Source organism: Mytilus trossulus, chromosome 11 (genome assembly GCF_036588685.1).
Source record: "Mytilus trossulus isolate FHL-02 chromosome 11, PNRI_Mtr1.1.1.hap1, whole genome shotgun sequence".
Taxonomy (NCBI): domain Eukaryota; kingdom Metazoa; phylum Mollusca; class Bivalvia; order Mytilida; family Mytilidae; genus Mytilus; species Mytilus trossulus.
The window spans coordinates 63,038,049-63,182,227 of record NC_086383.1 but is presented as its reverse complement, the minus strand read 5'-3'; the positions used below and the strand labels follow the sequence as shown (position 1 = coordinate 63,182,227).

The following is a 144,179-nucleotide window of genomic DNA, read 5'->3' as shown; positions in this document are numbered from 1 at the left end:
TCAAAGTCAATGTAGGACTTCCCTTGAGATATTATGGTGTCTGGGAGACACAAATTATCACATACATGTATTTTTGGTAAGAAAATGGAAATAAAAGATCACATGACAATTGGACTTAAAAAGTAAATCTTACCTCATTCCAATTTTCCATTATAACCTAAAAATAGAAAATAAAAACTATGTGTAGTTGTCATTGAGTTATAATTGTTAATGTCAGTTGAAAATACATGATCCTTATGGACTTGTGAATTACTGACTTAATATTTTCAGATATGAATCTAATCCAAATACATGGAATCTAAAAGACTATGTCAACTTTTCTGGAATATTTTGTGTCGCTCACCTGCTGAAATAATCGCTTATTTGCTAACTACGATTTTTATATGCGCATACTGGTTACTCTTTGTGTTGCTGATAATTTTTGCAATTTACATATTTAACCTAATTCCTATAGGTTCTTAGTTAACAGCCAAAACTGCAAATATGAGTGCATCCCCTGAAATTTCTCGCCTACTTTACTGACCATTTATGTTGATATTCTTAAATATGAAGTTTTACTACAAGTATCACATAAACCTAATATGATCAAATCAAAATTAGGTCAAGGTTAGATAAACAAAGCCAGAAATACATGAACACCTTACAATCATTTCATACACCAAATATAGTTGATCTTTTGCTAGTAGTATACAAGAAACAGACCAAATCATTTAAATTCTATATTGACCAAAGAACCATGAAAATTAGGTAAAGGTCAGATGATCCCTGTCAGACAGACATGTACACCTTACAATGCTTCCATACACAAAATAAAGTTGATCTTTTGGTAGTAGTTTACAAGAAACAGACCACATCATTAAAACTTTATATTGACCAATGAACCATGAAAATTAGGTAAAGGTCAGATGATCCTGAAAAAATCAATATTTCAGATGGCACAAAACTGGAAAATCTGAGTTGAAAGATCTTGCCATGCTGATAGTATTATAGTTTGCACTTTTAACCTATAGCTAGCTCCTTTTTTTTTTTTTAAATAACAGGCAAAAACGGAAAAAAGTATCTTTCAGGGGCAATAACTCAAAAACAGGTTGACATATTTTTTCAACATAATAAAATCTTGTCAACTGATCATTTTTGTAATTTACACTTTTAACCTAGCTCCTACATATTCAGCAAAACACTTCAAACAATGATTTTTCAGGGGCAATAACTCTATAAAACAAGATGACAGATTTTTCTCCAATTTTTAAGTTACTGTTAGATACATTTTGTTGTGATGTACCTTTTTGAAATTTATACTTTTAACCTAGCTCCTATAGTTTTTTATGATAGCAGCCACCAACTGCGCAAAATTCGGAAAAAAAGATATTTCAGAGGCAAAAACAAAGTGGTTAGTTTTTACAAATTTTCAGGAGGAATACTTGTCATGCTGATAATTTTTAGTTTACAGTTTTAATCTAGCTCCTATAATTTGGAAATAACGGCAAGGAAATGCCAAAAAAGGGCAATAACTATAAAAGAGAGGCGAACGATACCAAAGGGACAGCCAAACTCATAAAGGTGGATTGACAATTATGATCAGGTTGTCTTATTTGTAGATCTAATGTTGGTAAACATCTTTAACATGTAAAGTTTGTTGGTATCTATATCATGATCATAGTGTCTGCAAAAACCAAAAAAAAAATTGCTAAATAATCTTTCAAGAAAAATACCTCCTATATATATTTTCGGTCAAGTTAACATTGATGGAGATCTTACTTTGTGGAACATTCTTGCCACTAAAGGTTTCTATCTACATGTATCTATCATAGTTTCTTCATCTTTCAACATGTCTAAGGGCAATTACTCCTATAAGGGATCAGTTTACAATTTTGTTCAGTTGACTTATTTAAACTTGCTGACCATTTTTGTAGTTGAAATTTCCTTTTATCTTTACAAATTTTCAAGATAAACAAAAACAAAAAACAGAAAATTTAATAACAATCATTATTTCACATGTTTCAGGGGCAATAACTCAAAATAGGATTGTCCATTTGGTTTGAAATTTTCGTTGCAGATAAATCTTTTACATACTTTTCATTTTTATTTAGGTCACTTTTTGGTCCGGAAAGATCTCTGAAAAAGTTTACACTGGAAGAAGGACAGACGACCAAAGCAAAGGGATGGCCAAAGCTCACATGGCCTTATAGGCCAGCTGAGCTAAAAACTAAACTCAAAAACTTGTATATCGGATTACTTACCTAAATGTTGTATTCTACGAACAGGGTGTGATTTTTTCCATCAAACGCAAGAACATCAATTGCACTTCCGCAGACCTAAAAATCTGAAAAGTTTTATTTACCAGCATTAAGACAATATTAAATCTATTAATTTCAAGCCTCTCTAAACTGTCAACAAATAAGCAAGGACATGATGACAATCACATTAAACAATTGATCTGTTTACAATCTGAGTATGTGCCTGTCGAGGAACCTGTAGTGTAGTGGTTGTTGTTGGTACATGTAGGTGTATCCCCCCCCCCTTTTTCATTGTTGTAATAGGCTGTTGATTTTCTCTTTTGAATTGTTTCACATTTTATCATATCAGTACTTTTTATAGACTTTTATATTATAATATGGTATGGGTTTTGAGCAATTTTGAAGGCTGCTGGGAGACCTTATTATAATTAGGTCTTTCCACTTTTCTGTGGAAAGACCTATTGTTTTTCTTCTGATTATTTTTTTTTTTTTTTTTCTTCCGCCTAATTTTGTTCTTGCGATAAACATTTGTTTCGCAATATGTCGCTTAGATATTTGGTATATGATATCGAACAGTTTATGCGCTTTTGAAATTTACCCTGCGTAAACGAATACTTTTCTTTGTAGGAGTTATCTCCCCAAACACTGTTTTCCTTGTTAGCGCAACTCCTTTGCAACCGTAAAATATTATGACAAATTTATTTTACAAAATTGCTCGTTATATCCTTCGCATGATTTGTCCTATTTCACCGAAGCGATATGAACGCTCCATATGAGAGTTAATTCCCCTTATGCATTTGTAATAAGTGATATGCATTTCTATCTTGTAAACCATAAGTGCTAGAGACCTAGGATCTTTTGATTAGAGGTCCTTGGTCCAAAAAATTGAAAATTAGGTAAAGGTCAAATTCTAAATTTTTATTCTGGCTTATTTTCACTCTTTTTCATTAAGATTTCGACAAATTATTTTTACTAAATTGTTAGTTGCGAAATGTCGTAACTTAAAAATTTTGATTGGAAGGGTGCGTAGACAATAAATGGGAGTTTTTGCCCCTTTTATATTTAGAATTATGTGTAAACGGATATTACTCATGAACCATACATAATACAGACATAGGGTCTTTTGATATGGAATCCTTGGTTTATGACCTTAAAATCGAGGTCAAGGTCATAGCTTAATTGGACGTTCTAGATTTTGACCTTTGCTTGAAATTCATATTTATACATCATTAAGCCATAGGAACTGACATTTTCAACTGAATTTTAATATTTTCATATCAAAATAGATACTTTTTGGTGGAAAGACCATCAATTGTTCTTTGAACAATTAGTTTTTAATTGTTTATATATTTGTTCTTAAGACTGGGGATAACTGTTTCATCATCATTCATACGATAACTCTTTTACTAAAGGACATTTGTGAGCACGCTCACATACCCCACGCCCCCACACTGTCACTGGGCAAACAAAATCTCATCCAGTTTCTAATTTTAAAGACTAATAACTCCTACAAAAGTCAACTGAAAAAAAATTCTAGAGGATATGCACATCTACATATCATGTCCTAATTATCTACAAAGTTTCATGAAATTATGTTTTGTGGTGTCAGAGGAGTTGCTGTGACAAAAAACGGACAATTTATTATTTCTGCTACTTAATATATATGTTCATCAAGTGTTGCTGATCATTTTTGCTTGTTTAAGTTTCTATATATCTATTTGAGTTATTTAGATATAAGGCAAAAAGGCAAAAAAAAGTGGTAAAAATCATTATCAAAGGGCAATAACTCCAATAAGAGGTCCTCAGAAGATTTAAAGATTTTTCACTTATTTGTACATCTTGTCCTGATGAACACTTTTACTTACATTAATTTACTTTCTATCTATTATATGGGTTTTTTTCAGATTTAAGGCAAAAATGCAAAAATGATAAAAATCGTCATTAAGGGGCATTAATTCCAATAAGGAGTCGTCTGACGATTTCGACTATGTAGACTTTGCAGATCATTTTTGGTATATAAAGTTTCTCTCTATTAAAGTTTTTCAGATATTAGGCAAACATGAAAATATCTGTAAAATTCATCATTCATCGTCATAAACTCCTATAAGCATGATAAGAAATTGTCTGCCAGTTTTGAAGTAATAAATAATATGTAGATCTCATTATTTTCTCCATTCATATCAGTTTTCAAGATAATAGTCCAAACTTGCATATTACCCCTGTGTTCTATTTTAGCCATGTCAGCCATGTTGGTTGGCAGGAGTGGTTCATCAGACTTTCTTTTTTTTTTAAACTAGATACCCAAATGATGATTGTGGCCAAGTTTGGTCAAATTTGGCCCAGTAGTGTAAGAGAATTTTGTAAAAGTAAATGACCCCAATAGACTTTTAGGTCAGGTGAACTAATAAGAAAATGTATATATCGCAATATATATAACCTAATAATAAATCACTGGATACAAGTCATAAATAAGTATTGTTCTGTCAGCCCCTCCTAAAACACACAATATTGTCAACAAAAAGGGAAAAAAAAAGACTTCTCAAGATTTCATAGTATCATTTTTTGATGTGTTGTATTAATTTACCTCATTTTGGAGAAGCAGCAAAATATGATTTCTAAATTCTTTTGTTTTACTGTCCAGTCTGATATACGTACAATATATTTATCACTTAATAATACTTCATCTGTATATATTTTTTTTTGTTTTTTGTTTATTGTTTATATATCTGTATATTATTATATATCAATAAGATATGTTCTAACTGAAAACATAAATGTTTCTATTTTCAGATTGAAATAATTATTTTGAATTTGTCTTTCCTTCCATGTCATATGAAAATTTATATAACATGTTATATTGTCTGTTGTTGAAGACCATTTTGACACGATTCATTGATTGGTTACTGTCGCATTGACATATGGGACCATTTTGACATGTTTCATTGATTGGGTTACTGTCTCAATAACATAGGAGACTATTTTGACATGTTTCATTGATTGGGTTACTGTCTCAATAACATAGGGGACCATTTTGACATGTTTCATTGATTGGGTTACTGTCTCAATAACATAGGAGACCATTTTGACATGTTTCATTGATTGGGTTACTGTCTCATTGACATATGGGACCATTTTGACATAGTTCATTGATTGGTTACTGTCTCATTGACATATGGAACCATTTTAACATGTTTCATTGATTGGGTTACTGTCTCAATAACATAGGAGACCATTTTGACATGTTTCATTGATTGGTTACTGTCTCATTGACATATGGAACCATTTTAACATGTTTCATTGATTGGGTTACTGTCTCAATAACATAGGAGACTATTTTGACATGTTTCATTGATTGGGTTACTGTCTCAATAACATAGGGGACCATTTTGACATGTTTCATTGATTGGGTTACTGTCTCAATAACATAGGAGACCATTTTGACATGTTTCATTGATTGGGTTACTGTCTCATTGACATATGGGACCATTTTGACATAGTTCATTGATTGGTTACTGTCTCATTGACATATGGAACCATTTTAACATGTTTCATTGATTGGGTTACTGTCTCAATAACATATGAGACCATTTTGACATGTTTCATTGATTGGTTACTGTCTCATTGACATATGGAACCATTTTAACATGTTTCATTGATTGGGTTACTGTCTCAATAACATAGGAGACCATTTTGACATGTTTCATTGATTGGGTTATTGTCTCAATAACATAGGGGACCATTTCGACATGTTTCATTGATTGGGTTACTGTCTCAATAACATAGGAGACCATTTTGACATGTTTCATTGATTGGGTTACTGTCTCATTGACATATGGGACCATTTTGACATAGTTCATTGATTGGTTACTGTCTCAATAACATAGGGGACCATTTTAACATGTTTCATTGATTGGGTTACTGTCTCAATAACATATGAGACTATTTTGACATAGTTCATTGATTGGTTACTGTCTCAATAACATAGGGGACCATTTTAACATGTTTCATTGATTGGGTTACTGTCTCATTGACATATGGGACCATTTTGACATAGTTCATTGATTGGTTACTGTCTCAATAACATAGGGGACCATTTTAACATGTTTCATTGATTGGGTTACTGTCTCAATAACATATGAGACTATTTTGACATAGTTCATTGATTGGTTACTGTCTCAATAACATAGGGGATCATTTTAACATGTTTCATTGATTGGGTTACTGTCTCAATAACATATGCGACTATTTTGACATGTTTCATTGATTGATTACTGTCTGATTGACATATGAGACTATTTTGACATATTTCATTGATTGATTACTGTCTAATTGACATATGGGACCATTTTGACATGTTTCATTGATTGGTTACTGTCGCATTGACATATGGGACCATTTTGACATGTTTCTTTGGTTGGTTACTGTCTCATGACATATGGGACCATGTTGACATGTTTCATTGATTGGTTACTGTCTCATGACATATGGGACCATGTTGACATGTTTCATTGATTGGTTACTATCTAATTGACATATGGGACCATTTTGACATGTTTCATTGATTGGTTACTGTCGCATTGACATATGGGACCATTTTGACATGTTTCTTTGGTTGGTTACTGTCTCATGACATATGGGACCATGTTGACATGTTTCATTGATTGTTTACTGTCTTAATGACATATGGGACCATTTTGACATGTTTCATTGATTGTTTACTGTCTTAATGACATATGGGACCATTTTGACATGTTTCATTGATTGTTTACTGTCTTAATGACACATGGGACCATTTTGACATGTTTCTTTGATTGGTTACTGTCTCATTGACATATAGGACCATTTTGACATGTTTCATTGATTTGTTACTGTCTCTGGCATTGACATATATTTCACATTTTTTTTCAGTTAGCACAAGTTCAATGCTAATGTTAAACCAATCTATATTGGTAGGAATATGATTTTGTAATTATTCTTTCGGCTTTTTTGTGTCTTGTTTAATGTTACAGTATTTTGAATAAAAAAACTATATGTTGATTATCCTTTTAGAGTTGAGACACTCTTACATTTCAAATTAATTTCAGTAGTAAATAGTCCTACATATAGTTCACATATATTAATGTACACTTACCTTAAATAGCAATTAGACTGCATAAGGTTCACATTGACTGGACAATTATCTAATTGACTGGACAAGGATCCAATAAATTTAAACAGTATATGTTCAATCTGGCATGTCTGGAAATATAAATGTTTTGATTTCAATTAGAAATAATAATGACACTGTATAATTGACAATGATATTGTTTGCCTTAATTTACTGGAGAATAAAGGCTTTTTCCCCTGGAGAAGAATCCCAATTTGAAAAAAAATGGCTTAAAATAATTCCCAAAAAGACAACATTTTTCCCAAACAGTGCAGTCTCAGTAGTAGTTGTGCATGAATACAACCTGAAAAACACTCATTTATACATTTTTATGCTTAAAATGACTATATGTGAAGATTTGAGGGTCTATATGCATTATCACTGACAATAAATGGTCTTATTTCAAAGCAGGGTTTTACTCTTAAAATGGGGTCTGAAAATTGAAGTTTTAGTTTAATTCATGGATTATTATAAATTTCCCAATTTTATAAAAGTGACGCATATTTTCCCAATAACAAGAGGCTCTAACAAATGCTAAAGAGCCTGTGTCGCTCACCTTGGTCTATGTAAATATTAAGGAAGCTTATGGATTCATGACAAAATTGTGTTTTGGTGATGGTGATGTGTTTGTACATCTTACTTTACTAAACAGTCTTGCTGCTTACAATTATCCCTATCTATAATGAACTTGGCCCAGTAGTTTCAGTGGAAAATGTTAATAAAAATTTACAAATTTTATGAAAATTGTTTAAAATTGACTATAAAGGACAATAACTCCTTAGGGGGTCAATTGACCATTTTGGTCATGTTGACTTATTTGTAAATCTTACTTTTCTGAGCATTATTGCTGTTTACAGTTTATCTCTATCTATGATAATATTCAAGATAATAACCAAAAACAGCAAAATTTCCTTAAAATTACCAATTCAGGGCCAGCAACCCAACAACGAGTTGTCCTATTCATCTGAAAATTTTCAGGGCAGATAGAGCTTGACCTGATAAACAATTTTACCCATTGTCAGATTTGCTCTAAATGCTTTGGTTTTTTAGTTATAAGCTTATAAGTTAACTGCATTTTACCCCTATGTTCTATTTTTAGCCGTGACGTCCATCTTGATTTGGTGGCCAGGTCACCAGACACATTTTTTAAACTAGATATCCCAAAGATGATTGTGGCCAAGTTTGGATTAATTTTAGTTTGGCTCAGTAATTTCAGAGAAGAAGATTTTTGTAAACGATAACTAGGATTTACGAAAAATGGTTAAAAATTGACTATTAAGGGCAATAACTTCTAAAGGGGTCAACTGACCCATTTCGTTCGCGTTGACTTATTTGTAAATCTTACTTTGCTGAACATTATTGCTGTTTACAGTTTATCTCTATCTATAACATGTATAATAATATTTTAAGATAATAACCAAAAACAGCAAAATTTCCTTAAAATTACCAATTCAGGGGCAGCAACCCAACAACTGGTTGTCTGATTCATATTGACCTGATCAACAATTTGACCCTTCGTCAGATTTTCTCTAAATGCTTTGGTTTTTGAGTTGAGCCAAAAACTGCATTTTACCCCTATGTTCTATTTTGAGCCATGGCGGCCATCTTGGTTGGTAAGCCAGTTCACTGGACATATTTTTTGAACTAGATACCCCTTTGATGATTGTGGCCAAGCTTGGTTGAATAAGACCCAGTAGTTTCAGAGGAGAAGATTTTTGTAAAAGTTAACGACGATGGACGAAAAGTGATGGGAAAAGCTCACTTGGCCCTTCGGGCCAGGTGAGCTAAACTAGAGGCTCTCAAGAGCCTGTCGCTCACCTGTTACTGTATTTATGGATGTCGGTCATCTTGGTTAGTAGGTGGGGTCATTAGACACTTTTTTTTAAATGGATACCATAGTGATGATTGTGGCCACGTTTAGTTTAATATGGCCCATAGTTTTAGAAAAGAAGATTTTTGTACAAGTTACAAAAATGACAAAAATTTGTTCAAAATTGACTATAAATGGCAATAACTCCTTAAGGGGTACTCTTACAATTTTTATCATGTTGACTTATTTGTAGCTCCTACTTTGCTGAACAAAATTGCTGTTTACAGTTTATCTCTATCTATAATAGTATTCAAGATAATAACCAAAAACTGCAAAATTTCCTTAAAATTACCAATTTTAGGGCAGCAACCCAATAACGAGTTGTCAGATTCATCTGAAAATTTGCGAGGGGATAGATCTTATTCTGATGGACATTTAAATCTTGAAAGATTTGCCCTAAATGTCTTAGTTTTAAAGATATAAATCAAAAACTGCATTTTACCACTATGTTCTAATTTTAGCCATGTCGGCCATTTTGTTTGGTAGGCGGTGTCATCAGACACATTTTTCAAACAATATACCACAATGATAATTATCGCCAAGTTTGGTTTAAATTGGCCATGTAGTTTTAGAGCAGAAGATTTTTGTACAAGTTGCAAAAACTGACGAAAATTTGTTAAAAATTGACTATAAAGGGCAATAACTCCTTAAGGGGTTGACTGACAATTTTGGTAATGTTGACTTATTTGTAGGTCTTACTTTGCTGAACATTATTGCTGTTTACAGTTTATCTCTATCTATAATAGTATTCAAGATAATAACCAAAAACTGCAAAATTTCCCTAAAATAACAAATTCAGGGGCAGCAACCTAACAACGGGTTGTCCGATTCATCTGAAAATTCTAAGTTTACGGACGACAAACGACGGACGACCGACGCAGGACGACGGACGACGGACACCAAGTGATGAGAAAAGCTCACTTGACCTTTCAGGTCAGGTGAGCTAAAAACGGTACAAGTATAAGTTTTGAAAAAAGCCAGTTGATTGATTGATTTATTAATGTTAAATGCCACTTTCATCACAATTATGCTATTTGGTGGCAGTCGGTACCTTGAGAGAACCACCAACCTTCAGTAGAAAAACTGACATTACTTGTCAATTAAGATTGGAGTCGAATAATTCAGTTGTTTTTCATTCAATTGCATGGAAGGACGAATAACCCTTAATATTTTCACCAGCGGTGAATAACCCTATTATTCACCGGCGAATAACCTTATGAGATTGTTGATTTGTAATTGGGTTATCTCCCATGAAAATGACGTCACAGACGTAAATAAACAAAATGGCAGCGTTCACGTTACACTGTCCAGGTTTATAGGGTTTATATATGTTTTAATGACGGAGACCACATTCAACTAACATTTACAAATAATTCTTCAACATCAAATAAATAAATGGCAATGTCATACTGCACTCGCCAATTAGACAACTACCTTAAGCTTAAGCATACCAAACAATTAAACCAAAACAAAGAAAGTGTCAAGCTGCATTGACGTAAAAAACGGATATGTGTATTCACTCATCAACTAAAATGAAAAAAATTATATGAACTAAAATTATACTTGAATGTTTTTGTTTAATTTAATCAACCTAAATCTCGGTTAAGTTGTCCCTAATGATTGACCCTTCCTAAACACTAGCTGAGTCTTGTTTTCATCATAACTTTCCCTCAGCTACCAAAAAAGCTGAAAACATGCTTCTATCATGTCTATTCAATATTTTTACAAGACATTTACCATGTTTACTTTCGTTTTAATTCATTGCATGTTATAATAAATCCTGAGCGATTTGAAAAAAATATGACACGACAAACGCTAATTGGATAAACACCGAGAAGATCGAAATGTTTTCATAAACACTTGTGTACCTTTTGAGCAACAAAAATTCCAACAGGGACCCATTTCCGCTACCTGATGCAGGGCTTTATTTTTAGGATGAAAGGACACTTCAATTATAAATACTATGAAAATAGATTTACATGACGATTGTGATCAGATTAGGGTAAATAACGCAAACGATGGCGAATCCAAGCGTTAAGAACTCATGTTTTGGCATATAATTGGGTTTTCCTTTGAATTAATTGGGTTTTAGAACACTGCAATGGACAATTGCATTGGGATTTTAATTATTTGTATTGAGTGATCACGCAAATACGAAGCTTATCTTGAGCTCTACCGGATTTGACCAAAGTAAGATATGTAAATCTTTGAAAAAATGGAACATCATAACATTTTGAAAAATATTTTTCACCATACTCGTTTTTCAGAAAAATCGAGTAATATAATATTCTTTACTCAATCCCTTCCGTAGGCCTCACAAATTGCGCCAAAAATTTAAAAGACGTTTCAAACGAAAGGTGATATTTCCCCGCTAATTTTTCAAAGGCAGTGTGAAGGTGTGGCAGACAAATGTATTTTTACTCTGTGACTTTGTTGGATAGTTGTCTAGATACCACTTATATCGCATCTTCTTATTTTTAGTGATCCAGAATCTGTGTGAGATAGTTAGCTTTTCTTTTGTCTTTGTCAAAATTGTGAAACCCGGGTGTGAAAAAAAACAAACCATTGAATTATAAACTATTAAAATAGTCCCCGGCTCTGGTATATTTCATCCCTCTTTTAAAACTAACGTATTACACGTTAGAAATCGGTTTCTGTGTGTCCGTCTATAGTACAAAGCAGGGTTAATTTTCATATTTTATTTACATTTGATGTTTTTGTTCTGATTATTCATTTAATATGCCACTTGACGTCCGTCATCCATGATCATTATTTTCTTACCATTACTTTACAAAGAAGGGTTTTTCTTAAACTGATTTATATTACACTGTCTCAGGGATGATTCTAATATATAGTTTAGGGCCGCTAAGCGGCCCTCAATTCGTCCAGCGGCCCCAAAAAATGTGTGAAAACAAATTCCCAATTATTTAAAAATCGTTTTTTCCGGAAATGTTTTCGTCACCGATTTTTAGGCAGTTACAATTTTCCCCATTTGTCCATGTTGTCTTCAAAGTGTTTTAAGATCCGAAATAAAAATGATGGTAAATGGAAGATTGCTAAGATAAGGTATGTTATCATAATATCATAATTGTTATTAGGCAGCAACAATTTGATTTTCTGGGGGGGGGGGGGGGGGGGGGGGGGGGCAATGGTTTTTTTTTGGAAAAAAAAGTTTGTTTCCAGTTTTTGGTGAAAAAAATATATTGTTTTGGACCCTGAGAAAAAAAAAATGTTTGTTTCACCCTCAGCTGCCACTATATGTAATGCTAAAATTGAAAGGAAAAATTTGTTTTCGGTTTGTCGCTAAAAAAATAGATTGTTAATGCCGATAGCAAAAAAAAAGATTGTACAGAAAAAAAATCATAGCCCCCCCCCCCCCCGAAAATCAAATGGTTGCTGCCTTTATATGTGGTTATCTGAGACGTTTCAAATTCTCAATAACTTTGTTCTCGTAAAAGCAGACCTTCAAATGAAATATGCTTTTACTAGATCAAATACTCCCATAGCATTTCCTTCAATTAAATTGAAGAAAATGCTATGGGAGTATTTGATCTCGTAAAAGCATATCGATAATAGACTGATAGATGCTTTTTGTCAAAATGGGTCGTTTAAAAGCAGACCTCGGCAGGGAGTAAAACTTGTAAATTTTGATAAATTTAATGTAAATTTTGATAAATTTAATGGGCGTTGATCTCGTAAAAGCACATCGCCCAACAGAACCGGTTCTATAATATGTTTATAAAAAATAATTCAAAATTGTTGCCTGGCTCTCAAATCAAAGTCCAACTGTCTGAGCATTTTAGAAAATACATGTTGATAGAGTCATTCATGATGAAATAGGATATCCACACATTATGGAACAGGTGAAACTTGATACAATTTCTGTTTTTCCAGGAAAATAATATCATTTTATCATAGATTGTATGCGGAAAAAATTCCCAATTGGATGAAAATTCCCAATTTTGATGGTCAAGGGACCCATTTGAAAACAACTGGAATCATCCCTGCTGCAGAGCTCCAGATAAGAATTCATTAATTGGGGTTTTTACCCACCATTTTCTTATATAATTGGGCGATAGTTTTTTAATTGCATTATCAATTCCGATTCACCCCTCAGGTTAATATCAAATTGGGTTTTTCACCACCAAGCTCCTTAATGTATTGGGTTTTTTCATCGACACAATATTGAATATTTAGGCAATATCAACCCCAAATTTTTCCATCTTAAATTAATATGTTTCTGTCTTTGTTTAGCTCTTTTATTTGGTTTAGGGTTATGGTTAGGGTTATTTGCTAGCTGTTTTATTTGGTTTTATTCACTGAGGAGCAATTGTAGGTTAAATTTGTGTCCCGTTTCAAACCTTTTGCCAGTTTTGTATTTTCTCACAAAAAAGGATATATGTGGAATCACAGGCACTCGTCTTATACCTTTATATAATAAATTCTGAGACCAGTGCCTGATCAGTGACTGTGTGCATGGTGTGTGTATTCATTAATTAACCGTAAAATGAATAAAAAATAGTTACTGTATATAAACTCTAATTATACTTGAATGATTTTCTTTTATTCAATTTACATAAATCTGGGTTTAGTTGTCTTTTATTAGAACTTTTGATTTCTGATGCTTTATCATTTCTTAATTGATTGGGCCTTTCACTTTTTCCAACTGAATTCGTTTTTGATGAAACCCCGTGTTTATTAGCAATGTTTTCGTTATGGTACGCACACACGCCCGTGCGTTCGATGGACGCTTCCTAAAGACACTGGCTGAGTCTTGTCATCATTATAACTTTCCCTCAGTTTTCCAAAATAAGCCGAAAACATGCTTCTATTCAATATTTTAACTGACATTCACTTTCGTTTTAATTCGATGTATGTTATGAAAAATCCCGAGCAATGCAAAAAAAATGACTCCATGACACACGCTAATAGGATAAACACTGAGAAGATCGAAATATTTACAAAAACACGTGTACCTATTGAGCAACGGAAAACTCAAACAGGGACCCATTTCAGCTACTTGATGCAGGGATCTATTTTTAGAAAGACAGGAAATTTCCAATTATAAATATTACTAGAACACACCCGCGAAATCGTGGGCATAAATACAGCTTGTGGACTGTTTTTTGAATTTCATATATAAAAGGTATCAAAAGCCCTCTCCTTTTTTCCAAAATCTGCTATTTGTTTCCGTTCTTTCTTTTAAATTAAATTATTTTCGTGTGTCTGGCCTCAGACCGCTACAATGCTTCTTTTGGTAAAAGTCAAATCAAATTAACAATTTGCACGGTTTCCAACATGAAATAAATGTAACTGCTTATATATAGACCATTATTAGTCTAATAAAATATGCTTCTAGGGCAATCCATCAGGTTTTTTTTTCTCTTTTGAGTGCCTTATTAACATGCCAATGGTGAGATATGAATCATGAATAAATTAGTGGGGCTAATTTGAGGCCGGGGTGGTCTGAGGGGTCCTTATTCCGAAATCCCGGGCTTAAAACCATGAAATCCCAATATGCAGAATTTAAAGAAATTCATATCCCGAAATCGAAAAATATATTCACGGATCCCGTTAGGATTAATCCCCAAATCCCGATCTTAAAAACACCCGATCTCGACGCATTCTTCTAATCTCTACCTTACTTTTATTTTTGCCAAATCACTATCTCCCCTTTCAACAATAAATTTGTATGCCCTATTTATGGGCATTATGTTTTCTAGTCTGTACATCAATTCGTTCGTTCGTTCGTCCGTCCATGTCTCAGTCCCGCTTCAGGTTAAAGTTTTTGGTCGAGGTAGTTTCAGATGAAGTTGAGCATGTTTTATTTATTTCAATATATATGCAAGTGATATGACTCTTTAAATAGTAAATCGAAAAATATATTCACGGATCCCGTTAGGATTAATCCCCAAATCCCGAGCTTAAAAACACCCGATCTCGACGCATTCTTCTAATCTCTACCTTACTTTTATTTTTGTCAAATCACTATCTCCCCTTTCAAAAATAAATTTGTATGCCCCATTTATGGGCATTATGTTTTCTAGTCTGTACATCCGTTCTTTCGTTCGTCTGTCCTTTCGTGTCTGTCCCGCTTCAGGTTAAAGTTTTTGGTCGAGGTAGTTTGAGCATGTTTTATTTATTTCAATATATATGAAAGTGGTATGACCCTTTAAATAGTCACATCTTCAAAGAAAACAGTACTGTAGACAGAATGAGGGCCGACTTTCTATACTAACATACGTACATAGAAAGTCCCGGACAGAATACAGAGAGTCTCTATATATTAAAGTAGTATAATCATAGTTTAGATGTAGTAAACGCGAAAAAATAATTGTCCCCTCTAAGGAGGTATGATACCAATAGTTGTGATTCTTGCGATCTAACACCATGATATGAAGAACGCTCTGAATGGCTTTTTTTCCCCCATTTTTGTTATCCATCATACAATTGGTTGAACTTGTGTCAAATGTTTTACTTATTTTGATATATGTACAACTGGTATGACCCCTGAAATAGTAAACATTTCAAAGAAAACAGTAGACAGAATACAGAGAGTCTCTAATTATTAAAGTAGTATAATCGTAGATTACATGTAGATAAACGCGAAAAATAATTGACCTCTATAAGGAGGTATAATAGTTGTGGCTCTTGCGATCTAAACACCATGATATGGAGAACGCTATGATTGGTCTATTTATTTTTCATTTTTGTTATCTATCATACGATTGGTTGTATCTGTGAATCTTTCAAACCGGAAATCTTACCTATGACTAAAAGTCAGTCCGATGACGGAATCATATCCGGACTCCTTTTTGTCGGTTTTCTCCCAAAATAACTCAATCTGATCATGAATAATCCTAAGAATGGATGACAAATGCGACTATGCATGTTACCTAAAGAACACGGATGCATGATGATTGATTTATTGTGGAAGGAAGAGAAGCGACACCCAAAATTAGGTCTTCTCGTTTAATAGTATAGATAAAAATAGTTTACGCGACGACTGTAAACAGATAAGGGTAAATAACACAAACGGTAGCCAATAAAAGGGTTGAGAACTCATGGTTTTGGCATATAATTGGGTTTTCCGTTGAATTAATTGGGTTGTTGAACCCTTCAATGGACAATTGCATTGGGTTTTCTATTATTTGTATTGCGTGATCACGCAAATACGCAGCTTATCTGGAGCTCTGCTGCTGTCTATAATTTCACATATATATCAATCAATAAAGAGCACGTGATGGGTCTTTACAATTTTCCCATGTTAGGGGAAACCAACAATTAATTTTCCATGGCCTAATGGTCTTCAGGTGGCATTAGCATACATGTATATGACTCCGTGAAAATATGTACACTAGGCAGACTTGGGGTCAATTACATTGGAATGTAATTAATTAAATTACACATTACATTGCAAAAATAATCAATTACATTGGAATGTAATTAATTAAATTACACATTACATTGCAAAAATAATCAATTACATCAATTACACATTACACTGTTTTTGAAATGTAATTAATTAATTTACAATTACTTTACTAAAGTAACTAGATATCATTGAGATGGAAGCCATCTCTGTGGGCCCCGCTGTCAATACGTTGGGTAAATAAATATAGTGTGAATCAAAATTGTAAGCGATGGACAGACCAACAGATAGACAGACCTTTGACCTAGGAAGTTGTACATACATCATGACACACCCTCTGGTGTTGGTTAAAATGGATGTCAAGTATAATATTTGAAATCAAAACGGTTCCCAAGATATAGAGCGGACACAATCTTCAACTCAGGACACAGGGTTGTCAACTAAAACCAAAGTTTTTTTTACCTTGACCTTTGACCTAGGAAGTTGTACATACATCATGACACGCCATCTGATGGTGGTTAAAATGGATGTCAAGTATAAACTTTGAAATCATAAAGGTTATCCAGATATGGAGCGGACACGATCTTTACCACAGGACACAGGGTTGTCAACTGAAACCAAAGTTTTTGACCTTAACCTTTGACCTAGGCAGTTGTACATACATCATGACACACCCTCTGGTGTTGGTTAATAAACATGTTAAGTATTAAGTATAAAATCAGAACGGTTATCTAGATATGTAGCGGACATGATCTTCATCACAGGACACAGGGTTGTCAACTGAAACCAAAGTTTTTGACCTTGACCTTTGACCTAGGAAGTTATACATACATCATGACACACCCTCTGGTGTTGGTTAAAATGGATGTCAAGTATAAACTTTGAAATCATAAGGGTTCTCAAGATATAGAGCGGACACGATCATCACCACAGGACACAGGGTTGTCAACTGAAACCAAAGTTTTTTTACCTTGACCTTTGACCTAGAAAGTTGTACATACATCATGACACTGGTGGTGGTCAATAAACATGTAAAGTATAAAGTATGAAATCATAACGGTTTTCTAGATATGGAGCGGACACAAAGTTAAAGTGTTACGGACGGACGGACGGACAGACAGACGGACAGACAGACGGACAGACTGATCACTATAGGGCGACCCGACTTTTAGTCGGGGCCCTAATTAATTAAATTACACATTACATTTCATCTTAATATTTTTTAATAATACTATACATGTATATACAAATACATATAACGCATGTGTAAACTGTTCATGTACATGTAAGCATTTGATGATCATTTGTAGTTTTAATGTTTGTTTTTCATTTCGTCTACAACCCCCTGGTCTGAACACTTTGACAGCAGTTCTAAATAGTCTTTCGACTAATGTGGCAGATGTTGCTTTATCAGAACATGGAAGTACTAGTAATATATTTCCATAATAAAAAAAATTGTTGATAGGAGAGGGAATTGGTTCCTATTAACTTGCCAATGATATTTTGACATCTCAGAAATGAAGTTATTTAAATTAAACATAATATAAATTAACAAATTATAAAATTAAAAAAATCTAATTTTTCTTGTTTGTACCATGAAAATATTAAAAAGTATGCTTGTTGTAATATTGAAAATATTTTTAGAACAAACAATGTCGTGTGAATGTAAATAATATCTAAATATTAGCAATATTTTGATAATTAGATAAAAAAATGTAATAGTGGCATTGTTCCTGGGCATTTTAATCTCATTAATTGCTGTTTGTTTTTACAGCGGTTTATTTTTATTTCTATAATCCTTTTTGTGTCTATTAATTTGACAAAATGATTGCAATGGATTGTGTACTGTGATTTTAAATGAACTGTTTAAGAAAGATTTTAAACACATTTTGTTTTGTTTTTGTTTATATAAACAAGGTAATTAGTTACTTATCAATCTATTTAGGTAAAGATCTTTCTTCAACACTGACTGTGACTGTAAAACTGCGAATGATAAATTTCTGGAGTAGACTTCTTAATGGAAAAGAAAGTAAAATTTGTGCTGTATTATATAAGCTTGTATTTTTATATTATAATGATTACGGAATAAACACTAAGTGGATATCATGTATTAAAAATATTTTTGATAATTGTGGAATGTCCAATATATGGAATGCACAGTTTGCTGATAAATGGGTGTTAAAATGTATTGAGCAAAAACTTAAAGATCAGTTTCAACAAGAATGCTTTGCATTTGTTGCCGAATCACCTAAAACTTTATGTTATCGTATTTTTAAAAATAATTTTCAATTGGAAAAATATTTTTCTGTTTTACCTTACAAATTCATTTATACATTATGCAAATATAGATGTGGTAGTCACCACTTGCCGATTGAGTCTGGAAGGTGGCAGGGTTTACAGAGAGAAGACAGAATCTGCCGTCTCTGTGACTCAAACGACATTGGTGACGAATACCATTATATTATGAATTGTGGATCTTTTATGTTTGAAAGAAAGAAATTTTTACCTACATACTGCTGGTCTAACCCTAATATCTATAAGTTTGATCAACTGTTTAATTCATGTAATATTGTAATATTAGAAAAACTATGTAAATTTATCAAAGTTATAAATGTGAAAGTCAGTCCTCCAAGTTAATTTCATTGTATTGTTTACACATGCTTGTAAAAATTGTACCTTATAGTTATATTTATGTATGTTCTCTATAACTATGTAATTGTAGTTTTATGAGAAATAAAGTATTCGTATTCGAAAAACACTTTTATAAGATTCTCACACTTTTATTTTAGATAATAAGGCTATATACATGTATTCACAAAAAAAATCTCTAGGTCAAATAAAAACTTCAGAATAAATAACAGACTTCATATATTTAAAAAGTATGTCATATCAAGATTTGAAAAATAAATATAATTTTACAAGTTATATTATTTAAATTAAATCTGTATCAGTAACACCATAAAAGTACATGTAATTAAAATGTAATTCAAAAGTTATTGGTATTACATGCATTTTTCATTGTAATTAATTAAATTACCATTACATGTAATTGAAAAAATGCTCAATTACACATTACATTCAAAATAGACCACTTTCGAGTTCATCCGTCACCGGCAAAAACTCGTCAATTATACACGCCTTTATGACGTCATTTACCAGATAGAGGGGCTCGCCTGTATCCCTGCACTATTTACAATCATCAAGCGTCTTAGTGATCGTCTTTGTGGAGGAAAAACTAGAAATAATGGTTGCTCTGTAGGTACTTACTGACATTTCCCTAATGACAGCAGTGTTGATTGTCAATTTTGAGAATTCAATTTGCCGAATAATTCGTACAATAAAGAATTATAGTTTTCCAACCACTCGCTCAACATTGGAAGGGAAGTGACGACGCCTCTAAACGCACAAATGACGGTGATAAAGGCGTGTATAATTGACGAGTTTTTTCCGGTGACGGATGAACTCGAAAGTGGTCTATTACATGGAAAATTGTAATGCATTACACTTAATTACCAATACATTTTCAATTACCCCATCCCTGACACTAGGGTCCACAATTAGAACTACAAAAGTAGGCCCGACCATGCACAGCCATATTGAAATAATTGGTGTATACACAAAATTCACACAAGTTCAAAACAGTGTGGAATTTTTTTCATGAGACCCGGGTTACTTTTGTTTTATGAATTAATTAGGAATTGAAATCGTCACCATTGCCTTTATTGCACACTTATTGTTTTTATCAGAATTATTTATGATCTGTTAACCTTTGACACGTTGTTTTCTTAGCAGTCAAGTGAAGTGCCGTCATTTTGACTTACTACAATATATATCTGGTTTATTTTCAACACTTATATATTGACAACTTATTAATAATTTTTCATTAACAATATCTATTTTTTGCATTTAAACTAATTAATTTAATAAATATTCTTTATTTCAAATCCACCAATTTTAACAGTATTCTATATATATGCTGACTTGTTTCCCAAAATCTGTTGTTTACATTCATGTACTGAATGCTATTTTACTACCTGACACAATAAGTTGTCAATCAAAACTATCCACATTCGTACGAAATTGGATAGAAACCCCCCTTGACAGAAACAAGTGGCAAAGTGCCTGTGCTACATTATGACAACCTGAGATAAGCTCACAGGCACTTGTTTCTATCCATTGGAAGGTCGACTATCCTTATAAATAGAAGCTTCTATTTATATGGATAGCCGACCTTCCAATGGAAAGAAACAAGTGGCGAGTGCCTGTGGTTTTGCTGTCCGGCTATGTGACCAATATTTTCAAAATGTACGTCTTGTTTTAACAATATAATATCATACTTCCTTGGTTAGTCACAAAACCTTGAATACATCTTGGTGTATGTTTGACCAAAACCGTATGGTATTGTCATTTCTGTCACAAGCCGTCAATCGTAACTGGAAAATTATTTGGACATGAAGCGGGAAACCTATGCACATAATATACAAATCGTATCAGGAATTGTTTCCGGAAATTTTTATCACAAGCAAGGGAGGCGCAGATGGCGTACGCCGCCCTCTGATGAAAACTTTTCTAATGTTTCTCACGATTTATATGATATTTTTAACGTTAAAAAATGTCTCTTCGCACCTAAGTCTTGAATTGAATGCTCTATATTCTAATATGTTAAACAGCTGGTCTTCAAAAATAACAATACAATGCTTCGCAGAATATATTTTTCATTTACAAATTTTTATGTAATAATATGATCATATGACCAGTCTTCTTAGAAGTATGAATTTTGTGCCGGACAACTGACCAGGCAAATGAAAAATGTAGCCTGACCAAAACATTATTTGCAGAAATAAAAATTAAATAGAAAAAAATAAAAAAAATGTCAGTTTGACATTTGTCCGTCAATCGGCAATACTTTATACAAATAAGTTCTGAAACCGTGGTATGGTTCACAGCGAGACACTGACTCTCCATCAGAGACCAAAATGACCAACTTATAATGCTTTAATGACTGTTTTATAGTAATCTCAGATATGACGCAAAAGTTAGAAACTATATATATAGGTCACCGTACGACCTTCAATGATAAGCAAATCCTACACATTTGTATAGAAACCCCATTAAATAGCGAAAACTTTCTTCAATTTGTATAAAATCAATCAAATCGCCAATCACCAATATATAGATTTTATTTCAAAATTTTATATATTGATGATACAAATATTTCCGTTTTAATGATATAAAATAATAACACAGTTCAAAGTTTAAATTTAAGTTTCAATTTCTATTTCCGTCCTCCTACACTTGTCCATGATAAAATGTTTCCGCTTCTCCGGGAATTAGCTCTTTTCTCAAGAATTGATGTCAAACAAATTTTGATAAATAAAAATTTCTCTTGACAATCATGTCAATATACATGTACCAGGTTTTGACAGGGTTTAGACATTGTCTGATCTATAAACTTGACTGAAGCTTTTTTTACGCCTTCCCCGATAGGAGAGACTTCATCAAAATAATTCACTCTGTTCCTGTGTGTATAAATTGCATGATGTGAAATTAATACTTTGAACTTGTACTAATAAGTAATGAATAATTGTCTTTATGAATACATAAATGTGTTTTTACTTGGTCTTAGTTTATTATAGTTTTTCGAATATTAATTTTAAAATCGGTAATTCTAACAATCGCATCAATCAAATCTTCCAAGCGTCCTTTCGATCCTTATGATTGTGTATTTAAAAAATCATCATAATTTTTATTTCATTTATTTAAGGTTTAGAAATCAGTTTTATGCAGATCCTTCTTATGTTTAGTCTTTTTTCAGAAACGTTTGAAAATAGCGCATTTTTATATAAACATCAAATTTGCTCACGGTTTGAAAAGTCCTTTTAATTATCTTTCTTTAAAGTTAAAAACAGTCTTAACATAGTGAATAAAATTGATCATACAATTAATCATATTTACCTTTCTGAGCAGTACGTTAAAACAACGCCTTGTTGCCTTAAAAGGCTTCAGCTCGATTAGTAATGAACACAGGAAGAGAAAATTTGTAGTGGGGGCCCTCATGGGTTTTTGATTATGTGATTACTTGGCCGTTTTTGTTAATGATTATTTGATTATTAAGCCAAATATTTCATGATTATTTGATTACCTAGGACTGTATTTTTAGTTTATGATTATTTGATTACTAAAGATAAGCAAATATTTAATGATAATGTGATTATATTGGCAAAAAAATGGTGATTATGTGATTACTAGGACCCCCCATGAGGGGCCTCTGTAGTGAAAACGAGACAAAAATAAAAGCACTGACGTACTGTTAACTCGGAATACCCTAAGATATCTTGGTTGATTCCTTGGCCTGCGCTTGCCACACTTCAAGCACAAATAATTGTACGCGACTTTATAAACTATATTAAGGAAAGGAGGGTCAATATAGGTTTTCATTGTTTAAATTTATGTTTTTTGTAATTTTAAGAAGTGTTGTATGTAGGGCTAGCAAGATCATAAAATACCATCAAATAAAACATAAACATTTGTTTTAGTTGCAACAAATGCAATTTTATTGTTTATTGTTAGAATTACATATGGAATTATAATTCAAAAATTCTATGACATTAAGAATAATTTATAAGTAGATATAGGAAGATGTGGTGTGCGTGCCAATGAGACAACTCTCCGTCCAAATAACAATTTAAAAAGTAAACCATTATAGGTTAAAGTACGGCCTTCAACACGGAGTCTTGGCTCACACCGAACAACAAGCTATAAAGGGTCCCAAAATTACTAGTGTAAAATCATTCAAACGGGAAAACCAACGGTCTAATCTATATAAACAAAATGAGAAACAAGAAACACGTATATATTACATAAACAAACGACAACTACTGTACATCAGATTCCTGACTTAGGACAGGTGCAAACATTTGCAGCGGGATTAAACGTTTTAATGGATCCAAACCTTCTCCCTTTTTCTGAAACAATAGCATAACATCACAACATAGAAAAACATACGATAAAATATCAATTGGCAGACTTAACTCAATCAAAAACCGTATGATTACACAATGAAGGAATAAATTTGATCTGCGATATCTGAATACAAATGCACAGTTAATTAAATATTAGAGACAAACATTCATGACCAAAAAGCTAAAAAACAAATTCAAACACAGGACATCATTGAGAAATATTTAACCAATGAATGTTCACTTTAGTAAAAAAACGTTTTTTTATAATCTTGAAGTTTATACAAATGTTGTAAGAATAAGTGAAAAATTGAAGATATTACAAATAATCAAAGCTGGTGTACAGACAAGATCCATATAAATAAAAAATAACAAAAAAGCATTATAAACAGTATCAACAGGTCGAATTAACAAGAAAATACGATTTGAGAGTACTCGCAGTTACTGACAGCTAGTTAAAAACTAAAACCAATTAATAGAAAAAAAAATCATGCATCAGAGACTAAAATCGACTAAAACACATCACAGGGATTTAGTATTTTAACGTCATTAATAGTCAAAGAAGACATGACTTGTGCAATGCCAAAAATAAATGTATCGACAGGTAGTAGTATAGTGAAGAGCGACTTCTATAGAAATAAAAGTTAAAGTGTCTGTGTCTCTATACATCTCGCCTCAAAAGATAATGAAATTTAGTTATGTTTTAATTTGCTAATGACAAAATCAATATTAGTGCCAATGTGAACTATATTCAGAGATCTAATTACAATATTGGTACGATAACCCTTACTTATAAGTTTGTTTAAAGGTTCGACGAGTTTACAAGGATCACATAGTGATTTCCTCGCTTTAAGTACAATATTACCATAAAATTTAGGATGTGAAATACCATTTTTAATAAGAGTCGTTTAAACTCATTCTCTATTTAAAGAACCTCTGCACACATAAACTTAATTATGCTTACAAACAAAGTCGTGTTTATTTAAAAAAAGAAAGAAAAGAAGAACTTATTCGAAATAGACCTAACCGTACAATCAAAATATAAAATATGATGAGATCTTATAGACAGACAGTTAACAATAGCTAAATATTGCACTCTTATGTAATTTCAAATAAGATAAAATTACCACTGGAAGACAACGAAACAACATAAATCTGTGAACAAGGGGAGATAAATCAATCACAAACTGACCAGGAAAAAAGAAAGTAAGAATGCGAGTTGACACTTCATCGTCAGTGAAATGGTTTTAAAAATCTTGCCCTCGAAAATACAGGCACTTGTCTCCAAAAAAAATGTCCTGTATATCTTAATATAACACATGGTACTTTACTAAAAAAAAATTAAAATGACACCCAGTCCCGAAATCCCGTTATTTTTTTATTTCTCGGTTGTCAAACCAACTTAAACTTAATATGCCGTAAATCTAAATTGATTTATCTACACAATGGTATATGACACGACTATCATTGTTGTCGGGATCATTAGTAGCAGGCCTCAGAAGTCGGTTAACGGGATGTTTTTTTACATTCGTCTCAGGCTTTGGCAACACCCAGTCCGCATGTAATTTTATACTGGTTTCTCATTGGTCAATCGTCTGTCTAAAAATAAACGTGGGAAATTTTGGTCAATTTATAACTGTACATTAGTGTCGTTGTGTACACGTGTGTTTCATAACAAACTTATTTGGGTTTGTTTCACCTAATCTGTAAAGAATTTACAATAAAGATAATACTTCATAGTCAGAGGGAAGCTGACAGTTTTTATTTTAATATTTTTTATAGTAATTTAATCATTGCGGCCTGGTTGTTGTCAAAGCTTGAGACGAATGTAGAAAAAACATCCCGTTGACCGACTTCTGAGGCCTGCTTCTAATGATCCCGACAACAATGATAGTCGTGTTATATACCATTGTGTAAATAAATCAATTTAGATTTACGGCATATTAAGTTTAAGTAGGTTTGACGACCGAGAAATAAAAAAAAATAACTGGAATTCGGGACTGGGTGTCATTTATCAAAAAAAATAGTTCATACGCATGTTTTACCCCGCCACATTCTTTAAGTGTCTATCCCAAGTCAGGGGCCCGTAGTTCAGTGGTTGTCGTTGGTTCACGTCTACCATATATTTTTCATAAAATGGTTATGTTAAAATTTAGACCGTTAGTTTTCTCAATTGATTCATATTTTTCACTGTAGGGGCCTTTTATAGCCGACTATATGGTATGGGTTTTTCTCCTTGTTGAAGGCCGTACGGTTGCCTTTAATTGCATACATTCACTTTATTTGAACTTTGGCAGATAGTTGTCGTAACGGCAATCATACCACATCTTATTTGTAAATAGTTATTTTTAATTAACTCATTTGTAAAATAAAATCAGTATTTGGATTAGTCGAAGTTCAAATATATATATTTATACATTTAAAAGCAAGTTAGTGTGGATATGGAGAAAAGGTTTCGGCAGAAAGCAAATAGTCCTTGTAAATCTTAATGACAAATGTTTCAAATTTAAGTTCACTTTGTTCATGTAAATAATATTTCAAAAATTACATTCAGTAAATTAATTACAATTTTGAAAATTTAGAATTTGTTCAATAAAATCTTTGTCGTCAATTTTTGATTTCGTCATTTATGAATTATTTATGATGAGTCCATGTGATTTCAGTCAGATTCACTGTCCTTATTTTTTGAAAGTTACGTAAATGTATCATGTGTGTTATGCATAAATATTGTATAATTAATGACAGCGTATACAACAAATGGAAGTGTTTAACGAGTCGACCTTGACTGGCTATACAGCCCTTGCACGGTCGGTAAAACAGCGTATACAATTAATGCATAATTAACAAATAGAGTTGTCTCTCTTTGAATATAGTTTGTATAAGGCAAATGCTACCGGAATGTTGTTTCACTTACACTTTTTTAATGTTCGCCTGGACAACAAATCAGACAAAACTTTTATGTAATATAAAGCCACCAGATTGAGAAGATATCGAATGCATGGTATTTATTAGTTAGAAGAAAAAATTGTCTTGCCAAATACAACTTTGAAGCACAGTCCTTGGTGAATAGACCCCTTTTTCTATATATTATTATTTTTTATTTGATTTAATTTTTTTGGTGAGTACACTTTCATAATTTAAATTATTTTCATTTTTTTTTGTGATCATGTTCTCATGTTTGTTCTTGCTCTTATGATTTACAAATTGTTTTTTCCATTCACGATGAACATGACAACCGGGCGAATAACTAACATTTACTTGATTCTGAAGTCTTCATTATAAATGAACAGTTATTGTATGTTGTTGATTTTTTTATATATAAACTGACATTATGTAAAACTAACAGACATATTACTCTGAGTTAGTGATTCCTTTAAATATTTTTAATTCCCTCCTTGTGAAAACTTACTATGACGTTTGTTTATGTAATATATACGTGTTTCTCGGTTCTCGTTCTGTTTATATAGATTAGACCGTTGGTTTTCCTGTTTGAATGGTTTTACACTAGTAATTTTGGGGCCCTTTATAGCTTGTTGTTCGGTGTGAGCCAAGGCTCCGTATTGAAGGCCGTACTTTAACCTATAATGGTTTACTTTCTAAATTGTTATTTGGATGGAGAGTTGTCTCGTTGGCACTCACACCACATCTTCCTATATCTATATTTCTCTGGAATTAGTGATTCCTTTAAATATTTTAAATTCCCTGCTTGTAAAAACTTACTATGAATTTAAAATAGCGAGAATAAAACTTAAGAACCACAACACATAAATTATTTTCTGTGAACTATGATATATAGATGCATATTTGATTTGTTTGGTGCAGGGTCAATGAACATAGTCGTAGGTGGAACTTGACATGTCAACGGTTATAAATGAGGGTTTGAATGCTTATGAATGGGATTATCAAATATTTATTTTTTAATCATTGTCGCCCATAATTTGATTTTCCTTTATTTTATAATTTAGCACCATTTAAATCCATATTCTTAAAATTTAAATTAATTTCAGGGCCGATTTTTCTGTTTTCTTAAAACCACACCCAGGCCTTCATATACTAGAAATTCAGTGATTCTGACACAAAATTAAAATAATTTACCTAATTCAATGGTATAGTGATTCGATCGGGTGACTCGTGATTTGGATCATCATCTATTCTACTCACTGTTTTCGCTTGCAATGGGGTAGGACTAAATAAATCTGCTGGTCGATTTCCTTTTACTCTGACAAACTTGAATAACAGAAAACTACCGTAAGGTTTTTTTCCAAGAGGAGGAGAGAAAATTAATTCAAATGTTCCCATAAGTCTTGAATAATTCGTAAATGGTATGAATCCATTACCGCGCCAACAAGACATAACAAGTTGCTATATTATCATTGTTTAGTAGCCAGTTTGCTTACAGTGAAGGAAATTTTTGTTTTTTGTATTGTTTTTTACCAAGGCAACTGCCGCCTCGGTTGCCTCAACGTAAGCTACACCCCTGTTAACTTTACTTTCAAAGCAATATTCGTATTGGAGAGAGTAACACTCAGCTATCTATATATACTTTCACACATTGCTTAGAGGTTATATGTCTTCCTAGTGTTATCCTTTCATATTAAATAATAAAAACTGACAAGAGGCCAGGGTTGAAGATGTTGTTCTCGGGGTAACGATTGCTCTATCACTATAAAAGTCATATGTTACATATGAAATGCTGTATGTGTATATTAGGCAAACTTGTTGAGGAATGAACCAAAATTAGAAGAAAGCTGTATAGAACCATGCTACACAGATGGTCGAACGATTTTATATGGTCTCTTTGAAAATTCACAAGGGCAGGGATTTGAATCAATTTTGAGTGGTACATTTTATTATTTAATAATATATGGACGGACTAATGACATAAAATTAAAAAAAATTACAATACAAAATCGTTAATATATTCATCAAGCATGAAGTCGATGTCTTTGAGAGCTTCCACAGCAAGCGGAAGTACGCACACAAGTCCACGGAATAATGATTGCTCCCGAGGAAGTATCTTTCTTGCCCAGACGGGATGAATTACAATTTTGAGCGGAGCTTCCGGTTTCATTAATTCTTGTCCAATGTTAATTTTCTTGCGTATGTCTCTTTTTATTTGTTTTTGTTTTTCGCTTTCACAAATGGAATGAACTTGTAGCAATGGTACATATAATTGTGTAAACGCTTCTGTGAACGTGGTTCGTAACTTCCCTAACATGTCTATGAACTGGTCAATAATTTTAGTGTTTTTGACACGTGATGTTCCCTTGGCCATTTTGTAATTTGTTTCGAACTCTCGTATAGTTTTTAATTCGAGTACACCTTGTGGTAGTATCTGTTTCATGGTAAGAGCAAATTCTCCTAACGATAATTCTATGTCTTCTTCAGTATCCTTCAGGGATTGCACATTATTGGTGAAACTTTTTTGTTGTTCTGTCAATCTAAGCACCATTTTCTTGTCTACTTCTGGAAATTCAATAGTACAGATTTATATGCATGTTTTGATATTGTTTCTTAAAATATTAATTCAACTATGTACGTTAAATCTTGCTGACAAAAGAAATACATGAATTTGGATTGTTCACACGAAAAGTATACACGGCCTAACTAACATACGCATCAAATCGTATATGATAGTATCCCTTCACAACAAAATAGTCATTTATCTTGACCCTTAATTTGCCCAGTGTGACCTTCTGGTTATTTTTTGTATGTTTTTCGCTACTGGAATACAATTACAATACAATTGTACCAACTTTGGTCAAAATAGGAATAATTCTACAATATGGAAACGATCCGTCAAGCAATGTGTTTCAAATTAATAAAAACAAGGACTATTTAGCGTTCCAATGGAGGGACCGTGATAAGGGTCTCATTGGGGTCTAAGCGTGACGCGGGATTACCGATTTTTTGTAAGCGTGACACGTGAAAGTCAAATTATTGTGCCATGAAAACGGGAAATGAAGTCTAGCGGGACACGGGAAATTACAAAAAATGAGAATTGCTTACGTACATAGTGTAAGCGGGATACGGGAATCTGACAATACAGTAAGCAGGATCCGGGAATCTGACAATACAGTAAGCAGGATCCGGGATCAGAACCCCCCAATGAGACCCCCCTTGATGGGCAACATGAAACGGACATTATAATACGATTTAAGTTATTTATACAGTGCAATAATAATCTTTTGCAATAACAATAACTCTTTGTCATGGGGAACGTATGAACTATTTATCATCTGTTTTAATATATTATCTAACGGATCTTTAAAACGTGTGTGGCACCGTTAAAGTCCACTATTCCTCTAAAGTCCACAACACCGCTAAAGTCCACAACAATTTTCCGGTAAAGTCCACAACGCCGCTAAAGTCCACAAACTTTCCGCTAAAGTCCACAAAATTACCTCCGCTAAAGTCCACAAGAAAACGCCGTTAAAGTCCACAATAACAAGTTCCGCTAAAGTCCACAAAAAAACACCGTTAAAGTCCAAACATTTTTTTTTATTATCAAAAGATCAATTCGCTAGTTTTTTACTCCCATTAGTATATATATCTTATAAAAAGCATGAACCCTTGTTTTTTCAAAGTATTTCTTACGAAATCGTATAAGGGACATAGTAAACATAAAGTTTGTAATGAAATATTTTTCAAAGTCGAAATTTTGACATTCCAAATTTTAAAATTTCGACTTAATCTCGAATTTTTGTATTCCGACTAAGTAAAAATTCAAAATTTTGATTTTTTTTTAAACTCGAAATTTCGACTTTTCTCAAACGCAAAATTTCGACTTTTCTCAAACTCACAATTTCGGCTTTACGTCAAACTAAAAAAAAAAATGAATTATAACGTACACGTGAGTGATTTTGATAAAAAAAAAAAAAAAAAAAAAGCAGACATGCAAGATTTTTCATATATCGTTTTATTTAGTTTTAAAAAATAATTTCAATATAAGCAAAAGGTAAATTACCAAAAATACTATGTTCAAAGTTAGCCACGCTCATCACGACCTTGAACACCTCACCACGACCGTGATACGACTTTACTGCGATCTACACAATCGTACTACGATCATCAAAATTTGCATTTTTTTCACAGATCGTAGTGCGATCGTGGTCTAGTGGGACTGGGGTATAATATTAATCATGCTCATACGTGACCTCACCACGTTCTGATTTTGTTTAGGTCGAGGTGAGAGTGGTACAATCGTGCTCAAGTGGGAATGGGGCTTTAAGCTGGGGTCACACCTTCACGTTTTTGTACTGCACGACAACAGTCAGATGTTGTTCAGGAATCTTCGATATTCAACCGTTTCCAAGCGAATTTATCCCTATAATCCCGTTCTCAATCCGCTTATGATATAATTTGTATCTTTAACCTGGTGAAATTCGATAAAGTCTGTCAGGACTGCGTCCTGATTCTTCCGAAGTAATTCCGACAGAGAGCAAACAATGACTAGACAGTGAACCGACGCTGACGGAAGTTATAAGTGATCTGATCATGTACTGTCGGAAAGTAATCGTATCACGGTCCGCTCTATCGCATTGCAAACGGCTTTGTCTGGTCTCAGTCGTATTGTATTTTGTTATTGTCGGGACTCTGACGTGGGTATCATTGACGAATTTCATATTAATAACGGGACTGTTCCCGAACGGTTTAGGCAAAAACATTACGCAATCGACAAGATCTGCATCGAATCTTGACTTAGTCGGCAGAAAAACAGCAATGAAAAATTTCTCCAGGTCATTCCCGTTCCACCGGACACCGTAAAGAATACACAGAACATTGTTAGGATTTTGATCCGATACAGCATAATCTGTCACGACACAAGCACGACTATAATCCGACTAGAAAAAATCGGCCGAACATTACGGGACGCACATAACTTTATGGGTGCTTCGCCGAACTATTCGGACCCTTCCCGACCCGTAGGAATCTGTTACGAACTTATACGACTTTGTTCAGATAATAATAGAACATTCGAGAAAATTGAGGATAGTAATCCGACTTTTTCACTTTTCGTGTCGTAACGCTGTTTGGTCTCAAACGGGAGCAATAATCGGCAATGTGTGAACCCCGCATAAGGTACATAGTAAGGCCGTTAGTTTAAGGCCCCACATAAGGGACATAATAAGGCCGTCTCATTGTCAATAATACCACATCTTCTCAAAATGTGTGGATCCTCGGTTGCTTTTAAATTTGCGTCCATGTCTTCTAGCTCCTTCTAAAATTGTTATACTAGTAGCTGTGTTTGTTTATTAACAGCCTATGTTTAAATAGTGAGGAATCGACGAAATTTTCAGTTTTAAAAGTTTTTTGTTTTTGTTTTAAAAAAGTAGATATGTTGAGTTTAATGCCTATATATAGGTAGTCCACACGTACATTTGATTCGAATCGAATGCCAATCGAAATCGCTAATCGTGTTCACACACTCTTCCTTTTTAATTTGAATTGATTCGAATTTTCTAATTCGCACTAACCAATTCGCCTTAGAAATCCGTTTTTGTTGATACGAATTTTAAAAAGTTAACGACGTTCGGACAGTAAAGGGAATTACGTGTGAACGCATCATAAGAAAAGTCCAAATTTGGAGTTTGAGAAAGTATTTTTTGTTTGTTTGAAGTAAAGTCGAAATTTTGAGTTTGAGAAAAGTTGGTATGAGCATGATTAATATATTATACCCCAGTCCCACTAGGCCACGATCGCAATACGATCTGTGGAAAAAATGCAAATTTTGATGATCGTAGTACGATCGTGTAGATCGCAGTAAAGTCGTATCACGGTCATGGTGGGGTCTTCAAGATCGTGATGAGCGTGGCTAACTTTGAACATAGTATTTTTGGTAATTTACCTTTAGCTTATATTGAAATTATTTTTTAAAACTAAATAAAACGATATATGAAAAATCTTGCATGTGTGCTTTTTTTTTTTTTTTTTTTTTATCAAAATCACTCACGTGTACGTTATAATTCTTTTTTTTTAGTTGGAAGTAAAAAAAAAAGCCGAAATTGTGAGTTTGAGAAAAGTCGAAATTTTGCGTTTCAGAAAAGTCGAAATTTCGAGTTTAAAAAAAAAATCAAAATTTTGAATTTTTACTTAGTCGGAATTCAAAAATTTGAGAAGGTAAAAAATTCGAGATTAAGTCTAAATTTTAAAATTTGGAATGTCAAAATTTCGACTTTGAAAAATATTTCATTACAAATTTTATGTTTATTATGTGCCTAATACGCTTTCGTAAAAAATACTTTTAAAAAACAAGGGTTCATGCTTTTTATTAGATAAATATACTATTGGGAGTAAAAAAAACAGCGAATTGATCTTTTGATAATAAAAAAAATGTTTGGACTTTAACGGTGTTTTTTTGTGGACTTTAGCGGAACTTGTTATTGTGGACTTTAACGGCGTTTTCTTGTGGACTTTAGCGGAGGTAATTGTGTGGACTTTAGCGGAAAGTTTGTGGACTTTAGCGGCGTTGTGGACTTTAGCGGAAAATTGTTGTGGACTTTAGCGGTGTTGTGGACTTTAGAGGAATTGTGGACTTTAACGGTGCCACAAACGTGCAATAACAATAACTCTTTGTCATGGGGAACGTATGAACTATTTATCCTCTGTTTTAATATATTATCAAACAGATCTTTAAACGGTACAATAACCATAACTCATGGGAAATTCAAGAATTATGTATCATCTGTAATAATATATTTTTCAACGGAATCTTTAATCGTGGTATTCCATATCTCTACCACGACAATAGGTCAAAGTTAGATAATTATCTCTAGTTTTTATTTCCCTTCCACGACAATAGGTCAAAGTAAGATAATTACCTCTAGTTTTGTATATCCCTACCACGACAATAGGTCAAAGTAAGATAATTACCTCTAGCTTTTATTTCCAGTCTTTTCATTTTTCTACTCAACAGTTCGTTTGTACAGTTGTTGTATTCGGATTCCAAGATTTTAGATCGGAGTACTATCTTGGTTGTTTTAAGCTTCTTTAATACAGTGCTATTGACGATAACGTCCTGGAAAGTCATACTCAGTTTTCCTCTCTGGTATAGATCCCACAGTGAGTCTAATGCTCCTGTGTCATCAAATCCTACAGCTAAAACTATCCCTGAAATTGTAAAAAAAAATGATAATAAAATGTTTGTTATTTTTCTGATTGTAGTCTAATGAACCTACAGAGTCAAATCCTTCAGCTAAAACTATTCCTGAAATTGTAAGAAATTGATAATAAATTGTTTTTCAACTTGCTGATTGTAGATTTTAGTTTGCGTTTAAAAATACCATTGAAATTTTGATAATGAAATGTCTGTTAACTTGTTTTTAGAGATCTCAAAGTGAGTCTAATTACAGGGACGAATCCAGCCATTTTAAAAGAGGGTTTTCCAATTCAGGATAAAGGGGGGCTCCAACCACATGTCCCCATTCAAATGCATTGATCGTCCAAAAAAGGGGGGGTCCAACCCCCGGACCCCCTGGATTCGCCACTGTGATGAACCTATATCATCAAATCCTACAGCTACAACTATTTCTGAAATTGTAAGAAATTGATAATAAATTGTTTTTCAACTTGCTGGTTGTAGATTTTAGTTTGCGTTTAAAAATACCATTGAAATTTTGTCCCATAAAAAGCCACGTGACTTCATGTTCTACGTGTTACCACTCATTATAACATGTTTTTATTCGTCATTGATCGACAGATTTTGTAGCAAACCATGTCACACATAGCCGAAGCTAGATCACCTGTCTAACATTTACGCAGGAGAATGAAAATTCTGTCAAACTTATAAGGCACTAGCAACTAGCAACGATTGCCAGCCAAAAAAACAATAAACAAGAATGTGTCCCTAGTGCCCATAACCCCCAACATCACCACCACCACCACCACCACCACGACCATCATAGTTTGCGTTTAAAAATACCATTGAAATTTTGTCCCATAAAAAGCCACGTGACTTCACGTTCTACGTGTTACCACTCATTATAACATGTTTTTATTCGTCATTGATCGACAGATTTTGTAGCAAACCATGTCACACATAGCCGAAGCTAGATCGCCTGTCTAACATTTACGCAGGAGAATGAAAATTCTGTCAAACTTATAAGGCACTAGCAACGATTGCCAGCCAAAAAAACAATAAACAAGAATGTGTCCCTAGTGCCCATAACCCCCAACATCACCACCACCACCACCACCACCACGACCATCATAGTCTGCGTGAAAAGTAAAATCACAAAAATACTGAACTCCAAGGAAAAGTCAAAAAGGAAAGTCCCCCATCGAATGGCAAAATCAAAAGTTCAAACACATCAAACAAATGGATAACAACTGTGATATTCCTGACTTGGTACAGGCATTTTCTTATGTAGAAAATGGTGGATTGAACCTGATTTTATAGCTAGCTAAAACTCTCACTTGTATGACAGTCGCATCAAATTCCATTATATTGCCACCGATGAGTAAACAAAACAAACAGACACCAAATGTAAAAATGTGAAAAATAGGGGTACAGCAGTCAACATTGTGTTATCATCTTAATCACTATAAAACAACAAATGTTGAATTGTTTTTAAAAAGTGTTAAAATGGTAACAAGTCCCAAGCTGCATTATATCCTACGTATTTTTCTAATTTTCGTTTAAATGATTGAAGACAAACGATATCCACGTTAGTTGGTACAAGCAATTAAAACAAAAACAGGAAGTATTCTGAAGGTTATTTAACAATTATTTCTTAATAAGAATTATTCTAGTATTCTACAATTTCAACCAAATCTATTCTTTTGTTTTCAATCTCTGATAGATTATATAGATTTGATACTGTTTAATGGCGGTAAAATCGACAATTTAGCTCTGTTTATTTGGGTGTTATGTCACTAATGAAGTGATTTGATTCTAATATTGATAATTATTTAGTTTTAATTTTCATCAGCAATCGAGGGAGGGCCTTTGAAAGGGTTATAAAAAGAAGAAATTAAATTATTTTTCCATTTAATGTCTTCGATTGATGGCTGTTTTGCTAACGAATGTGTCTGTATTTAGTTTCTATGAAGTGACTTTAATTAGCAGAATAAATATTGACCATGCATCATTAATGTGATTGCACAGAATTCTAAAGTAGATATAGGAAGATGTGGTGTGAGTGCCAATGAGACAACTCTCCATCCAAATAACAATTTAAAAAGTAAACCATTATAGGTTAAAGTACAGCTTTCAACACGAAGCCTTGGCTCACACCGAACAACAAGCTATAAAGGGTCCCAAAATTACTAGTGTAACACCATTCAAACGGGAAAACCAACGGTCTAATCTATATAAACAAAACGAGAAACGAGAAACACGTATATATTACATAAACAAACGACAACTACTGTACATCAGATTCCTGACTTAGGACAGGTGCAAACATAAAGGCTTTGTTTCACAGTTTCGACTCAATTCGTATAGACGTCATGGTTCTCAGTCAGAAGCAGGTCCTGTCGTTTTAAAAAGATTTTCTTACCTCCGGAATACCATAAAATGTTTTCATAGTTAAAGAAAAAACGGAAAAAACGGAAAAAGGGGGGGGGGTCCGCTCATGCAAGCGGATGCGAGCAGCTATAGTAATGTAGGTCTGCTTCTGGATTACGATCTTACAGTAAAAATAAGATATTATATATATGGAAGTGTTTAACGACCTTGACTGGCCTTTCAGCCCTCGCACGGTCGGCTCGGTGCCCGAAGGCGTTTGGTGAGCTTTAAATGATTTGATGCCATGGGTCAGGAACAAGTAGTGGAGGTCGCAATATGTAGGCCGCCATCTTGGTTTTGGTGAGTTGATTTTTCTTTGTTTACTATTTTGATGTTTTCTTCACTAACGGCTGCTTTCAGGGCCAGTTTGGTCAGCTTGGCAGCCCGCTAGCCTCGATGAAGGAGTACTGGTAGATGATCTCGGACGTAGTTCAAAAGATGACAGGAAGCGTTATCAGGACCAAAGCCGTGAGGCAGTGAAATGAAGGTCGTATCACCCAACAGCCTAGGATACAGCCCTCGGACGTTAATCGGCATGACACTCCCCATAATAGACAATGGTTTTGGAGGCATGTTAACGCGGGTACGCCAACTACTACGTCTCTCTGTACGGCATGGATTGGTTTCTGTCATCTTAAGTAGTAAGTCGTTGAACATCTAACTGTAAACCCTCATCGAAGATAGCGGGTAAAGGAGAGCTGACCCAGCACGTCCGTTCAGCTGTAAGGACTGAGACGTGACTGAATGAATAAGATATTGAAATGCTGTCTCTCTTTTTATATTAGAAGTAATGGCCACACGTTCATCGCTCAATCATTTTCCCATTGTCATTTTATCACAATATTGGTAAATACTTCTGACATTAAAAAAAAGAAAGATTGGTGCTCTTCAACTTCGATATCGTAGTTTATTTGGCACCTTTTTTTGCATTTATGATTCGAGTGTCATTGATGAGTCTTTATTCTAATAATTTAATTTTGGATGTAACGCGTCTTCTGATTGGCTGACGTCGTTTTGTTTATCAGCTTATAGACATAACTTGAGTTTGTCATATGACCGAGACTTCATCAATGTTTTTTCATGATTTACTCCGGTTTAAAATGGAATTGAGAATTAAATTATAAGAAGTTACTGTAATATGTTTTCTACCTATTCAAAAAAACATTAAAACAAACAAGAATAATTCGGTCACTCCCAACAATCTATCTCTTCTACTTGCGAGACATCACTGAAGAGTAGCAAAATATAACGACTGGATTATTCGGGTTAAAATCCACCATCATAAAAACACATCAATAAAGACCAATCAAACAGTCCCTTTACTACCCTCAGTTTCCCAAGTATCATTCAAACAGTCCCTTTACTACCCTCAGTTTCCCAAGTATCATTCAAACAGTCCCTTTACTACCCTCAGTTTCCCAAGTACCATCCAAACAGTCCCTTTACTACCCTCACATCAATAAAGACAATTCAAACAGTCCCTTTACTACACTCAGTTTCCCAAGTACCATCCAAACAGTCCCTTTACTACCCTCAGTTTCCCAAGTACCATCCAAACAGTCCCTTTACTACCCTCAGTTTCCCAAGTACCATTCAAACAGTCCCTTTACTACCCTCAGTTTCCCAAGTATCATTCAAACAGTCCCTTTACTACCCTCAGTTTCCCAAGTACCATCCAAACAGTCCCTTTACTACCCTCAGTTTCCCAAGTACCATTCAAACAGTCCCTTTACTACCCTCAGTTTCCCAAGTACCATCCAAACAGTCCCTTTACTACCCTCAGTTTCCCAAGTACCATTCAAACAGTCCCTTTACTACCCTCAGTTTCCCAAGTACCATTCAAACAGTCCCTTTACTACCCTCAGTTTCCCAAGTACCATTCAAACAGTCCCTTTACTACCCTCAGTTTCCCAAGTACCATTCAAACAGTCCCTTTACTACCCTCAGTTTCCCAAGTATCCGTTTGTTGCCGTTATAATATGTTTTGATGGATCATTTTAATATCTGATAAAATCAGTTATATGTTGAATTCCATTTTATAATGGCGCTAATCGTGTCGATTTCACATAGATTTTTGACATTCTAGATAACATTGACAAATATGGTTCACACGAAATCTGATTTTATTTCTGATGGTTTTAGAGATATTTGTTTGTTCATGACAAAAGACCTAATTAAAAGCTAAATCGATTATATATTTTTTTCTACAGTTATAGAGTACTGTTCAATTAATTGCAGGTTGCATTTATAATTTGCACTTGCAAAAGCTTTTAACAACTAGAAAACAGTTCAACGAGTACATTTTTTGAATTGTAACAGTAGTATCTATACCATTAAATGAAAGATATTCCTCTGAAACCTTACACTGCAGTTCCTAAATTTTCCTTTTGAAACAATCTTTTTTCCAAAGAAAACGTCAATTTTAGAGAAAATTTTAAATTCGGAGTCCCATATCGATCCGTGTCTTATACGCTTTCGCACATGCTCAGTCGACGTAATGCCCTCGAAATTCAAGAAGCTCTTTTAAAAATAGTTTCCACACTTGTCCAATTGTACTGCGATTTCGCGGGAATCTTCAAGTTACATGTAACAAAAAAATAAAGCACTTATTTATTCATGAGATGAAAATAATATATTTGTGTGTATTTTTTTCTGGCTATAAACGTCGATGTTATTGTATGTATGTAGTTATTTTGTCGCACTGTTATAGAAGGAATCTATTACAGCCGATTGCATTGAATGTGTAGATAAAGATATTATCGTTGGATACCTTGCTTGCTAGCTGAACTGTGAAGTCGTAAACTTTCCTCTTTTAAGAGTAGACTAGACATACAAATAATCAATCTGTCTGTCTGTAGGACTAGGATACTTCGAAAGGAGGGTAGTATACCTTACATAATGAGGACTTCAAGAAAGCTAACCAAAGAGCATACATTTACCTACACTCCCAATGCAATGGGCTTTAAAATAAAGTTTTACTTTCCTTTTGGTTGATGTTTTGAACTATATATTTACTTATTTTTCCTAAAATCATATTAAATAATTGGCCCTCTTGTGTATGCGAACAGTTGAAACTTATGTTTGAATTGACTGTTTAAACCTTTTCTAACTCTCTCGCAACCATTTCTCTCCAGTAAATTCAAAGGCAATGTGGTGTTATGTCTATCTCAACAAATGAACCTATCGTGAATTTATAAATGGTTTGAGTCCGTTGCCATTTGTGGATTTTTCTCCTTCAGGAACGCCGCCATGTGTAGATTGGTATGTCTACGTACGTAATGATTGATTGAACGATGAATAGATATCCATACTGTAATATTAGCTGTCAGAGATGAAGATTGTGGACAGCCACGGCCGTAAAACGAGGGTATACTTGATAGGGACAGAAATTTAGCCTAGCCAAATACGGACTTATCAAAGGACGTTGAACGGGTTCTTAATCATTAATGTGCAAAGAGAGTGGCATTCTCTTAACGCGAGGAATTTGATTTATTGTCCCCATTCTGACCTGATGTGGCTGTGATTTGGACATTCCACACAGCCAAACGTTATGGCGAGGGTTTTACTGCCGGTCACAGGAAGACCAATGGTTACAATATTTCTATTCCCTTACTTTGATTTTGGGGGAGACTTACGTCAAGAGCTACATTACAAAAAGACCATTATCTTTTCGATCTTTATATATATATATGTCAATTATGTACAAGATACCTACATGTAGTACTAGTCTAAATGTGGCTTCTTAAAGTTTACAAAATGAATAATTACCCCTTGAAAAGCGTTCAATATAAGCTCCATGAAGAGCACCTTTCTTTTCCAGGTCTTCTCGGAGTTTGACGATGTCGGCCGACGATAAGTGGTCGAATAACTTGTCTGTCAAATCCATGTAATAAAATCTTTCAGATCCATAAGACTTGGGATTTTCTGCTTTGGCATCGTAAATGGTCATGTATATTCCGACTTCACCTTGAAAATAAAATTGAGAATGAAATGGGAAATGTGTCAAAGACAACAACCCGACCAACGTGCAGATAACGTCCGAAGGCCACCAATGAGTCTTCAACGCAGCGAGAAAATCATGGCTTATTCTGGGTTCTAAAGTAATCATGGCTTCTGTTTTAGTTAATTGGTTTTGAAAATGAAAAGTTTTGCTGTCAGCAGCATGTAAAGATGGTTTTTTTTGCATAGGTATGATGATAAAAAAAATATATAATTATTATATTAAACAGCAATCAGTAACGAAATGTAAAAACCGAAGAAAGTCAATATGTTTTGGTAAATTTTTAAGTCGATTAGAAATAGAATGTGTCACTTTAAAATTTTATCAACCAGGATAAATCTATATTCATTTTGCCACAAAATAAATAGTATATACATCAAATATCGGGTTACAAGATGACACATCTTAAAACATTAAAATAAAGTTGAAATTTAAAATGACTGACAATTTATTTGCTGAAAGATCTCAGTCAAATTTTTAAACTAGGCGATTGTATCGGTTTGAAAACCCCCAAATAAAAATGTTAATTAAGTTTATATTTTGATGTATTACATTGTACTCTGTATATTACAAATTGACTTTTCTATTGCCGCATCTTGTGTCAACTTGTTTTCTATTTAAATATAATTTTTATTTAACGATTTTAAAAGTAAGCAATTAACCTATAGATAACCCTTCGTAATTAGTTAAGATTGAAGAATAAGAAATCGACACACCCCTATATCTCTGAGTTTTAGATATATTTTTCATTGCAATAAATAATGTCAATATAAAAGATTTATAAAGTCATGCCACTTTTGTAATGCTTTCAAAACACAAGGCTATACTTGTATCGGTTGATTAATTTGTTATTACTTATTTAACGTCAAGTGGCAAATATTTCAAGTACATTTAGGAGGGTGTGGATTGGGTTTTACCAAAAAGAAAAGAATGGGAAAAAAATATAAAGAATAGAGAATAATGAAACAACAAAATTATGAATAGAGAATAATGAAACAACAAAATAATGAATAGAGAATAATGAACCAACAAATTAAAGAATAGAGAATAATGAATCAACAAAATAGAGAATAATGAATCAACAAAATAAAGAATAGAGAATAATGAACCAACAAAATAAAGAATAGAGAATAATGAATCATCAAAATAGAGAACAGAGAATAATGAATCAACAAAATAGAGAATAGAGTATAATGAATCAACAAAATAAAGAATAGAGTATAGCGAATCAACAAAATAAAGAATAGAGTATAGTGAATCAACAAAATAAAGAATAACGAATCAACAGAATAATGAAAAGAGAATTATGAATAAAAAAATAATGAATAGAGAATAATGAATCAACAAAATAATGAATAGAGAATTGAACCAACATAGTAAAAGAATATAGTATTATGAATCAACAAAATAATGAATAGAGAATAATGAATCGACAAAATAATGAATAGAGAATAATGAATCAACAAAATAAAATAGAGTATAATGAATCAACAAAATAAAGAATAACGAATAACGAATCAACAGAATAATATAAAGAGAATTATGAATCAAAAAAATAATGAATAGAGAATAATAAATCAACAAAATAATGAATAGAGAATTGAACCAACAGAGTAAATGAATAGAGAATAATGAATCAACAAAATAATGAATAGAGAATTGAACCAACAATTACAAAGTAAATGAATAGAGAATACTGAGGTGTTCAGATATAAAGAATAGAGAAAACTAAGGTGTTCAGATATAAAGAATATGGAAACCTTCTTTTGTCGGAACGTACTAAAATGAATGCATTCCATTCATATCTTGGAAGTTAAATAGCGTAAACAACACCCAATTGACCCATAATTGTTGAATTGGTAAAATTTTTGAAGTTTATAAGCTTCATACTTATATTAAACATGGAAATTTAATCTCCCTTCGACATGCATGCACCTTTATAACAATTGCACTCTGAATATAAATATGTAAGTTGCATGTTCAAGATGTGTATCCAATTTGTAATTACATGTCACAGTAGATATTTACCAAATCTTTTAAATTATATTATAGTAATGAAAAGCCTGTCAAATCCAACCGTTAACGGAATGAATAAACACTTTGATTTTATGTATAGATTCTTTATTGACTTTAAATGGCCTATTACGGCAAAACAAGACTATTAAATTCACCAAAAAAAGTTTTAACAAATTTTAAAAACAAATGAAGCGGAAGGGTTAAAATACTTCAGTCACTAAAAATTTAAGAATGTTTTTATTTAACCTTTTTTACAATGTTTAATAAAAAATATTGGTTTAAAGACTTAAAAACAGTCTTTGATCATGTACGGAGTCCTGTCAAAAACATGATATACTATATATACAATATGCGCCTAGGTGTAGAAAAAATAGGCAGGACAGGAGTTTTGAGTTAAAAAAAAAACAAGAGGCTCTCAAGAGCCTGAATCGCTCACCTGAATTTATTTGGTTAAATCTCTCATCAATGATTATTTTGGCTTTTCAATTTATTTAAATGTTCTTTGAATCGTCCTATTTTCTTCAAAAGCAAAAAAAATTATCATTTTCTCCTATGTTCTATTTTAGCCATAGGAGCTACGTTTCTTGACATACAAGGAAATAAAATATAAAATTTATACTAGATACTCTGAAACTCATTTAGCCTAAGTTTGGCAGAAATTGATATAGCAGTTTCAAAGGAGAAGATTTTTTTTAAAGTAAGTAAACATGATGAACAAATTGTGAAAAAAGTCTTTAAAGGGCAATTACTCCTTAATGGGTCAATTGACAATTTTGGTCAAATTGACTTATTTGAAATTCTTACTTTGCTTAACATTTTTGCTATTAACAGTTTATCTGTATCTATAATAATATTCAAGATAATAACCAAAAACTGCAAAATTTCTTTTAAATCATCAATTCAGGGGCCTTATACCTGAAAAACCAGTTACCCAATTCGGCTGAAAATTTCAGGACAGGTAGAACTTAACCTAATAAATGCTTTTACTTCTTGTCTTAATATTTGCTCTAAATGCTGGAGTTTTTAAGATATAAGCCAAAAACTGCATTTTACCCTGTGTTCTATGTTTAGCCATGACGGCCATGTTTTTTGACGAAATAGAAAATAAAACACAAACTTTATTTAATACACCCTACTGATCACTCAGTTGAAGTTTGGTTGAATTTGGTTGAGTAGTTTTAGAGGAGAAGATTTTTTAAAGTTAGCAAATATGATTAACAAATTGTGAAAAATTGTCATTAAAGGACAATTACCCCTTAAGGGGTCAATTGACAATTTTGGTCATATTTAACTTATTTGTAGATCATACTTTGCTGATCATTTTTGCTGTTTACAGTTTATCTTTATCTATAATAATATTCAAGATAATGACCAAAAACTGCAAAATTTCCTTAAAATTACCAATTAAGTGGCAGCAACCCAACAATGGGTTGTTTGATTCATCTGAAAATTTCAGGGCTGATAGATCTTGACCTAATGAACATCTTTACCCCATGTCAGATTTGCTCTAAATGCTTTCGTTTTTTAGATATAAGCCAAAAACTGCATTTGACCCCTATGTTCTATTTTTAGCAATGGCGACCATGTCTGTTGATAGATCAAAACTTCGGATACAATTCATAAACTAGATATCATAAGGAACATTCAGTTTAAGTTTGGAAGTATTTGGCCAAGTAGTTTCAGAGGAGAATATTCTTGAAATAGTTTACGACGACAGACGACGATAGACGACAGACGACGGACGACGACGGACGCCAAGTGATGGCATAAGCTCACTGGGCCATTCGGGCCAGGTGAGCTAAAAAAAGGCAGGATGAGACACTTGCAAAAAAAAAGTCAGGACGACAATTAAGGTAAAAAAAGTCAGGATAAACTTTAAAAAAAAAGGCAGCACCGAACAGAGTGAAAAATAAAAATGCAGGACAGAGATTACAGCTAAAAAAAAATGCAGGACAAAATTTTTCATCATTTTTCATCCCCCCTCCCCCCCCCCATAAAAATCAAATGGTAGCCCCCTAAGATCCTTGGTTTTTGTCATGATAATAAGGAAATGCAAGACCGATGAAAAAAATAAGCAAATAAAAACATGCCCAACCAAAAAAGGTGCTTGTGATGTCTCATACACTCAACGAAAGGACGCTTTCGCCTTCGCCTCTGTATTTATGAAAAAAAAGTAGATGTTGATAAACGTCAATTACACATGAGCCAATTTGCGCCTTAAAATAAAAAAAAACCACACACACACTTTCCATATCGCGAAGATGCTGTTCCAGGATAATGGGAAAAAGGCACCCGAACCAAAATAAAAGTCAACGCTTGAAGTGGAATATATCAAAAGTCTATGCATATATTAACCATATGTATGTAGCTCCATACGGAAGGGCATGTGCCCCTCCCTTTTCCCATTTAAATCCGCCTCTGCTTTTGCTGTGATAACTTCTACTTAAATGAGATAATCGTTACCTTCCTTTCTGTTAAAGAACGGTAGAGATGCATCGTCTTCCTCTTTTTCCCAACTTTCCATCTTTTTCTCTGGTTTCTGTAACTTCCTAGAAAGACACGTATCCATTTTGTTTAACGGTCACTTAAGTCGATAACATAAAATATTGCCTTTTTTCTACACTGTAAAAATTTTCTAACGGTTACTAAAGTCAATAACATAAAATATTGCCTATTTTTTACACTGTAGAAATTCTCTACCGGTCACTAAAGCCAATAACATAAATTATTGCCTCCTGTCTTCAGTGTAATAACGGCCACTTAAGTCAATAACATAAAATAGTGCCTCTCAGAGTCTACAAATTTATAATTCGTTAACACAACAAACGTTTATTAATCACTGTCTCGTTTCTCAGTCCTTAAATTAGTTCATTTAAATGTTCCTATACATGGAGGGTTGTGCATGGAACTTAATACGAATTGAAATCAAATATGGGGAATTATATATTGTAGGAAAACGCCTCTTTATCGGAATATAAATGGATTCACTTTCCCGTTTCGACATTTAATCAGCTGATAGTGTAAGATTAGTGTAGACTTACAGTTCTATTTGTCGTCTATTGTTTTTTGTAGATTTTTTATAGTCTATTTGCGTTTAAAGGTTTTCTGTACTTGCAAAAAAAAATAATTTGAATATGCAATTCCTACTACTATATAAAAAAAATAAAGATGCGGTATGATTGGCAATGAGACAACTCTCCACAAGAGACCAACTGACACATAATTAACAACTATAGGTCACCATATGGCCTTCAACAATGAGGAAAGCGCATACCGCATAGTCAGATACAAAAAATGAACGAAAAACAAATATGTAACACATAAACAAACGACAACCACTGAATAAAAGGCTAGTGATTAGGGACAGGCACATACACAAATAATGTGGCATGTATATTTGCATGCATATACGATTCTGTTTATTTATTCCTCTGAAGTATCGCTCTTTTTCTTACTTATATACGAGTCCGCTGTGGCAAATCTTTAAAATGAGTAGCTTCAGTTGTACTAACCTATGCCAATGGCTCTATATTCATATATTGTATTCCATTATCATATGAACCGTGTTGAAGGCCGTACTTTGACTTAAAACGATTTTCATTATGACTTGGATGGAGAGTTGTTTTATCTTATTTCTACATAATAGTTATCAAAGGTACCAGGCTTATAGTGTTTATACCCGAGTCGCGCGTTTCGTCTACATAAGCTCAGATCAAAATAGTTAAAAAGCCAAACCAAGTATAAAGTAGAAGAGCACTGAGGAACCAAAATTCCGAAAAGTTACATGTCAAATACAGCTAAGGTAATATATGCCATGGATAAGAAAATCCCTAGTATTTCAAATAATTTTTACTTTCGCAAACAGTTAATTTATAGTTAACTATACAAGAATAGATTGATTTCTTTAAATAATGAGCTGTAGAAAAATTGCTTCATAATAATTTTTCCATTTCCAATATTAACTATATTGAGCTATTACGTCTCAAAACAGATACAAATTGTTTCAAAAGAATCCGGTCGTGAGTAGCAAACATCAATAATTCAGTGATAAAGAAATCAGCTTTGAAAAGTATTAAAAGAAAACAACTTAATATTTATCGAACTATATTTAAATACGTTTGTAAATATAAGACGTAAATAGGCTGAGATATATATCCATAAAGATCGATTAAAGATTAAGATCTATCATAGTTTAGTATCTGTCTATATTAAAGGGATTTTAAAATTCTAAATACAGCGCGTTCAAAATTACCACTGAAAGTCCATTTTACTACTTTTCTCAAACCAGTCAGTAACAAGCACCTGCCAATGGATTTCGTACAAAAACATCTAGATAACTCGTTAAAAGATCATGATCAGTCGATAGTACATGAAGCAGTCTTCATGCTTTTCGAGTTACAGTTGATCAAATGACGAATTTTCAATGGCATTTTTAAGAGAGGTGTATATGACACATATGATAAGTTTTTTTATTTGTATCAAATCTGTTTTAATATTCATTGATCGTTAATTACTCGAAGTAAAATGTCAGCAGAGATAATGAAATTGTTATGTATCTGTTTAAAACCATTACATATGCATATAGATTATCATTTGTGTTGAAGTGAAATTCATTTATTTTACACATTTTTGAACTTAGACCAATGTTTTAGATCAAAGTTGTCGGTTATGCTTTCACGTTTGAGAAAGTTAATGATTCGCAGATTCAAATCATAATAGTGACGTCTTTAAATTGACTTATTTCAAGTATTTTAATTTTCCTTTTAAAGTACTTTCGTCCTTTTACAAATGTATATACATTTCTGGTATCGTAAAATAACGAATTAAAAACACGTTTATCACTTACATAGTTGTACTCTTCGTTTAAATTCATGTTTTTATTCATAACTCCTAACATTATAGGCGCTTACTTTTGTCAGTTCACAAACTAAAAGTTTGTTTGTTCATATATATATCACAAGAAATTAAACATATCAAATACAATAAAACTGGATATGAAATCAAGAAATTGTCCGTCCTTTATTTTGGACAGAACAATCTTTAAGTTACATTTGGGGGCGAACCATGAACATAAAATAAAAAAGCACATCATGTTTCCCAGTTCAAACTTAATAAATAATATAATTCTCCTCTCTTTAGTCGAAAAATGTGCATTGTTTTGGGTATGTCTTTTTCTAAAGCTTACTTTGTGTTTCAACCCCCCCCCCCCCTTTTGTCATTGGTGATTTTCTGTTTATCAAAAAAAAAATAAAAAATGTCGTAGAGTGGTATACACGTTATGATGTTAGTAGTCATCAAATTCGTAAACTCATATCTACTACAATAGTTATCAAAGGTACCAGGATTACATTTTAATACCCCAGACGCGCGTTTCGTCTACATAAGACTCATCAGTGACGCTCAGATCAAAATAGTTATAAAGCCAAACAAGTACAAAGTTGAATAGCATTATGGAGCCAAAATTCCCAAAAAGTTGTGCAAATTATAGCTAGGTAATCTATTCCTGGGATAAGAAAGTTGTTAGTTTTTCGTAAAATTCATAGTTTTGTATATATACAATCTGAAGATTACAAAAATAAGGGGTGTGTGTAGTCAAATCAACTTTTGTTCATCTATTCTCGGCTGCATTACTTATAGTGGTATTTATTTTAAATTAGCTTATCTATGTGTCTCACTTTAAATTAAATTAGTTTATCAATTGCACCCGTAATGTATATAAAAAAAAGTACATACATCACAAAATTTCACGATAACGCTGACTGAAAAATGAACAAACTTAGATTACATAGAAATAAATGAAAATGCAATATTTTGTGAATTTGGTAAGCTGTATATCTATTTCATAATTTAAGCAATAGTACGATATATCCTCAAATTTGTCAATTTAGATTTAAAAATAATGTATATATGTACAAACTTACTATCGATCTATATATATAGTGGTGAATTAAAAATTTCCTCTCAACTACTTTACTAGATTTAAAACAACTTCAATATGATAGGGGATTTGCATCAACTTATTTTAAATATCAAATCTAAACCACGTGACCAACGGAACATCTTTTTAAAGACCAAGAATTTTTCTCAATTAAATAAACAATTATCGTATTTGTTTATATATTTACCTAACAAAGAATTCAGTTCATTAAACAAAGCTAAATTAAACATTACACCATCATAACCTTTAAAAGGAGTGTAAAATATCAGAATTTTGATCTTTTCTAATTGTTTTGGGAAGAAAATTAGTCATTAAATTGAATACATGTACTTGAACAACATTGCGTTATAGAACACAAAAGTCTGGTCTATTGTGAGAAGTACTGTTTCATGGGTGGTACAAATCTATCAATAGATAGGAAGTATATTTTTAAAATTAAAATGTAATGGAGATTCATGATCATGAGCCTTACAGGTGTTGTGGATGAATTAGATTCAACAAGCGGCGTCGGGGCCGAACCCAATCACTCTGGTCAGAACTACTATTAACATGATCAGTGTTAAGAATATACCCGTTATACGATCTTATACACAATTTCTATTTTATGCGATATATTCCGTCCTAACTTGATATCTAAATTATAAAAATTTTTGAAAAATATGAGAAGGGAATCGATATAATCTGTTTAAACTGCAAGATTGCGTTAGTATGAGCAAGGAAAAATTAAATAATAAGGATATAAGACAAAAGACAAATTAAGTTAGATACAGCTGAGGGTTCAACAAAAAGCGCTTCGGAACCGTGAAATTTATAAAGTGTTATTTTCATCTTTTAGGTGCATTTGACTGTTATGTATAGCTAATATACCAACAACTGCCTCGGTTCGGAACCTTGATTTTCAAACATTCGGGTGTGACACAGGCACTTGTCTCAGAAAAAAAATATCCTATATACCTTATTAATAAGGTATATAGGACATTTTTTTCTGAGACAAGTGCCTGTGGGGTGTGAGCGTTGCTGAGTGATGACGTTTCGGACGTTTCGAATGCATAAAATTAATAAAGTGTTATTTTATGTTATTATCGAGGTTTCGATGTACATATTCCATATTTATACAGAGGAATGCGATGTTTCATTAAAATAAATATTTACTTACTTACTAGCTATAACTAACCGCAACAGTCTCCTAGATCCACCAATGTATATTTAATTTAGACCGGAAAATATATAAAATATGTAATTGATTTCTAATCTCTATAAAAAAACACAATAGAATTTAATGAGTTATTGACTTACATAATACGTACTGTCTTCCGACCTGCTATTACACGTTGTCCCGCCTTTTTCAACATTGTTATCAGCTCTGTAAATCGTATAAATGTTCAAATGTTGGAAAAAAAGCTAAAAGCATATATTTTTCTATGAACCTTTTCGTATGCTGTGAACGTAAATACAAATTTGCACTGCATATAAGTAAAGTATATCAAAACTTTTGAGTGCAGTATCGAACTAGTGGAAGACAATAGCAGATTAGCATAATTCTTTTTGTGTCGCATTATTACATTTCATTATAGTGTAATCCAATTTTGAAAGATTTGGAAGGATTACGAGGGATTAACGTGTTCAATAATTGACAGTATATTGAAATCAGAATTATATCATTTTCTGATCCTATAATTAAAAGTCAATAAAATACTTTTGTATAGACCTGAAGACTACTTTTATGTAATCAAGTTGTTGTTAGCTACGATGTAAACTATCTATAGTATGTGGAGTCCCGGGTCTGCAGAGATGAGGAGTCCTTAATTTGTTATCTATTATGTGGAGCCTTGTCCCGGGTCTGGATGTTTTATAATTATTGCTAAATTCTTCTCCTGATTATCTTTAGTTTTCTTTGCTTATAACTTATTGGAACTCCAATTATAGAACAGATGCAAAGGAAACTGGGGACATGTATCCAATTTTTAAAAAAAATGATTGAAAATAAAAAAATGAAATATATACGACGACACTTAGCTAACTAAATTCTAGACTATTATTAGATAAAATTGAGAATGTAAATAGGGAATGTGTTAAAGAGACAACAACCCAACCATATAGCAGACAACAACCGAATGCCACCAATGAGTCTGCAATGCAGCGAGAAACTCCCGCACCATGAGGAGTCCTTCAGATGGCCCCTAAACAAATATGTTACCAGTTCAGTGATAATGGAAGTCATACTAAACTCCGAATTATATACATAAAACTAAAGTTAAAAATCATATATAGCACTTTTGTCGTATAACATGTGGTTGGATCCAGGGGGCCGGAACCCCCCTTTTTTGGACGATCAATGCATTTGAATGGGGCCATGTAGTTGTAACTTCCTTTGTCCTTGGTTATGACCCCTCTTTTAAAAATGGTTGGATCGTCCCTGCCTATCACACACATCCACATAAGTGAAGAAATTTGTGAGTAAACATATATATAGTATGGGCTTTACTCATTGTTGAAGACCTTACGGTGACATATAGTTTTCAATTTCTGTGTCATTTGGTATCTTATGAAGAGATGTCTTATTGGCAATTATACCACATTTTCTTATATTTAAGATGACTAGTATCCAGTCATTATTTGACAGTTTAAACTTATATGTTTATATGTTTATATGTTTATTTGTTTATATGTTCCGAAGGCATGCTTAATGTTCTACGGAGAAGACAGCAACCGACAGCAAGGAAAATAATTCACTATGTTTAGTTTAGATGAAGCACATTCTATTTTTTTAAAAACACAAATTTGATAAGACACAAGTCACCTGTTGTTCAGTGGTTGTCATTTGTTGATGCGGTATATATAACGTCAGGAACCTGTTGTTCAGTGGTTGTCGTTTTTTTATGCGGTTCATGAAGTCATGAACCTGTTGTTCAGTGGTTGTCGTTTGTTGATGGGGTATATAACGTCAGGAACCTGTTGTTCAGTGGTTGTCGTTTTTTGATGCGGTTCATGAAGTCATGAACCTGTTGTTCAGTGGTTGTCGTTTGTTAATGTGGTTCATAAAGTCAGGAACCTGTTGTTCAGTGGTTGTCGTTTGTTAATGCGGTTCATAAAGTCAGGAACCTGTTGTTCAGTGGTTGTCGGTTGTTGATGCGGTACATAAAGTCAGGAACCTGTTGTTCAGTGGTTGTCGTTTGTTAATGCGGTTCATAAAGTCAGGAACCTGTTGTTCAGTGGTTGTCGTTTGTTGATGCGGTTCATGAAGTCAGGAACCTGTTGTTCAGTGGTTGTTGTTTTTTAATGCGGTTCATAAAGTCGGAAACCTGTTGTTCAGTGGTTGTCGTTTATTGATGTGGTTCATAAGTGTTCCTCGTTTCTTGTTTTTTTTATATGGATCAGACTGATGGTTTTTCTGTTTGAATGGTTTTACACTAGCCATTTTTTGTACCCTTCATAGATTTCTGTTCGGTGAGGGCCAAGGTTCTGTGTTGATGGCCATATTTGACCTATAATGCTTTACTGTTTACTAATTGTTATTTGGACGGAGAGTTGTCTCATTGGCACTCATACCACATCTTCTAATATCTACTTTATGGAATATTTTCCTCGCAACATATGGGCTTTTTAAACGGATCTTTTATCCGCTTTCAGTATGATTTATTAAAATAGAGATTACAATGCTGAAAAGATTAAAAAGGAATTATTGAAAATGAGATAGTTTATATGGAAAGTAAAATCAACAAATAAAAAATTGCCATTAACATGATTAAAGTGTCAACTATGTATTGTGTTTTGACTAATATCTTAAAACTTTTGTGGGAAAAATTGAACACTATAAATATGTAACTTAAAAACCCGCTATCTAAATTGTTTGGCGGAAAATGTAAGCAGTTATACTAGTTAAACACTAAGGGAAGTACACCGTTTGGTACGTGTATAAGAAAATTACAATCTTTTGAATAAATATTTACAAACACGCACTTTTACTTATATTGAGTACTGTTGCTACATAAGACACTAAGAGCCATATTAGACAGATGTTAAAAGTAAATAAGATGTCAAATATTATTTTGAATAAGGAAATATTTAAATTGTGTTTATATTGCTCTAATATTTGCAAAAGGAAGAAATTTAAAGTATTATAATTAAATATTAATACGATACTTCCAATAAATGTACATAGTCTATTCTTTGTAAACTTTAAAAGTCTAAAAAGCTTTTATCCACTCTTTTATATTTTAAAATATGATGTATATTTTTTTTAAATCTTGTCAGGATTGTACGTATTTGACTCCGGTGTAGACCCGTAACGGTAAACACTTTTTTGTTGATCATTTTTATAAACATAGTTTCAACCCCTTTTAAAGAGAGAATCCCACTCTGGCTTACTTTTTTACCGTACTATTTTTTTTAATTGTCAGATGATAATTATAACTTATATGTAGAATTTACCTACAATGTATAGGATGAGCTAGATAGAAAGAAATAGGTCACACAAAACACAAAAACAAACTAAAGAATAGTAAATAATGTCTGGGGAGGGGGTTAAAAATAACACAAATCACAAAAATATAAAGAATTGAGAATATGACTTAAGTTACATATATAAACTGCGGTTATCGTCAAAGCAAGAACACATCAAATAAACGAAAATGATTTAAAATATTAAAGAAGATAGAATTACACACCAAAAAAAGTTTTAAAAAAAGGAGGTCCATTAAGTGTACGTTGAAATACTTATTCTGTGCTGATCTTGAAATCGATACATGTAGACACTGTATCCATTCTTTTCGAGACATTTCAATAAGATTCTATTGGACTGTATCATAATTAACTGTAGTTTTCTCGTTTGAATTGTTTTACATTGTCTTATCAGGGCCTTTTATAGCTGACTATGCGGTATGGGCTTTGCTCATTGTTGAAGGCCGTACGGTGAACAATAGTTGTTAATGATTGTGTCATTTTGGTCTTTCGTGGATAGTGGTCTCATTGGCAGTCATACCACATCTTCTTTTTTATATGTAATTCATATACGCTAAGTATCGAGTTTCTACAATTTTGTATCTACAATACTAAAATTACGAGGTCCAATTTGTCAGCCGTCATCGGGTAAAAACGACAAATCAAAGAATTCGACTTTATATATAACTAATATAGGACAATGGTGTAGATTAAAAATTACACCACTCCAGACCCTTTTGTTTTCAAAACAATTAATATTGCCAATAATTAACAAGTTCCGGGTCAAATCCGATACCGATACCAATAGTATAATATTCACCTGTTACCTATAACCTTATCTGAATGTTCCGCATTTGACTGGCGCACCACCAAACGGTGTATTTAGGATTTGCTGTATACACGGGTCATAATCAAAGGACTGACACTTCTAAATTCAATCATTGTCAAATTGTTCCCTATTGTAGTTTTATTCAGCAATAAGCAAGACTTTCTAAGATAACTAATATAGGACAACGCTGTTGATTAAAAAACACTCCATTCCTGGATAGCCATGACCTTTTGTTTTCCAAATAATTAATATTACCAATAATTGATAAGTTCCAGGTCGACGGGTTCAAACAGAAAGATTTGAAAGCAGAGAAAACTGTGTATCTTATATTCGACATGACTTTATCAGATGACAATACCAATTACTAAAATAAGGCTTATATATATAATTAGGCATAGTTATATCACGGACCCGCGATATCACGGGTGTGTACTTGTCATATCATAAGTTTCCAGCATATATGGATTTAACTGATGAATAATTGCTGGCTTTACGTCCAGTGGAAAATATTTCAGATTAGATACTCGTTTTCTTGATGTTGAATTAACTACTAAAAACGTGACCAGTATTCTTTTTTAGGCTGTCAGAATAGAAGTAGTCTTGACTGATCCATTGCGAATGTAATCGTTAAACTGACGGAAGATAAGCAAACAATATAAAAAAGAAGATGTGGTATGATTGCCAATGAGACCACAATCCACAAAAGACCAAAATGACACAAGTATGGTTTCTACCCTTAAGCACGGACCATTCATCTTTTCTTTGGGAAGGCATGTTTTTTTTTTTATTTCTACGGACAATCGATTTCCCTCCGACTTCATAAAAAAACTTTCTCAGTTTGAACTAGATACAAGATTACGAACTTAGTTTTTACATTTAAAATCGTATTTATCACCCCCTAATTTTCAGTGATAACAAACTATTTTCATCCCCCTTTTCTAGGAATTTAACAAAAGTAAAACTATAAATAAAAAACAAAATACCCCCTCCCCCAAGAGATGAAAGAAAGGTGCTTAACAACAAATCTGCTTGTGTTCATTGATTTGAAAGCTTATGAAGAATGAACTTTAATTGAAGGGTTTTCAAGATATACTCCAGTTCGGTAGTTGGGCCTAGACAGTTGCGTGCTGAGTTGAACAATGACCCGTATGTAATATATTGATGACAGAATAAAATGATTTAATTAGGTTAACAAACTGTCGAAATGTGACATGTAAAATGGATAATAGGTTTTAAATTGAAGTACGTTAATTTAAAGATTTTCGGCATTAAACAAGGACTGACTTGTGCATGTTTTAAGAAACAAATCAGACAATTCTGTGATATAACTAAACAAACAAGTGTATATAATATCAATATATATTTCAAGATGGTTGAGCGTTTTAAAGCTTGATTACCCGCACCACATTGTTTTTGTGTCTGTCTCAATGTCTACAGTCAGGAGTTTGGAATGTTATGACTGCCTTATTTTGACCACTGCATATAGTTATGTGACCACTGCAGATATAAGAGGCTATCATCAGCATAAGGCAGTCATGGCGTTCCATACTTTTGTTTAACCGACTAGCAGCTACTGTTGAAATCATCTCGGCCGATTATGTACCCTCATCTAGAGGGTAGCGGATTCTACCGAGGATTGCCGATTGATGCATACAATGGTGTCTAGCATTCGTCTAAACTCGGCCGGTTCCGTAACCTCATCTAGAAGGCTACCGAGGATTGCCAAATGGCAGCTACTGCTGAAGTCATCTATAATTTGGAGAATATTTGTCTCATCTACAATCATACCACTTCTTCTATTTATATATGTTCTGATGGACACAAGCTATGCTTTAATATTCAGTTATCCTGCAAGTTATTAACAGTCTTAAATAAATATTTTTTACGAAGTGTATAAAAGCATGCATGCATGTTTTTTGCTGAAATATTTATTTCTGATGTATTTTTTCCCCATTTAATGTTATGTATTCTTTCCCCATTTAATGTTATGTATTCTTTCGAACAATGTTAAATTGTTTTTTTTACTGCATCAAATTTCCGTTTTTTAAGGCAACGAAAAAAAATTGTTTTTTTAAGACAATGTAAAGATTTGTTTTTTAATAAATAATCTGTTTTATTTTCAATTCGTTTCTGTACTGTAAATTATGTTTTTTTTATCGATGTCATTGTGAACACGTAAGGTTGATTTTTTCCAAACGAACAAAATCCTATGAAAATAACAGAAAATATTTTTTAATGAAAAGCTCTTTTCATGCATCACAAATAATATATGGTTAAGTCCGAAAATGACGGATACTTGGGAAGAAGGAGGAGAAGGGAATATGAATTTGAATTCTTGTTCCTGTGTTACATATTTGTTTTTCGTTCTATTTTGTACATTTAAAATTAGTTTTTCTCGTTTGAATTGTTTTATATTTTTGAATTCTTTGCCTTTTGTAGCTGAGGTTAATGTGGGCTTTGTTCATTGGCACAGACCGTACGATGACCTATAGCTATTAATGTCTGTGTCATTTGGTATCTTGTGGAGAATTGTCACATTGGCTGGCAATCATAGGTCACATATTCTTTTTTCTTATGACATGCAATTTAAAAAAAAAGTCGGTCATATGTCTTTATCGATTTAATAAAAAATAAAAAAAGGAGATTCAGTTAATGAAATATTTGCCATTCTCTATTTTTAAAGTGTTTGTCCATTTGTGTCTATTTAAGAAATAATTGACGCAGGCTATACTTTGTTGTAGTTTTAACATGGGTAGTCAATATACGCATGTGCAACACATTTTATTGGATTAAGGTGGTACCCAACACTTTCACTAAAATTCATTTGGCTCGTTTAATTTTCATAAAATTTTGTCAAAGTATTTACTTTGACCCTTTAACAAAACTATAAAAATTTCAAAAATTTTGAACCAACCGTTTTGTCAGAAAAATTACACTGGTTATATAGCAGTTTGACTAACACCAATTTTGATCATTGAGAAGCTTTATATTCCTTTTACAACACAACGTCACTAAAACGTTTAGCTAACTTTACAGAGTTGTCTCCCTGTAGTGTTATGTACCACCTTAACATTGGTTTGTTCACAAAGCGAAAGAAGCACGTCATATAAGAATCTAAATTTTATTCTTTACCTATCGTTCTCTATTCTGTATACCATTTACATATACTTTCGTAATTGCTAATGATACAAAGTATTACTAAATGACTTAGAAGTTACCATCTACTATCTAGAGTATAGCCCACTTAGGTTTATTTCAAAGTATTTTGAAAGACCACAGGAAAGACCAAAACTAGATAACCAATTTCACGCCTTCATAGGCTTTAACTTTGAGTAAAAAATGTGCTTACAAAGGGGTTTTGGATAATGCAATATTGAACGCTTTTTAATCAAAGGTTATAATGAAATTACATTTCAAAATACTTTTAAATGATTGAAATATATTGTTTCAGAGTAAACTTTAAATTTTAACACTTTTTGTAAATTAAAGACTAATATATTTTTTTTTACTCAAGAACGCAAAATTACTAAAGAAACAAAGTATGATATGAGTTCATGTTCTCCTAAATGGGACCTCGATAAAAAAAAAAAAACTCTCTGTAATTAATTTTCAGTAGGCGATTGATGGAAAAACAGTTTGAAGAAAAAAATCCTAAATTGTATCCACTTTAAACATTCGTTTCAAATCAGTTATTTTAAACAGTTTAATTCAAATGAATATTGAACAAACTACAGTTATACAAATTCATGAATTTATTAAAAGATCAAAATTCGATATCAAACAATTATTAAAGTTTTGCGCTTTGATATGATTATTGACTATTACTCTTGAGTTTCAACAATTGCACAAAATGTTTCAAAAGAGATTCAGTTATAAAGAATTTTGTAAATGCGTCATTTAAGGCCATATCTGTTTTTAATTTGTTTCGCGCCAAAACCAATGTTCAAAATTGTACAGCCAGCAATTGCAAAAGAAGAAGAAGATGATTTCAAACATTACTGCATCTTCGCTAGCCAAGGGTTACGATTCACTCCCGCTCTCTTCACGTGAAGAGAGCGGGAGTGGATCGTAAACCTTGGCTAGCGAAGATGTGAAGAGTGCGAGAGTGGATCGTAACCCTTGGCTAGCGAGCGAAGATGTGAAGAGTGCGAGAGTGGATCGTAACCCTTGGCTAGCGAAGATGTGAAGAGTGCGAGAGTGGATCGTACTGAACCCTTGGCTAGCGAAGATGTGAAGAGTGCGAGAGTGGATCGTAACCCTTGGCTAGCGAAGATGTGAAGAGTGCGAGAGTGGATCGTAACCCTTGGCTAGCGAAGATGTGAAGAGTGCGAGAGTGGATCGTAACCCTTGGCTAGCGAAGATGTGAAGAGTGCGAGAGTTGATCGTAACCCTTGGCTAGCGAAGATGTGAAGAGTGCGAGAGTGGATCGTAACCCTTGGCTAGCGAAGATGTGAAGAGTGCGAGAGTGGATCGTAACCCTTGGCTAGCGAAGATGTGAAGAGTGCGAGAGTGGATCGTAACCCTTGGCTAGCGAAGATGACATTACTGAGGGTCTGGTTGGGATTTACAGTATGGAGAATAGTAGGTTAAAATTGCAGAATTAAGACACAAAATACAACGAATAGAGGAATATTATCGACGAAGGAAAAATGATAGAGGATTTGATTTTTTGTTAATTTTTTTTGTGTTTTAACGCCACTTTTAATAAAAACCGTTTTGGGATTATTTCGTGGAGGCCAGTTTTTATTGGCGGAGGAAGCCGAAGTGCCCGGAGAAACCAACAGACCTTCGATAGGAAAAATGAACCAAAAAAAAAGAAAGAAAAAAAAAAAAAAAAAAAAAAGGAAAACTGACAATTCAAGTCAATTAAGATTGGAGTCAGATAAGTGCATTTATATGAAAAAATATTGAAAAATTACCGTAAAAAAAAGAATACAGACATGAAGGAACTCCATGCATTCAGACCTTCATTTATTGACGAAAATTGGATTCTCTATCTATCCCTTTTTAATATGTATCCGATTTATAGATTTATCATCATGTATAAATTTTAAAATAAAAAGTGAATTTCACATGCTGTTCTATTTTCAAACCGATTCATGTGTGAAAGTTTCATGTGGTTAAACGAATGATTTATTACATCTCATTTTATGGATATGAACATCAATGAAATTTTAATTTGTACACGTATTTCATTATAAATAAGAGGGAAAAAGTAGACTAAAAAAACTTGGTGAAATCGATATGAAATCGTATTTATACATAAAAGGAGATATGACATAAAATTTCAGTACACATGCACTTGGAAAAAAGACTACATTTAGTGAGCCTGTCATTTAGTGGTTTTTGTTCGTTGTTTTAGATGATTTCTTTGTCGTTCATTGTTTTGTTCACAATTCATGCTGTCAGTTTTCTTGTTTGAATTGGTTTTTTTTTCATTTATCGTACCGCGGCTAAATTATCTCGTTGTGGTTGGTTTAACGCCGTCACGTGGTGACCCCCTATGATACCGTAGGGGGTTAGTTAATTTCATAGGGGGTTCGTGACGCGATAATGGAGACGTCATCTATTAATGCTGTTGTGTTTCTTTGATTATTTTTCAACAAAACGCAGCAGAAAATGTCCAGCGTAAGATAAATTCGTTATACGGTCTATAACTAATGACCCCCTACGGATCCATAGAGGGTGAATAAAACCCATAGGGGATTCGGCCTCCGGCCTCACCCCCTATGAATTTTACTAACCCTCTATGGATCCGTAGGGGTCAGTAGCGAACCATATAACTTATATTGTTGGCCTTTTAAAGCTGACTATGCGGTATGGACCGTACAGTGACTTATAGTTGTTAACTTCTATGTTCTTTGGTCTCAGGGTAAGAGTTGTCTTTTTGCAATCATACCACATATTCTTATTTATATTAGCAGAGGTCAAAGAATAGAAACAAATCTCTTTATTTTCTGTAAATAAAAGGAGATGTGGGGAATATGTCAATGAGACAGCAACCCTACAGCATAATTGAAAAAAATAAAGACCAATCATACTCAGTCTGTTACGTTTTTTTCCCCTAAAATATTATTCTGATCCCAAATTTGATGAAAATATTAGTCAAGCAGATCACAAAAAAAATATTCTGAATCCAGATTTTCCCCATACGTTAAAGTGTTAAATATTGAAAAAAATCTGGTTGATAGCATTAAAAAACTAAATTAAATTGTTCGTGTTAGCATAAAACTCACTATCTGACTCAGAAAACAAACCATACCCCTCTTCCCCTTGAAGTTAAATGATACTCCCCAAGCTGAAAAGATTTTCACCAATTTTGACAGAAACTATTAGAGATCTACCTTGTAAAACAAATGTTCAAAATGACAAAAGTTTTACATTGTGATCTTGTTTTGATGTGTGAACTTGTTTTCCAGCTACAACCTCACTGTGTTATGAGAATGAAGATCAGCAATACAAGTCCTTGAAGGGACATAAAAAGACATATTATTAAATAGCACAGGAAATAACATAAGTTGCTGAAAGCAAGGATTACGTAATTATGATTACGTACTTAACCTGCCAATAAAATAATTCCACCCTATTCTCTAATACCAGTGGCTGTACTTCAGAAGAGATTTCATTCTGCTTTTTTGAAAATCCAGAAAAAACTACTGAAGATCTCATTGGATCAAATTCATCATACACCATTATTTGTAAAATTTCCCTTTTTGTTTTTCAAATCTTGTAACCAATAATGATCATATGTAATGCTATTAGTTACCTTGAACTTGAGTAACATTTTTATGGGCTTTGCTCCTTGTAGAAGGCAGTACCATGACCTATAGCTGTGAATTTCTGTGTCATTTTGGTCTCTTGTGAAGAGTTGTCTAATTGGCAATCATACCACATCTTCTTTTTTAGATTTTATAGTTAGTTTAAAGCTGTCTTTCTTTGCTTTTGGATTTTTGTCAAGTGCTTCGCTGCAGCTCTTGTAAAATGTGGTTAGATAAGTCATTTTTAAAATCTTTTAGAATTGGATACGATTTTTTCATTTTTTATATTTAATTGGTGGAGGAAGCCGGTGAACGACCGGAGAACCATAGACTAGTATATTTGTTTAGAGGCCAGCTGAAGGACACCTCCGGGTGCGGGAATTTCTCGCTGCATTGAAGACCTGTTGGTGACCTTCTGCTGTTGTCTGTTTCATGGTCAGGTTGTTGTCTCTTTGACACATTCACAATTTCCATTCTCAATTTTGCATTTGTCAGGAAAACTGGCGTAAATTGACAGTAAATTGTCATTAATTAATACCAGGAAAACTGGCATCCTCAGTCAATTGATACCAGGAAAATTGGCATCCTCAGTCAAATGATATCAGGAATTACGGAGTTCTTAGTCAATTAAGACCAGGAAAACTGGCATCCTCAGTCAATTGATACCAGGAATTACAGAGTTTTTAGTCAATTGAGACCAGGAAAACTGGCATTCTCGGTAAATTGATACCAGGAAAACTCGCATTATCAGTCAAATGATGCCAGGAATTACGGAGTTCTCAGTCAATTGAGACCAGGAAAGCTCGTATTATCAGTCAAATGATATCAGGAATTACGGAGTTCTCAGTCAATTAAGACCAGGAAAACTGGCATTCTCGGTAAATTGATACCAGGCAAACTCACATAATCATATAATCAGTCAAATGATATCAGGAATTACGGAGTTCTTAGTCAATTGAGACCAGGAAAGCTGGTGTTCTCAGTAAATGAAGACCAGGAAAACTAGCATTCTCAGTCAATTAAGACCAGGGAAATTGGCATTCTCAGTAAATGAAGACCAGGAAAACTGGCGTTCTCAGTCAATTATGACCAGGAAATCTGGCGTTCTTAGTCAATTAAGACAAGCTAATGAGGCCCCTAAGCCTTCCTTAAATGAATATGACTGGGTTAGGGTGGAATATGTAAAATCTAGTCATATTGATTATTAATAAATGAAAACTTTCAGTAGTTTTTTTAAAAGGCATTGCATCTTTAGCAATAAACTCTCATAACTATTATAATTTTTTAAGGTATGGAAATTATAATTTTGGTATCAAATGGTCAAATTAAATGTACTTCAATTGGGAAAATATTGCATCAATTTTATTTCAAAATGATATGCTCATGAATACTTCACGAGTGATAAATACATGTACTCTAAATAGACACAATCAATAATCAACGATAATAGGCAGAAATATTCATCGAATAAAAATAAAACTTTTATCAATTACTGAGTTGCATCGGATAGAAATCCACCTTATGTAAATAGTTATCAAAGGTACCAGGATTATAATTTAGTACGCCAGACGCGCGTTTCGTCTACATAAGACGCATCAGTGACGCTCATATCAAAATATTTATAAACCCAAACAAAGTACAAAGTTGAAGAGCATTGAGGATCCAATATTTCAAAAAGTTGTGCCAAATACAGCTTAGGTAATCTACGCCTGGGATAAGAAAATCCTTAGTTTTGCGAAAAATTCAAATCTTTGTAAACAGGAAATTTATAATAATGACCACATTATTGATATTCACTGATATATACTAGGCTGGTGATACCCTCAGGGATGAAACGTCCACCAGCTGTGGCATCTACCCAGTGGTGCAAAACATCTGTAAACTTATTTTGTATAAAAAAATATCTATGCAGAGTCTGTAACAGATTGGAAATTGATTTTATATAAGAAACCTTAAAACACAGACCAATATTCTTTGATATCGAATTTGAATGTTCCAAAACCAATCAAAGTCTTACATATGTACATGTATACTTTTACTTGCATATGATAAGGTCGATTTCTATCCCAAGCAGCTCAAATATACTTTCACTTGCATAAGGTCAATTTCTATCCCAAGCAGCTCAACTATACTTTACTTTTTATTTTTTTGAGAAGTGATCTTGATAAAGATTGATGGATAAAATTATCTTTGACGACAAAATTAACCATAAACAACATAAAAGATGAAACAATGGTATCTTGTTGAACAAGGTATTTCTTCACGACTTTATGATCTTTAAAAATACTTTATTTATTTGTGCTGAAAGAAGAATAATTTACCTTACATTAAAAAACAGCAAAACAATGGTTATTTTTCTTTATCCATGTGGAGCTAACTCCAATTACCCTCCCCTGTCATAAACTATCCCTAGAACTGATGATAAATAAATCATGTGATTTGTGTAAAAAAACAATCTATTGATTCAAAAATTTTTCTCGAAAATGGCTAAGACAAATAATGATTTAATCATTATATTTATAACACAATAAAAACAAAAACATTAATAAACAATCCCAAAATAATAAATGTTAGAACTAAAAAATATTTTCTTGGTTGCTCTAATTTACATATTTAAAATCACTATCATTCAAGTGTTTTATCAAACAATCATATGACAAATGATACCAAGAAGTAAAATGACAATATACATTTGTTATTTACATATTAAAATTATAGATCAAATAATATTTATACACCAAAACTTTATTGAATGTAAAATTGTTTATTAAAAAAAAAAAAAGCTATTTATTTCCAGTTTTCATTGATACACTACTTAATTAAAACCCTCCCCACTTCCACATTTCTTAATATTACATTATACACAGATGCATTTCAGAAATTTAATGCATTCTGGGTAATATTTTCAAAAGTATATACTAAAATTGTAACCTGTCAAAAACATCTTAAACAAATTTTCCAAAATTTCTTTTGAATCCTGTTCATATCTGTTTAACAAAATTTAATAATTTAATCAAATCACCAGTAAGGGCTGTTCCAGAAAATACTATGCCCCCCCAGGGAAGGCAATTTTTTAAAATATTATGTGGGTGGTTGTATTTGAAATACCAAAATGCAAAGGGAGTGCTGTTCTAATTAAATTTTATTTCTGTGGGTGGTGGGGGTTAAAAAAAAGTGCTGTCCCTGGGGGGACATAGTATTTTCTGGAACAGCCCGAAGTTTACTTTAATATTATGCTTTGACTAGACACAAGACATATATTTTCTAATTAAACTAAAAAGGACTGAAAACCACACAAATCACATCCTGTTTACATAGAAACACATAACAGAACATATATTTATTTAAATCCACAATTATAAATCTTTAAATGCTCAGCATTTTATTATACAATAAATGCAAATTTTTCAAATGACAACTTTAAAACATGATATTTTAACAACAAATTCTGTTTCCACGACAATAATTTGACTAGACAAACTTTTATACACCTATTTTTCAAAATCAAAATGTCACTGCAAAATAGCAAGAGAAAACACAGATTTTAGAAAAAGAAAAATAATGGTTGAAATGGTACATAGAAAAAAAATCTTAAATACAAAAGATTTGAATAGTAGTTAAATAATTTAACAATGTATTGCTAATTCAAAACACGTATTTGCAAAATATATCAGATTATTGCCTTTTGCCTGGTAATTTTTTCTTAAAGACAGCAGTAATATCTTTTACACACCATGAACATATCTTAATTTTTCTTGGAGAATATATAGTAAAAAAAATCCCCCTTCATTTTCCTTTTGATTTTAGATAAAAGAGACATAATTCACATTGTTCATTTATATTAAAAACTTATAATTCATGATGATGGGAGTTTTTAACGACGTTGACTGGCTATACAGCCCTTGCACGGTCAGCTATAAAATAATTCTTATGGCAGTCATTTTTATATTGGTACAGGGCATTAGACCAAGGGTAAGCCTATTCTAATGAGTAACTGACATACGCCAGTCTGCACCAAAAACTCTTTCAACTACTAGTCTGAAGACCAATATTAAGACATTTTTCTTATTTGTCCAAACATTGTTTTGCATAAAAACTCACTACTCAAAAAGAAATTTTACTAGTCTGGGGCATCGGACTAGTGGCTAACAGTGCAGACTGTACACCTTATAATTTGAATGGTTGATTTCCTAGCTAATTTGCTCAATGATTGGATTAGGTCTTAAATTCCCCAGGTCAATGCTAGGCTGTACAATCAAGTGCTGACTAAACACACTTACCACAAAATTTACAAATGAACTCAGCATTACAGGCAGCCTATCAGTCATAAAACTTTCAGAACTCAAAACATAAAATTCAGAAAAAAAGGTTAGATACTTAAGGTATCTTGTTATATCTATAGAAGAAGCAATCACAATTTAACAAAATAAAAAATGCAGGGAAACCACATGTTTCATATCAATTCTTTCTCACTGTAAGAGATCTACATATTAAAGATTCAATCATATGGAAGACTGATGGATTGCATATTTATAGATAACCTTTGAACTTTTGTGATTGTCCCAGGCATATATGCTATTTAGTATTTTCATTTATAAGTATACACAGTTTTAAGAAATAAGTTTTTCAAAACTTATGTAATTGCGAATTATCTTCCACTAGTGCAAGAGTTATTGCTCTTGAGTAAAAAGTATATATCTATATATACTGTAAACCAACTTATTGTTTGCAGATACTTTCTTTCGCTTTTATTCCTTACCAGCCCTTTTACAGCTATTTAATTTCACTATTTTCAAATTTGCTTGATGTATTAAATAAGTAAAGATAAAATTTTTTACATATTTGTGATGATTCATAATCGCATTATTTCTCTCAATCTCTGCTTGCAAAAGTCGTGAAAAAAAATCATTCGCGAAAATAGTTTGGTTTGCATTATTTTTTTTTATTAATCTGGCCTTTTCATGTAATAAATCTTATTGGTATAAAAAGATTTTTTCTAAAAAAATGCACTGTGCTGATTTTTACTACATTTCAAAATCAAATACTCTTCCATTTTTTATCACATGTATAATATATACAGAATCATACTGTCAAAATTTAGTTTATATGAATTTTTGTCTATTTTTCTTAGCGTCTATAGCCTCTAAAATTGGCTGTCGCTTGGCTTGATATCTGGCTCGGAGTTCATCTATCTCTCTCTCCATTTCAGGGTCAAGGTCAGCTAACCTGGCCTCTAGTTCTTCATACTGCAAGTTTCTTAACTGCCAAAACAAACAGATTAAATGTAATAAAAGTTAAAAAAAAAAAATGGACATTTCAAGAAATCATAGTAAAGTTTATTAAGACTAACAGCAGGAAAAAACATTGCATATTCCATAACAAATGTATGTAGTTATACCATTCAACAAAGAGAAAAGCATACATTTACAGCAAGTTGTAAAGATAAAGTGTAAGATGAAAAGACTTACAAAATGCATACTATCAAAAAGCATGCTCAGATAGGAAAAAGGGTTATGTCCCTTATATCACAATTAGGACAATTTATAATTATCTCCCTTTTTTAGCCTCCTTTTTTTGGAACCTTAGTATTAATGCAGTATGGTTTGGTGTAAATTTATTGCTGTGGTTTGAGAAAAAAATAAAAGGAAATTTGGGGTTTTTCATAAATAGAACAGCTTGACACAAAATAAACAAGCCTCAATTAGCTATCACAAGAATTTGAAGTAACCTAAGAATTCACATCACAAGGTTTTCCCCTTTTGCTGCTGTACAGTATTCACAAAACTGTTATAGCCTACCAACTGGTAAGGGTATATCTCAATGTTGAAGGTTGTATGGTAACCTATAATTCCTTACATCCAGTTTATTTGAACTTTGGTGGAAAGTGTCTCATTTACATTCATACCACATTTTCTTATTTCTTCATTGTCAATGAATCTGAAAACATATATACACTGTATAGCATATTCACCCTGCCAGATTTTTGTAGAAAGCTCTGATTTGTTTCCCATGAAAAATGCAATGAAATTTCAACCATAGCCATTATGTGTTAAATGTATATACTGTAAATTCAGAAATTAATGCGAGGTTTTTATTATTGCGAAAAATGCGACTGAGTTATAATCGCAATAATTTAAACAATTTAACAGGATTTTTCTCAAAATCCTAAAAATTAAAATCGCATTTAAGTCTTAAATGACAAAATCGCAATAATAAATGCACGCAATAATTTCTGAATTTACAGTATATAAAAAGTATCGATGAATCTGAACCTGCATCTCACTGTATGGCATGTTCACATGAAAACTGAGAAAAATGTGATGGAATTTCATGGCACCTACAGAGGGAGGAAAAACCATATACACTGTTTCTCCCTTGGAATGGAGTATAATAAGAAGGCTGTTATCATTCCTGAAATTAAAGAATAAAATATTCTGAATACTCACAAATTCAAAATCGCCATCAATGAAAGACCGTTGGAAGTGATGAGGGGGTGTGGCTGTTTTTGGCGACATTGATGGTGGCGCTATCTGCTGAGGTTGTTGTGTTGGTTTAGCTACAGGTTGTTTTTCTTTATCGTTCTTCTCAAAATGGTCAAGATAAGATGGACGATATTCATCCTTTCCAGCAGTGGCTGTCCCATGACCTGAAAATTTGCATTAAATATTTTTTTCCGATTTCTATAATATTTTCTTGGAGATTTTTCTAGTACAAATTGAGATTATTGGCTTCAGATCTCAAATATTATGATGACTAAATATTGAATTAATAAGCCAGTGACTACATATGATTATTTATATAAAAATAACATCACACAATATGAAATGAATAGAAAGATAGAACAGCAAACAACATATTTTTATGATCAACTATGCATTCTTCATTCCAGAAGACAAAAGTATCAATGAATATTGAGAACTGTGGATTCAATTATTTTCCTAGGTGTCAAATTTTGAGGATTAAAACAAATTGTATTTCTATAGACATTTCATATCATGGATTTGCCAAATCTGCATTTGAGTTTATCATGTTATTAAATTTTTATTACTTCGTTGAACTAAATATTCATAGTAAAACATTACCCAAGAAATCCATGAAAATTATGAATCCAGAGTATATGAAATGATGTATTTTCTTGGAAGATGAAGAGAGACATGAGATGTGCCACCATGCTTTATCATACAAAAACATTAACATCTTACGTTTCATTGTTCCGTCGTCTTCGCTGTCTTCGTTTATCACCATGGTACCAAGTTCTGACTCGACCAAGGTCCCTACTGTGCCATTAGTACTGGAACCTGAAAAATATATTGCAACCAACAATAAATCAATCAATGTAAAATATATTGAAAATGAAGAGTTATCATTATTTATCCCCTAAAATTGCAAACAATGAAAATATAAAATAGAAATCACTGCCAAGACAGACTATAGCATTAACATGAAAAGAAGTATTTGAAAAATTTAATGAAAATTAATACATATTATCATAATTCACATAAAAAATATCCTTATGTCATTGTTGTAGACATCAAGTTACTTATACAATTTATTACCTATATTTTTTTAATTTTGTTAATTACTTTAAATTGCATGTATTATTACTTCAATTTTTTGAAGGATTGACAAAATTGAAAAAGCTTTTTAAATTATTGTGATTTCAGGAAATCTGCATATATAGATATATGTATCAGACATCATAATGCCTGCTCTTTTTATTGTGATACTCGCCAGGTCAAATTATTTGTGCTAATAAATATCTAGCAATATATTTCAGTATTGACAGTTTGAGAGAAAAGGTGACTATATAAATAAGGCCGTTAGTTTTCATGTTTAAATTGTTTTACATGGTCATTTCGGGGCCTTTTATAGCTAACTATGCGGTATGGCTTTGCTTATTGTTGAAGGCCCTACATGACCTAAAGTTGTTTATTTCTTTGTCATTTTGGTCTCTTGTGGAGAGTTGTCTCATTGGCAATCATACCACATCTTATTTTATATGTAAAAGTATTATTTAAGGTGGTACCCAACACTTGCACTAAAATTAATTGGCTCGTTTAATTTTCATCAAATTTTGTCAAAGTACTTACTTTGACACTTTAACAAAAATATAAAAATTTCATAAATTTTGAACCAACCGTTTTGTCAGAAAAATTACACTGGTTGTATAGCAGTTTGACAAACACCAATTTTGATCTTTGAGAAGCTTAATATTCCTTTTACAACACAACGTAATTAAAACGTTTAACTGACTTTACAGAGTTATCTCCCTGTAGTGTAAGGTACCACCTTAAGATGTGAATTTTAAGTTACCTTGTGATTTCATTGTATCATTGTCACCTCTGACCATTGTCCCTCCACCCTCTAATTCATCTTCTCCCTCCTGATAAAACACACATAAAACAAACATTTATAATTTCTCTTTGTAACATTTTTCATTATTAAACAAACATTTTCAAAAATGAAATTTAATGTTTAACTATTCTGTCATAACATAGAAAGTAAAGGAAAAACACAAAAAAATTGATCCAACAAATCAAAGGAGGACTACTTCCATACAAGCTTCTCTTAGCTAGTTTATTTGTGTTGAAATTTGTCTACATCATATAATAATTTGTTTGAAGAGTTATAAACTTTCAATGTTATTTTTTATTGTGGTGTATATTTTTCTTTAAGATCCATTTCATGTACACCAGATCATCTTCACCCTCTTGGTAAAACAGACATTTGTATTTGTAGGTTATTTGTAATGAGTTTAAAAAGAGAAAACCTTTCAATGACATTTTTAAATATGGTGTATATTTTACTTTTAGATCCATTTCTTTTGTTCCAGATTTCAGTGGTTTGACAATGTTTAAATTTGTGGGTTATATGAATTAATACGAAATCAGCAAATTAAGACATAAATTATCTTTTGGATTTTACTGTAAGAGGCTATTTAATAGACCTTATAGCAATTTGGAAATCTTGGACTATTAACCTCATATTACAATCACTTTTCTATTTGTGGCGTCCGATATTTGCTTTTGTGATGTCAAAATTTTACTGGAACCTTTATGATATCCAATTATGACAGACAAATAGTGATAAGGTGTATTGATACTAGTCTTAAATATTATTAAATTGATATAATAATTAATCCACACAATTTTCTAAAAAAAAAACCAGAAAAATGTTCCGTTAATATTTGGAAAACCCCTTACCGAATCATCTCCATTTGTTGTTATGCCTGCCTGCATTTCAAGTATTTCTCTAGCTTCTTGTATCATCTTTTGTAATGTTGTTCTGGGATTTGCTGCCTTTACAAACTCATGCTGAAAATAAATAGGATATATAGATATAAAGTTCTCTTCTCTAGGCTAATATATCTGTCAAATATATATAAACATTGGGAATCAAGAATGTGTGCCCATGTGGAGCAGGATCTGCTTACCCTTCCGGAGCACCTGAGATCACCCCTAGTTTTTGGTGGGGTTCGTGTTGTTTATTCTTTAGTTTTCTATGTTGTGTCATGTGTACTATTGTTTTTCTGTTTCTCTTTTTCATTTTTAGCCATGGCGTTGTCAGTTTGTTTTAGATTTATGAGTTTGACTGTCCCTTTGGTATCTTTCGTCCCCCTTTAATAGGTCATATCTTACCACAAGAGGGTTAGAAATCACATCTTCAGTGTTAAAAGGCTAGTGATCGACAAAGATTTATTTTCTACTTATACCCACTCTACCCTAGACAACATGTGTAATAGTATTGAATTCAATTTACATACAGGGCTTCATCTACATCAGCATTTCAAACTTTGTGACTGAGCATTTACAAGAAACAAGACTGTAAAATAAGAAATTATTGCTTGCATTTATTATTGCAATTTTTGAAAATTGCCAATAATGGGAGATTAATTATTAACTAATAATTCCAGAAAAACATGCATACATTGAGTATTATGAATTAGATATCAAAAATATAAGTTTTTATAATTGTGATATTCACTCAGTCATATTATTGGCATTAATAAAATTTCATACTAGTTTCTGTATTTATAATTTATGTTTTTTAATCCTTTCAACTTGACTCGTCTCATTTACCAATGACCCATGTACAGTGATATAAACATCAATTTTGTGGTAAGAATATATCTTTATGTTGGAAAATTCATTAATTGATTGTGACTATTTGTGGAGGTCAGTTTTTAATGGTGAAGAAAGTTTTGAATTTGAATATGAAGTTAAATAGCCCAATATTATAAATATTTAAATAAGCTATAGAAAGTCAAAGTTGGCAGATGATGATTAAAATGGTGTAAAAAACATAATTAGTTCCATGATATGTCTTCAACACAATCTCCAAAACCAGATTGAATGCATAGATCCAGCATGGCTGAATCAAAATATAATATCCAACAATTAATAATAAATCTTAAGTTATTTTAGTAGTTATCTCCCCTTCACCATTTACACTAAAGATATCATACCTCCATGAGCTCCTCAGCTGTTGTTCTGAGTTCTGGGTTCTTTACGAGGCATTTAGAGACAAAATCTATAAATTCTGTTGACCATTTATCTGGGTTCCTGAAAGACGGTGGTGGCTTGGTAGGTATCATAAATATAGCCTGGAAAATAAATTGTATAGTCAGTTTTGACTAACGGTTCAATATTTACAAAAAAAAACTTTGATGATTTATAAAATTGAATTATATATTTTTATTGGCTGTTCAATGCAGTGCAATTGTGTATAGTAAGTACTATTATCCTCCCTTCAGACACAACATAAACAATATGTGATGCAAATTTGGCTCCTACCAGATTTTCATTTCATTCATATTTTTAGAAAGGATGTGATTAAAGCATTACTGGGTACAAAATGTATTATTATTTTTTACAATATTGGACCTTTTTTTAATCTTAAATTTCTATTTTAAAATTTTGAAATATTAAACTAAAAATTTGTAAGGGTTCCACGGAACCCAGTGTCTCGCCTACTTTTGCTGTAAATCGCAGGCTCAACAAAAATAAGGAAAAAATCAATAAAAAAAATCCTCTTGATACTATCTTTTGATTGTAAGAAGCTTCTGTCCAAGTTTGGTAAAAATCTAGGATAGTTAATGAATCTAATAAATGTTTTGAAAACTTTAGCTGCAAACTGTATGTAATATTAACTGGAAGAAAATCTAAGCCCATTTAAAAGTAAAATACAGAAAAAATGGAGTTATTTTTACAAAATTTACTTCTGATACTATCTTATGATTATAACTAAGCTTCTGTCCAAGTTTGGTACAAACCCAGGATAGTTTAAGAAAGTTATTAAAATTTTAAAAACTTTAACCGCAGAGTGAATGTAATGTTCCCCAACAGCAAAACGTAAGTCCATTTAAAAGTAAAATACGGAAAAAATGGATTAATTTTTTAACAAAATTTACTTCTGGATACTATCTTATGATCATAAACAAGCTTCTGTCCAAGTTTGGTACAAACCAAGGATAGTTTAAGAAAGTTATTAAAATTCCAAAAACTTTAACCACAGAGTGAATGTTATGTTTCCCCGCAGAAAAAACTAAGTCCATTTATAAGTAAAATTCGGCAAGAATGAAATTTTATTTTTACAAAATTTACTTCTGGATACTATCTTATGATCATAAACAAGCTTCTGTCCAAGTTTGGTAGAAATCCAGTGTAGTTTAAGAAAGTTATTAAAATTTCAAAAACTTTAACCAAAGGGTGAATATTTGTGGACGCCGCCGACGACGACACCGACGACGACGGAAAGTAGGATCGCTTAGTCTCGCTTTTTCGACTAAAGTCGAAGGCTCGACAAAAACATACAATATAAGAACCAATGTATCACAAAATCTCTTATGGTTTTAAAGACTTCATATCTAAGCATTAATACTTTTTACTATGTAGTCAAATTAATCGAATCAAGTATGTTTTTCTGATACACACAATAAAAAAAGAAGTACCGTACTTCAAAAAACTGAACTAAAATGTTTTTCTTGTAATGTCGTAACTTACTCTCATAGGATGTATATCTCCATATGGGGGTTTCCCTTCTGCCATTTCTAATGCTGTTATACCTGTAAAATATTATAATAAATCTTCTTCATTTTTATATGTCATGGTAAATAATTTCTATAGAGCTTGTCAATTCGCCGTTTTAGAATCTAATACATCCTGGGTAATATTTTCAAAAGCGTACACCAAAGCGTTTTGATTGGTTTAAAACATTATAAACAATGGAAATTCAACCAATGACGTAACAATATTTTCACTTTGGGGTACGAACAATGAAATTACCCATGATGCTTAAGATTTTAAAACGGCCAATTACTCATGGAAAGTCTGTCTTACAAGTATTCAACTACAACTTTATATACCCACAGTTAAATTGGACTAAATAAACTACTATGGATAAATAACTGAAATTTACTTCTGAAAATCATATAACAAAGTCTTCAAGAGATGGTACATTATAAGACAACAGGGAGACAACTTCGTAAAAATCAGCTGAAAATTCTATTGTTTAGGAAATATAACACTTCTCAATGATCAAAGTTAGTGTTTGTCAAGCTGCTATATATATATCAAATGATTTTTTCCAATGAAGTGGATGGTTCAAGTTTAAAAAAAAAAAATATGTTGTCAAAGGGTTAAAGTAAATATTTGGGCAAAATTTTATGAAAATTAACATAACAGGGAGATTACTCTGTAAAAATCAGTTGAACCTTTAAACCCATGAAACCCAGCTTTCTTGTTAAGGAAATATTAACATTGTGTATTAAGCTTCTCAATGATTAAAATTAGTGTTTGTTAAACTGATATATATTCTAAGTCACAGTTGTAAAAGTATAAATATTTGGTGGAAATTTATGAATATTAAACGAGCCGAATAAACTTTTGTCTAGGTGTTTGTTAATTACAGAGGACTTCATACCTAAACTCCATATATCTGCCACACAATCGTAGCCTATCTCTTGTATAACCTCTGGGGCCATCCAATATGGGGTCCCTATCACAGTATTTCTTTTGGCCATTGTATCCTGAAATAAATATCAACCAAGCTATTATAGAGTTAAGTTAATTCACTCAAATGCAAGTGATAATTCATTGGAGCTTATATTGATTGTAGTACAGATTGATCCTGTATGCAAAATACTGTATAGTATTATTTTCACGTGTGTAAAATTCCTTGATTTTCATAGAATTATTTACCAGTGTACACAATATTTTGATTATTATTTTGGCAGTCAAAACTTTATTACAATAGATTTGTGCACTTTTAAATTGTTGGATATTATTCTGTTGATTTTGTTTTATTTTTGTGAAAATCAGAAACTAGAGGCTCCAAAGAGCCTGTGTCGCTCACCTTGGTCTATGTGAATATTAAACAAAGGATGCATTTGAATTCATGACAAAATTGTGTTTTGGTGATGGTGATGTGTTTGTACATCTTACTTTACTGAACATTCTTGCTGCTTACAAACATTCTATCTATATTGAACTTGGCCTAAGAGTTTCAGTCGAAAATGTTAATTAAAATTTACAAATTTTATGAAAATTGTTAAAAATTGACTTTAAAGGGCAATAACTCCTTATGGGGTCAATTGACCATTTAGGTCAAGTTGACTTATTTTTAAGTCTTACTTTGCTGTACATTGTTGCTCTTTACAGTTTATCTTTATCTATAATAATATTCAAGATAATAACAAAAAACAGTAAAATTTCCTTAAAATTACCAATTTAGGGGCAGCAACCCAACACAGGTTGTTCGATTCATCTGAAAATTTCAGGGCAGATAGATCTTGACCTGATAAACAATTTTACCCAATGTCAGATTTGCTCTAAATGCTTTGGTTTTTGAGTTATAAGCCAAAAACTACATTTTACCCCTATGTTCTATTTTTAGCCATGGCGGCCATCTTGGTTGGTTGGCTGGGTCACCGGACACATTTTTTAAACTAGATACCCCAATGATGATTGTGGACAAGTTTGGTTTAATTTGGCCCAGTTGTTTCAGAGGAGAAGATTTTTGTAAAAGATTACTAAGATTTACGAAAAATGGTTAAAAATTGACTATAAAGGGCAATAACTCCTAAAGGGGTCAACTGACCACTTTGATTATGTTGACTTATTTGTAGATCTTACTTTGCTGAACATTATTGTTGTAAACAGTTTATCTCTATCTATAATAATATTCAAGATAATAACCAAAAACAGCAAAATTTCCCTAAAATTACCAATTCAGGGGCAGCAACCCAACAACAGGTTGTCTGATTCATCTGAAAATTTCAGGGCAGATAGATCTTGACCTGATGAACATTTTTACCCAATGTCAGATTTGCTCTAAATGCTTTGGTTTTTGAGTTATAAGCCAAAAACTGCATTTTACTCCTATGTTCTATTTTTAGCCGTGGCGGCCATCTTGGTTGGTTGGCGGGGTCACGCCACACAATTTTTAAACTAGATACCCCAATGATGATTATGGCCAAGTTTGGATTAATTTGGCCCAGCAGTTTCAGAGGAGAAGATTTTTGTAAAAGTTAACGACGACGGACGCAGGACGACGACGGACGCCAAGTAATGAGAAAAGCTCACTTGGCCCTTTGGGCCAGGTGAGCTAAAAAATAAAACCCTGTAAAAATAACCTACTTTGCAGTATTTACTACAACATTTACAAGCAATAACAATTTTAACCGAATATATAGCTCTTGGAACTTTTGATGGAACTGCATAATTAATAAAAGTTTATCAAATATAGAACTTCTGATCAATCTGAATTACATATTGAGAGGTTATTATCCTTTTAAAAGTAAAATTACAAAAATACTGAACGTCAAGGAAAACTTAAAACAAAAAGTCCCGTTAGGAATGGCAGTGTCAAAATCTCAAACACAACAATTGAATGGAAAACAACTCTCAAATTCCTGATTTTGAACAGAAATTCTCTTATAAAGTAGAAAATGGTGGATTTACGCTGGTTTTATAGCTAGTTCAACCTGTCACTTAAGTTGGATTTCTGTAATGAAAATGTTTGGTCTCAGCATGATAGTCTACAATTTAGAAATTCAGAAGCGAACCCATAATATAAGTACTGTAAATTCAGAAATTATTGCAATGTTATAATTATTGCAAAAAAATGCGACAGGATTATAATTGCAATAACTTAAACTTAAACAGGGTTTTTCTCAATATCGCTAAAATTAAAATCACATTTTAGTCTAAAATATCAAATTCGCAATAATAAATACATGCAATAATTTCTGAATTTACAGTAGTATAGTATAACTTACTGTTAATTGACCTGCCACACCAAAGTCTGCCAACTTGGCATGCCCCACAGTGTTCAGCAATATATTTCCCGCTTTTATATCTCGGTGAATTTTTCGTCTGGAATGCAGATAGTTTAAACCATGTAATGTGTCCAACATCAGCGTAGCTATCTCATCTTCTGTTAACTATAAATATAATCATTTTTAAACTTTAATATAATCAGATAATATATATACTGAAATAAGTAATATTTTGTGGAAACTTAGGTCTTTAATTCATGAGGGGCCTGATGGGTTATTTTCGTTCTTTGTAATCGGTGCATCTTCGCTATCCTGATCTGTTTTTCTACAGATTTTTTTTTATATTTTCGTGATATGTGATCATGGAATTTTATTTTCTGTGAATCATGATTGACAAAAAAAATAACTCCTGAATCGTGATGAGATCCCTCCCACTCCCCCATCAGGCCCCTCATTTATGTTTAGACCTTTGGCTTTGTAGATTACTAGATTCTATAAAATTAACAACTATTTGTAACACCCCTATAAACCAGGACAATTTTCATGTCAGGGTTTGTTAATGTGACAGGGTGTGGAATTGACTGGTTTTGTTAGTTGTGTTGAGAATGAAGTTTCAATGAGACAACAGCCTGACTAAAACAGCAGACGTCAGAAATATGTAATTGTAGGATAGGATGCATACATAAATATGGTGTAATGTCTAATATAATTTCTGCCAATATAGGCACACCTCTTCTGAGTAGTTTAGGATCCACCACATTCATTGTACATTAATTATTTAATAACAATTGATTATTCTTATGCAATTCATTTGTAACAATAATTTTTCATTGGATGTTGACAGATACTTTGAAGGGGTAAATTCTACCAGTTCTATCAGTCCACAACTAAGAAATCCACCATTTCGAGATCCTTTTTTTTTGGTATGTAATTTCTCACAAGATAAACATGAATATAAAAAAGAAGATGTGGAATGAATGCCAATGAGACAACTCTCCACAACAGACCATGAAAGTCACATTTTGACACTCTCAAAATGTCATTTGACACCAAAATATTTGTTAATTGGTATTTATTTTAATACATATATGCTTCATTAGAATGGACATAACTTGATTTTACTGTTAACACTCTCAAGTTAAACTCAATTTGCTACAGTAAAATCTATGTTTTAAAAAGACCGAGCTAAAAATACAATACAGTAATCTCCTAATTTTTTTGACTGCATTTCATTTGCCCACATTTCATATCACTCACAAACCTCTCTTCCTTAAGTGCCAGTCTGCCTAAGAATCAGGCAGTGGTGAAAACATGACCAAAAAAACCCACCCAATTTGACATTGATTTCAGTTCATAAAATGTAGTTATGCACAAAAATAACATTCATTCCCGATTTCTGTTCTGGTAATAGAAGATACAATTTGGTTGAAATGCACTAGAAATTAACGAATAAGGGGAGATAACTCCGTGATTTGCTATCATTCTAACCAATTTTCTAACCAAGTTATTTGATATTACCAGACACACACAAACGAAAGACAAATTATTTTTAACTCAGGATGATGGTTAGTCTTAAATAGCATGATTAGCTCGGTGGGTTTTTTCTGACCATGTTTTGATTTTTACCTAAATTGCCTGATTCTTACAAAGACTGGCACTTAATAATTAAGTCTCCTGGTTTCAGCCAGGAGTTTAGGTCCAAATATAAACACTAAAAACTAAAGATTAGGTGCTCCGGAATTCGGGTAAGCAGTTCCTGCTGCCGAGGAAGGGAAAAATTATGTGAGTACATGTATCACTTCTCTTAAAAATCTTATCAATGGTTTACTAGAAAAATATAACTAGCAATTTTTTGTTAAATAGAAAATAATTCTACATTTTCTAAAGTAATCTAAGTATAAGTATGCACTCTATAACTAAATACAGTTCCAAATAAAATTTGTAATATAATTTTGAGAATAATTTAAGAATTTATCAATGGCACTATTTCATGGGAGATAACTCAATTTCATAAAATATTGCCAATAGCTGTTCATTTTTAAATGAAAAATGAACAAATTGATACCCAATTTATATAATTCCAAGGCTGTTAGTTGGCATCAGAATAGATGAAGAAGCGCATCTATTTTGAAAGGGCAAATATCAACTTTTTGATATGGGACCAGCTCTGACGTCCCACAGGCCCCAGCTTGTCTGGCATCTCAGACTAGTAAAAGATCTACACTTTAATTGAAAGTATATATGCAAGTTATCTAAATCTACACTTTTTATTGTCATGTTTCTCTGTTTTAATGTTCATTTTGAGCTCAAAAAAGGTATTTGAAAAACTGAAATCAGATAAAACTGGGTTTTTTTTTAGGGATTGGCTTCCCGTCTGACACACTCAGTTTAGAGGCCTACAAACTTCCACAGTGTAAACCTGCATTGATAACTATTGATCTTGTTTATTATTGAAACACTACTTCCCTTTGCAGGTCCAGTTCAAATATAAAAAAAAGTTATGCATTTTTGGTCAAAATTACATGTTTTAAACTACTGTACATAGCAAGATCAGTTTCACTCTGACCTAAGAACTGCTGTGGTAAATGTTTTCACTGGGACGTCTTCTCTACATGCAGACTACAGATGGATAAATCTGTCAGCATCCCTTGTTCTTCCAGGGCAAGAAATGGGACGTAAAATTGGCAAAATTGATGCTTTTTGCACCTGATAACCAACTTGGTGCAAAAGATTTATCTCATGATAATACTTACAGTTTTATTGCGTAATCTCATTATATCTGATACAGATCCTGCTCCACAATATTCCATTACGATCTGAAAATATAAACAAAAAGTAAAGGCTTTTCAAACTAAATCTGTCTTCTGAATTTTGCATGCAAGTCACACATGTCTTGTAAAAGTTTTCATTCAAACAAAAATATGGTGCTAAAAATGAATGCAAAGAAGATTAAAGGTAAAACATTCAATGGTCATGATGGTATCCAAACAAATCAAGATACTTGAAAATGGGCATTTACAGGTTACCATGGTAACTGTACACTAGTCTAGAAAGTCTTATGGCCATCATTTTCTTGTTTTCTTTTTAAAATCAATGTTGGGCCCTTTATACATGTAGCTTGCTGTTCAGTGTGAACCAAGGCTCCAGTCTGTGTTGAAGAAAGTACTTTAAACATTGTGACTTGGATGGAGAGTTGTCTAATTGGTACTCATACCACATCTTCTTATATCTACTTAATATAATAACTGTTTTTTATCTAAAGTCTTCAAGCAATTGCAGGGTGAGTTAGGTCAGCTTAATTTTCAAAAGTTGGAAATTGTAATTAATGTGACAACCTTTGAGAATAACTTACCCATAAGTCTGTGTTTTTGAAGTAACTTCCATAATATTTAACTATGTATGGACTATCACACTGTTGCATGATGGATATTTCTTTAATGATTTCCTGTAGATCAGTATCCACTGGTACCTGTTTGATGGCCAGAACCTGACCTGATTCTTTATGGAGGGCTTTATATACACTGCCATAGGACCTTTAACAACAAAGTTTAATTAGTTTTCTCGTTCAAATTGTTTAACATTTGTTTTTTCGAGGCCTTTTATAACTGATTTTGCAGGCTTTGTTCGTTGTTTAAGGCTTTACAGTGACCTATAGTTCTTAATATCTGTTTCATTTGGTCTCGTGTGGAGAGATGTCTCCTTGGCAATCATATACCATATCTTCTTTTTTATATATGGACCATAATTTGGTATTCAGCCTTTGGTTTCTTTTTGTATCCTTTTTTATAAGTTCTAAAATTTTAACTTTTATTTTGTGGGTTGTGTTGGTGTTAGAATAGTATGAATGGAACAATTGAGTTTTTCGAGAAAAAATTAATACATTTTGATTCACCGTTTACGTGACATGAAACCAAACAGGAAACCAATCTTTATTTTCTTTATTTTGCACAATATAATTTAAAAGGCATAAATAAACACCATTACTAGTGTTACTTGCTTCATGTTAATATTTAAAATCTATTTTCAATGTTATATTAAAGTTTTTTTCAAACCTGACAGGAAACCATAAGAAACCAAAAGCATTTTTTTAGTTTTATTTTATTGCAAAATCTGCTTAAAATAATCTGAACAGTATACTTTTTCTTAAAATCCATCTTAAATGTAACAGTATTATAAAACTCCTAAATATGTGCTTGTTTTGAAATCAATTAGTACAATTTATTCAGAATTTTCCATATTTTCTTCATTGATACAGGATACCATAATCGTTGTATCTTGATGTTTAAGCCAAAAAAAATGTATTTATATTTGGTTTTGATATTCCAGTTATATACAATGTATTCCAAATCATTGGCAATGTAACATTCTTTAAATCAAGTAAAGTAAAAAACTTTTAACTTGGAATTAAAATCTTTAAAATAGGCACAATGTGATACTTGTGACCTGTACACCATCTACATGGTTTCCACATTTTAACCTACTTTAGTGGGCTAAAATCAATAAAGTACTTCCTTTCAAGTCATGCATGGTAAAAGTTTACTTCTCCTTTGACAAGTTTATTGCGTTTCTGATAAGTGTTTGCAGAACATGAATAAAAAATATTAATTAAAAACTGTGACAAAGATTCCAACTTTGTACATTCCAAGTGTAACTGTATATTAACATGTATTTTTTATTAAATTATATTTTTTCACCTAAAATATCCAGTAATATTTACTGATGAAGTTAAATCAATCCAACGAGCATTGGTACAATGATAAGAGACGTAATTTCGATTGATTTTTCCAAGGACTCTTCACGTCATTATCGGGAAACGAAGTGTGTTCTAACGTCTGTCAAATATGAAATCGATTTTGTCAAGTCATTGGGCATTTATTTTCACACAGGATCGTATGTAACATTATGCACATACCAAAAATAACAGACCACCGGCGCAACCTCTTTGACAATTGTATTTTCCTCTTTTAAACAAGACGAAACAAGTCTACAGATTATGTTTGCTAACATCCCTTTGGAAACAAAAACAATGTTTAGACCTAGTATTTCGTACATCCGGCCGTAATGGCGTTATCACATGTTAGTCACATGTTTCACGTATGACCGGAAATGATTAGAACTTAAGGACAAAAACAATTTTAATAAATAACTGGACTTCTGTTTCGTGTGAAATGTAACGCATAACGATAACGTAATTTTCTTACTTAATTATTAAGAAGTTTAAAACAAGAATGTAAATCATCTCGGATTTACCTGTTTGAACATCTCGATAGAGTTCATATTTGCATATTGTTTTTAAGAATTCTATTACAACAAAGCAGATTACATCATCTAAAAATTGCGTTACGAAATCGGACACAAAAATCACGCCACTGTTCTTACATCTGCTACATAAATACTTATAGTTCTCGTCATTTTCTTCTCACTATTCTTATTGGTTGATGTTCTTTGTTATTTGAAAGCAAAAATTAAGAATTTGCCTGTGACGATTATCAATAAATCAGTCAGCGTTATGCTCTTCGGAAGCAAAAAGTAATGCGAGAAACGACACAAAAATACGGTTGTAGAATCTTTGAAATTCGTATATTTTATTTTTTTTTCTAGGGAAGAGTAGCATACACTTGTATGTTGATAAAAATAATGGCATCTTTAGATGTAGTTACAACTTTTCTTACAGTAATTCACATTTTATCACTTTTCTATAGTTATAGGAAACGGAGCCCAATAGCAAATTATGGTCCATATACATGAACACACACAAAATGAAGTCATTCCTAATTTGAACATAATAATACCTAAAGACCTCAATAAAAGATTTGAAACTTATAAAAGAAATTATTATAAGAAGATCAAAATTAAAATTGATGATTGAGCTTTCATGCTACAATGTAAGTAGACCCCCACAATTGACTCAGAGTATACAAAAGAACAGAGAAAAAGGCACACAAATAACATTTGTACATCTATAACACATTAAAACAATGTCAAATTCATTATACATCTTAAAATAATATTTTGATTCAAATTGTTAAAAGACCTATGCATTTAATTAAGATATGTTAGATTTCATTTTTTTTTGTATTTGCCTATTCTATGTATTCATTCTATAACAATACAAAATGCAATAAGAACAATAAAGAATTTCTTTTTCTCAAGTTTAATTTTGCAAAAGCTACCTATCAGAAGTAATTGGTCAATTTGTTCTTGCCCTGAACATGCTGAATATATACATTGTAGGAATGACACATTTTCACGAAATGTTGGGTTTCCCCGTTTGAATGGTTTTACAATAATATTTTTTTGGTGCCCTTTAGAGCTTGCGGTTCCTTGTGAGCCAATGCTCCATGTTGAAGATCGTAGCTTGACCTATAATGGTTTACTTTTTATATACTGTTACTTGGATGGAGAGTTGTCTCATTGGCACTCATACCACATCTTCCTATATCTATTTACATTTACCACTAGATGTTCAGCCAACAATTACAATCAAGGCCATAAAAAAGAATAGGTGTGTTTGCCCTAACCATGCTAACCCTACCTACATGTACCCAGAAAACACATTGTAGCTGCCTACTCAAAATCTTTTTTTGTTCCGATGTGAAAATATTTTTTTTTATTCAGATAAGCATGAAGACTTGTACCCACCTAACATGTCTAGTGCTTAAATTTCTCTGCAAAAAAAAATAAGAATGCCTACCTACCTACCCACTTTCTCAATGTTTGGGTAGGATTTGGGCAAACCACAATATTATTAAGTGTGGCCTAATCTTTAGCATGTTTATTTTATTGACACATTTAAGTATTTTATAAAATTGCTATAGTGGAAGTTTAAGGTAAGTGTTAATTGTAGACTGTAAATAAAAATGAGTTTCCTACCCTCTTCCTATTTTACAAATAATATCAAATACTTCATCAGGTGGTTTGGCTAAACTTTCATCACTTAGTTTGGTCAGCTCACTACAATATACAACAATATGTATTACAATACATTATTGCAATATGAAAGCATGAAATACAACAATGAAGTTTCCATTTCATAATAGTAATTTTTATCATGCTGATGAGACAATATTTGAGTACATTATGAGTCTCTGACAGCCATGACAGCTGTAAAATGGATGTTACAATGTATGTCAAGGAAACTTCTTTTTTTTTAAATCATTATAGACATAATAGACATAAAATATTATGACTTCAACATGTTCAATAATTTAATTAAATTGCAACAGTATTTGCTAGTTGTATTTAAAATGTAAAGAATAATGCTTTTTTATTCTTCTGTCAGACAATCATCATGAACATACATGTACATGTAGTGGCATACAGGGTAGCAAGTTTTGCCAGACCCATCAAAGATTACAAGACCTTTTTTTTCACTTAAAAATAAAATGACTCTTTTGAGTAAACAATTTTTATTTTTTTATTTTGTTAAATTATATTGTAATATGATATTCATATTCATAAACATTGTAGTTTACCATGTTTACTGTTATATTAACACAAAAATAATGATCCAAAAGTAATTCCTCAGTACAGGAGTACAATGTACTTTGACACCAGATAATCATGATCATGACCATAATCATTGCTTGCTTCATTTTGGTCAATTTCAAAATCTTACTCATAGTCTGAATCATTATCCCTACATATACAATGCACATCAACGTACATGAAATACTATAAATTCAGAAATTATTGCATGCATTTATTATTGCGAATTTGTCATTTTTGAAAGGGATGGTCCAGCCATTTAGAAAAGGGGGGGGGGGGGGGGGTTCCAACTATGTCCCCATTCAAATAAAATTGAGAATGGAAATGGGGAATGTGTCAAAGAGGCACCAACCCGACCAAATAAAAAACCACAACAGCAGAAGGTCACCAACAGGTCCTCAATGTAGCGAGAAATTCCCGCACCCAGAGGCATCCTTCAGCTGGCCCCTAAACAAATATATACTAGTTCAGTAATAATGAACGCCATAATAATTTCCAAATTTTACACAAGAAACTAAAATTAAAATAATACAAGACTAACAAAGGCAAGAGGCTCCTGACTTGGAACAGGCGCAAAAATGCGGCGGGGTTAAACATGTTTGTAAGATCTCCCTATCCAATGTAGAAAAGTAAACGCATAACAATAGGCACATTAAAATTCAGTTCAAGAGAAGTCCGAGTCTAATATCAGAAGATGTAAATGCATTGATCAGCCAAAAAAAAAGGGGGAGTTCCAACCCCTTGAACACCGCCCCCCCGGATCCGCCAATGTTAGACTAAAATGTGATTATAATTATTGCAATATCACGAAAAATCCTGTTTAATTCATATAAAAAAATTAAATGAGATTTAAAATTATTGGGATTATAACGTAACCCTGTCACAACTTTTTTCAATAATATAAACAATAATAAACCTAGCAATAATTTCTGAATTTATAGTACTGGAATTACTATCAGACAAGTCCTGTTAAATGCTTATATCCTGAACATCCTGACTAAAACTAGTAACAGTAGCTAAAGCTTGAAGTATCTGAGCGAGGTTGTTCATATACAGACTTGTTGGTACCAGGTTAGTAACACAGGTTCAAGCTCAACCGCCAATGACCACAGAAGATTATTTTAATATTTTACTTTTAGAGTGTCACTGATACTACATTTTCCATGTAAAATGCAGCCAAATAGTGCAGGTCATCCTGTTGTTGTCCATGTTGTAAACCAATCATGTGAGCCCCTCTTTCCATTTTGATCAAATTACCTATTGGGCCTCTTTTCCTTTTCATATAAAGACTGTAATGATAATCTAGGGAAGATCTTCTTTGGCTCAACTAAAATTGAGAATGGAAATGGGGAATGTGTCAAAGAGACAACAACCTGACCATAGGGCAGACAAAAGCAGAAGTCCACCAATTGGTCTTGATCAATGCAGCCAGAAACTCTCACACCCGGAGGCCTGGTTAGAGACTACCTTTATACATGTACATACATGTGAACCTCCCGACGGGAGTACAAAACTCCCGTTTTCAGGGGTCTCCTCCCGTCCTCCCGTTTAGGAGAAAAAACTCCCGTGTATGAAATATTTCATGAATGAAAATTTTCAGACGCCATATTTGATCATTTCTTACTACTGTACGGGTGTAATTGACACCTGTGTTACATTTTACCTGTACATCAAAGAAGATGTATAATTAATTGGCTTCACTTGACAGCTGGGGTGTCAAACATACTGGTAATCAACGATGTTTACCTCTGGCTAACTGCCGTTGTGTTATAAAAACGATGTGTATTGGGAATATTGAAATACATTTTTGTTACTTCCCTTTGTTTTATCCTGTTTTCAGTTATTTTGCTTTTAAAAATGTAAATTGTAAAAAGACTATAAATGATTAATATTTTAATCAAATAATCATAAAAGGATGTTGATTAAATGAATTTAAATGTTTTAAAACAAATAAAAAAATATAAATTTATAAATTATTTTAGCAATCTAGACCTCCTTTCAAGGATTAAACTAAAGTTTATATTATAAATCTGTTTATCACTTATGTGTCTGATATATACAATATATACATTTAGACTAATAAAAGTTCTAGTTAGTTTAATTGGGATTATTAAACCTTGGGTTTGAGAATTGAAGATGTTAGAATATATAAGATTTTATTGTGTAAGCTTGAAATAGCCAAACATTTTACAATCTTTAAAAGTCTTTTTATGTCGATAAAAAAACTCCTGATCTGAGTCCTAATCTCCTGACCAAAATTTCCAAATCTCCTGATCTGAGTTTCACAGTCCATCACATGTATGCATGTATCTCCAGGTCTACATCACTCTTCTCATTTTCTTTTTCAGGGCTGCGTACCATCCATCCAAGTATTTCAAATAATTATTACGTCTTGCAAGGCTTAATTTTTTTCTGGGATACCTCAGAAAAAGTTTATTACATGTATAGCCTTGCAATGCAAGACGTCTTTATTATTTGGACTACCATCCAAGCAGTTCACAGGTCCACCACTGTACAACCCAAAGTCCCACTGTCCAGTTCCTTGCCTATCACCTAGACATGTGACGGTTATCATTTGATCATACCCTGTCCCAACATCTAAACATCCATAAATTATCTGTAGATCTATCTAAAGCCATATAACCTGTGAACGAGCACAAGAAGACTGAAATTGGACTGAGACATCATGCTAACTTGAAACTTCTTTAAAATGTAACAGGATCTGTGTGTGTATCTGTTTGAAGTGATGTTTTGTCTTATTTATTTTTATAATTTTAGTTTGTGACAGCATCACATAAGGATGGTTTTATTATCTTCTTCAGAAGTCACAGACATGTTGAAGTAAAATTCTAAATGATCCTCACCTTTGATTACTCATTTTGAAGAATAAATGGTCTACTATCCGTCTGGATTCATGGAAAAAAGTTTTAAAGTGAAAACTATGAAAGTTCTGATGTTTTCGTCTTGTCCGGAAGTAAATCAGGAAAGTCGTTCGTGTTCAATGAAAAGCTTTTTCTACAGACACAATGTGTCATCTTTCAAACGTTGAAATGATTTTTTAAATAAGTTTCCGACAATTTGCCGACCTTGTCTGATTATTTTTCTATTTCCTCAATAAAGATTACTTTCAGTATAGTATTTTTATTTTTAGTTTAACCAGCAAAATCATTCAACAAAGCATAAATTTTTAAACCAAAATGTCAGGTCACATGACTGTCATGTGATCTCACAAAAAAATAGAAGAATGGCATCTTCAGTGAAATTAGCTCCACTTCCTCAAATAGAAAAACTGTCAGAACGTGTAGTCAGAATATTAGGATGCAATGCAAGACCAATGACTTTACAAGGCACAAATTCCTACTTGATTGGTAAAGGTGACAGGTGAAATTTCAATAAAATATTACACTGATCATCAAAATTATAATTTATCTACAAAATGTAGGCTACACTGCAGTACTGAGTATATGCTTTAGCCTAAATGTTCTACATCTGACATCTAGAACATGTTGAAGTTGAATCTTGGGCTAGCACATGATGATATTTGAACCTGGCTGTGTGAACTCAGAATGTCGCTTACTTAATGTACAGTGGCAAATAGTTGAGCGCATGTATATATTCAACCTGAGACTACTACAATGTGTTGTAGTAGGCTCAGATTCAACACAAGAAGATATTAAACACAAAAAAAACAAAATGGTTCTATTTGATTAGTTGTATATCAACTTATGAAATTGATGTCAAATCATTACAACAGGATAATTTTCATGTATCAAAACAGAAAGTAGAATTGATCCTTTTCAGCAAAGCATAGACACAGGATCAGCATTTTTATTTGTCAGATTATGTTGAAAAAAAGGGATGAAATATACATTGTACCACAGGGAGAGTCAAACTCATAGATAGAAAATAAACTGACAACACCATACATGTAGCTAAAAATAAAATGACAAACGGGCAAATGATAGTACAGAAGACAAATCATAGAAAACTAAAGACTAAGCAATGTGAACCCTACCAAAAACTAGTAGTGATCACAGGTGTTCCAGAAGGGTAAGCAGATCCTGATCCACATGTGGCACCCATTTAAACTATCAAATGCTACATACATGACCAAACAAAATTAAATACTTTCAGGCAGCAGCAATGTAACTATGTTTAAAAGTCATGTTACAATGTGTTAAAAACTTAAAACATAATAAAGATAATAATTAAAACATTCGATTAACTTTTATTTGAACTCTGCTGTTCATATATTTAAGTAAAAAATAATTAGAACTTAACAAATAATATTCTTGTCCTTTCTTTGCATAATGGAATCATAGGTTCTTCATTAGTGTCTCAGGTGTTTATAAGATAGATTTATTGTTGTTTGCCTAATGTCCAGTGGCGATTAAAACTGTGTTTATTGTTAGCATATATGTTGATCTTTATATTATATCTTTGTAATATTTTTGTCTCATTTACATAAATCCCTCATCACATACATTTGATTTCATATAATTTTAGGAGAATATTGTTGGATACCACAGACCCAGGAACACCTGATTACATCAAGAATTTACAGAATGCCTTATCACAACACAAATGTGGCATACAGGAAATAATTATAACTCATTGGCATGCAGACCATTGTGGAAGTGTTCCTGATGTGTGTAACCAAGTCACAAAATGTAATTATTATATTTAATCTCTAAAAAAAGAAAAGAATAAATATATAAGGGAGCTACCATTTGATTTTTATGGGGGGGGGGGCTAGGATGAAATTTGAAAAAAATAGGCAGGACAGGAGTTTTTATTAAAAAAAAGGCAGGATGAGACACTTGCAAAAAAAAATAAAGTCAGGATGACAATTTATGTAAAAAAAGTCAGGATAAACAATATGAAATATGTTTAGACTAAACCAAACATTACCCCAGATTGACTATTGCTTTACATGATCTTGTCTGAAATGCATGCAATATTTACAGCAGGACTTGAAACACCACTCCATCCATCTATCCATCCTATTATGTGTCTTTTTATTTTATATTCACAGCTCAGGAGACCATTGTATCAAAATTCCAAAGATTATCTCAACAGGACTTAGACATCTCTCCAGCCAAATATACATTTGTGGAAAACAACACAGTGTTTAAAACAGAGGGGGCTACATTAAGGTATGTTGGTCCATCTTTCCAGCCAGGTATACATTTGTGGAAAACAACAGTGTTTAAAACAGAGGGGGCTACTTTAAGGTATGTTGGTCCATCTTTCCAGCCAGGTATACATTTGTGGAAAACAACAGTGTTTAAAACAGAGGGGGCTACATTAAGGTATGTTGGTCCATCTTTCCAGCCAGGTATACATTTGTGGAAAACAACAGTGTTTAAAACAGAGGGGGCTACATTAAGGTATGTTGGTCCATCTTTCCAGCCAGGTATACATTTGTGGAAAACAACACAGTGTTTAAAACAGAGGTGGCTACGTTAAGGTATGTTGGTCCATCTCTCCAGCCAAGTATACATTTGTGGAAAACAACAGTGTTTAAAACAGAGGGGGCTACTTTAAGGTATGTTGGTCCATCTCTCCAGCCAAGTATACATTTGTGGAAAACAACAGTGTTTAAAACAGAGGGGGCTACGTTAAGGTATATTGGTCCATATCTCCAGCCAAGTATACATTTGTGGAAAACAACAGTGTTTAAAACAGAGGGGGCTACTTTAAGGTATGTTGGTCAATCTCTCCAGCCAAGTATACATTTGTGGAAAACAACACAGTGTTTAAAACAGAGGTGGCTACGTTAAGGTATGTTGGTCCATCTCTCCAGCCAAGTATACATTTGTGGAAAACAACAGTGTTTAAAACAGAGGGGGCTACTTTAAGGTATGTTGGTCCATCTCTCCAGCCAAGTATACATTTGTGGAAAACAACAGTGTTTAAAACAGAGGGGGCTACGTTAAGGTATATTGGTCCATATCTCCAGCCAAGTATACATTTGTGGAAAACAACAGTGTTTAAAACAGAGGGGGCTACGTTAAGGTATGTTGGTCAATCTCTCCAGCCAAGTATACATTTGTGGAAAACAACACAGTGTTTAAAACAGAGGTGGCTACGTTAAGGTATGTTGGTCCATCTCTCCAGCCAAGTATACATTTGTGGAAAACAACAGTGTTTAAAACAGAGGGGGCTACTTTAAGGTATGTTGGTCCATCTCTCCAGCCAAGTATACATTTGTGGAAAACAACAGTGTTTAAAACAGAGGGGGCTACGTTAAGGTATGTTGGTCAATCTCTCCAGCCAAGTATACATTTGTGGAAAACAACACAGTGTTTAAAACAGAGGTGGCTACGTTAAGGTATGTTGGTCCATCTCTCCAGCCAAGTATACATTTGTGGAAAACAACAGTGTTTAAAACAGAGGGGGCTACTTTAAGGTATGTTGGTCCATCTCTCCAGCCAAGTATACATTTGTGGAAAACAACAGTGTTTAAAACAGAGGGGGCTACGTTAAGGTATATTGGTCCATATCTCCAGCCAAGTATACATTTGTGGAAAACAACAGTGTTTAAAACAGAGTGGGCTACGTTAAGGTATGTTGGTCAATCTCTCCAGCCAAGTATACATTTGTGGAAAACAACACAGTGTTTAAAACAGAGGGCGCTATGTTAAGGTATGTTGGTCCATCTCTCCAGCAAAGTATACATTTGTGGAAAACAACACAGTGTTTAAAACAGAGGGCGCTATGTTAAGGTATGTTGGTCCATCTCTCCAGCATAGTATACATTTGTGGAAAACAACACAGTGTTTAAAACAGAGGGTGCTACGTTAAGGTATGTTGGTCCATCTCTCCAGCAAAGTATACATTTGTGGAAAACAACACAGTGTTTAAAACAGAGGGCGCTACGTTAAGGTATGTTGGTCAATCTCTCCAGCCAAGTATACATTTGTGGAAAACAACACAGTGTTTAAAACAGAGGGCGCTATGTTAAGGTATGTTGGTCCATCTCTCCAGCAAAGTATACATTTGTGGAAAACAACACAGTGTTTAAAACAGAGGGCGCTACGTTAAGGTATGTTGGTCCATCTCTCCAGCAAAGTATACATTTGTGGAAAACAACACAGTGTTTAAAACAGAGGGGGCTACTTTAAGGTATGCTGGTCCATCTCTCCAGCCAAGTATACATTTGTGGATAACAAAACAGTGTTTAATACAGAGGGGGCTACATTAAGGTATGCTGGTCCATCTCTCCAGCCAAGTATACATTTGTGGGAAACAACACAGTGTTTAAAACAGAGGGGGCTACGTTTATAAGGTATGTTGGTCCATCTCTCAAGCCAAGTATACAAGTATGTGGGTTTAACAGCGCTACGGCCAAATAAAAACCAAGAGAGACATCTCTCTTTTAACATGCTTCCTTCAACAATAATGAATCATGATTGTGGTAGGTGTGTTTGTCATAACAGGATCCTGTCCTCAAGCACCTAAAATCATTTTGATTGTATGCTTTAAAGTACACCAACTGACATTGCAATTTGCTTGTGAGCTGGACATTAGGCATGTGTTCCTTATAATATAATGAAATAAGAACATGTATTTGTTTTCAAAATGAATGATGGTTTTCATGATTTATTTATAAAACTAATGTTAGTTGTATATATTTCAGAGCTATACATACCCCCGGTCATACTGAAGAACACATGGCGCTGTACCTTGAGGAAGAGAATGCTGTGTTTTCTGGTGATACAGTTCTAGGGGAGACAACTGCAGTATGTATAAAACAACAGGAGAATTCGCCAATTCAGAATCTAATGCATTCTGGGTAATATTTCGAAAAGCATACACTAAAAGGTTGTTATTGGTGTAAAATGGATATTATTTTGGTGTACAGACAATGAGATTACCCATAGTTCTATAGATTCTGAGAAGGCAAATTGCATCTTGTTTAATATATTTTCTCAACATAGAAGGGGTTTTAGTAAATTTTATTTTCTTGAGGATGCAACACAATATTTATAAAATCAGATGAAAAATGGTTTTCATTGAAATACCTCTTATAAGGTATCCCTTGAGTGTTTTTTCTTTTGTGAGTAATCTCCCTTTGAAGAAAAGCAACTGGCTCTTCTAGTTTTATATCAAGCAGGTAGCACCTGCAAAACTACAGTTTTTTTTTTTTATTTTTGCCTGTCTGCTGTTATCAGATTATATATATATATTATACATGCCATTATTAATAGAGAAAAAGTGAAATATGCTTATTGGGGAATGCCATATTTTATACCGAGTCTGAGACCAACAACAATAATAGGTTTTATTTATTTAGCGGGTTATTTAACAGTGTGCACCACATTTTTTTATGTTATTTCGAATAGACAGAAAATATATTACAGTCATTGCTGATAATTTAATTCTAAATTCTATTTTAAACCGTAGAAAACCATGAAAAAAAGTTGGTGACTTCACAGTCACATGACTAATTATGTCTATGGGCTCATAACAAAATAATGTCAGCCAATCAGAAGAAGTGTTACATCCAAAATTAAATTATATGACAATAAAAATAAAAATATATTAGAAAAGGGAGACAACAAACACAGACCTGAATAAAAAAATATTTTTCAACTTTTGGATCTTGTTAATTTCCTAAACAAACTAGAAACTTGATTGAAAAAAAAATCTATTTATAGGTATTTGAAGATCTACAGACCTACATGGGATCTCTATCGAAAATACTTGAACTGAACCCATCAGTAATCTACCCTTCTCATGGTTCAGTGATCAACGATCCTACTGACAAATTAAAAGAATACATTGCTCACAGGATGAACAGAGAACAACAGATTTTACATTGTCTGAAAGAACTAAATCAACCAATGACAGCTGAGGAGTTAGTAGAGAAAATATACACGGTCAGTTTGACTTTTACTATTATTTATTAATGTCAGACTTATCAACTTAAAAGTTTTGTGAATTTTGTCCAGCTACTAAAACTGATGCTGTGGCTTTTTATTTTTGATTTTAAAGAAGTAAATGCTAGTTTTGTCTATAAAGATTCTACAAAAAAATGACAGTTTGCTTTTGTAAGAGTAAAGGAATGGTATATTAAATATTATGTCAGACATGTGATTAAATGTCAAGGGTCAAACATCTTCTTTGAACTACCATTAGAGCAACCTGTAATATTTTATTTAAACAACATTCCTAATTCATCAAACTACATTTTTAAAGTACTATTAATGACAAATGGAATAGAATATTTCTTGTTTCTATATTTCCACCCTCTTCATGATTTATTTTCTTTTTTAATTATAGGATTTAAATCCAATGTTAAAAATGGCAGCAGCCAACAATGTTGTTCATCATCTGGAAAAGTTGGTTAAAGATGGATTTGCAGGTACAGTTAATTAAATCATCAAAATGTTGACCATGAAAGTGAATTAAGTCAAAGCAATGGTTTTGTTCATTGTTGAAGGCAGTGACCTAAAGTCTGCATGCATCGTTACCTGTCATTTGGTATCTTGTGAATTGTTGTCTTATTGAAAAACATACCACCTTCCTATTTTATGCTGATATAACAATTAAAATAATCTAGGTCATTCAAATTTTAAAATTATGTCATATTTCCTCATTTTAATTTTGTACCTACAGTATCATCATTTAGTTTAATGTAGAATTTTTAATTTTTTTTAGTATTTCAATCCCATATTGAGAATTCTGAGAAAAAATACTTGATAATAAAATTGGTTGAAAATTTATAATGTTTGCAATTTAATTGAGTAAGCATTTTTAAAGTAGAATCATGTTTTGAGACTTACAAATTTGGAGATGACTGCATTCAACTTTCTCTTTAGTTTCTTTAACTTCTAATTTGCTATCAGTGTTTTAAAAATATTTAAGATACATTGCACTCGTTCATTTCATTGTTTTATGTAGCATAGATAAAGATTATTTCAGTATATATACTCATGATAATATAGAGATCAGAAAACTGCCTGTTCATCTAACTCCAATCAATTTATAATGTACACATAAATATAATTACAGATAAAATTGAAGAAGAAGATACCAGATGGCTTCTGAAGAAAACAGGGAACTTATAAAATTAATCTGGTACTCTAAAAAAAAAAAGCAGGGAACCTGTAAAATTGATCTGGTACATCCTGATTGATGTTTTGGTGCCATTTTTGTGACTTTAAATGAATTGAAAAATATACCAAAGTATTTGTGAACTTATATGATAGATATTTTGAGTGATGAATTGAAATTCAGTTGTTGACATGTTATAGTTGTATTCTGAGCACTCATCTGTAGAACAGAAAGGAGTGACCTGTATTTTGATATTAAAATTACAGAGCTGGTTAATGTGAATTCATTTTTTTTTGGAGGGGGTGTACCAATTTTTAGTGGATTATTAAAAAATGTATTTTTTGTATTTTTGTTTCAGTGGTTAAACAAGAGTCTTTACCATACAACAAAAATGAAAAATGTGTACTTCTTTGAAGATAAAAATTTGTGGTATCATCTATACCCAGGGTTAACTTTGTAAATTAGTATTCAATGAATAATTCTGAATCCACAGTACATGGTTAATGATATGTTACATCGGCCAGTGGCAAAATTTGTCATTAATTTCTGCTATCTATTTTAAGATGCATTTGAAATTATAGGTTAAAATTAAGATTTTTCTGTGTATGGTTGAATTAAGGTTATAATCTCAGTTTTTTTTTTATGGATAAGGGTATGCTTGATTTTTGGACAAAATCATTATAAGATTAAAGTCTGTGATTCAAATTTTTATATATTTGTATATGATTTTTAATTCATATGCAGTTTTAAATATAAAGATGGAAGTTGTTTGAATAGAAAAAAAATGTGTTTATATAAGGAAATAAATAGAGAGAAGATATTTATAGAAATTTATAGAAATATGTATAATCAGCAACAGGGTATGATTATTTTTTAAGAAAACAATAAGAATAAACTAAATGAATTATAGTAAAGATGATGAAAATATTGACTTAAAGAGTTGTGAACCCTTTGGGCTGTAAGTTTTCAGAGGTAAATGATAAAAATCATACTCAACAACCATTCTTAGGTTAACAATTTTAAAATGTGACTGAAATGATGGCAATAACTGTATTCTTATGCTTCCTGAGTAAAAATTGTGTGGGGCCATTTTTGTATAATTCCTGTGAAATGATTTTTTTTTTTAAATCTTTTTTTTATTTTAACTCCATGTTTAATAGTTGAAATACAAATTTTCTACATTATATTCAGAATTTATGCATTTATTATTGCGATGTTTGAAGACAACAAAAATGTGAGATAAATTTTTGCAATTTCAGATTTTTTTGTTAATTCATCCACATACGAGAAATACGTATCAGATATCAGAATATGATCTTTATTTAGTTTAATACTCACTAGGCCAAGGATCTGGAATTTTTTTCACCTAATTTCAGTCATTTTGATATAACTTAAAAGTTGGTGCCCTTTTTCAAAGAAAGATTGTCAAAATCACATTACTGCATGATCATGTCATACTCACCCTAGTAGCATCAACAAACTTGTTTAACTTCATGATTTTTTCTACCATTTTCTGTTAAAAAAAAAAACACGCAATTATTTCTGAATTAACAGTATTTTATTCTTAGAAAAATGGAGAGAGAAAATAAAAATAAAAATAAAATTTGAAATCATAACTTATTATTAACAATAGTATTAAAATATAGTGTTTTAACCAAAGCATTGATAGTATTTTGTCAACCATTGTGTTTTTTTAATTGTAATATTTTATCTAACCATGTACATGTATATACACATATGTATATTGTTTAATAACCACATTTTTATTATGCTGAACATACAGTGAATCTGTCTTGAAACTTCTCCTGACAGGCCTCTGTCTTTTGAACAACTGTTTCAGAGTAGCAACTTTTCAATACCCATATGGGTAGACTAGTAATTTCAGAGATCATTATCTCCCCTTATTAAAAACTTCAATTATCTCCCCTTATTTAGAGTTTCAGAGATCAGCTGTCTTGATTTGCAGAAGAAGGGGACTCTCAGTAGAAAATAAAATGTATTTTGCAAGGGTATTCAGATTTGTTAAGGTTCGAAAATAAATCTTGAAACTTTTCATTTGTCATTGAAAGGACCAAATAAATGTGAACACTCCTCATGTTATAATATTAAGTATTATATTAATCAAGATTGTTATTGTAATGCCTTTGAGTGGTTTAATTTGTGTGTCCTAGTTATCAAAATTTGATGAAAATCACTTTGTTATATTTTGTGAAATGATATAAATTTTGAATAAAATCATGTTTAAAACATTGGTAAAATATTGTTATATAAAGATAATATAGTTGACTTTGGTACAGTGTTATAAACTCACCTGGCCATTTGTCCTAAAGTAATCACATGGCGTCGATTGACCTCTGTTTGTCATCTTTATTTGTTTATGCCTTACTGTAGCAGAGGGGACAGAGTGTTATCTTTGTCATTACTGTCATATTACCACAAGACGCAGATCAAGATCGGAATTGGGTGTTGTCACTTTTATTGTTCATGAGTTATGCCCCTTTATAAACATAAAATTTGCTGAATTTTCGTTTCTGTTTTCTAACTTAAGTTTGCTTCAAACAAATTTTATAAAACCTATTCACCATAATACCACAAGACACAGATCAAGACCGAAATTTGGCATAGTCACTTTTACTTTTTATGAGTTATGCCCCTTGTAAACATAAAAGTTGATTACTTTCAATTCTTTAACTTTAATTTGCCTCATTTAAATATAATTAAACATGTTCACAATGCTTATTCCATTTTGTACCACAAAATATCAATCAAGTTTAAAATTGGGTGGCATTACTTTTGATGTTCTTGAGTTGATATGCTCGTTTCTAAATGTAAAAATTGTTTAATCTGTTGTTTCCATTCTCTGACTTTAGTTTGCCTCATACCCAATGCTTATGATTACAAAATGGTCTTAATAATGTGTATGAGGCCTGCAAATCTATTTCAAAGTTGACTCTTCCCATAGCAGAAGGGGCATTAAGTCTTACCCTTGTCCGTCTGTGTGTAAGTTCCTCCGTCTGCACATCCCTCCATTCGTACGTCCCATAATTTGTTTGTTTTTTTACTTTTAAGCCTCTACCAAATGTTATAAAACTTATACACAATGCTTATTACTACAAAACATAGGTCAAGTTTGAATTTTGGTGGTGTCACTTTTTTAATTCTAGAGTTATTTCCCTTTGAAAATGGATAAATTGCTCTTCTAAAAATATAACTGATGTCATTTTTAAAATCTTCTTTGAAATTTGGAGTTATCTTTCTTTGTCCAAAATGGTAGTTGAATCAACTACAACCAATGCTTTATACAATGCAATATTCAATTTTACTTCCCACTGATAAATTAAAAGCAATATTTACCAATTAGTGCTTACAAGCACTTCGATTATCATTCTAGGGTTATGCCCCTTTACAAATGGAAAAATTGCTGAATTTTTCGTTTCCATTTTCTGACTTAAGTTTGTCTCAACTAAACTAAATGAAATGTAAATTGCTTATTACTACAAAACTCTGTTCAGGGCCGTAACTACATTGAGGCAAATGAGGCAAATGCTTCATGTTTGAAATTTCAAAAAAAATTAAAAAAGTTAAAAAAAAAAACATTTTGTTCATTTATTGTCCAATACTGTATTGCTATAGTCTGGGTGTTAACTTTCATTTGTAAACGTCAGATTTTGCGATGTTGCATGTCCATTGATGTCCAGATATTATGCGAGAAAATATTTTAAGACTATACGATGCTACTGCTGACTGGACACACATAATAAAAATGGTCGTTCCTTCATGGGGAATTGAATTTGATTTCAAAGAATACAAAACTGGGTTTTTTTTTGCAGATAAAGACTAGATAGCTTTCATGGTTTAAATTAAAGTAAGGCCACCCAATACCTGGTATCAAATAATTTGAAAAAAACAACAATGTATTGCTATATGACCTTTTACATTGAAGCCCTGTTAAACTTGCATTAAGTCGTGTTCAGACCCTTAAACAGAAAATAAAGAAATATGGAGTATACGTGCACGGGCCTTATCCCACAGATTATCAATGCATAGAAAAAAATACAAATGCTCAATAGTCAAAGTTTTTATTCCTGTTCTTTATCTTGAAAGTTACTTGAGGGTCTTCAACAATAAGAATCATTAATACCGTAAAACACGGTCAAGATGGTCCCTAGAGTCGATTTAAGCAGTATATTTTAAAAAGTATTTAGTACTTAAATGCATGATTTTTATTAGTTATTAGTGGCTTTGGACTAGCTGTCAGATAACTGCGAGTACTCTCAGATCTGTTCATTGTGTCTTTTTGTGTCGGGATGTATAAGTACCCGGCCACGTCTACTTGTATGTTTGTCCATCTGATGAGTTTGAGCCTTTTTCAACTGATTTTATAGTTCGTTGTTTATTGTACTGTTATACCACTGTCCCAGGTTAGGGGAGGGTTGGGATCCCGCTAAAATGTTTAACCCCGCCACATTAAATATGTATGTGCCTGTCCCAAGTCAGGAGCCTGTAATTCAGTGGTTGTCGTTTGTTTATGTGTTACATATTTGTTTTTTTTCTTTCATTTTTTTACATAAATAAGGCCGTTAGTTTTCTCGTTTGAATTGTTTTACATTGTCTTATCGGGGCCTTGTATGGCTGACTATGCGGTATGGGCTTTGTTCGTTGTTGAAGGCCGTACGGTGAACTATAGTTGTTAATGTCTGTGTCATTTTGGTCTTTTGTGGGTAGTTGTCTTATTGGCAATCATACCACATCTTCTTTTTATATTAAAGTATAATACTGCACTGTCACTATATTTTTAATCTAGTCATTTAAAATCCCCAAAGTCTAAGCACAGTACAAGATCAGAACAGACAGACAGATCTGGTATTAATGATTATGAGAATTACGATATTTGCTTCATCCTACATATCGGCCTTTTAATGGTGTCCCTAAAACCTAAAAGACTTGAAGTCTTAAATTACAATGAATCTTTGTTTTTGCTTTGAGACCAGAATATTGTCGGAAAAAATAGCTAAAAATTCATTATGTTTCAAGTAAGAAAGAGTCCGAGAAACGCTCAGAATGCACGATTTTGCGTTAATTCGCTCAGAGCTTCTGGAGGCCTTACGCGGCCCCCAGACCCCTCGCCCAAAATTTATTTTGCCTCACAATTACAAGAGGCTAGTTACGTCCCTGCTGTTAAAGTTCTTGAGTTATGTCCCTTTATAATCTATACACTAGCAGGGGCATCATTCGTGTCCCTATGGACATATTTCCAATTTTCTTCTCTTAAACTAATGGTCTAATTTTTACCAAACCCCACCTAAATAACCCTCAAATATCTTACCTTGTTAAAAAAGGTGTATCTTTGGACTTGATCAATCACCATAATTGGTTGCAGTTGTTAAAAATAGAAGATAGGATACATGTAAAGTGAAGTTTTGGCTTATCTCTAAAGCTCTAAGTGCAAAATTGACAGTGGAAAATTTTCAACAGTTAATCGACTCTTATTACTGGACGTCCAGTTGCCAATATTTCATTTATATTTAGAAAGGGAAAAGATGTTGCAGGGCCTTAATAATGTGCAGAGATCTTAGCATAGGGGAGGGTTAGCATGTGTCACCTACGTATTAAGTGTCGCCAGACATTTAAAAACACTATTATTTATATACAACTGTGCAGCCAAGCCGTGATCCCTGGTCGGGTTGTTGTCTCTTTGAAATATTCCCAATTTCCATTCTTAATTTGAATACTATGCGTAAATTAATGGTGTATATCTGTTTGGTGTCTTTTTTATCTGTAGGGAAGGGTTGACACCCTTTAAAACCCTGCTACTTTTTCATAGATTTTTACTGTCGCATGATGTTTTGGGCTCCAATCCTAATTGCCAGATTTGCGGCAAAAGATCAGTGGTTCTCTCCAGTAATTCTGGCTTCAGTATTTCCTGGTCGCCAGGAAATAATCAAAATTGCTGAAAGTAGCGTTTCAATCAATCTTATAATAGAATTTTAAAATGATTAACAGAACGAGTTGGTGTACATGAATTGTCGATTCCTACTCAGCAAGAAAGAGTCGGTTTTTATCTATTGGAGCAGGTAATGTTGACTCCTGAACACTATTGTTCATCTTACGCATGTGTGTAGGATTGATCGATGTTGTTTTCTATGAACTGTTTTATATCTTCTTCTTCGATCTTTTGGTTTGAACGGAGATTACTATGATTACATGTATAACACATCGTATTAAGCTCAGGATGGTATTGTCCAGCTATTCCTTGACAAAAATTGGTTTCGTCTCTGATCCTTTGATAGCTTCTGACGAAAGTTAGAATTTTGGTGACTTTATTTTGGCGGCGGCGCTAGCTGAACTTTATATAACAGAAGGTGGAAGACCTTGATGCTTCATACTTTGTATATAGATGCCTTGTGTCACAAAGTCTGTTGTCCTTGACCTCATTTTCATAGTTCAGTGACTACTTGAAAAAAAAGTTTAGATTTTTTGTAATGTTAATTTCTTTCTTATTATAAGTAATACCATAACTTTATTTAGTACAAGTATTGCGTACCTAATAATGTCTTCAAACATGCCCGGGCCCGTCCGACAGTTTTCAGCGCTCCACCTTATTTTATGGATCAGTGAACAAGGCTAAGTTTTCGTGGTCAAATCCACATATCAGATACTGTAAGCAATATGTATTCTATATTTGGTGTATGGAATTATTGTTAGGAGTATATATCCAACTGGCAGGTGTCATTTGACCTTCACCTCTATTTTTCATGGTTCAGTGGTCAATGTTTAGTTTTTGAGTGTTGGTCTTTTTTTCTAATGCAATATGCAATTGGTCAACCATATTTGTTGTATGGAAATATTCTACGATGTACGTGTCGGCCTCCTCGTCTTTTATTTGACCTTGACCTCATTTCCACGGTTAATTGCTCAGTGTAAAAAATTTGTGTTTAGGTCTGTTTTTCATATACGTAATGGGTCAATTATATTTGTTGTATGGAAAGATTGTAAGGTGTGTATGACTGCTTGGCATGTATTATATGACCTTGACCTCATTATCATGGTTCATTGGTCAATGTTTAAGTTTTCTTGGTTAAGTCTATTTCTTAACAACTTTAAGCAATAGGTCAACTTTATTTGGTGTATTGGATGATTGTAAGGAGACGTACATGTTTTTTTCATACGGTTTACTAGTATCTGACTTTGACCTCATTTTCTTGGAGTATGTTAAGTTTATGTGATACTTGTAGTACAGCTTTATACCTAGCACTATCAACATATTATCAATAATTAGTATAAAGAAAGTACGCCATTTCAGCGTGTGCAATCTTGTTTTATTTGCTTTTTATCTTCTTTTTTTTAAAATATTATTTGATATTCTTAAACTTTTTTTTATTTTTCTTGTTCTTATATGTATATACACGATGTTACCAGTAGTTTATATTATTTTGCCACTTGTGTAGACTAACAGATAAGGCAAATATTTATACATATAGGAATTAGAAGATGTGGTATGAGTGTCAAAAAGAACAACTCTCCATCAAAGTCACGATGCGCGAAAAGTAAACAATTATAGCCTTCATCACGGAGCATTGGATCATACCTTACAGCCAGTTGTAAAGGGTCAAAGGGTCCCAAAATGACTAGTGCAAAGCAATGCAAATAGGAACACCAACGGTCATATCTGTTTAAAAACACTAGAAACGAAAAAAAAACACGTATGAAGTACATAAACAAAGGACAACCACTGAAAAACAGGCTCATTGTATACATGTATATATCTGTCACATGGTACAAAAACTTGATAAGAAGGTACATGTAGGTAAGATGATAAAAGTTTTTAAACTTTTTTATATAGAATTATGGGGGCTTAACCACAATTATCTTTAAAATGTATTAGGGTATCCATGTAAATTTAGGTTAGGTAGAGAGTAAGAAACAAATGCATTTTTGGGCCTATATAAAAAAGAAGATGTGGTATGATTGCCAATGAGACAACTATCCACAAAAGACCAAAATGACACAGACATTAACAACTATATGTCACCATACGGCCTTCAACAATGAGCAAAGCCCATACCGCGTAGTCAGCTGTAAAAGGCCCCGATAAGACAATGTAAAACAATCCAAACGAGAAAACTAACGACCTTATTTAAGTAAAAAAAATAAAGAAACTGTTCATAAAAACTAAGTAAAAAACTTACTAATTGACGACAAATGACCAACAGTTTCTAGAACACTAGACAGAAATGACAAACTGAGCAAAACAAACCCTACCAACCACCATGAAGTGTGAAATTAAGAGATCCGTTGACGACACACATCATATTGTAAAAGGCAAAGAAAAATCAACCTTTAGTAAATCGAACTTGACCCTTTATTGTATCATTGCAAGGTGTCTGTTTTGCATGGGCTATTTTGAATTGCTTGACCACATTTTCATGGTTCATTTAATTGTTACTATTTTTCATTAGGTTTTTTTTCGGAAGCAATATGACATAGGTTTACTATATTTGGTGTATAAAACGATTGTCAGACGTATACCGTTTGTCTAAGGGATCATCTGACCTTAACCTAGTTTATGTAAATCATTGGTATACTTATTTATTGTAATTCATGTTGCATAACCCTTTTCTGTTTAAAAGACATTTAACACAAATCAAATCATGATAGGAAAAGGAGATTTCAGTGTGTAAACTCTTGTTATAATTAATCCATTCAGAACAATAATCAGTGCTCTTTTTTAATTACTAGGGATTCATAAATATTCGTTGGATACCAATTTTCGTGGATTTCGTTGGTACTGGGAAACAACGAATTTAAATGTTCAAGAAAATGCAATTTTTTTGAGAAATGCATGTGCATTTTTTCAAAACCACGAATTTGAGTATCCACGAATAAGCAGCTTTTCCTCTCTCCACGAAAATTGGTACCCACGAAAATAAAATAGTTAGAAAGTTGCGGATAGGGAACTTATGACAATTTCCTTTATTGATAATTTTTACTTTTGTAATACTTGGTGCAGGCTTATTCTTAATACAGTTCGGAAAAGCAGATAACATGCTTTATGTGCACTCTTAATACAATTAATCCATTTTCAATATCACAAGTGCATTACTGCGGACGGTGGCCTTTAGACACATTTCCTTGATAAACATGATAATGTATGTGACTTTTCATTTGTATACAATTTTTTCAGTTGCTAACCTAAATATTGGTGATGTACCTTATTACCGTGGTTTTTCCAAGGTCTAGATGCTTGTTAACCTTTTGTCAAATTTATCAAAATTAGAAATAAAATTGTTGTTAGAGCTGTCATGTCATTTCCTTTATCGTCTGCTCATGTAACCGCAGCCATTGATTAATTCATTTTGTAGAAGAAATTTAGGTGCAAAATTTGCCGAAATTCTGCAACAACCTAATTAAAATTTGTTTGATTCATCAACATAGGAGTGTTTCATTGTCACTCAAGTTAGAGTTATAAAGCTGATCGTCTACCATATTGTTATTAAGATATATTTTAGGTATCTATCAACTCTCCTTTTATTCATATTTATAGATTCGCCTTGGTATATATATATCAATAGTTTAAAACCAATAGATATACAGTGAAATCTGACTTTTCGAATGTTTGACTGATTTGAAATAAAAAAAAAAAGAAAGTAGTACGGTACCGTACATCCTAAATCTATTTTTTTACTCTTTTAATTAATGTGTATGGAATTTGATAGCATTTAGCTCGTAAGTTTAAATCTTGGCCTTTAACATTAAGAAATCATTTGAGGAAACATATTAATAAAGATCTAAAGATGCAGCATATATAAACTAATGTTCGTATGGACAAGAGCAAAACTTTTAAAATTTTGAAATCTTGACTGATTTGAAATTAAAAAACCTAATACGGTACATCCTAAATCTTGTTTTTACTGGTATTAGTAAAAACATTTTATAGAATACTAACTTTCAAAGTTAAAAATACTTACACCCAAATACTCAAAAAAGGGGGAGGGAAGTTCCATGCCCAAAGCCCTATAAAATAATTTGGTAGATGTCAAAAAAGTGATCACGGGAAATGAAGAAAATAGTACAAACACAATCAATTTGAGGTTTTCTGGGTTTTTTTTACTACATCGGTATAGGAAAACAACTTGTTTACTAAAATATTTAGCATTCCATTGTCAAACTTAACATGAAAGTTAATTGTAGATTGTGTAATCAAACAATAGGGTAAAGGTTATCATTGCTTTGTTTATATCAGAGCTACTGGGTGTGTAAACAACAAGGCACAGGCTACTGAAACATGTAGGAATCTAGATAAAATGTCATCTTTTTCTCTAGATAAAATGTCATCTTTTTCTCTAGATAAAATGTCATCTTTTTCTCTAGATAAAATGTCATCTTTTCTGTCGTACTTTTATTCAACCCTTTTCAAGAGAAAACTACCAAGGAAACACTAGTAACCATTTAACTTTAAGGGGTGGGGAGAGAGTTCTGTTTTTTCTTTACTCGGTTTGTAAAATGTCGACTCATCTTTTTCTCTAGATAAAATGTCATCTTTTTCTCTATAGATAAAATGCCATCTTTTTCTCTAGATATAAAATGTCATCTTTTTCTCTAAATAAAATGTCATCTTTTTCTCTAAATAAAATGTCATCTTTTCTGTCGTACTTTTATGCAGCTTCTTCTCTAAGGAAAATTACTAACGGAATAAACCTCTGCTTTAAAAAGGAAATCGATCCTTAGGGAGCTTCCATTTGATTTTAAGGGGGGAGGGGGTCTAGGGATAATTTCTTTTGTGCTGCAATTTTTTTTCAGTTGTAAACTCTATCCTGCCTTACTATTTTTCACTTTATTCGGTCTTGCCATTTTGATTACTTTATCCTGACTATAATTTTGGAATATGACAGTTCTTGTCCATTCGTTTTTGATGCGTTTTGTTTTTTGATTTTGCCATGTGATTATGGACTTTCCAAATTGATTTTCCTTTGAGTTCAGTATTTTTGTGATTTTACTTTTTACATAAATGGTCATCCTTTCTTTTGTTTTTTGCAAAGTTGCTCACCCTGCCCCTTTTAACTCAAACCTCAAGTCCTGCATCTTTTTAAAATTTTTATCCTATCCCCTCCAAAAATCAAACGGTAGCTTCCTTATATTAATTTGTGGATTTAGGTTTTTTGTAAAGTAAAAAACAAAAAAAATCAGCCTAATCTTTCTTACTAGATGCAGAAGAGTAAGAAAGCAAATACATAAATAAGAATTGTATTTAATCATTTTTTCAGAATCTAGAGCAGGGCTTCAAGACAAACTTGATATTTTATATAACTATTGTTATAAATGGTGTCTTGAAGTCAACTCCCAAAAAAAACCAAAATAATTATATTTAATAATAATGGACATTTGATAAAAGATGACTTCCATATAGGGGAGGAAAAAATAGACTGTGTAAAGCAGTATAACTACTTGGGTCTTATAATTCAAAACACTGGTAAATTTACTGAGGCTAGAAAACAACTTTACCAAAAAAGTCTTAAAGCCTGTTTTAAGCTCTATAGGGATTTGAAATCCTCAAAACCTAGTATTGGTACTTTTCTTCATTTATTTGATCATTGTATTAAACCTATTATTTAATATGGTTGTGAAAATTGGGGCACTATTAATATAACCCCTAAGAGAAAATCATCATCTCTCTTTGATATATTTAAGGATTGGAAGTCTGAAAAACTTCACCATAAATTTTGTAAATATATCCTTGGTGTTACTAAACTGTGCACAAATATAGGAGTTCTTACAGAACTAGGAAGATATCCTCTTTACATAGACATGTTAAAACAAGTCTTCATGTATTGGCACAGACTTGAGAATTTCCCATCAAACCTGCTGAATAATGCATATAAGGAGTATATGCATTTACATAGCTTAAACAAAGGTAATAATTCCTGGTACACTAATATACTCTTTTATGGGGAAAAGTTAAACTTTAATTTGGCTAATTGTAAAACCCTAAGTAAATATAAATTTAAAAAATCACTTAAACAATGTCTCCGAAACAGTTTTCTTGAGACTTGGAAAGTAACCAGAGATTCTTATTTACAGGATAAAGGTAAATTGAGTACTTATTTCAAATTTAAATTTTCATTTGGTAAAGAAACCTATCTATCCTCTATAAATAATGGCAATTGTCGAATTCTTACTAAATTTAGGTTAAGTAATCACAAATTAAGAGTTGAAACTGGTCGTCATGAACGCAGGGTAAATATGTCAGGTAAATTAGAGAGTATTCCACGATGTGAAAGACTTTGTCAATATTGTAATTTGAATGTGACTGAGGATGAACACCATTTTTTATTGCAATGTCCTCCATATGTAACTTCAAGAACCATTTTACTTGATGATTTATTTATGGAATATCCAAAACTAAGAATATTTAATTCACAAAACCTATTTATATGGATTATGACAAATGATAATGATAATTTTATTAAAAAATTATGCAAATTTTTAACTTCAAACTTAGAAGTGAGAAATAATACTGTCAAGTGAATTAATACAGGTTTTAATGATAATATTTGGGGAAGAGTTATCTTTCTTTTGCTGAACTGACAATGTCGTATATATATGTACTATTGTTTTGTTTTTATATAAATCATATTATAATGTTTAAATTTCATATTTTATTGCAATGTCCTCCATATGTAACTTCAAGAACCATTTTACTTGATGATTTATTTATGGAATATCCAAAACTAAGAATATTTAATTCACAAAACCTATTTATATGGATTATGACAAATGATAATGATAATTTTATTAAAAAATTATGCAAATTTTTAACTTCAAACTTAGAAGTGAGAAATAATACTGTCAAGTGAATTAATACAGGTTTTAATGATAATATTTGGGGAAGAGTTATCTTTCTTTTGCTGAACTGACAATGTCGTATATATATGTACTATTGTTTTGTTTTTATATAAATCATATTATAATGTTTAAATTTCATATTGTTTCTAAATATGTATTTTAATTTATGTTTTGTCTATTATCCATTTTGTTTGTAATTCATATGCCTATAAGGGCCCTTTGATTAGGAAATAAACATATTTGATTTGATTTGATTTGATTTGATTTGATTTTTAATTGAAAAACACGAGTAAAATATGTGCCACTGGACGTTGAGCAAACAGATAAAAAAAGAGATATATTAGAAACATCAAAATTTCCAGACATTGAATTTCTTTGTTTCTTTCGTCTTAACCTGATTTAATGGTGAAACAACATTTTCGTTGTTGTAAATTTTAGAAAATAATGTTCTTTAGAGGTAAAGTTTTAATAGTGGTGTATAATTTTCGTTGCTGAATATCTATTCATGTAAAAATCTCAACGATTTTTTTTAATTTTCAACAGGAACTGATGCATCATTTGTCCCTAGATATCATGAGAGTCTGTTCTGATTGTGTATAATTTGTAATGCAATGTAAACTGTCACTCTATCAATTAAAATGGAGTGTTTTATGGGTATTAGTCGAGGTGCACGGCAGCCTATAACGAGGACAGTGATAACACACTATCTCTAAATACATTATTGTCAAGATCAATATAACATTAAAAGATTGAAGACTTCGTTGAGCAAAGACACAAGACGTTCTTTATCAAGTCAATTGTGAAAATATTCAAAGTAGGTGGATAAAACAAATATTTAAATGAATACATTACAAATCTGCACATAAACCTTAAAAATAAAAATAAATAAATAGATGAAATAAAATAAAAATAAATAAATAAATAGATAAATAATAAAAATAAATAAATAGATGAAATAAAATTAAAAAAATTTAAAAAAAATAGATAAATAATTAATGAAAATACATAGATAGATGAAATAAAATAAAAAATTATAAAAATAAATAGATAATAAATAATAAAAATGATAAATAATAAAATTGATAGATAAATAAATAAACGGGGAAAAAATCTCAGTCTACATACGTATTTGTATAAAAACATTAATGACGAAATCGGAATATCTTCGTACAATCACAAAAGTGTTGCATCTTATCTAAATATATAAACAATAATTAGTACTTGACCATCAAGTATCTACACCATTAAGTATATATATCCAGTAGTTATTTAGGAAGCCATCACTTGACACAATAGGTACATGTATATATGTGTTCGGTCAATAGACTTGCATGTACATTCATGAAAAAAATTACGTCATGGAAACATATTAAAGACAAGGCTTTAACTTTTGAATAAAGGTAACATTTTACATGAAATACCAAATAAATCGTGAGTCTAAAAATACGAAATTTCTAACAATAAACTGATCTGCATATTTAAAATAAAAATACAAAACAAGAACAAACTACTGCTCTCTCTTGAATAATGGGTAAAACGGTAAGAAAATAAAGCTAGGTGCCACATAGACTAGTCAATAAGGTTTGAACGATTCTAAAATTATGTCCGACCGTCCACTTATTTTTTTCAATCTTTTTGTAATATAAAGACTGTTTATTTATTTGTTTGTCGTGCTTATTGCCTGATGGTATGGACCTTTTTCGCGGGGTTAGGGAAGGGGTGTATTCAGTTTTCAATATTTCAATTCTAGGTTATTTTTATCTATTCTCTCTTTACCTTGATTATACTCTATTCTTTATATTTTAGTATCTTATTTTTTTTATATATTCTTCTACCCCCCCCCCCCCCCCCCCCAAGAGTGACTGCGGAATAGAAATATGGTCACTTGGTCTTCTTCCGACCGGTTGTAAAACGCTTGGCGAAGTGGGGCGTCCGTTTGGCTGTGCGGGATGTATTAAGGTAGATCACCAGTAAATATTTTTTGAGACAGATTTTTTTTATAATTTGCCAAAATGAAGATTTTACTATGCTCTTTTTAAAAATGTAATAAAAAGTATGGGTCACCGTGCTATTTTTCAAGCTATGAGTCGTTGAAAATTGCCAAAATTTAGCCTAGTAGTTTGTTCATGAAAAAAACACATTAGTGTGCATAAAAAAAATTCTATGTGATAGAATTTTGAAATAAATTGTGAGAAGAAAGGTTTCATAATATGTTTTAAGAAAATAAAAAGAAAACATGGTGTCACCGAACTTGTTTTCTTGCTACAAGTAATTGTAAAAAAGTTCCCTATTAGCCCAATATAAATTTTGTACTAAGAGTTATCTCCCCTTTAATGCCTCAGTTGAAAAAAAAAAATTTAAAACCAAAGAAATTGATATTTGTTAAAATATTTTGTATAATACAATTAATTAACAAGTTTTCTTTCAATAAAAAAAACTTCTAACAATTGAATTGCAAATCTGTCTCCAAATTTGCAGATTGTCACGCTCTTTGCACGTTAAGAACCCTTTCAACAACTCTTTGAGGGGTCCGTAGGTGGCCTGTTGCAAGGCAAAATTTCTGTCCCTATATCCTAATTTTCCAGTGGCAGTCCAAATTTCCCCGACTATCATCCCGAATGGCCTCCATTATGACAAAACCTACCTATTTTATTTATTGTTAACTTGTTTTCGTCCTGAATATGCATGAAATATTTGCCACTGGACGTTAAGCAACCAACAATCAATCAATCAATATCTTTTTCTATATCTATTGTGGTCCATTTTCTCTATATTCTATATAAGTTTTGGCCATGCTATTCTAATCTGTCAACCCTATTCAGACAACTATATACATGTGGATAAGAAAATACACTCGGAATATACTCGTTTATCTATTACAAGAAGATAGTTGAAACGAAATTAAAGGTGTAAACAAAGAATGAAAGTTCTTCCGAAAAGCTCTGTGTAATAATTGACATCGACTTTTAAATAGATTGACAATGGAAATGGGAAATATGTCAAAGAGACACAAACCCTACAAAAAAAAACCCCAGAAAACAGCCTTAATAAAAAAGTGTGCTAGTTCATATTTGTTTACAACACAGTATGGTGGCATTTGATATCGAAATAAAATGATGTAGAATGAAAAAAAGAGCAATTGGAATGCCCTTCTAGGAGAGACAGAATAGAAAAGATTATTGGATACCTTTAGTATGAAAAATTAAAATCCTCTGAAAGTCTGAATAACATAAGATATGTGATTTCTGTATTTCTGTATGCCTATATCACTTTCGACGAAAAGCCAGTCAAGTCAGATCAACATTTTGTCATTTCTTATAAAAAAAATATATGCTAAATATAATCTTTATATCTAAAATACATACCTACATTATTATATTTTGGCTCAATCAATCAATCAATCAATCAATCAATCAATCAATCAATCAATCAATCAATCAATCAATCAATCAATCAATCAATCAATCAATCAATCAATCAATCAATCAATCAATCAATCAATCAAATCAATCAATCAATCAATCAATCAAATCAATCAATCAATCAATCAATCAATCAATCAATCAATCAATCAATCAAATCAAATCAAATCAAATCAAATCAAATCAAATCAAATCAAATCAAATCAAATCAAATCAAATCAAATCAAATCAAATCAAATCAAATCAATCAATCAATCAATCAATCAATCAATCAATCAATCAATCAATCAATCAATCAATCAATCAAAACTAGATTATTATTTTATTTTCATATCAAGGTATAATTTGTAAACATCAATGACGAATATGTTCGTACAAACAAATTAGTTGCATCTTATCTAAATATATATACAATAATAAGTACTTGACCATTAAGTATCCAGACCACCACTAAGTATTCAGTAGTTATTTAGGAAGTCGTTACTTGACACGATTAATGACAATATGTACTAGTATGTGTGTTAGGTCAATAGAGTAGCTGATCATGTACATACATGAAATAAATTAACGTCATGGAGAGAGTCAACGAGACAAGCTTAAGGCTCGCACTTCTGAATAAAAATAAAATGAACTTGAAATCACAAATAAAAATGTGAATCTAAAAAAAACTGCAACAATAAGGACAACCTCTTTCAGTGGTCAATATTATCTAAACAATTCAATTATTTTGAAATTTTGTACACCCACTAATTTTTTAAGACCTTCTTGTTTTTCGTTTTTGACAATAAGGACTGGTGATGCTTTCTGTCGTGCCATTGTTTGATGGTTTGGACTTTTGTTTTGGAAGGAAGAGGAGGGGCGGCATGTCTTTTTTTTTATTTGTTTTTATTTGTACTTTGTCAGGGATTTTGTTTTAGCTTATTCCGTATTTTTGTCCATTTATATTCTCAAATTTTTATATTTTTGCACCTTATTGTTTCTATTCCTATTTCATTTGGCCTCTTTTTCTCTTTATTAAGTTTTAATTTGAACCGAGATTTTCTGTTCCAGACGGATTGTTTAGATATCGACGTAGATTTGAAAATCATACAGATTGGGAGTTAATTTATTTAATTCGTTCATTAGTAAATTGATACTGAACTTTAAAATTAGCTTCATTTAAATGTAAAGAACGTCCTTATAAAAGCCTCTGTCACATAATTTCTGAATAAAGGACTATGTCGATAAACTTCCCAAAATTAGGTGGTACTAGTATATTTAATTCCTTAAAAAAATTAACTGTAGAATTTTGAGAGGAAAAAGAGTTGTTTTATGCCATTTATTAGACTGTGATATACAAATGAGACAAGATATGAAAATTGACATTTTGTATTTGAAAAAGTCAAGTATATGCATGAATGTCTTTTTATTAGTCTTCTTAAAAATGAGACCCACAATTTGTATATGCTTATAATGTATTCGACGAGTCAAGACAATTCTTATATGGAATTTCTTTAACCCCAAAAATTGTTTCCAAAACATTTCCACTATCTAAATTTTTTAAAAGCAAAAGCATAACTGTTGAGGTTATCCGTCCTTGCCTTTCCTAAGGTTCAACCTACACATTAATCCGACCAACATTTTGTAATTTTTCTTAATTTATTAAAAAGTGCGCTAAATTTATCTTTATGTTTAATATACATCTATACTTTTAAATCATTTGGTTTTAGTTTATTTATCTGCATATAAAACTTTTCTCTCTTAAATGTCACAACTTAGTACTTTCACACGGGTAGAGCAAATATTTTAAATTCTTGTTCTAGCACCATCAACTGAAAGGCAGAATAGGAAAAACCCAACTGTCACAAATATAGTTCACAAAGGTGACCTGTTATCCTCGGCTTACTGATACAAGATGAAAACCAGCTTCCGTACCGACAGCGAAATAGACTCCGCCTAAGGCTTTAGATTGGATGAAAGTTCTCTTAACCTGAGGACAGAATGAGTGGCTGAGTGCCGTGCTCTTCAAACTACATCTGCTACCTGTGAAAAGGTAAGACAATTGTTTTAAATTTTAAATTATAAATAAATGCTAGTTTTAATTATTGAAAAAATGTAACTGGCGAAATGAAGAGATTATGGAAAAAGTTAATTATGGGTTTATATATTATATTTAAAAAAATGAATTTCCTTCCATTTATATCTGAAAAAAAGGTAAATTAAAAAAAAACCAGAGGCAAAATGATAAAAGAATAAGTATATTGAATATAAAAAAATGAGATAAAAGGTATATTTTTTTAAGTCTCTAAACTTGAAAAAGAATAACTTCTGTTCGCCGTACTTATTTTGAGGATTTTCTTTTTCAAATAGATATTGGGAGAACACTTCATAGATTCAATTTGAACTTATTATGTTTTGCTATTCGTAAATCAGGTCAATTCGAACATCTTAAGTTGGTGCTTTATTTTGCCGTAAGAATTGGGGAGATTTGGTTTGATTGCCAGTGAAACAAATGACTTAAATTATTAAAAACAACTATTGGTCACTGAACGGCCAAGAACCAACACCGTATAGCAAGCTAAAAAACTAAAAGGCCTTGAACAAAAATTACAATTCAATTCAAACAAGATAAAAGGCTTTCATCAGTAAAGCCATTCTAAAAATTACGAAATGAATGCATACTTTTTTATATAATGTAAAATGTTCTATTAAATTTTGTCGCACGTTATTTCAGAAAAAAGTCTTTCATGTCAAAATATATGATATCATATGAACAAAATACTACCATACTATATCAATTGGTACTTTATTTGGTCTTTTAAACTGTTTTGATTCGAGCGTCACTGACGAGTCTTGTATATTATACGAAACGAACTTCTGGCGTTCAACAGTATTAATCTTAAAATGGTATCTTTGATATATAGTTATTTGCGTTTTATAGGGTTGCCGGGCTATTTGTCGTGACGGACATATTTTTTTAATTTTTTTTTAAAATTATATATTACGCAGTATATTTACCTATAGTATAGCCACGTTCGGCACAGAAATGAGTCTGATATCAGATTGGTCAAGTTTTTATTTATACACTATGAAAATTAAAGATAAAATGAAAATAGAAAGACTTCATAATTATATTGGTGATCGGATTTATTACTTCGGATGGAAGGTGTTCCTATTATTAGGCAGCAACCATTTGATTTTTTTTTTGGGGGGGGGGGGGGGGCTATGGTTTTGTTTTGGAAAAAAAAGTTTGTTTCCAGTTTTTGGAGAAAAAAATAATTTGTTGTTGATTCTGAGAAAAAAAATTGTTTGTTTCACCCTCAGCTGCCACTATATGTAATGCTAAAATTGAAAGAAAAAAATTGTTTTCGACTTGTCGTGAAAAAAATAGATTGTATTTCGCCGCAAACTGGAAACAAACTTTTTTTTCCAAAACAAAACCATATCCCCCCACCCCCCGAAAATCAAATGGTTGCTGGCTTATAATAGGCACACTATGCATGTAAATCAGACAGCAACCCTCGACACAAACAAAGTCAATAGCAATACAGTGGCACGCTTGTAAAAACATCCCGTTGAATGAAATATTTCTTTAAAACAGAATAATAATTTCATCATTTTATTATCAAAACAATCGTATTATTACTGAAGAATTTTTTTTTTTTTATAAATTACTAAACGATGGACAGAAAAAATTAGCAGTACTAGTGCAAAAACTTATAAGTGTTAATATCTATAAAAAGACTATTTTTGACGACATGCCTTCTCTATCAACAGCTATCTTTTCACATATCTTGAAGTCATGAGGCAGAATTATACACAATTTATATATTGACAATATAATTGTTCCTCTCATTATACATCATAAAACATGAAAATAAAGTTACTAAATATTTAGGTTGAAGTATCACCTTCTGTGTGGGTTAAATGTGACCCAAATTAAAGATTATCCAGACTCCTACAAACACTTCGTTTACACATCAGCAACAATTAAATTCGTGTTGTATTTCAACCTTTAATGTCTCCGATGTGTGTTCTGTGCTATATTGCTTGATAAATTCGTTATCTTTATGTTGATTTTGACAAATTAATCAGTTTCATGTCGCTTTGAAATGTACATCCGAAAACTACCTCCTAATCTGCAGCTAATTTTATGGAGCACTGCACTTGACTAAACTGTCATAAATTATTTCTTATTTATGTTATTTTAATTTAATGGCTGTACAATGTCAATTGTGATGATACGGTAGTAGGGTATCTAAACAATGACAATTAATTTACTATCCGTCCGTTTTGAGCTGACAATTAATTTACAATCCGTCCGTTTTGAGCTGACAATTAATTTACAATCCGTCCGTTTTGAGCTTCCAAATAAATAGATTTCAAAATAAGTGAAAATATATTCGTATATAGGTATAGGAAGATGTGGTGTGAGTGCCAATGAGACAACTGTCCATCCAAATAACAATTTAAAAATTAAACCATTATAGGTTAAAGTACGGCCTTCAACACGGAGCCTTGGCTCACACGTATATATACTTTTCAATAAAAACTTACTACTAAAAGTTATTTTGAACGGGTTAATTGGTTTTCAAACTTTTATTCGAAAATAAAACATTAATTCCAAAGATAATTATTATCTCCCTTAATATACACGTTGATTATTTTCAAACAATTCTAAGGCAATCCCTTTGAAAGTATGTCTATAGATAACAAAAAATCATTAAAATTTCAACTTTTACAGATCTATTTCGAGCCTCTATATTATTATAAATTAGGAATGTATCTCCCAGGACCGTCATGCTAAGCTCGGATTCCCTTACGGATTTTGTTATACTTTTTGGACCTTTTGAATTATAGCTCTTCACCTTTTATATAAGTTTTGGATTTCAAATATTTTGGCCACGAGCATCACTGAAGAGACATGTAATGTCGAAATGCGCATCTGGTGCAGGAAAATTGGTACCGTTAATGTTATTGATCTCAAAAGGCGAGTTTATATAAGGATAAATCTTGTTTTCATGGTGTAAACTAATGGATTAACCCTTACCCCACAGTATACCCACGATATGCAATACAACCAGTTCACTTTGAGAGTTATTAGTGTTATCACGACCAGAGGCATTTATTTTTTTGCACATTTTAGACAATAACAAATAAGTAATAAATCCAATAGAAACTAAGGTGGACAAAGTTGGTCAGCGTGGGCTGCAAATTGTCAATGAAAAAGGAGGGCATGCATATGTAGTACACATATATTTCTGAACATTCAACCAACTTATGAGAAGTGTTACATATCTATTTGAAAAAAAGAATTCTAACACAGATCGAATGAAGGATTTTCTCATTTGCTTATTGATAGATTAAACGAATAACGAAAATTTAAACAACTGCCTTTTCTTTCAGATTGTACTCAATAATAATGACGGACCCAACGTACATGTGCCCGACGATGAAGATGCACATGTACATGTATCACCTCAGATTCACACATTTGCAGTCACGTGATTGCATCAGAGATGACACCAATTACTTCCCTTTGCAGTCACTCATTAAATATTTTTCCTGCAGTAAATCAAACCAAACAAATCTGGAAACTGTCAATAATCTAGACATATGCTTACCTGACCATACAGGTAATTAGAAAATATTTAGAACTCTGTATTAACTAAGCGATATTGTCAGTTTTTAATGATGGTCGTCCAGCCGGCAAATATATATGCCTATTCAGGACGAGAATATGTTAATGTGATTTGAATATTAACCCTCATTTGTACTAGACCGACACAATGATATAAAAAAGAAGATGTGGTATGATTGCCAATGAGACAACTATCCACAAAAATGACACAAACATTAACAATTATAGGTCACCGTATGAGTCGGCATTTTTAACGAGCAGTTATGTACACAATTTATAACAAAACAATCAATTTTACCAAGGCTATAGAATATGTCAAACTATGAGAAAGCAAAAAACAACATAAGAATAAATTTGAAGGTTTTGTAGGACTATGACAGCCATCTTGAACATACAATCTCCCATGGGCATTTTGAAATGTTATAAGCTATGTTTATCAATCAATCGAAATTGCATTAAGCTACTCATGTTTGATGCTGCTGCGGAGCTGCAAGTCTCCTAAAGTAATGTGTTTTAAAGCCAGAAGGATATTTTGAAAACTAGTTAGAATTTATATTTGATATTTTATTTCAGAACTTAAAAGCAGAGAACTTCGATTTGACTTTGCGAATCTTGCCCTGTCTGCCACACGTGGTCACATCGGGGACCCAATGAAAGACGCCGTTGTAGTAAGCCACGTGATTTGCCATAAAAATAATACTGAAAACAGGTACAGACTTTAAGCAAAGAGAACTAAATAAAAAAAAAGTTAAATGAAAGCATTATATTATTGAAAAAACGAATTTAAGGCATTTCTGTTTATTTGTTTTAATAAACAGTTTTCACTGAGCATGCAAAATCCGTCACAGAAATTATTGAAGCAAATAAGCATAATTAGAAGTATTTTTATATGAAATTTTATATAAAAAAAAACCAACAACATAAAGTGACATAAAGTAACATTTTGTGAAAAAGTATATAGTTTAGTACGCCAGACGCGCGTTTCGTCTACATAACACCCATCATTGACGCTCATTTAATGAATGGCTATTATCTATTTTGAATTTATTGAACCATAAAACTAATTTTTGACTCTTCACATTGAATAATCCGCGAAGCTAAGGCTAAGGTAATATATGCCTGGGATAAGAAAATCCTTAGTTTTTCGAAAAAATCAAAGTTTTGTAAACAGGAAATTTATAGAAAAATGTCTACATTATTGATACATGTATTCATGTCAACACCGAAGTGAAGTGTTGACAACTGGGCTAATGATATAAAGTGAAATTAAAATGATTAAATTTCTTTTCTCAGTCAGCGTAACTCTGTGATACAGATGTCGGACAAACCAGAAGAACTTATAAACTGCAAAACGAAACCATGTCGGAAGAGGATATGTTCAGTAAAAACAAGGTAATGCATCTAAAGATACACCAATATGTTATCATCTCAGACAATTTTGTTTTTATAAAGTAGCAGAAATACATAAAAAAAGAAAATAAACCAGTTTAACCCCGCCACATTATGCATGAGCCTGTCCTAAGTCAGTAGCCTGCTATTCAGTGGTTGTGTTATGGTATATAAGTCTCAGATTTAAAACTGGGATTTAATAGTCATTATTATTTTCCAGTTGTCCTCGTTTTATAATTTTATCATTTGAAAATCCTATTTATTTATTTGCAAACTATTACAGCTAAACGCATTGCCCTGAAAAGTATATTGAGTTATGCCGCTTTATATATTAACCATTTCAAATTAATTTTAAGTTGAAATTATCGGTCTTGAACAATAAATGTTTTAAACATCTACGATAGAACAGTATTCGAATAAACAAGCAAATGGTACATATAATTAAGCGATGTTAATAGGGGAGCTTGATTTTCTGTATTAATTCAAGTAGGCAATTACCGGCTTACAAATTCTCTAATATCTATATATACATGTAAAGCAGACTTTTCCCGATGTACGGCAACAAACAAAACAGGAGTTAGAAAATTCAAGTTATCGCCCCCTTTTTTGATACGCCTGAACCGCATTTCTGTATTTGAAATTCTAAATAGTACAATCTTAATAACTGAAATCAGATATTTAATGATTAAAATGAAATTAAAGCACGATTAAATATAAATATTTACCTATACGAACCCATAGTTTGTTACATTTTAAACACTTCTATAGATATGCATTGTAATTGATTAAGATATATTTGAGGCCAGATAATGCTTGAAATCCAGCATAAAGATGTTGCGAGGAATACAAATAGAACATGCGCTAGAAATAGACCGGTCGTTAAATTTTGATATTGACAGGTTTAAAAAAAAACACGAAAAAAACCCAATGTATAATCAATGCATTTGATTTTACTGTAAATAATTATAACAGAAGAATAAGTGTAAAATCACTCTTGGGGCCAACCGTGTTTACATAAATTTAATACAAATTAAATTGAATCTATGTACTTTTTTCTTACAGTAGAGTAAAAAGAGAGTTTGTATGCGAGTACTGTGGACGGAATTTCACCAAGTCGTACAATCTACTGATACACATTCGTACCCACACAGATGAACGTCCCTTTTCATGTACAGTATGTAATAAACGGTTCCGTCGCCAGGACCATCTTCGTGATCACAGGTAAAAATTCTATAATTATACTCTAAGTATTGAATTACAGCAAATTCCATAGTAAAATCGTCTTTAAGTATTAATTCAAGCTTACCCTATATGTGTTTAGGTGACCGTGTCACGGAATAGACGTTCCTTCATAATTTAAGTACCAAAGGGAAGAACTATTCTGGAATATTATTTACACAGGAACAAATATCACAGTATAATAAGTATGTTCCATACGGAATGAATGGTAAAGAAAATTTGTTCTAATAGGAATAGATATTATAGTGCATCAAGTATCAGTTAAATCGTGATTTGTAAGTGTTCCTGTGTTATCAAGTTTATCGCAGATATTCCTGTGATTATCAAATTATAGCCCAATCGTGATTTGCAGGTGCTCCTGACGTGTGTTTATTAAGTTTTAACTCAATCGTGATTTGCAGGTGCTCCTGTGTTTATCTAGATCTAGTTTTAGCTCAATCGTGATTTGCAGGTGCCCCTGTGTTTATCTTGTTTTAGCTCAATCGTGCTTTGCAGGTACTCCTGTGTTTATCAAGATTTAGTTCAATCGTGATATGCAGGTGCTACTGTGTTTATCAAATTTTAGCCCAATCGTGATTTGCAGGAGCTCCTGTGTTTATCACGTTTTAGCTCAATCGTGATTTGCAGGTGCTCCTATATTTATCAAGTTTTAGCAGGTGCTCCAGTATTTATCCAGTTTTAGCTCAATCGTGATTTACAGGGGCTCCTGTGTTTATCTAGTTTTAGCTCAATCGTGATTTGCAGGGGCTCCTGTGTTTATCTAGTTTTAGCTCAATCGTGATTTGCAGGGGCTCCTGTGTTTATCTAGTTTTTCCCCAATCGTGTTTGCAGGTGCCCCTGTGTTTATCTAGTTTTAGCTCAATCGTGATTTGCAGGTGCTCCTACATTTATCCAGTTTTAGCTCAATCGTGATTAGCAGGTGCTCCTGTGTTTATCCAGTTTTAGTTCAATCGTGATTTGCAGGGGCTCCTGTGTTTATCTAGTTTTTCCTCAATCGTGATTTGCAGGTGCCCCTGTGTTTATCTAGTTTTAGCTCAATCGTGATTTGCAGGTGCTCCTATATTTATCCAGTTTTAGCTCAATCGTGATTTGCAGGTGCTCCTGTGTTTATCCAGTTTTAGCTCAATCGTGATTTGCAGGAGCTCCTGTGTTTATCACGTTTTAGCTCAATCGTGATTTACAGGGGCTCCTGTGTTTATCTAGTTTTAGCTCAACCGTGATTTGCAAGTGTTAATGAAGTTTTAGCTCAATCATGATTTGTAGGAGCTCCTTTGTTTATCACGTTTTATCTCAATCGTGATTTGCAGGTGCTTCTGTGTTTATCAAGTTTTAGCTGAATCCGTGATCGTGATTTGCAGGTGCTCCTGTATAAATCCAGTTTTAGCTCAATTGTGATATGCAGGTGTTTTTTATCTATCCAATTCTAGCTCAATCGCGATGTAAAGTGTTACTGAATCTATCCAGTTTTAACTTGATCGTGATGTGCAGGTGTTTCTGTAATAAGTTTAAAATCATCATAATCCATGTGTTCTATTGTTTACAAGTATTAGTTCAACCAGAGACATATATACACACATATATGTCTCTGGTTCGACCACAGGGGTTCGTATGGATAGTAAACCTGGCAATTGTAACAAGCCCCTGTGGTTCAACCATGCTGCGTTCGAGTGATCCATCGAATTAAAAAAGAAAGAAAAAAAAAACCACACCAGACAAATGATTTACACATTTCAAGAATGTTATAATGAAGAAATTAAAATATTCTCTTTAGATACATCCACGCCAAAGAGAAACCTTTCAAGTGTTTAGAATGTGGTAAAGGATTTTGTCAGTCACGGACTCTTTACGTTCACAAGGCAGTCCACATAAAGGTATGTACATGGCAGAGGGGAACTCGCAACATTTTAACACCTATATACATATTTATTTACATAAGTGAAAGCAGTTTGATTTGTAATCACATAAGCAACACGACGGGTGCCACATGTGGAGCAGGATCTGCTTACCCTTCCGGAGCACCTGAGATCACCCCTAGTTTTTGGTGGGGTTTATTCTTTAGTTTTCTATGTTGTGGCATGTGTACTATTGTTTTTCTGTTTGTCTTTTTCATTTTTAGCCATGGCGTTGTCAGTTTATTTAAGATTTATGAGTTTGACTGTCCCTTTGGTATCTTTCGTCCCTTTTTGATATAAACTCATCATATCTACCAGGAGTGACGCTTGAATAAAAAAAATGTCAAAAAGGCCAAATAAGGTACAAAGTTGAAGAGCACTGAGGACCAAAATTCCTAAAAATGTGTACCTTCATTTTTTCTCCTTCAAAATACCGTTCCTTTGAACCAACATATTTAGTTCTAATTTTGCAAACAAAAATCAACCCTTCCTTGGTGTCATATCTGAAACAAAAACTTATCTCTCAGTCTGTCTTAAACATTTTGTGCGAAATCTACAGTTATGCATCACACAGACAGTCAGTTTGATTCCTCTAAGCAATTGGAAAGATTGGCATGCAATAATTAAATACAATATGTAGACAGAGAATTATTTTGTGTTCTGTTAAATTGTCCCTTTTAAAATTGTTATACATTTATGATGATGACTGATGTACTCATATTTTGACTATTTTATTTATTGTGTCTGTTTATTTAACCAGAGACATATATGTCTCTGATTTAACGCATCAATGTAAATATAACGGAATTTGATGAGACTGTCATTAAAGTTAAAGGGTTAGCGCTATAGAACCAGGTTTAATCAAACATTTTCTACATTTGAAAATGCCTCGATCAAGTCAGGAATATGACAGTTCTTGTCCATTCGTTTTTGATGCATTTTGTTATTTGATTTTGCCATGTGATTACAATTGATTTTCCTCTAAGTTCAGTATATTTGTGATTTTACTTTTTATGATAAGAATAACACAGGGCTGCTTGAACAAAATCTTCAACAATTCATGGAGCATTTTCTATCTATTATAATTAATATTGCACGACCGCATATCCAGTCACGGACATTACATTCGTGATACCACTGGCCGATGAGAGTCGCATAATTATTTAAGCAATCCGTGTTACAAATGGTCATCTTATAAAGATAGACTATGAAAACACAAATCAAATGTCACACAATTTCTTAATATTGAATATATACAGTAAACGAGATTAAGCTATTTGATATAAAAAAAAAACAATCTAAGTAATTTCGGGGCCCTTTATAGCTGAGTATATGGCATGGCATACAGTTGTTAATTTCTATGTCATTTGGTCTCTGGTGGATAAATTTCTCATTGGCAATTTATTATTTTTCTTATTTCCATATAAAGCTGTTAAATATTGTATAAACATGATAAAAGCACTGCAATCACTGTATAATTCAAACTATTAAATATAATTTGTAGAAGAAAGAGAACAAAGAACAATGACCGACAACTGATATATAATATGAACAACGACCAGATACAGCAATATTTCCATTCCATGTGGAACACGATGAAAGTGTTAGAACTGGTCAACAAATATTTGGATTCAGCAACAGGCAGATAAAAAGGAGACAAAAGACTGATTATTATCTTGAAAACAATTGTTATTTTGAACCATAAATTCTTTTTCTAGTTGTATTGTACATCATAAAACAGAAATATAACAATATCATAAAATTAAATTTGCTCAACACTTGTTTCTTATAATGACATTAAAATAGTTTTGAAACAGTAACATGTTCTGTGAGAGCCAATTGCAAGGCTCCGTGTTGAAGGCCGTACATTGATCTATTATGGTTTACTTTTTTTTTTAAATTGTTATTTGGATGGAGAGTTGTCTCATTGGCACTCACACCACATTTCTACAGACATAGACTTTTCAACCTGAAAAAGGTAAACAAATGTATTGAAATGTTCAGATGCATCAGGTCAATTTTCTTTAATGCAGCTATTAATATATAACAGTATTTATAACTTATTTATCAGCTTATTACAATAATGAAATTTTTAGGTCTGATTCACTCTCTAAGTTCTCTCTTTTTTTGTGGGGTCTTCGATGTATAGGGGTCCAAGTAGCTCTAGCCTATCAACTCAGGAATTACAAGTTTCTTGCCTAGTGTCTGTTGTTCTCCCCGGGTACCCTGGCTTCCTCTAACAATATTAACTATCCGCAACACTATAGCCTATATCAACAAACTTGAGCTATGATGAGTTTGGTTGTACTTGTAGAAATTTTATTGATTAAAGCTCTTTAGCTTCGGTAAAAAATTTGAAATAATTCTTTTAGTACATATCATTCTGTAAATATTTTGTAAACATTCCTAACTGTATACCATAATACACCATGGTTTGATTGGTTCATAAAAAATACATGTACTATTACCATGATTACAACATCAGAAGAACCATATATTTATCTTGCTTATGCTGAACTCATAACTGGAGCCTTGCCAAAATCTGTTCATTGCATATTGTTTAGTCTTACAAAGCTTTCAATTAATACATTTCTATCGTTGCATATTGTTTAGTCTTACGAAGCTTTCAATTAACACATTTCTATCACTTTCATTGAGAATATTAAATGGACGAGAATAGTATATAATAGCTTTATCTCCATCTTCCAGTTCCTTATTTGCTGCTAATTTTATATAATGTTGTCTTGACATTTCCAGTACAGTAACAAAAACCTGAAAATAAAACCACAAATTTTAGATACATACTAGACATCATTGAGATGGGAGCCATCTCTGTGGGCACCGCTGTAAATAACAGGTTACTTTAATTTGACTATTAATGATGTCAGTGGTGGAATCTCTTAGAGCAGGTTACATGTGCTATTAAACACTAAATTGACTATAAAGGGCAATAACTCCTGAAGGGGTCAGTTGACAATTTTTGCCATGTTGACGTATTTGTAGATCTTACTTTGCTGAACATTATTGCCGTTTATTCGTCTGAAAATTTCAGGGCAGATAGATCTTAACATGATTAACATTTTTTCACTGTCAAATTTTCTCTAAATGCTTTAGTTTTAGAGATATAAGCCAAAAACGCCATTTTACCCCTATGTTCTATGTTAAGCCATGTCGGCCATGTTGATTGGCAGGCAAGGTCATCTGACATCTTTTTTAAACTATAAACCCTAATGATGATTGTGGCCAAGTTTGGTTAAAGGAGTCTTCAGGTCCTGGACCAGTAAGGAACGATTTTGGCCTCAAATTCCAGGTTCATCTGACGAAAGATTTTGACCATTTTTTAAACACTTAAGTGTCTATTTCATTTAAATCAATTAGTGTATGTCAAAAATTTGAACTGATTTAGTCATTGAAATCCATCCGATTCAAGCTCAAATATAACATAATTCTACCAAATATGCCGAAAAATGTCACTTTTCAGATGGTTTTTGTCAAAAATGAAAGTGGCCGCATCCGTGTTTATCCTCAACTCTTATATATGTTATGTATTATCCGATGATAATATACAACTGACATTTCAATATTAAGGATGAACACGAATGTGGCCACTTTCGTGTTACACGAAAACCGTCTAAAATTTAACTAAAATGCTAGAATTGTGAAGATTTCAGTACTTTATCATGACTTTATGGTGCTACTGCCCGATATATGTGCATTGTATTGTCATAAACAGCCCATATTTATGTAGCAGAAGCATTCTACTGTCCAATAAATAACTAAAAGTTTATATTTTAACAATTTTGTAAAACTGCTATATTTTGGGGCCAAAAAGGGGTCTTACTGGACCTACTCCTTTGTCTCAGTAGGTAGTTTCAAAAGAGAAGATTTTTGTATAAAATAACAAAAATTTACGAAAAATTGTTAAAAATTGACTATAATGGGCAATAACTCCTTAAGGGGTCAATTGACTATTTTGATCATGTTGACATATTTGTAGATCTTACTTTGCAGAACATCATTGCAGTTTACAGTTTATCTCTATCTTTCATAATATTCAAGATAACCAAAAACTTCAAATTTCCTCAAAATTATCAAATCAGGGGCAGCAACGGTTGTCTGATTCGTATGAAAATATCAGGGCATGTAAATCATGACCTGATGAACATTTTTACCCCATGACAGATTTGCTGTAAGCATGGTAAGTGTTTTAGTTTCAGAGACATAAGCCAAGAAAATTCTTTGATGAGTGCAGCCTGATACGACCCTGAACAGTTGGGTATCTTTAGACACAATATTCAAGCTAGATACTGTCTGTGTGGTCAATTTTTTGACAAAACATGTTTCTGACACGAAACAAATCTATTGGGCAATACTATGCAATTAAAGATTTCTTCTTGAAACTTTTCGAAAATTTAAAGAAAAAAATTAAACCGCTCAAAAAATTAGAACCCCAAAACTTTTTGACCCCCCCCCCCCCCAGTTTGTAATATGGAACCTTGTAGTACAATTTCAGAGATCTATACACTTAAACAAAAATTATTTTCTGGTCACTAGAAACATTCATGTTTATGGTTCTTATGGCTCCTTATTCCTTCATGAATGGGACAATAAGCCCCAAACTCAAACTCAGTCTTCCTTTTGTGATATGAAACTTAGTGGTACAATGTCAGAGAGATCCATACACTTACACACACGCTATTGTTCAGAAACTATACAAATGCTTGTTTTTTGGCCCCTTTTAGGCTCTTTAAAATTCCTTAACTGTTGACACCATGGACCCAAAATGAATCAAAACCTTTAACTTGTGGTATTCAACATTGTGGTACAATTTCAGCAATTGAAATACATAAACACAAGTTATTATCCGTTAATTAGAAAAATGCTGTTTTGGGGCACTTTTTGGTCCCTAATTCCTAAATTAGGTCAGGTGACCTGAACTGCAAATCAAACAGTTTATTTTCAATGTTTAAATCATATACATATTTTCCCTTTAAAATGAAGTTTTGAATCTGATGCAACTGCAGAGGTTGAGGCTTGAACAGTAGGGCAAGTTTGGACCCACTAATTAAGCCTTATGTGGTCTGAATTTGGATTGATATTAAATTTTTGACATAATATAGGTATTCCCCATTTCCACTCTCAATTTTATTCCAATACAAAACAAATATGGTCAAACATCTCAAACATTTGAAATGGGACATTTAATTTCCTAGTATTGTCTGATAAACAAAATGTAACAACAAAGTTAGTTTCAGCTCTAAAAAAAACACAAACAATCAATTCAGTTAAAATCAAACAAAGTTTAATTTTGGACCCTTTTAAACCTTAATATATGGATTACTTTGAAAACAGGGCCCAAAATGAAAAATCTGAACGCACAAAAAGATTCAGCATATTATAGAGCCTAAATAATTTAGTTTTTGATGAAATCAAATAAAATTTGGATTTGGACCCTTTGGGCCCTATAACAAAAATAGTAATACAAGGTTTGACCCCTACATGTATGTTCTAATTTTAGCAAAAGCCGCCAGGTTTGTTGATAGATCAAAACTTCAGATAAAATTTATTAACTAGGTACCCTAAGAAACATTCATTTAAAGTTTAAAGGTATTTTACTAAGTAGTTTCAGAGAAGATTCTTGGAAAAGTTTTTGATGACGACGAACAACTAAAAAGTAAAAACACAAAAATACCGAACTCCGAGGAAAATTCAAAAAGGAAAATCAAAAATCAAAAGGCAAAATCAAAAGTCCAAACACATCAAACGAATGGATAACAACTGTCATATTCCTGACTTGGTACAGGCATTTTCTAATGTAGAAAAGTTACAAATGTATGGCATAAGCTCACCTGGCCAGATTTTCTCTCTTTATAGCAGTTTCCAAAATTGAATCGAAAGTTCCTGTCATTTGGTTGTGGTATTTAAAGTGAAATTTGAGTGCAGAAACAGCAAATTCAGCAACTTTTCCATTTATAAAGGGACATAATTTGAGAACGGTGAAAGAGAGGCAATCCAAATTCAAACTGGCAATCTGTGGTTGGTGGTAATAAGCATTACACATTCATAACATTTGGTTGAGGCAAACTAAAGTTAGAGGATGTAAACCAATATCGAGACGTACGGACTGACATAGACTGACAAGGGTAAGGGTAAACCTTAATTTCCGCTCCATCCTGGGTAGGGGGGGGGGGGGGCAAAAAAATAATAATGAACAAACAGTCAAAAAGGCCATTATTGTCAAATGAGACAATCAAAGACCAGTGGTGAGATATTCATATTATAGTGAAAAAGTGTTGGAATCCTCTCACAAATAGCTGACTTTGATAATCACAAATACAGTTTTGTATTTACTAAAAATTTAGTAGCTCAAGAACCTCACTTTTGTAAAATAGAAATTCATTTAAGACTATGGCAAATTCCATGTGAAGTTGATGGTATATTTATGAGATTATGTTTTAAACTGTTTTCAAGTCTTTGACACATCTATAATTTTATTTGAAATTCACGTGAAATTAATGTGAAATTCATGTGAAAATCACGTGAAATGAGATTCACGTGAAATTCACGTCAGCAAAATTTGGCTGTGTATATGCCATACATTTTGAATTTTCTCCGCATTATGTTGTCTTAAAATATAGAGTGAATATATAAGTCACATTATCTGATTGTCTAATCCTATAAAATTTTGATTCATTATAGTTCCTGACATGTAAAAGTCATGAAAGTATAAAGCTAATGCTGATCAGTACCATTAAGTACCACAAACAAAATGATTGCATATCTGACATGGCGTTTGAGGGTTGCTTAGATACAATCAAGGTAGAGGGGGGATAGGACCTTTATCGGGACTTCGAGGTCGGGTGTTTTTAAGATTGGGATTTCAGGATTGACCCTTTCAGTATCCACGATTTTTTTTCTTCAAATTTTGGAATGTTGGGATTTAAATTATTTAAATTCAGGACCTCAGGATTCCGCGTTTTTTAGCTAGGGATTTCGGGATCAGGACCCCTCTGAACCCCTTCCCCCTGATTAAATAACACAAACAAAATGATTGCTTATCTGACATGGCATTTCAGGGTAGCTGAGATAAAATCGTAGTACTTACCATAGTGCCATTAACAATCATCCCTGACATTTTATATTTATCTGTATCACAGTCCTTTGTTACAAATTTGTTGAGATCTAACAAGAGTTCTCCTGCATGTTGTCCTAAAACTGCATTATTCAGTAACAGTTCTATTTTGGGTGCATCTTCACTAGAATCTGAACTGTTTGATGACCTCATTGAAGAAAATGAACTAGTGCTTGTGCATGCTTCTCCATCAGAATCAGATGAATCCAAATCTATTTGATGTCTTCTTTTCTTTACCTGTCCAGATTATAAAAAAAACCACTAAATTTTAGTGGTATCAGGACCAAGAGCTTTAATTTAGAGACATTTAAGGTCAAGGTACAGAATATAGTATAAGAAAAACAGACCAAAACACAAAAAAATAACATTGACCAAAGAACCATGAAAATGAGGTCAAGGACAAACAACACCTGCCAGTCAGACATGTACACCTTAGAATTATTCCATACACCAAATAAAGTTGACATATGTCTTATAGTATTAGAAAAATAGACCAAAACACAAAAACCTAACATTGACCAATGAAGAATGAAAATGAGGTCAAGGTCAGATGAAACCTGCCAGACAGACATGTACACCTTACAATCATTCCATTTACCACATATAGCTGACCTACTGCTTATAGTATCCGAGAAACAGACCTAATCACGTAACTTTAACCTTCATCACTGTAGATCCATGAATTGAGGCTGAGGTCAGGTGAACCCTGTCTGATGGACATGTAGACGTTGCAAGGAACCCATAAACCAAACATAGTTATCCTATTACTCATAATAAGTGAAAAATTTACATAACAAAATTATTTTTTCAAGCAGTCACTGAACCATGAAAATGAGGTCAAGGACATTGGACATGACTGACGGAAACTTTATAACATAAGGTATCTGCAGCATACAAAGCATGAAGCATCTAGGTTTTCTATCTTCTGAAATATAAATCTTTATACAAATAGTTTACGCCGCCACCACCGCCACCTGAAAGTTATACCTATGTCTCATTTTCTGCGCAGACGAGACAACAACACTACATCAATTATAAAAGAAATTAATATCTAAAATATAACATCTTTTTTATTTATAATATCAAAAGTTAATGTTGTCTCAACATCTCCTCATTCTGTGTTGCATGTTTGGGTTTTGTTATTAGGTTATTTAAGACAAAATTGTAAAACACGAATATTACAGATAACATAAGGCACAGGATTGTTTGGTGCAGAGTATCCTGTATAAATCAGCCAGCTAAAAAGTCGACTAAAAGATAGCATGAAAGAACCTAATGATAAATCTAGACTAATTTTCTGCAATTTTTCTTTCTTACTCAGGTTTTCTTTGAGTCTACATTTTTTAATATTGTTGATGGTCATCAGTGGGGGAGGGGTGCAGATCCTGAAATCCGGGGCTTAAAAACATGAAATCCTGAGATCCCGCTTTTCAGGAAATTTAAATCCAGACATCCTGAAATTCGAAAAAAGAATTTCGGTATCCAGAAAGGGTCAATCCTGAAATCCTGAGCTTAAATATACCTGATCCCGAAGTACCAATATAGGGTCCTTCTCCCTTAATCAGTTACAAAAGCTCACCAGACTAACTGATTCAGTGATACATGTACCTTCGGGTTGAATAATTCCAGTCAATTATACAATCTATCTACGTTACATATAAAGTTGCTATAGATGTTGTCAGGAAACCTTAATGTAAATTGAGAAAAACACAGAGATTACCTGTACAACGGACACAACTCTGTTACGATCTATTGAAGATTTTGTAAATACTCCATGTTTAAATAAACGAATATTTGGTTGGGAAATAACATTATCTAGATCTCCTAAATTTTTCCATGTTGACTGATCTGATTTGGAAAAGCCTAATCTGAAATAAATTAAACATTGATTTCATTTCTATCATACAAAACAAAAAAATGACAGAATACTAAAAACTTAACACAATCCCCTGTCATACATTTGTCATATTTTTGAACTTGTCCATGACATTTCTGACATAAACCTTTGAAATGAGTTTAATAAAAATCTGGCAAGAAATGTACACATGAGAGCACATACAATGTAATTTCCATATGATTATTTCCAAGGGACATAACTCTTTTTAAAAATAATTGAACGGCACTAATCCTCATAACTGTTCGAGACATTACTTATATAAAGTAAATCCTCTCATATTAATTTGATAATAGTCAGGCAAGAATTGTACATTCACATGTGAGAGGGCTTATTACAAGACCATAAAGATAGATGCCCGGTATTTCTTTTTCCCCCGCAACGCATTGCACGGGGAACAATGATACTTCATAGTTGCTGCACAACTGAGAGTGCTAATGAAAAAATTTAGGAAGTTACGAAAAATATTCAAATTTTCTACAAATTTTCTTGTTATATGACTTTTTTGATTGACATGATTGAGTTAAACATGTGTTAAGCCTTCCAATTGATATTTTAACATGTGTTTTTCTTTGTTGTAATGTTATACTATTGATTTTGAAAAAGGGAGAAGGTTTAGTACCATCAAAATGTTTAATCCCGCTGCAAATGTTTGCATCTGTCCAAAGTCATGAATCTGATGTCGTTTGTTTATGTTATTTAAACATGTTTCTTGTTTCTCGTTTTTTTTATATATATATGAGACCTTTGACTTTCCTGTTTGAATGGTTTTACACTAAAAATTTTGGGGCCCTTTTATAGCTTAAAGTTCTATGTGAGCAAATGCTTCGTGTTGAAGGCCGTACCTTGACTTATAATGGTTTACTTTTATAAATTATTATTTGGATGGAGAGTTGTCTCATTGGCACTCGTACCACATCTTCCTTTATCTATTATATGAATTTATGAGTACCAATATATGCATGTTTAATCATTGAACATATATAGGAATTAAGCTGTTAGACAATCAGTTGGTTCACTTTTTTTGACTGTAAAAATTGAAATGAATGACTTTTATTAGAAGTTAAGGGTACCTTTTTAGCAGGTGAATGTATAAATAAACATCAGTGGCGGATCCAGGGTTGGCCCCCCTCTTTTTGTTGGCCGATCAATGCATTTGAGTGGGGACATATAGTTGGAACCTGTCCTGGGTTGTGAACCCCCTCTTTTGAAATGGCTGGATCTGCCCATGAGCATTCACACAGATTGACCGATGGATGAAAATGGGTACAGCAGGGCCAGCCCCTTTAAATAAAACAAATGTACAAAAAACTTACTTGGCATTTAAACAACACAAATCTGCAAATGTACGAAACAGTGTTGTATAATGTCCTCCATCATAAGCATCCGAAATATTTCTACAAACTTGTAAAGCATCCAGAAGGTCAGTGATAGAGCAAATGAATTTATAGACTCTACCACGGATGTGTCTGAAAATATAAGTCAAAGCACTGTAAGCACTGTAGGCAGTTAACCAAAAACCAAGGCAAACATAATTATAGACACTACCACTGTCCACGGATGTGTATCTGAAAATATAAAAAATGCCACTACATACGTGTATATATATATAGAGCAGTGGCAGGTTCAGGGGGGCTGCCCCCCCTTTTTTTTGGCCAATCAATACAATTGAATGGGGACATATGGTTGGGACCTCCTCCATGGCCTAACAGAGCAATGAAATGACATTAAATTCATATCACTTTTAATATTTTTTTACACTTTTGCTATAAAATGATGATATATGTGTTTAACTGTGTTCAGTTTATACAAAATATATTAATCTTGATGCATCTGTGGACTCATCAGTTTTGAAAATGGTGAGTCCAGACAGATTTTGATGAGTACAGGACTCATGGACTCGCCTTATTGAGAACCCTGGCATTAACCATGTTAACTGGCATGACATTGCATGAAATCAACTCATTTTCAGGAAGGACAAATCAGAATAATGTTGAAAATAAAAAGGGAGTCTTCTTCCACCAAATCATTAATTAAATATTCCAAACAAGTGTCATCAAATTTGAAATTGATAAAAACAGTCTCTTTTGGAGGTCAAGCTGTGTTGCACATGTGCTTAACACTAATTGACTTATTGAAGTCATAAATTGTCTAATATAATTATACAATGTATTAAAGGGAGACAAATCTTTGAATCTACAAAGGAGTATCTACAAATTCAGATTTATCGACCAATATCAAGATAAATTATAGCTAATACATTGACTAGCTAGGATATAAACCATTTCGTTGAAAATTTTACGTTTCTGCGTTTCATTATGATGTCACAAGTTGTACTCATGTTGATTTTTCACGAAAAAAAATCAATGAAAATTGGTAAATTTCCATAGATAATTGGACAGGAAACATAGAGCGCATACGTCGACAACAAAGATCTTTTAAAATAATGTTTGTGAAGACATTTCACATGTCTTATTTGAATCTTAAGCTTGTTGATGCCTGCGCTCTATGTTTCCTGGTCATTTATTTGGTTGAAATGTAGCTGATTTTGTCAAATTTCACCAAAATCCCTTATTTAGACCCGTTTTGGATGTAAAAATTAACGTGTTTAGAATTAAACTTTGACAAAAACAGTTCTGTTTAACTTTCTAACATGTCTTGAGGGCAACTTAAAACATTAATTGTCTTGTAACTATGAACTTTATAATTGGGGCCAAATATGACCCTTACCAAACTTACTCCTTTAGACCACTATGAGTCAAAACCAAATTTAGACTTATTCAAGTCTAAGCTCTGACTGATATGTGTGTTATTTTTTAAGTTCCATATCTTCCAGTAATTCAAGTTCAGTGCCAAGGTTGTCTGTGTCATTTTGGTCTCTTGTGGACAGTTGTCTTATTGGCAATCATACCACATCTTCTTTTTTTATAGTCATGCTAGGGTATAAATAAAACAAATTTTGTCATACTCTTCCTTTTCATTATCCAGATTTTCCAAAATTTCTTTCAATTTTGAGTCAACAATTAGCCTGTCCCGAGGTACATTTGCAATATACACCTCCGACAGTTCCCCATCTCCAACATCAATGTGAAGATATTTTTTTATAGTTTCAATGTATTCTTTCTGCTCTTTTGATAGGTTACCAACAAATCCAATTCTGCTCATTATATCCGAAGGGCTCCCACAAAAATTGTCATTGTAATATATTTTAAAAACATCTTCAACAGTCCGTCTCTCCCATTTCGATACACACTTATAAGAAAATGGAACCTGTGAGCTATATGGTCGTTGTTTAAAAAATACTGATTTCTGTACAAATTCTCTTTCGTAGATGTTAGTCAATGCTGGCTTTGTAAAGTCACGAGAAAGATCTGGGAGAGAAGATGTTCTCGGAGGTCCAGCCATGTTGACATTTGACAGGGGAATGTTATAAGTAAGGGGAGGGAAACCAATGCTTATATGATGGAAAGATATTATCTTCTTCTTCTTTCTGTAACTTCCTCCTGTGGTTAGGAGCACATCAATTACTTGATTATTCACAATGCCAATGGGTTTATATTACACGGTCGAATATAGATAAAATTACTTTGTTATTTTACAGTCTAAAACGTAATTGCATATTTCGAAAGACGATGGGCTTTTATTACACGGACGATATCAGTAAAATCATTCACTTTGTTACTTCGTTAAAAATTGTCTTAAATATAAAATGTCACTGGTTTACTTTATTGCAATAGTAAAACCGTGATCTGCATCTATTAAATATCTGCATGTCTCTATATTCAAAACATCGGCTACCATGCATACAGCAATAGACCACTTTCGAGTTCATCCGTCACCGGCAAAAACTCGTCAATTATGCACGCCTTTATGACGTCATTTACCAGATAGAGGGGCTCGCCTGTATCCCTGCACTATTTACGTTCATCAAGCGTCTTAGTGATCGTCTTTGTGCAGGATAAACTAGAAATAATGGTTGCTCTGTAGGTACTTACTGACAATTCCCTAATGACAGCAGTGTTGATTGTCAATTTTGAGAATTCAATATGCCGAATAATTCGTACAATATAGAATTATAGTTTTCCAACCACTCGCTCAACATTGGAAGGAAGTGACGACGCCCCTAAACGCACAAATGACGGTGATAAAGGCGCGTATAATTGACGAGTTTTTTCCGGTGACGGATGAACTCGAAAGTGGTCTATTGTCTGTATATGTTCATTTCCATACATCAACGTATTCATATATAAGTACATCTATAGATATGTGACTGTCATACAAGTGAGAGGTTAAGCTAGCTATGCAACAGCTTTAAGACAACATATTCTACATAAGATGTGTTTGAGATTTCGATTTTGTCATTTGATTAGAGACTTTCCGTTTTGAATTTTTCTCGGAGTTCGGTATATTTTATTTTTTCTTTATACTACCTACAATAGCACTCTTAGTGCTGATTTTTTTTTATAATCCACACTGAGCACACTGTTTTATGTTTTTGTTAATTACATCATGTCAATCAAATTTCATAAACAGTACTATTTTCATTTCACGCCCACCGAACGAGATAATCCAAAGTCAGTCTACTTTATTGTGTAATGCAGATGTGTTGTCATAGAGAAAAAAATCAATATTTAGTGTCTGTGGGTGTAAAATGAAGTTATGTTTACTTCTTTGTGAGATAGATCTTTAAATAGATTCAAACTTGTCAACTATACATATTGAAAAAGTACTAATAGCTTGTAATTTACTTAAAAGACGACTTAACAATCCATTGGACTAGATTTTAAGATTACTTTCAGTATTGACTATCACACTAAATTGAATCTGAAATATCAGTCCTAATGTTTATATATGCATCTTACAAATAAGCTTGTATTATGAAGCGCATATTTTTTCTGTTTTTTTTCTTTATACTGTTTTTGAATTAAATGATTTTGTAAAATAATAATGCTTACAAAAGTTGTCTAACTGGCAAATTGTCCTGATAATTTTATACAATAAAACAATAGTAAAAAGATTCCCGTATTCAAATAACTAAATCAAAAGATAAAACACATCAAACGAACGGTTAAAACTGTCGTATTCCTGACTTGCACGCACTTGATAAAAAATATGAAAGATACAAAAAACAATATACCATGTTTTTTTAAATTTAAGTTCCAAATGAGGTATAAAAAGGAAATTCATATACGTGTTATACCTTTACCCATTACTGGATTCCGAAGATTTCAGAAAAGAAATGATGTCGGAGGGGTACATTTAAAGAAAACAGATATCTGGCATTCAACAATTTGAAAATGCGCAATAATTACAACTTTCAGTCATAAGTTGCCTCTTTGATACGCATGAATGTTGGTCTAATGTGTATTCTTACTTGTTTCAATCCCATATATATATACAACTTTTTTTTCCATAAAAAAGTAAATAACTTTTTTTTATAGCTCGTTCTTATGTGTTACTGCTACACTACTGTCCCAGGTTAGAGGGGGTTGGTCCCGCTAACATGGATAACCTCGCCACATTCTGTATGTATGTGCCTTTTTAAAGTCAGGAGCCTGCCAGTACTTCTGTGGTTGTCGTGTGTTGCTAGGGGGCCTTGGTGGCCAAGTGGTCTATAAGTAATTTTACTACTGTAATCACTAACCTGTCAAAACTGAGGTTGTGAGTTTGATTCCCGCCCGCGCGGATCCAATGTTAATTGACTAGGATTAACATTTTTCCTATATCAGCTCGGTAGTTTTCTCTGAGTCCTTCAACTTCCGCCACCCATAAACAAGTTGCACTAAAAATGTCGTTAAAACACAAACAAAAAATCCATCAATAGTGTGTTATTGTGTTACATATTTTTTTTGTTCATTTTTTGTACATAAATTATACCGTTAGTTTTCTCGTCTGCATTGTTTAACATTTGTGATTTCGCGGCTTTTTATAGCTAACTTTGAGGTATGGGATTTGCCCATCGTAACGTACAAGACTCATTGATAGCCTTTGGCTTATTCAGATCATAAGCCTGGTTTTTGTGTCTTTGACACATTCCTAGTTTTCATTCTCAATTTTATCATAAAGAAGAGAGATAAAAAGACAAATAACAGTAAAGAAGACACAACCTAGAAAACTTAAGACTGATCAACATGGACCACTCTAAAACCATGCGTGGTCTCAGGTGCTCCGGTAGTGCCGTTTAAACCTTTTATCAGCCCATCAACCATGTCTACTACCTTTAGCAAATACTCTCTTAAATATATTTTTAAGGCACTGCTATCCCTTGTCTGTATTTACTATCATTATGAACAGTAATGTCTTATAATATAAAGGTGAGACATCAATATATTATAGTGTTTATAAGAGATGCATTGCAACTTTGTTAAAGGCAAATTTTCGATGTTAATCTGATCCAAATTCGACAAAGACATTCAATGGATTATATATGATATAGATGTATAAACCGTATAATACTACAAGTAACAAATAGTAACAATGACCATGCTCTAAAATTTGAATCACCGTGTTTTTATTCTACATCTTGCATTGAAAGGACATCGGGCAAACATAGGCAGTTCCATGATAATTAACATTTTAATGAATATTTAAGAAGACTTCAAGACTGAAAGACGCCTCCGGGTGCGGGAATTTCTCGCTACATTGAAGACCTGTTGGTGACCTTCTGCTGTTGTTTTTTTATTTGGTCGGGTTGTTGTCTCTTTGACACATTCCCCATTTCCATTCTCAATTTTATTCAAGGTTTCAAAGAAAAACAAATAGTTGGTTCTCATTCGTAGTTTTCAAATAAAATAGAAATTAAAAACAGTTACATGGTTCTATTTAGCCTAAAAAAAACGGTGTCATACAAACAATGTTAAAGTAACATGACATAACCTACATGATTACTAATTAATACAAACAACGTTGTAACGAGTTATTAATTTGTTATAACTAAGTAATAAGTTATAAAACGACTACAGCAAAGTCGCGAAAAAGGCTTAGAATTAACCTACAGCCTGACACTAACCGGGGTCCGAAGCGTCATCATGTAGCACATCACATAATTTGTTTATCGTTAACGTTTATCCCAAATCTCATATAATTCAAAAACAAAACTTACATTTCTAGAATATAAATACAAACGCACCTTTTGACCAATTATCATGTAAACATGAAAGTACCCAAAATTATTTAGCACTTTGGTTGCTTTAAAAAGAATTATGACCTCAATGTCAATGCCGTGTACAATAATATATTTATTATTTTTCAAACAAGAAATGAAAGGATAATGATAAAACATTTCAGCTGATTTTAACCATTCAATGTTTTGTAAATGAATAAGTCGATACAATTAGTGGCGCGGTACATTTCCATGGCGATTAGGAAGATTTTGTCTATTTGTTATAATCGTCACACAGTTGGCTGGAACAGGACCAACTATAAGCACTTCTTTTCTTTCATTGGCAAAAGTGTCGAAATTCGAAATAGTTACCGGATTTTCTTCGTTTTGTTCTGCATTTAACTGCAGTCTAACGTTTGGATCATATACATGTAGTACATTCAATTGATCTGTATCAATGCTTACAATATGTCCATTTAAGAATTTATTTCTCTGTGAGAATCTTAATGCGTCATTATAATTTAGACAAGCCGAGATATATTTTGAATCCCGTCTATTATTACTACTTCCCCAGGCAACATGATACGCAGCTGTAACCGTCGACCGCTCCGCCATATAATAGTCTTTAGCAAATAATCCATCCTCAGGTTTATCATCTTGTGCAAGAAGTCTGTAAACTCTTCCATCATGAGGTGCAACATTTGACGCCATTGCTGTATAGTGTTGAATGTCTCACTATTATCAAATATTTGAAATGTTACTTTATATGCACTTTAGCGTTTCTTTACGTGAAATTTTTCCTGCAAGCAAATGTTTTTCTCATTTAGATAGTAATCATTCTAAAGTTTACAATAATATGAAAAAAATATTCATGTAAGATAGATTTAAATCATAATTTAATAAAGATACCAGGATTAAATTTTGTATTTACGCCAGACGCGCGTTTCGTCTACAAAAGACTCATCAGTGACGCTCGAATCCAAAAAAGTTAAAAAGACCAAAAACTAAACTATATAGGACAGAGTTAAAGAGCATAGATGACCAAAATTCCTACAAGTCTGAACTATACAGATGTTTAATGCAAAGATCGGTAAAGATTGGACAAAATATGTATACATTCTTTCGACATTTGGTTTCCTATTATTAACCTGAATATAAGTGTTTTGATTCCTATGAAATTGTGAAATATAGTTCCATACCTTAAAAAAAGTTTTAAATTAAAATTCGGGGTTATGACCTAATAGTTCGTGTATTTTAAAAGGGTTAAAACAAATGACTTTGTGGTTTCTGAACAATGAGTGTTATCCATCGATCTCTAAGCAATTACACCAAACGAAGGTTGGTATTAGTCTTGAGCGTTATCGTTCTAATTGTTTAGTAAATATTGTCCAAAAGGAGGACAACACTTTTCCAATACTTTGTATACATAACTTATTTCTCGATCAAATTCGAAGAGGTCTTATTCAAAGTCTTGAATACTTAGTGTTCTTTAATATTCTGAATTTAATCATGTTTTTAGATTCTGGACTTTTAGCTCTGTACTTATATTTGTCCACATGGAGGTGCAAAGGCTAAAGCATGTTTGATTTCATAAAGAAATTGAATACTATGAGTTCCTTATTATGCCGATTCAGACCGTGTACTTCAATTTTTAATTTTGAGCCCTATTTTTAAATTAAAACGTTTACATTTATTTTAAGCAAACAAAGAAAAACACACTTACTGTTTCAGTGGCACACAATAAAATAATTCACCTAGCAAAAGAACAGATAAGAGCGTTGTTTTCGGAGTGCACATACTTAAATTTTAACATTTTGAAATTAATACGCATAAAATCTATATGCATAACTAGTTGTTTTTATTACGTGTGTTATAACCTATTGTTGTTTTTTCGATACGGCTTGTTCAATCCACAACTTTTGTTTAACGTATATTTCAATATAGATATAACGGTCTGTAAGGCCTTTTAAATGAAAAAGAAAGTATCAAAACGCAATAGTTAGCATTGATAACATCGAAATATATGTGTTACCCAAAAGGTGAAGTTCGTATTTCATACCGTGACAAGTTACTAAGGAAAACCATAGGTCTATTACCGATAAAATCAAACATTCAATCACGAAACCAAGCGAATAATATCATGTTTACATTATTTGTAATGGATAGTATTTGCTTTTAATAATCAAACAATTGTGTCGCTTTGGTCGTTACAAATAGGTAAAATATATCGTTATCATTGAGATACTAACAAGTAAATTTATAAGGGCTTATTTTTTAAAACGTTACTGTTTTGTGTCTTTTTATCATTTTTTATTGATATATGTAGAGTCATGATCGCGTCGTTGTTCGTTATTTAAAATTATGTGGAGCAAGATCTACTAACCCTTACGTAGCGCCTGAGACCATCCCACTTTTCGGTAGGATTCGTGTTGCTAAGTCTATAGTTTTATATGCTTTGGCTTGTGTGCCATTATTTGATGTTTTTTTAGACATGATGTTGTCATTTTATTTTCGATCAACGAGCTACAATGTCCCTCTTGTATCTTTTGCCCATCATTCGGTTCATAAATAGGATGAGAGTGAAATTGAAAAGAGTAAAAGAGAGAAATAGAAAATCTTTTTGTGACCAATTCAAGTTGTCTTAGATTAATGTTGTACTCAGATTAAATTCTTGTGTAAATCGCATATTTATCTCTGTATCTGTCAAATTTTCCTCAAAAGCAAACGAAATCATTTTACTCCTATGATGCATATAAATTCATCATAGATTTCAGGATTGAAATTTTGTGTTTGCTCCAGATTCGCGGTTTATCTACAAAGGATTCTTCAGTGATGCTAATAAAAAGTTAAAACGGCCAAAAAAAGTACAAAGTTGAAGAGCATAGGATTAACAATTCATTTTGACCATAGATGCTATTTTTCTTGATGCGCACGGCAATACAATAAAAATGTATACTAGATACTCTAAAACTCATTTAACCGAAGTTTAGCTTAAATGATTCAGCGGTTTTAAAGGAGAAGATGTTTTGAAGTAGGCAAACTAGATGAACACATTATGACAAATTGACCCTAAAGGGCAATAACTCATTAAGCGTATAACAAAATTTACGATAAAAGAGATGATTTCAGCTTTCCAATTGTGAACTTTCCATTTCTAAGTAGCAACATTCCGGCAGCACCTGCATACGGTGTATTTATCTCAAAATTGATACGATATTCCCATGCTTGTTTTACTTATCATGAGTTTTTTTATAGAGGGTTCTGTTCACAAGGAAGCTATAAACCAAAGAGTTCCAAATGGTGAAGTTGAAATCATCTTTTCGTAATTTTTATGGACGCCATCACGAGTTGGTTGACCGCTATGGAATAACCGTTCCACAGATGATATCGGATAATTTTTATGTTCCTTACGTCGTAACTAAAATCTTCTTCCCCTTCATGAATGTGACCTACTGAATTAGACTATTTACCGGGTTTCTAATAACATGAGCAACACGATGAGTGCCACATGTGGAGCAGGATCTGCCTACCTTTCCGGAACACATGAGATTACCCCAAGTTTTTGGTGAGGTTCGTGTTGCTTAGTCTTTAGTTTTCTATGTTGTGTCTTGTGTACTTTTATTTGTCTGTTTGTCTTTTTTACATTTTTAGCAATGGTGTGGTCAGTTGTTTTCGATTTATGAGTTTGACTGTCCCTCTGGTATATTTCGTCCCTCTTTTAACGGGTCAATTGAGAATTTTTTTCTTAGAAACTTACTTGTAGATCTTTCTTTGCTGTTGACAGTTAATCTTTATCTTCAATACTATACAAGACAACCAATAAGTGCAAAATTTCTTAAACGTTACCAATTTACTGGCAGCAATTTAACAATTGGGTTTTCCGTTGTTGAGATATACATGTAAGCCAAAAACTGAATTTGACCCAAAAGGTAAATGTTTAGCCATTACGGCCAAGTTCGATAATGGACAAACACTTTTTGATTGATAGTTTCAAACGAGAAGATTCTTAAAATAGTTTACGACGAAGACGACAAACGACAAACGACGATTACAATTACAGAAGACTGACGACAACGGATGCCAAGTGATGGCATAACATTACATGGTCCATTCGTGCTCCAATGAGCTAAACATGGAGGTGAAAGACAGTTAACTAAAAGTGGAAAATAAACTGACAACAAAAGAACAGCTTATAAACATACCACAGAAAACTAAGCAGCTTTGAAAGAGCAACACGGTTTTCGTTTCGTCCCCGAGGGTATCACCAGCCCAGTAGTCAACACTTCGGTGTTGACATGAATATCAATAATGTGGTCATTTTGATAAATTTCCTGTTTACAAAACTTTTAATTTTTCGAAAAACTAAGGCTTTTCTTATCCCAGGCATATATTTTCTTAGCCGTATTTGGCACAACTTTTTGGAATTTTATATCCTCAATGCTCTTCAACTTTGTACTAGTTTGGCTTTATAAATATTTTGATATGAGCGTCACTGATGAGTCTTAATAGAGAATTTTATGTTTTAAACGAAACTTACGTACTTTAACGCAAGAAACCTAGGCTTACAATTATACGGACTTATAAGACATAATATAAATTGTGGTTGTCTCCCTTCGCCGGTTTCTGTATTTCAGTCGGATAGTTATAATATTGTTTTAATTCTAAAATAACATTCATGTAACAGGCACGGACCATTTGATTTTCGAGGGGGAGGGGAGGGGGGGAGTGCTAGGAATTTAAAATGAAAATATTTCTGCCCATTAGATAATTTTAAAAAACAAAAGTTCAATGTCAGAGCCCCCCCCCCCCCCCAAAAAAAAAGGTGTAAATGATCGATGACTTCATTAAAAATTAAATACAGAATAACTGTAAATTGTCTCGAAATATCAATGTTATTTGTACAAAGCTTACAAACAGGTAGAAAGCGAGGCTGTTTCTAAGCATTGATATTTCGAGAAAATATAAGGTTATTCTATATTAATGCGTTAAACATAGGCTTTTTCATAACAGTCATATCTATCTGAGAGGGGCCTAGATCAAATTGAAAAATAAATAGGCAGGACCTCCGAATTTATGATGAAATCAATTTTGAAAGAGTGTTTACAAAATCGAAAGGCAGAACCAAAAAATGGCCGCAAAACAAGATTATTGGAGTTAAGAAAAATGTTGGCAAGCTTGGACAAAATAGGCTCAATCGAAATTTCGCCTTAAAAGTTTGTCCATGCACCCCTCCCCTAAAAATAAATTGGTTGCATCCTTATCAAAAACAATAGACATTTATTTAGCTGAACGAAAGTAAAAAGTGTACAAAAAATAGAAAAAAAACCCACATTTACAGAAAAAGAATTTACCACAAACGCTTTTGGTATTTGAATGTCAATATTTTCCATTCCTTTTTATCCGTCTTCTGTCTTCTTGGGATTGTGGGAATTATCGACCTCACTATATCAGAATACAAATAGGTATGCATGGTCGGCATTCTATCGAACTAACAGAAAGGAGTTCAACTATCTGACTATAACTCAAAGGTCGGGTCAATTAAGATAAACGTTCCATCGGTTTAATTTAAGAAGTAAATCGGCTTAGCCATGTTTGTACATAAGTTAACAGAGTAACAGGTCGACAGGTTTACACTAGAAAGGTTGACAAGTTGACCTTAGAAATGTCTTCAAGGTTGACAAGTGGTAAGGTTAGAAGGTTGACAGGTCGACATGTTAAAAAGTCGATAAACTCTATTTACCACAAGACGTACCAGTAATGGAGCAAAAGCATTCCACAGGAATTATTATGAACTGTTTCATGCATTTCATCCTTCAATGTTTGTCTTTTTGTCAATATAGTGAAGTTATAAGCTACTACATACATTAAATTGTGAAATACCCATGCAACAGCAGAAAGAAGAAAGTAGGTTTTAGAAAAGGAACGATTTGCCGTGTAAACTGCCAGTTCCAAGTCCAAATAAAGGAGGAGGGAATTAATTTTTCTTCTAATTGGCGCAATAGTGTGTTTTATATTTGGTGCAAATGATACCATGTAATTTTAAAACAGGTGGCGCAAACGTAGCATTGGAGACAAAATGTTGTGGCGCAAAAGAACGCATTTTTGGCGCAAACAGATCTCTCCCATAAATGCATAGGTCGACAGGTTGACAAGTGTAAAGGTTAAAGGTTAACAGATTTACAACTAGGCATGTTGAAAAGTCAATAAATGCATAGGTCGACTGGTTGACATTTGTAAAGGTTAACAGGCCTAGGTTGACAGGTCGACATGTTGAAAAGTCGATAAATGCATAAGTCGACCATGCAAGATTTTGTTTTTGTTCTTACAAGGTAAAATAGCCAATATTTAAAACCTTTTCAGACAATTTGTCAAATTTCAGTCCTTGCGATAAATTAAGAAAGGACGATTCCTTTTCATTTTTTTTCAATCCAACTCTTGAGTGGTAAGAGGTGAGTGATTTAAACAGACTAAACTGATAGACATTACAGCACGGCCTGTGATTTGAAAATTGAACTGTAAAAACTAAAAATTCTAAACATTTTTTTGTTTCTCAGTTATTTAACATGTTTAAGACTTTTGAATCCGATTTGGCCGTTTCAGTCGGCTTATTGGTAACTAGTGGCAAGTTTTACACTTCGAAAACATTTTTGAGCGTCAAGTTTAATTTAAAATAAACAAATTGAATAACTTTTACAACGCTTGTCTCGTGATTATATGACTCGAAACACAATAACTGGTAGATAAATCGAAAAGACGAGTTATCCTGAACAATAATAATATATTATTTTAAATACATTTTTTTTTAAATTATGAATCAGAAAAGAAAATTAACTTAAAAACCAACTAAAAAAGACAAAGGTCAGGATCATCAATTATGGAATCCTGCGCATCAATTTCGGTAGTTTGCCTACAGACCATGCAAGCTTACCATGTACAACGGATAAAAAGTTACAAATAATTTACTCAGTGGATGTACCAGGGGTCGGGGTCTGTGATTAGATTCTACCTTTTTTTCGAAAATTAAAAAAAAAATACGTGAATATTGCGCTAGAGGAGACACCAATTGTTTATTTTTTTTCTTCTTCTGGAACCCTCTTTTTGAAATTTCTGGATCCGCCCCAGTTACTAATCAATCACTTTAGAACCACGGTTTTACTATATATTCAAGTTTGTTGTAGTCTGGATTTATCTACAATACCCTTCCCTTTTCACGAATGTGACCTACCGAATTAGACTGTTTACTGGATTTGTAATAACATAAGCACCACGACGGGTGCCACATATTGAGCAGGATCTGCGTACCCTTCCCGAGCACCTGAGATCACCCCCAGTTTTGAGTGGGGTCCGTGTTGCTTAGCCTAGTTTTCTATGTTGTGTCTTCTGGACTATTATTTGTCTGTTTGTCTTTTTGTTTAAGACCATTGCATTGTCAGTTTATTTTCAATCTATGAGGTATCTCTGGTATCTTTCGTCCCTCTTTTATCTCGAAGCAGATATAGTCTTATAGCTACCCAAATTGAAACGACATTAATTTTAAAAGTATCAAATATTCTGCTTCTTTCAGCTTTGATTGTCGCTTATGCCTCTAATTTGACTCTATATTTAAGGCAATGCAACAGGGAAAAATATTGAGATTACTATTTCCGAAAACCCTAATTGGCATGGTTCACCTGTTATGGAAATGTATTGTTTTGATTGACAGCTAAGCCAACACAAAATTTCTTGTGACGGTAAATTTTTTAAGTTTATTTGCTAATTGTCGTCAAAGGGTGCAATAATCTAAACATCAAGTCACGCTTCGTTGACATAAATGGTTGAGATATTATAACCCATTCTGCATTATTTGATACCGTATCTCGCTTTGGATAAAATACATGTCGCTTGGTATTTTTTTATGTCGCAACGCCGACCTCTTCTTTTCCCGCAACAACTTTCTTTTTTTCAGAGTAATAACCTTTCATCAGGTTGGCTTCAAATGGTAATAGTAACACAATGCTACCTTCAATCACGCTGTCGGTCCGTCCGTTAGTAAACCCCTGTTGTCACTCACGAATTTGCATCCTTCAAGGGATTCTAAACATGAAAAATTTATCACACGGCGATATGTTTTTTTTCACTTGCCAAAAGGCAGCAACCATTTGATTTTCGGAGGGGGGGGGGGGGTATGTTTTTTTTTCTGGACAAATTTTATTTTTCGCTCGCTACAAGTCGAAAACAATTTTTTTCTTTCAATTCAATTTCAGCATTAAATATAGTGGCAGCTGAGGCTGAAACAAACAATTCACCTCAGAATCAAAAACAAATTATTTTTTACAAAAACTGGAAACGAACTTTAAAAAAAACACCCATAGCAACCCCCCGTGAAAATCAAATGGTTGCTGCCTTCTGGCAAGTGAAAAAAACCATATCGCGGTGTGATAAATTTTTTATATAAAATCCATAGCCGCGTCTGGCGTACTAAATTATAATCCTGGTACCTTTGATAACTATTTACACCACTGGATCGATGCCACTGCTGGTGGACGTTTCGTCCCCGAGGGTTTCACCAGCCCAGTAGTCAACACTTCGGTGTTGACATGAATATCAATAATGTGGTCATTTTTATAAATTTCCTGTTAACCAAACTTTTAATTTTCGAAAAACTAAGAAGTTTCTTATCCCAGGCATATATTTCCTTAGCCGTATTTGGCACAACTCTTTGGAATTTTAGATCCGCAATGCTCTTCAACTTTGTACTAGTTTGGCT

General features: G+C 32.6%; 5 protein-coding genes and 1 long non-coding RNA gene across 11 annotated transcripts in view; 2 read left to right on the top strand and 4 right to left on the bottom strand.

Moving 5' to 3' along the window:
- LOC134690540 (uncharacterized) overlaps nucleotides 1–2,977 on the bottom strand; it is a 3,715-nt gene extending 738 nt beyond the window's left edge. The window contains exons 1-2 of the long non-coding RNA XR_010101963.1: nucleotides 2,241–2,977; nucleotides 134–157 (exon numbers count right to left, since the gene is read on the bottom strand). This is a non-coding gene — a long non-coding RNA (uncharacterized LOC134690540). The remainder of the gene's footprint in view (nucleotides 1–133; nucleotides 158–2,240) is intronic.
- Nucleotides 2,978–28,421: 25,444 nt separating this feature from the next.
- On the bottom strand, nucleotides 28,422–49,582 carry LOC134691398 (uncharacterized). Of its 4 annotated transcripts, none has more exons than XM_063551922.1 (5): nucleotides 49,343–49,582; nucleotides 44,572–44,657; nucleotides 39,861–40,058; nucleotides 33,458–33,694; nucleotides 28,422–29,050 (listed from the first exon to the last, which is right to left on the bottom strand). In XM_063551922.1, the coding sequence occupies exons 1-5, from the start codon at nucleotides 49,396–49,398 to the stop codon at nucleotides 28,482–28,484; spliced, it is 1,146 nt and encodes a 381-aa protein (XP_063407992.1). In that variant the 5' UTR covers nucleotides 49,399–49,582; the 3' UTR covers nucleotides 28,422–28,481. The 4 variants fall into 4 exon arrangements, with proteins under 4 accessions (XP_063407992.1, XP_063407994.1, XP_063407995.1 ...); XM_063551924.1 differs by lacking the exon at nucleotides 49,343–49,582 and adding an exon at nucleotides 49,203–49,254; XM_063551925.1 differs by lacking the exon at nucleotides 49,343–49,582 and adding an exon at nucleotides 49,207–49,232.
- An 11,831-nt stretch (nucleotides 49,583–61,413) lies between these two features.
- LOC134691396 (serine/threonine-protein kinase 3-like) lies at nucleotides 61,414–85,860 on the bottom strand. 2 transcript variants are annotated; one of them, XM_063551919.1, is made up of 13 exons: nucleotides 85,703–85,860; nucleotides 82,224–82,304; nucleotides 78,703–78,883; nucleotides 78,104–78,166; nucleotides 75,351–75,515; nucleotides 72,995–73,100; nucleotides 72,076–72,137; nucleotides 70,539–70,676; nucleotides 69,277–69,387; nucleotides 68,387–68,456; nucleotides 67,276–67,371; nucleotides 66,520–66,719; nucleotides 61,414–65,334 (listed from the first exon to the last, which is right to left on the bottom strand). In XM_063551919.1, exons 1-13 carry the CDS (start codon nucleotides 85,714–85,716, stop codon nucleotides 65,176–65,178), a joined length of 1,446 nt encoding a protein of 481 aa, XP_063407989.1. In that variant the 5' UTR covers nucleotides 85,717–85,860; the 3' UTR covers nucleotides 61,414–65,175. The 2 variants fall into 2 exon arrangements, with proteins under 2 accessions (XP_063407989.1, XP_063407990.1); XM_063551920.1 differs by lacking the exon at nucleotides 66,520–66,719 and having other exon boundaries at nucleotides 65,169–65,334.
- Nucleotides 85,861–86,044: 184 nt separating this feature from the next.
- LOC134691397 (endoribonuclease LACTB2-like) lies at nucleotides 86,045–93,654 on the top strand. Its single transcript, XM_063551921.1, has 7 exons — nucleotides 86,045–86,219; nucleotides 87,345–87,508; nucleotides 87,874–87,994; nucleotides 90,481–90,583; nucleotides 91,502–91,723; nucleotides 92,127–92,208; nucleotides 92,859–93,654. The coding sequence occupies exons 1-7, from the start codon at nucleotides 86,083–86,085 to the stop codon at nucleotides 92,912–92,914; spliced, it is 885 nt and encodes a 294-aa protein (XP_063407991.1). The 5' UTR covers nucleotides 86,045–86,082; the 3' UTR covers nucleotides 92,915–93,654.
- A 20,900-nt stretch (nucleotides 93,655–114,554) lies between these two features.
- Nucleotides 114,555–120,994, top strand: LOC134691394 (protein odd-skipped-related 1-like). Its single transcript, XM_063551917.1, has 6 exons — nucleotides 114,555–114,780; nucleotides 115,359–115,494; nucleotides 116,079–116,177; nucleotides 117,237–117,395; nucleotides 119,185–119,284; nucleotides 120,810–120,994. Exons 1-6 carry the CDS (start codon nucleotides 114,567–114,569, stop codon nucleotides 120,831–120,833), a joined length of 732 nt encoding a protein of 243 aa, XP_063407987.1. The 5' UTR covers nucleotides 114,555–114,566; the 3' UTR covers nucleotides 120,834–120,994.
- A 94-nt stretch (nucleotides 120,995–121,088) lies between these two features.
- On the bottom strand, nucleotides 121,089–131,751 carry LOC134691393 (uncharacterized). Of its 2 annotated transcripts, none has more exons than XM_063551915.1 (5): nucleotides 131,300–131,751; nucleotides 129,648–129,899; nucleotides 128,158–128,305; nucleotides 126,411–126,674; nucleotides 121,089–122,077 (listed from the first exon to the last, which is right to left on the bottom strand). In XM_063551915.1, exons 1-5 carry the CDS (start codon nucleotides 131,734–131,736, stop codon nucleotides 121,898–121,900), a joined length of 1,281 nt encoding a protein of 426 aa, XP_063407985.1. In that variant the 5' UTR covers nucleotides 131,737–131,751; the 3' UTR covers nucleotides 121,089–121,897. The 2 variants fall into 2 exon arrangements, with proteins under 2 accessions (XP_063407985.1, XP_063407986.1); XM_063551916.1 differs by having other exon boundaries at nucleotides 121,093–122,077; nucleotides 129,648–129,800.
- Between the last annotated feature and the right edge of the window lie 12,428 nt (nucleotides 131,752–144,179).

Bases quoted from the DNA above. Each gene is read 5' to 3' on its own strand.
- LOC134691398 (XM_063551922.1), bottom strand. From the start codon at position 49,398: ATGTTGAAAAAGGCGGGACAACGTGTAATAGCAGGTCGGAAGACAGTA. The intron at 40,059-44,571 runs GTAACGATTATC...TTTATTTTCAAG, and splicing joins GTTCTTTAACAGAAAGGAAG to GTGAAGTCGGAATATACATG. The intron at 29,051-33,457 runs GTAATTATCTTA...TTGAATTTCCAG, and splicing joins ACTGGAAATAAAAGCTAGAG to AAGTAGACAAGAAAATGGTG.
- LOC134691396 (XM_063551919.1), bottom strand. The intron at 75,516-78,103 runs GTAAGTATTATC...TTATATTTATAG, and splicing joins TGAGATTACGCAATAAAACT to TTAACAGAAGATGAGATAGC. The intron at 66,720-67,275 runs GTAAGATGTTAA...GCAAATTTTCAG, and splicing joins AGACGACGGAACAATGAAAC to GTCATGGGACAGCCACTGCT.
- LOC134691397 (XM_063551921.1), top strand. From the start codon at position 86,083: ATGGCATCTTCAGTGAAATTAGCTCCACTTCCTCAAATAGAAAAACTG. The intron at 86,220-87,344 runs GTGAAATTTCAA...ATATAATTTTAG, and splicing joins TTGATTGGTAAAGGTGACAG to GAGAATATTGTTGGATACCA. The intron at 90,584-91,501 runs GTATGTATAAAA...ATCTATTTATAG, and splicing joins TTCTAGGGGAGACAACTGCA to GTATTTGAAGATCTACAGAC.
- LOC134691394 (XM_063551917.1), top strand. From the start codon at position 114,567: ATGACGGACCCAACGTACATGTGCCCGACGATGAAGATGCACATGTAC. The intron at 115,495-116,078 runs GTACAGACTTTA...TTCTTTTCTCAG, and splicing joins AAAAATAATACTGAAAACAG to TCAGCGTAACTCTGTGATAC. The intron at 116,178-117,236 runs GTAATGCATCTA...TTTTTCTTACAG, and splicing joins ATATGTTCAGTAAAAACAAG to TAGAGTAAAAAGAGAGTTTG.
- LOC134691393 (XM_063551915.1), bottom strand. From the start codon at position 131,736: ATGGCTGGACCTCCGAGAACATCTTCTCTCCCAGATCTTTCTCGTGAC. The intron at 129,900-131,299 runs GTATGACAAAAT...TTATATTTTCAG, and splicing joins CTGGATAATGAAAAGGAAGA to ATACACATCCGTGGACAGTG. The intron at 128,306-129,647 runs GTAAGTTTTTTG...AATTTATTTCAG, and splicing joins TTGTGTTGTTTAAATGCCAA to ATTAGGCTTTTCCAAATCAG.